Source organism: Mesocricetus auratus, unplaced genomic scaffold (genome assembly GCF_017639785.1).
Source record: "Mesocricetus auratus isolate SY011 unplaced genomic scaffold, BCM_Maur_2.0 Super-Scaffold_4256, whole genome shotgun sequence".
Classification (NCBI taxonomy): domain Eukaryota; kingdom Metazoa; phylum Chordata; class Mammalia; order Rodentia; family Cricetidae; genus Mesocricetus; species Mesocricetus auratus.
Window position 1 is genome coordinate 52,076,848 of NW_024429182.1, and position 137,457 is coordinate 52,214,304.

At 48.9% G+C, this 137,457-nt stretch overlaps 7 protein-coding genes, 2 long non-coding RNA genes and 1 other non-coding gene across 17 annotated transcripts; 7 read left to right on the forward strand and 3 right to left on the reverse strand.

Annotated features, from left to right (window-relative positions):
- Nucleotides 1–1,277: 1,277 nt before the first annotated feature.
- LOC101825358 (solute carrier family 22 member 20) lies at nt 1,278–14,949 on the forward strand. Of its 3 annotated transcripts, none has more exons than XM_040732752.1 (10): nt 1,278–1,768; nt 1,851–1,954; nt 2,584–2,738; nt 3,763–3,931; nt 4,752–4,875; nt 6,359–6,474; nt 12,104–12,318; nt 13,527–13,635; nt 13,753–13,959; nt 14,646–14,949. In XM_040732752.1, exons 1-10 carry the CDS (start codon nt 1,394–1,396, stop codon nt 14,743–14,745), a joined length of 1,674 nt encoding a protein of 557 aa, XP_040588686.1. In that variant the 5' UTR covers nt 1,278–1,393; the 3' UTR covers nt 14,746–14,949. The 3 variants fall into 3 exon arrangements, with proteins under 3 accessions (XP_040588686.1, XP_005064023.1, XP_040588693.1); XM_005063966.4 differs by having other exon boundaries at nt 14,649–14,949; XM_040732759.1 differs by lacking the exons at nt 2,584–2,738; nt 3,763–3,931 and having other exon boundaries at nt 1,281–1,768.
- Nucleotides 14,950–21,497: 6,548 nt separating this feature from the next.
- Nucleotides 21,498–46,396, forward strand: Pola2 (DNA polymerase alpha 2, accessory subunit). The gene is made up of 18 exons (XM_005063967.3): nt 21,498–21,896; nt 23,734–23,858; nt 25,184–25,275; nt 25,758–25,815; nt 28,668–28,774; nt 31,290–31,483; nt 32,050–32,138; nt 33,815–33,970; nt 34,409–34,471; nt 35,134–35,176; nt 37,868–37,992; nt 38,988–39,026; nt 39,886–39,959; nt 43,276–43,384; nt 43,612–43,718; nt 44,665–44,724; nt 44,937–45,063; nt 45,931–46,396. Exons 1-18 carry the CDS (start codon nt 21,818–21,820, stop codon nt 46,084–46,086), a joined length of 1,803 nt encoding a protein of 600 aa, XP_005064024.1. The 5' UTR covers nt 21,498–21,817; the 3' UTR covers nt 46,087–46,396.
- LOC121141403 lies at nt 46,385–47,824 on the reverse strand. The gene is made up of 2 exons (XR_005878303.1): nt 47,739–47,824; nt 46,385–46,838 (listed from the first exon to the last, which is right to left on the reverse strand). It is a non-coding gene; the product is annotated as an uncharacterized LOC121141403 (long non-coding RNA).
- A 6,573-nt stretch (nt 47,825–54,397) lies between these two features.
- Cdc42ep2 (CDC42 effector protein 2) lies at nt 54,398–68,805 on the forward strand. 2 transcript variants are annotated; one of them, XM_040749151.1, is made up of 2 exons: nt 54,398–54,503; nt 67,338–68,805. In XM_040749151.1, the coding sequence occupies exon 2, from the start codon at nt 67,657–67,659 to the stop codon at nt 68,299–68,301; it is 645 nt and encodes a 214-aa protein (XP_040605085.1). In that variant the 5' UTR covers nt 54,398–54,503; nt 67,338–67,656; the 3' UTR covers nt 68,302–68,805. The 2 variants fall into 2 exon arrangements, with proteins under 2 accessions (XP_040605085.1, XP_012976480.1); XM_013121026.3 differs by lacking the exon at nt 54,398–54,503 and adding an exon at nt 60,284–60,371.
- Nucleotides 54,600–60,218, reverse strand: LOC110341735. Of its 2 annotated transcripts, none has more exons than XR_002383718.2 (3): nt 59,715–60,218; nt 55,783–55,914; nt 54,600–55,526 (listed from the first exon to the last, which is right to left on the reverse strand). It is a non-coding gene; the product is annotated as an uncharacterized LOC110341735 (long non-coding RNA). The 2 variants fall into 2 exon arrangements; XR_005878312.1 differs by having other exon boundaries at nt 55,783–56,069.
- On the forward strand, nt 63,726–63,831 carry LOC121135571. The gene has a single exon (XR_005872668.1). It is a non-coding gene; the product is annotated as a U6 spliceosomal RNA (small nuclear RNA).
- Nucleotides 68,806–71,654: 2,849 nt separating the features above from the next.
- Dpf2 (double PHD fingers 2) lies at nt 71,655–88,000 on the forward strand. 2 transcript variants are annotated; one of them, XM_013115201.3, is made up of 12 exons: nt 71,655–71,797; nt 76,421–76,581; nt 77,229–77,336; nt 78,602–78,765; nt 79,541–79,633; nt 79,767–79,845; nt 80,325–80,366; nt 81,343–81,480; nt 81,803–81,931; nt 82,074–82,186; nt 83,347–83,428; nt 86,772–88,000. In XM_013115201.3, the coding sequence occupies exons 1-12, from the start codon at nt 71,766–71,768 to the stop codon at nt 86,846–86,848; spliced, it is 1,218 nt and encodes a 405-aa protein (XP_012970655.1). In that variant the 5' UTR covers nt 71,655–71,765; the 3' UTR covers nt 86,849–88,000. The 2 variants fall into 2 exon arrangements, with proteins under 2 accessions (XP_012970655.1, XP_005064026.1); XM_005063969.4 differs by lacking the exon at nt 80,325–80,366.
- A 2,708-nt stretch (nt 88,001–90,708) lies between these two features.
- Tigd3 (tigger transposable element derived 3) lies at nt 90,709–93,689 on the forward strand. Its single transcript, XM_013112000.3, has 2 exons — nt 90,709–90,873; nt 91,753–93,689. Exon 2 carries the CDS (start codon nt 91,768–91,770, stop codon nt 93,178–93,180), a length of 1,413 nt encoding a protein of 470 aa, XP_012967454.1. The 5' UTR covers nt 90,709–90,873; nt 91,753–91,767; the 3' UTR covers nt 93,181–93,689.
- Nucleotides 93,690–98,335: 4,646 nt separating this feature from the next.
- Nucleotides 98,336–105,368, reverse strand: Slc25a45 (solute carrier family 25 member 45). Of its 2 annotated transcripts, none has more exons than XM_005063973.4 (7): nt 105,008–105,368; nt 104,401–104,475; nt 103,298–103,341; nt 103,045–103,116; nt 102,622–102,807; nt 99,462–99,720; nt 98,336–99,352 (listed from the first exon to the last, which is right to left on the reverse strand). In XM_005063973.4, exons 2-7 carry the CDS (start codon nt 104,435–104,437, stop codon nt 99,084–99,086), a joined length of 867 nt encoding a protein of 288 aa, XP_005064030.1. In that variant the 5' UTR covers nt 104,438–104,475; nt 105,008–105,368; the 3' UTR covers nt 98,336–99,083. The 2 variants fall into 2 exon arrangements, with proteins under 2 accessions (XP_005064030.1, XP_021082325.1); XM_021226666.2 differs by having other exon boundaries at nt 104,401–104,484.
- A 2,900-nt stretch (nt 105,369–108,268) lies between these two features.
- Nucleotides 108,269–129,208, forward strand: Frmd8 (FERM domain containing 8). 2 transcript variants are annotated; one of them, XM_013116779.3, is made up of 11 exons: nt 108,269–108,431; nt 108,681–108,778; nt 110,250–110,417; nt 113,042–113,143; nt 113,393–113,451; nt 113,611–113,777; nt 118,536–118,754; nt 120,540–120,663; nt 121,590–121,733; nt 123,773–123,977; nt 127,801–129,208. In XM_013116779.3, the coding sequence occupies exons 2-11, from the start codon at nt 108,694–108,696 to the stop codon at nt 127,920–127,922; spliced, it is 1,395 nt and encodes a 464-aa protein (XP_012972233.1). In that variant the 5' UTR covers nt 108,269–108,431; nt 108,681–108,693; the 3' UTR covers nt 127,923–129,208. The 2 variants fall into 2 exon arrangements, with proteins under 2 accessions (XP_012972233.1, XP_012972238.1); XM_013116784.3 differs by having other exon boundaries at nt 110,253–110,417.
- The last annotated feature ends 8,249 nt before the right edge of the window (nt 129,209–137,457 follow it).

Sequence of the window (137,457 nt, forward strand, 5' to 3'; positions counted from 1 at the left end):
CTCCCACCTCAGCCACACTGGGACACCCACAGCTTACATAAGCTGTTCTGCCTCTGGCTCTTCTTTCCAGGAATAAGAGTAAAAGGTCATCCTCAACTACATATAGCCAGACTGGCTATGTGAGACCCTACGGAGAGAAGAAGAGAGGGGAGGGGAGGGGAGGAAAGATGCGAGGAGGAAATAAATAAATACATAAATTTAAGATTTATTTATTTTATTGTGTGTATGGTGTTCTGCCTGCATGTTAGAACTGGGCACCAGATCTCATTACAGATGGTTGTGAGGCACATGTGACTGCTGAGAATTGAACACAGATCCTCTGGAAGAGCAGTCAGTGCTCTTAACCTCTCAGCCTTCTCTCTAGCCACAGAAACATTCCTGATAACGAAAGAGACAGTGTCCTGAGTTTGCTAGTCACCGGCTCACTGGGAGCCCCCAGGCCCAGTCTCTACTGGCCTCCTCTCCTCTCCAGCAGGGGGCTGCTTTGTGAGGAAGGTCCTGGAGGGAGGAGGGGTGGATGGTGGACTCCTCCCAACCTTCTGGCTCTCTCTAGAGTGACTTTAATTTGCTGAGAGGTTATTGGCTGGTGAGTGGGGACAGTCTGAATGCACCCTGACCCCAAGCTGAGGCCCTGAATTTGCTTCTTGGTTGCCCTGTTTGGTTTATTTTGTTGTGTTGTGTTTGATTTCTTTCTTTCTTTCTTTTTTTTTTTTTTTTTTTTTTTTTTTGGTTTTTCGAGACAGGGTTTCTCTGTAGCTTTGGAGGCTGTCCTGGAACTCACTCTGTAGACCAGGCTGGCCTCGAACTCACAGAGATCCGCCTGCCTCTGCCTCCCGAGTGCTGGGATTAAAGGCGTGCGTCACCAACGCCCGGCCTTGATTTATTTCTTATTTAAAACATATTATATTCAAGAGCCAGGTGCACACCCTTTAATCCCAACACTTGGGAGTAAGAGGCAGGCAGATCTCTGAGTTCCAGGCCACCCTGATTGACAGATGGAATTCCAGAACAGCCAGGGCTCCACAGAGAATCTCTGTCTCGAAACACAAACAAACAGAAAAACAAGTGCATGATAGATACCATGGCCATCTTTTTTTAGTGTGTTCTGAGTTTAAATACAGGGCTTTATTCTTGTAAGATAAGCAAGCAGTTCACTGACCTTGGCTTTCCTAACACAAGATGGAGAGGACTGGAGGACAGGCCTGGAGGAGGGGCACCCTGCAGATACAGGGACACTTAGGCCTCCTGTGTGGTGTAACTGAATCCCTCTGAGCTGCAGTGTAGAGGGCCTGTGTGGTCCTAACCCCTGGCCTGTTCCTCCACCTCCCAGTCCCCTCCCCTCCCCTTTTACATAAGGCCTGGGCACACAGGACCTTGAGTAGGACCTCTGGCCATGGCCTTCACAGACCTGCTGGATGCCTTGGGGGGTGTGGGTCGCTTCCAGATTGTCTACACAGCTTTGCTGCTGCTGCCCTGTGGGCTGCTGGCATGCCACACCTTCCTGCAGAGCTTCACGGCTGCTACAGCCCCTCACCACTGCCGGCACCCTGCCAACTACACAGAGGCTAGCACCAATGACTCAGGGGCCTGGCTGATGGCCACCATTCCCCTGAACCAGCATGGGGTCCCTGAGCCCTGCCTGCGCTACACAGAGCCTCAGTGGGCCCTTCTGAAATCCAATGCCTCCCCCCATGCAGTGGCCACAGAGGACTGCAAGGATGGTTGGGTCTACGACCGAAGCGTTTTCCCATCTACCATTGTGATGGAGGTCAGAGGTGGGTGGGAGGCTTGGGGTGCTGGGGGAGACTGCTGCCTCAGGACAAGGCCTAGCATTCCTCTCTCCCTGATAGTGGGACCTGGTGTGTGAGGCCCGGACCCTCCGGGACCTGGCTCAGTCTGTCTACATGTCTGGGGTGCTGGTAGGCGCTGCTTTGTTTGGTAGCCTCGCAGACAGGTGAGTGTTTAGGGGAAACCCTTGCATTCCTTTTTTCTTTCTCTCCTTCCTCTCTTCCTGTTTCTTCTCACGTGTATGTGTGTGCATATTTGTATAAATGTAATGAGTTTGTGTATGTATCTGCGAACATTTTTCTTTCTGTTTTTTGGATTTTGAAGACAGACTTGATCTGTAGACTAGGCTGGCCTTGAAATCACAGACATCCTCCTGCCTCTGCCTGTCAAGTGCTGGGATTAAAGGCTCACACTATCACAGTCCCGGGAAAGTTTTTCTTTTACTTTTTGAATTTCTGAACTTCCTGCCTCCACTTCCCAATGCTGGGATCACAGGCATGTGCCTCTGGGTCTTTTCAAAATCTCCACGATCCCCCAACCTGGACCAAGTCCCTCAAACTCTGATTTTCTTCCATACAAGTCCCTCTGCTCCTGACCAGCCTTGGACACCAGTACTGGGAGCCTGGCAGTTGCATGTGCTATTTTATTTAGTGGGGTGGCTTTTACTGGGCTTCTCATCGTCCCCTTGTTTGCTTTAGTGTCTTTGCCAAGGCAGAAGGGTCAGGCACAGGTTTTGTTCCCTTGGGGTTATCTAGCCACCTTGGGATTCCATAGCCCCTCACTGTTTGGGCGCAGGTTGGGTCGCAAGGCCCCACTGGTCTGGTCATACCTGCAGCTGGCAGTTTCGGGGGCTGCCACAGCATATGTCGGCTCCTTCAGCGCCTACTGTGTATTCCGGTTCTTGATGGGCATGACCTTCTCTGGCATCATCCTCAACTCCCTCTCTCTGGGTGAGTGCAGTCCAGGTGGGACCCAGGGGGTTGGGGTCATGAGAAGGGGAAATCACAGCCATTGTAGGACATCTTCTTAAATTTTGTTTTGTGGAATTCTTTTTTTTGTTGTTGTTTTGTTTGTTTTGTTTTTGTTTTTCGAGACAGGGTTTCTCTGTGGCTTTGGAGGCTGTCCTGGAACTCGCTTGGTAGTCCAGGCTGGTCTCGAACTCACAGAGATCCACCTGTCTCTGCCTCCCGAGTGCTGGGATTAAAGGCGTGCGCCACCAACGCCCGGCTGTTTTGTGGAATTCTTATCCAGAAACCTCAACTCAAAGCCTCCTACCCAGGGGTCTGGAATTGTAAAACTGAATGTCCTGAGTCAGAATGTGGGGCTTCTGTTGGATTGTCCCCTCCTTCGTCCGTGTGTGTGTGTGTGTGTGTGTGTGTGTGTGTGTGTGTGTGTGCGCGCGCGCCCTTCTGCTCATTAACACACTCATGTGGTTTAGGCAAGACACACACTTGCTATTTAACTGAGGATGACCTTGATCTCCTGATCTCCCTTCTTCCTTTTCCTGTGCCTGGATTACAGGTTTGAGCAACCATAGATTCCTGGCTCCTTAGGAGATCATTCTATCTCATGGTCCTTTGTCCCAGTCACCTATGTGACCCTACCTAAGTCTGGCATGTTGTAGACAATTAGTGGCTATTGCTGAGAAACTCTCAAAGGAAATCAACCTGACCCTTGCAGTTCACAGATCAGTAAACTGAAACTCAGGCCCAAGAAAGGCCACCAGGGTCCACTGCCACTGCTGCCAGGGGACAATCCAACAGAAGCCCCACACTCTGACTCAGGACATTCAGTCTTACAATGAAACAATAGTAGTCTGGTGTCCTATAATGACCTGCCATAGGCCACATTGGAGTATTGTCTAGGTAAATCTTGGTGTGGGGTTTAAGTTGCCACAGTCATGAGGAAGGGACAGGTGAACTAAACAGCTGTGGGGTGGATCAGTCACTCAAGCTGGCCACGTTTCCTCCACAGTTGTAGAGTGGATGCCGACCAGGGGCCGGACAGTGGCGGGCATCTTGCTGGGCTTCTCCTTCACCTTGGGCCAGCTCATCCTGGCTGGCATGGCACACCTGATCCGCCCCTGGCGGTGGCTGCAGTTTGCTGTCTCTGCTCCTTTCCTGGTCTTTTTCCTCTACTCTTGGTATGTCCAGCAGAGGTGGGTTTGGGTGGGGGTATGCATCTGTGTGGCTCAGCTCTGACGTGGCTTCTTGATAGGTCAGAGTGTTTAGTGTCTTCCATGTGCTGAACACAGAGAACAGAAGGTAATATGAGGGTCACAGGAGCTCTGGTACTCATGAATGGCTTTAGGGACTCTGGCAAAACTCTTACCCTGGCATGGAGCTCTGGAACACACAAAATTATTTGGCTGTATCAACTCCAGTATACTTCACAACAACCCCATGGTGTTTTGTAAGAGGGGAACTGAGGTAGAGCCCCCAGAGGGTCCATGATATCTCCAAGGCCACACAGTTAGAGTAGGAACCAGATTAGATACCAAGTGTGTCTTGGTTTTGAAGGACTCTTCAGTGATTCTCTGTACAATATGCTTTTTTAAAAGATGGAAAATAGGTGGGCAAGATAGAAGATAGCTCAGCAGGGTAAAGGCACTTGCCTTCAAGTTTAACAACCAGAGTTCACTTTCTGTAACCTACCCACATTCTGGGACCCACCCACATAGTGGAATTTTTAAAAAATCAAGAGGGAGTATTGTGTTGGGTTTTGTGGTGCACACCTGTCTTTCCCACACTATGGAGGCAGAGTCTGAAGGACCAGGAGTTTGAGGCTAGCCTGGGCTATCTAGGGAGAACCTGTCTCACACACAAAGCCAACAACAACGAAGGGGATGCTGGTGGCATGTTCTGGCTGTGAAGCAGGAGACCATGCCATCTGCCTTAGGGTCTGGTATGAGGCAATGAAGATGTGTTGGGGTTGTGGGTGGGAATGATCCTTCTGTGTCCCAGGTGGCTTCCAGAGTCATCCCGATGGCTCCTCCTTCACGGCAAGTCCCAGCAAGCTGTGCAGAACCTCCGGAAGGTGGCCATGATAAATGGCAGGAAGGGGGAAGGGGAAAGGCTGACTATAGAGGTAAGCAGGTGTGTGAGCAGAAAGCTGGGGTAGGTTTTTGTGGTATTAACAGCTTCCGGTTATGCTGCAACCTGTCTGGCCAGGACTTACCTGCCTGCCATCCCAGTGCAGACTGGTGACCACACTCAGGGCAGGTAGGGTATGAAGTGTTGAGTATGGGGCTGGGGAGGTGCCTTAGAGAACAAAGTATTTATTGTACGAGCATGAGAATCCCAGTTGAATCCCTAGCATGCTGTGGGGGGACCAGGTGTGATGATTACCGCCTGCAGGGTAGAGAGAGGTGGACCCCAGGGACTCACTTGTCAGCCAGCCTGTCTGCAATGCAATGCTAAGTTCTAGGTTCAGTGACAAAACCTGGAACTTCAAAAACGTTTTTCATAGTCAGGCATGGTGGCACTCACTTTTAGTCCCAGCAATTGAGAGGCAGAGGCAGGCAGATCCCTGAGTTCAAAGCCAGCCTATTCTAAAGAGAGAATTCCAGGACAGCCAGGGATACAGTGAAACCCTGTCTTTGGGGGCAGAAAAAGGAAAAGGAAAGAAATATGCACAGAAAACACACATGTGATTATCAACATTTGTCTCCCACATGTGAGTTTATGCACACATGAGCACACTCATATAGCACACACATGAGGAGGAGGAGAGAGAAAGAGGAAGAAGGAGGAGGAGGAGAAAGAAAACCAACCAGATGGGGCCAGTGAGAGTGCTCAGTGAGAGTGCTCAGTGAGCTCGGTCCTCGCTGTCTCACCTGATGACCTGAGTTCTCTCCTCAAGACCCACACGAAGGAGAGAACTGATGCTAAAAGTTGTGCTCTGGATCTACACACATGCTGTAACACCTGTGTGCTCACACACAAAATAATAAATGTAACAAAAAACTGGAAAAAGGGGCTGGAGAGATGGCTCAGCGGTTAAGAGCACTGACTGCTCTTCCAAAGGTCCTGAGTTCAATTCCCAGCAACCACATGGTGGCTCACAACCACCTTGAATGAGATCTGAGGCCCTCTACTGGCCCGCAGGCAGAAGATTTGTATACATAATAAAAAAAAAAAAACTGGAAAAAGAAGGAAACAGACGTTGAGGTTTGGCTAGGCCTGGTAATTTGCCTGTGAGCACACGGTAGGGTTGTATTGGAGATGGAAGCTAGGCCTTGCACATGCTAACCCAGTGCTCTAACAGCTAACTCCAGCCAACTGTTTTTAACCACTCTGTGACATTATGGTGACGTTACCAGGAGTTAGGTGAGTGTATCTCTAATACCACAGAACCTCAGGATTTCTGGGGTGCATGTTGCAAGCTCCCTATCTCAAAATCATGCAAGCAGTTTCTAAAGGCCACTGGTTCCATACTAAAAGGAGGAAAAGGCAAGATACCATCCCAAGAACCACAGCCGAAGCTCTGTTTTCTACTGATAACGTAGTCCCCAGCAGGGAAATGGGGTGCCATAACTCTCAACGACCCTGATCAGACATTCCTCATCCAGGTGGTGAGCACCTACATCCACAGTGAATTTGCAAGTGTCCGCACCTCCAACTCTATCTTGGACCTCTTCCGAACCCCAGCCATCAGAAAGGTCACATGCTGTCTCATGGTTGTCTGGTAGGTGACGGGCTCATACCCTATACTTTGTCCTGACATGGGGACATGCTTTCTGCTCTCATTGGTAAACTATGTCGTAAGACAGTTCCAACATCATGAGCAGGTGAGTGTGTGGTTTCAATCTCATGTCACACCCTTTCGAGACCTGGTCCTTAGGGCTGGGGAGATGGCTCAGTGACTAAGAGTGCTTGCTCTACAAGTATGAGGTCCTGAGTTCAAATCCTCAGTACCCGAGTAAAAAGCTGACCATGGCCTGGTGTGCCTGTAATGTTGAATACAAGCAGATCCTGGGGTCTGGCTGAGTGGTCAGCCTGACCAAACTGATCTTCAGGTTCAGGTACAGGAATAAGGCATCAGAAGATAGAGGAGGACAACCCATGTCCTCTGATCATTATATTGTAAACATAGGGAAGCACACTGGCACAGACAGGTGTATACATAAGCAAAGGACACACACACACACACACACACACACACATGCAGCCTAATAAAAAAGGTCACCCCCAGGGATGGAGATACGGCCCAGTAGTTTAGAGTATTTGTTGCTCTTGCAGAGGACCCTGGTTCAATTGCCATAACCTACAAGGTGGCTCAAAACCATCTGTAAATCCAGTCACAGGGGATCTGCTGCTGTGGAATCTCCCTGTCTGTTATTCGGGAACTGTCTGCCAACATCTGCCAATTAAACATGTGGTATACATGCATACATGCCAGCAAAACATTCATACATAAAAATACTTTTTTTTTTTTTGGTTTTTACGAGACAGGGTTTCTCTGTATTGTTTTGGAGGCTATCGGTCCAGCCCGGCCTCGAACTCACAGAGATCCGCCTGCCTCTGCCTCCCGAGTGCTGGGATTAAAGGTGTGAGCCACCATCGCCCAGCATAAAAATACATTTTTGATTAAGGCTACAGCGAGGTGGTGGTGACACACACCTTTAGTCCCAGCACTCAGGAGGCAGAGGCAGGCAGATCTCTGTGGGTTCAAGGCCAGCCTGGTCTACAAAGTGAGTTCCAGAACAGGCTTCAAAGCTACACAGAGAAACCCTGTCTCAAAAAAACAAAACAAAAAAATTGAAGGCTACTCCCAACACCTGGTACTCTGTAGATGCACTAACAGTACAGATGATACATATAGATCTGGAGTGTCCACATCTGAGCAGTCTTACCTGCACACATGTGCACATGAACGCACACGGATACACACATACACAAACTTAAGAAAAGTAAACAAAACTTTTAAAAACTAATGAACAGCAAATAAAAATAATAAATAATTTGACAAATTTATAATTAATTGGTAATTTATAACTTAACAAGTAAATAAAAAGGGGGCTTAGAATGTAGCCCAGTCCTAGAGCACTTGCCCAGCATATACAAGGTGCTAGGGTCAATCACTGACCAAAACAAGACAAAACGAAAAATCCTTACAAACTGAAAGGGCAAGCAGAAAAAAGATGAACATCTTTGCTCTCTCTTCTGCATTTCCTGTACATTAAAATATTTGAAGCTGACTTTGCTGAGGCAGAGGGGCAGGCAATGATTTAGTTCCTGTTGCTGCATGGTCCTTGTGAGTTTCAAAGCCAAGACATACAAAGGGCTTTCAGTATTTGTGACCCCTGACCCCTGACATTCTGTTACCTGATTTGGGGATGTGTCCCCTGGGCTCTGGGAATGGAGAGGTGTCTCCCACTCTGGGGTGGAGAGAACTTGATGATCTGGCTCTGGACAGCAAGAGAGCATTGGTGACCCTAAGACCTCACTGAGGTTTGTTGTAACAGACCCCCCTCCCCTCCACCTGAGCCTGCCCGCTGGTGTTCATCCTCACCTTTCTCTTCCTGCTGGAAAGACACAAACTACCAATTGCAAACTCACCTCTTTTGGATCTTTCTAGAAAGGATTGCCATGGCTCAGGCAGACCCCGGGCCTTGGGTCTTGCTGCAGGATTCTCCAACCAGGCCAACCCCCTTGACGCCTCCTGACTTGTGTAATTTTGGTTTATACAGAAAATCTTGGTTGTTTCAGGCCACATCTGGGTCCAATTGCACCATTTCTGAAGTGTGGAGAGAGGCCCTCCAGGCTGTTTGGGTGGGGGCGGGGACTCCTAGAATCCCTCAAGGACTAGAAGGATGAAAAGGAAGATGAGAACTCATCAGCTTGCACAAATATCTCCAAATCCTGTTGTTTTCTGTTGTGGCTAATTTTCAAATTACAAAAGCAATGCATACTCAAGGTACTTAAAAAAAAGTCAAGACTCTGAGGAACTGACAGCTGGAGTTTGAATCTCAGCACCACCATTTACTGTTTGATCCTGAGCATGTTAATCTCTAGGTTCCTCCGTTTCCCCATCACTCATTAGTGCCATTGTGAAGGTGAGAAGAGCGAATTATATAAAAGTGATATCTGGGATGACAGTGAAAGTTCTCAGCTGGTTGTGGTTGTGCACGCCTTTGATCCCAGTGCTGCAATCACAGGGAGGCAGATCTCTGAGATTTCAAGGCTAGCCTGGTTTACACAGGGAGTGCCAGGCAAGTCAGGGCTACATAGTGAGACTCTATCTTAAGAAAAAAAAGGGACTGTGCTCTCACTTTTGCCCCTCTCTGGAGATTGACCCCAGGGCCAACATGCACACACGTGTGCACATACACATGTGTTCATATAAGTTAATACTCTGTCCTGCTACTTGTTTTTTGGTTTTACCAGACAGGTTTTCTCTGTATTGTTTTGGAGGCTGTCGGTCCAGCCCGGCCTCGAACTCACAGAGATCCGCCTGCCTCTGCCTCCCGAGTGCTGGGATTAAAGGCGTGCGCCACCACCGCCCAGCAAAATATATTTTTCTTTCTTTTTAGATTTTTTGAGTCAGGGTTTCTCTGTGTAGCTTTGTAGGCCAGGCTGGCCTTGAACTCACAGAGATCCACCTGTCTCTGCCTCCCAAGAGCTGGGATTAAAGGCGTGTGCCACCAACACCTGGTGGTGCTACTTGTTTTTTAATGAGTGAATAAAGGAAGGAATATGACAGCTTTGCCAGGTGCAAGGATGTCAGACAGAAAGGAATCATGAGAAACATCTATTCGGTCTGTTCCCCCTGTGCTGGGATCCAGTGTGACAAGACTGTAGCCATCTTGAATGTGACCTCTATTTTCAGCCACCCCTACAGTCCCCCAGCATGCATCCAAACTTAGTAGGGTAAACAAACTTGATTGGGTAGTCAGCCATGCATTTAGAACCAAGCACTAAACCAAGGACAGCTTCTTAACTGACATTTGATATGTAAATGTTTTTCCTGAGACTGTCCAAGGATATCCCAATTGGCCCTGATCCATCTTGGCACAGCTTAGCCCTTCCTCCTGCCCTTAGGCACCAAGGTGTGCTTCCATCCACAGGTCCGAAATAGCCTGAAGCCTGCCGGTCCTGACTAGTCTGTCTCTTGGCACCCTCTATTCTTGGTATCCAATTCTCATACACCAGGTTTTTCCAGAACACTGCTTATACCAGTCCCACCTGGATGGTGCTCCAAGTTGGTCATGGTCCAGTCTCTGGGAAGACCATTTCAAGAACAAAGCCATCCCTTATCTCCACTACTAACTGTGCCAACAACATGCCCTCAGGGCTATGAATATGAACCCAGTGGCTTTTTCCTGTTTGTTCTTTGGCATTCTTAAAAGTCACAATGATTAGGCTTTACTTACTGCAAGCAACACCTATGAAGCAATTCCACCCTGTGGGCTGAAGACCCAGCTGGAGGCAGCTAGGGCCCTGCACAGCTCTTACAAGGCTGAGTCGAAGGGATCTGTCTAGCTGAGCACCTTGGTAGAGCATTTGAGGAAGAATTCATTTGACAAGGTTCTACTCTCTGCAACTGAAGGGTGGATGTCTCCACTGACCACTCTCAGTTCCAAGAGACCACATGCATTCCTGGCCAGGTGACAGTCTCCTTTTTGGTGGAGACTCTCACATCAGATTGCTCTCTGCCTGAACGAAGTGGCACACACCCATAGCCTCAGCATGTGGAAAAGTGAAAACAGAAAACTCAGGGGTTCATGGTTAGCCTCTAAAAAATGACAAGTTCAAATCCAGCCTGGGCTATATGAACCTTATCTCATAAAACAGAAAAAAATGGCTAAGGTTCTGAATTTCTAGCTCCCTGCCTTTGACCTATAGGCTCAGGGTTAAAGAATCAAGTGATTGGCTCAGCCTCCCTCACCCCTCCCCCATCTAGCTTCAAGTCACCTGCCATAAGACCTTCATTACACGTGCAAAATTCTTTCAAAACAACGCCTAATATTGGTGTTTGGATAACTCAGGGTTTGTGTCAACTCAAGGCAGGAATGAGGAGGACCACGATAAACTTATGCCCATCCATTCACCACTTTTGTCTGTTTTGTTGCTTTGGTTGATTGTTTAAGATGGGGTCTCACTCTATAGCCCAGGCAGGCATTGAGCTTTGAATTTTGCTGTTGTGGTCTCTTCGGTATTGGTATTACAGGTGTGTGCCACCCTTCCCTCAAATTGAAAGCACACACAAAAATATACATCACTCAGCTTGACAGATTTTCATGTCTGATCCAGAATCGAACACAACTAGATACTTGGCTCTTGCCTATAATTCCAGAACTTGGGAGGCCAAGGCAGGAAGATTACTGTGATATTTAAGGCAGCTTGGGCTATACAGTGAGTTCCAGGCCAACTTGAGCTATGATGTAAAGCATGTCAGAGAGAGAATGGGAAGGGGTGAGGGCTCCATCAGTTTGGAGGTCCTGTCTCAGAAAATAAGGCACCAATACTGAATGATAGCTCAGCAGGTAAAAGCACTGTCACAGAACCTCCAACAGTCTGCGTTCTGTCCCTGGAACCCAAGGTAGAAGGAAAGAACTAACCCCAAAGCTGACCCCTGACCTCCACGTGTGTCCAGGTACACACACTAAAACAGAAATTAACTAATAAAATGAAGGTAACATGGAGAGTTATTGAGGAAGATACCTGTTGTCAACATCTGGCCTCCACATGCATGTGTATACACATGTAAGTGTACTCACACAGGAATACATATGTACACATAAACCATACAGTCATACACAAAAATAAAGGTAAGCTTTTGAGACAGGGTTTCCCTATGTGGCCCAGGCTAGTCTTCCAAGTGTTAGGACTGCAGGCACAGACTGGTATGAACTATGGTTAACTATAGTTCCTGTGTTCTTTAACTTATTTTTTTTTTTTTTTTTTGGTTTTTCGAGACAGGGTTTCTCTGTATTGTTTTGGAGGCTGTCGGTCCAGCCTGGCCTCGAACTCGCAGAGATCCACCTGCCTCTGCCTCCCGAGTGCTGGGATTAAAGGTGTGTGGCACCACCGCCCGGCAACTTCTGTCTTCTTATGCTTTTATTCTTTGGCACTGTTTTAATTTCCTCACTAAAGTTGTACTGACAGTGAAAACCAAACATACCCCAAAGCTCGGAGCCTGAGCTCAGGGGGAGGGTGGTAAGCTGTAGTGGGAAATCAGAGGCTTAGGGGACCAGAAGATGTGCTGGAGGTCAGGGGATTTGAACTCCCCAAGGGGAGGACCCCCAGATTGCACAGCCTATGTCCCTTGCCTTGAGCCTCGGAGTAGTGAGTCATTCTGCTGCCTTTCCCAGGTTCTCCAACTCCGTGGCTTACTATGGCCTGGCCATGGACCTGCAGAAGTTTGGACTCAGTATCTACCTGGTACAGGCTCTGTTTGGGATCATCGACATCCCAGCCATGCTGGTCGCTACCACCACCATGATTTATGTGGGACGACGGGCCACAGTGGCCTCCTTCCTCATCCTAGCTGGGCTCATGATCATCGCCAACATGTTTGTCCCTGAGGGTGAGTCATCATTGCTGTCCTGTGGTAGTCACATGGACATGGGTCCCAGAAGCAATAAGAGCCCCTCTGGAGCCGGGCGGTGGTGGCGCACGCCTTTATTCCCAGCACTCGGGAGGCAGAGGCAGGCGGATCTCTGTGAGTTCGAGGCCGGGCTGGTCCGACAGCCTCCAAAACAATACAGAGAAACCCTGTCTCATAAAAAAAAAAAAAGAGCCCCTCTGGAGTTCCGCCAGCAACATACCTATTACTTGCACCCTCGGAAGGCTGAGGCAGAAAGAGCATCAGTTCTAGGTCAATCTGGACTAGAAAGTGAGACCCTGTCTCAAAAAGAATAAAATGGAGACCTAAGGCACCATGCCAGAGAGGAATTTGTATAACTGATGCAGAACTGGGTTGGTGTGGATAATTCAGGGACTTTCCCCATAGCATCTCAGCGTGCATCCAGCTAACACCAATCTAAAGCTGGTACCACAATTTCTTTGAGCACTTAATGTGGGACATTTGAGTCAGGGTTTGCAATTTACACAAGCAACAAGACAAATATGTTAATGACATAATAGGAAATGCTTAGTGAGCACCAAACACTTTGCACTAGTGACATATGTCCACCTTATAACCCCTTCAAATAACTATGCAAAGCAGTGCTAGTATTTTCCCTACTGGCAGAACAGAAAGCCTCTGAGATCGGAGGTCATTGTGGCTTAAGTCACCTACCTGGGTCAGAGCTAGGGTTTGGACCAAAGCCTGACTGCAAACTTTGTCTTGTCTCCACTGAAGGCCATGGTCACAGATGCAAATAAGTGAGGAAGTAGAAGTCAGATGGGGCAGTGGATACCCTTTTGCCCTTCCTCTCCCTCCCTCCCTCCCTTCCTCCCTCCCTCCCTTCCTCCCTCCCTCCGTCTCTCTGTCTCTCTGTCTCTGTGTCTCTCTGTCTCTCTGTCTCTCTGTCTCTGAGACAGGGTCTTGTTATACAGTCCTGGCTGGCCTGAGACCTCTTTGCAGACAAGGCTGACCTTAGACAGAGATCTACCCACCTCTGTCTCCCAAGGACAGGGATTAAAGACTTCCGCCATCAACTCATGGCTTCCTCTTGTACCTCCTCCTCGCCCCAAGTTTTACCCTCTGGTCCTCTTTCCAATGCAAGGTCCCCCAGCCTTCCATTAGACCCTTATTCCAGCCTCAGCTCTGCATCCCTCTTTGCTCCTTAGACCTGCAGACCCTGCGGACAGTGCAGGCAGCGCTGGGCAAAGGTTGCCTGGCCAGCTCCTTCATCTGCGTGTACCTGTTCACAGGAGAACTCTATCCCACAGAAATCAGGTGGGTACGAGGAGTGGCACCCCGCCAGGCAGGGGTCCACTCCCCTCTCTGACACCCACAGGGTCTGACACTTTGGGGGCCCCAACTCAGCTGCTGACAGATCTGCTCTTCCCACAGGCAGATGGGAATGGGCTTTGCCTCTGTCAATGCCCGCCTCGGAGGCTTGGCAGCACCCTTGGTCAGCACACTTGGTGAGATCAGCCCTGTCCTTCCACCTGTGTCCTTTGGTGCCACTTCAGTCTTGGCTGGACTAGCTGTTGCCTGCTTCCTGACCGAGACCAGAAATGTGCCACTGGTGGAAACCATTGCTGCAATGGAGAGAAGGTGAGCGTCCTTGGCACTGTGGAGTATGGGACCAAATGGTTCCAGAGACACCTGGAAGTCAGAGTGATCTTTCATGGCTGTGCATAAAAACCCACTTCCGCCTCCCTCTATGATGGCTTCCTCTCAACCAGACTGGCCCAACAATGAAGAAAAAGAGACAGGATAGAAATAGACCAGGAGAGCCGGGCGGTGGTGGCGCACACCTTTAATCCCAGCACTCGGGAGGCAGAGGCAGGTGGATCTCTGTGAGTTCGAGGCCAGGCTGGACCGACAGCCTCCAAAACAATACAGAGAAACCCTGTCTCGTAAAAACCAAAAAAAGAGAAATAGACCAGGAGATACAGGAAGGGAGGTTGGGGGGGGGGGGCTCAGGAGGCAGCATGGTGGTAGAATGCTTGCCAGAATGACATAAACCAGGCATGGTGGCACACACCATTAATTCCAGCACTCAGAAGGCAGAGACAGGCAGAGCTCTGTGAGTTGAAGGCCAGCCTGGTCTGCATAATGAATTACAAGTCAACAACAGATCTCTAATGAGACACTGTTTCAAACAAACAAAACAAAAACTGAAAAATGGTTTGAACATTGGGATTTTTCTAAAAATGAAACCTGTTTAGAGTGGAGAAGTGGGCAAGTTGGAAATGGCTAAAACAGGAAAATGACAGCAGTTTCTATTTGCCTTTAAGCAGAGTCAAAGAAGGCCTATCCAAAAGAGACACAGAACGTAAAAGTGAAGAAATTTCTCTTCAACAACTGGGGGTTTCTCCCCTCAAAGAAACCATTTAAGCTGCCAAGAGCCTGTGCAGGGAGTGAGAGTGAGTGTCTAAGTTCCCCCTAAGGGGCCCTGGTGCAGAACTCCATGCAAAGCCAGAGGACATCATGGACTTTCCTGCAGAACCACACCCAAGCCCAAGCAGAAAGAGATAGCAGCCTGCAGGGACCAAAGGGAAGCATGCTGTCTGTTGCAATAAAAACACCGCCTTCCAGGTCCACCAGGGATGCTGGGTCTTTTCAGGGTCACAGTGCCATCAACACTCTATGGTTTCCCTGGTCAATTTTCTTAACCCCCCCCAAAATTCCAGAACTCTCTATTTAGCATGACTGTTCCTACAGACACATTGGAAGAAAGCTCATTTTCCCTGGGGGTGTGTGTGGCGGAGGGATGGTTGTGTCTCCCCAGGGTGGGTCTTCAGGCCTACAGTGGGCCTTGCAGTTGGAATAGCTGGTGAGAAGTGAGGCGAGAGTCATGGATGCATGGGCATCTGCCTGTTGTTAGCTTTCAAAGCAGTAACACTTTGCAGAAGTGGGACCTGGTGCAGGTTCCCAGAAGTCATAAAAGGGACTGAGAATGTCTCTGACATTCACAGCTTCTCTCTGACTTCAGGTCTGCTTACAGTCCAGACTTTGGACATATTCCCATATCCTTGGTGTGAAATTTGCTATGTAGATCAGGCTTGCCTTGGATTTACAGAAATCTGCATGCCTCTGCCTCCCAAATGCAGGGGTTAAAGGTATGTGCCATCTCCCCTGGCCATATTTAAATTTTTATCGTATTTTTATTTTTTAAGGATTAATTAATTCTTAAGGTTTATTTATTTTATGTATATGAGTGCTCTATCGACTTTATGCCAGAAGAGGGCATCAGCTCCCAATATAGATGGTTGTGAGCCAACATGTGGTTGCTGGGAATTGAACTCAGGACCCCTGGAAGAGCAGCCAGTACTCTTCACCTCTGAGCGAACTAACTCTCCAGCCCTTTATTGTTTTTTTTTTTTTTGAGACAGGGTTTCTCTGTATTGTTTTGGAACCTGTCTTGGAACTCGCTTGGTAGACCAGGCTGGCCTCGAACTCACAGAAATCCGCCTGCCTCTGCCTCCCGAGTGCTGGGATTAAAGGCATGCGCCACCAACGCCCAGCCTTTATTGTATTTTTAAAGATTCTGTAGCTCTGAAAATATGGCAGTCATCCAGACATGGAGAATATGAATTCAAGAGAGTGTCCTGCCCAGAGTAGTCTTAAGAAATCTGACCCATGACCGCACAATAAATCCTTCCAGGGATTAGTAGGTTAGACCAACAAAGATAATTCCTTCCAATGACACTCAAAATTAGGATGTTCGCGAAAGATTTGTCTTTCAAATGCTTAGTTTTTTCCGCAATACATTTTTTATAATATCATGTGAATATAAAAGTTAAGTAGACTGGGCTGGAGAGATGGTTCAGAGGTTAAGAGCACTGACTGCTCTTCCAAGGGTCCTGAGTTCAATTCCCAGCAACCACATGATGGCTCACAATCATCTACAATTCAATCTGGCATGTAGGCAGAACACTGTATATGTAATAAATGAATACATCTTTTAAAAAAAAAGGTGCCGGGCAGTGGTGGCACACGCCTTTAATCCCAGCACTCGGGAGGCAGAGGCAGGCAGATCTCTGTGAGTTCGAGGCCGGGCTGGTCCGACAGCCTCCAAAGCAATACAGAGAAACCCTGTCTCGTAAAAGCCAAAAAAAAAAAAAGGTAAGCAGACATCCCACCAAGCAGGGAACAGTTGTTTGTGCAGAAATGCTGCGGCAGGTTTCCACTGGCTCAGCAGTAGAGTACTCCCCTAGGGAGTAAGGACACTTTGCTTCAGAAGCTTGCAGGCTTGACCCACGTCTATCTTGAAGTCCTTCAGCTGTGGTAGCCTGGCATGATGGCATTGATGGAAGTCCAAGAGATTCTCAAGAGCATGGGCCAGTTTTTGTGGGTGCTCTGAGGTCTGCCAACGACCCTTACCCTCAATTTCATACTCGCCTCATGAGCTAGGATTCTGAAGTCCCTGGGTCAGTGACCTGTCCTTTGAGTGCAGGGAGTGCAATCATTTTATGCCCAGGCTGGAAAGACCCTCCCCTGGCCAGGGGACCCTAAACCAGCTCCCCTGACACTCGACTTCCTCAGCGGATGTGCGTCTGCTGAGAATGTGGCAGGAGCCAGGCATCAGGACAGAACAGGGAGTGTTCTGACAGGGAAATACCAGTCCAAACATGAGCTGTGTTCAATCCCAGCGGGGATGAGGGTGAGGAAGAAGAGACCACAGAGGCCAAGCAAGATGACACTGGGAAAATGTTGCAGGGATGAGACAAGAAACAAGGAGCTGGGTCTGGAGAGATGGCTCAGAGGTTAAGAGCACTTACTGCTCTTCCACAGGTCCTGAGTTCAATTCCCAGCAACCACATGGTGGCTCACAACTGCCTTGAATGAGATCTGGTGCCCTCTACTGTCATGCAGGCAGAAGACTGTATACACAATAAATAAATTAAAAATTAAAAAGAAAGAAAGAAAAAGAAACAAGGAGCTGGAGTTAGCTCTAGGAGCTGTGAACATTCCAGTAGGGTACAGGGAGGAACAGTCATGTGTCAGATGTCCTCCTGGGTCAGGTTGAGAGGAAGAATTGGAGAGAAGAGACTGAACAGATGGGTCATATATTAGTTTATGAGAGGTCACAATGGTCTCAACAGGGAGTGATGGTGTAGGGATGGGGAAGCGGCTCAGCAGTAGAGTGTTCACCTAGGGCATGAAGACGACCTGGAGACGGACCTAGCTGAGTAGGTGCTGGATGACCTCAAGTGCTGCACCACTCCCTCCGTGTCCCTAAACCTCCCTGCTCTCACCTCAGGTCCTCAGAGGTGGCCTGCCTCCCTCCTGCCTCCCTCCCTCCTCCCCTCCCCCCCCTTCCTTTCCTTCCCTCCCTCCTCCCCTCCCTCCCTTCCTTTCCTTTCCTCCCTCACTCCTTTCCCTACTTTTCCTTCTTTCTTTGTCTTGGCTTTGGCCTTTGGAGGTTGCCTTAAGAAACACTACTTTCCTTTCCTTTCTTCCTTCCTTCCATTCCTCTTCCTTTCTTTCTTTGTTTGTTTCTTTCTTCCTACCTTGTCTTGGTTTTAGCATTTTGGGGTTGCCTTAAGAAACACCACTTTTGCCAGGGAGTAGTTTGTAGGCCTTTAATTCCAGCACCCAGGAGGCAGAGGCAGGCAGGTTCTATGAGTTCAAGGTCAACTTAGTCTACAGACCTAGTTCTAGGACAGCCAAAGCTACACAAAGAAAACCTGTCTCAAAAAACCAAACCAAACAAAACCAAGACAAAAAACAACACACTACTTTTACCAGGCATGGTGGTGCACAGCTTTAATCCCAGCACTCAGGAGGCAGAGGCAGGTGGACCTCTGAGTTCAAGACCAGCCTGATCTACAGAGTGAGTTCCAGGACAGCCAGGGCTACACAGAGAGATCCTGTCTCAAAACAAAGCAAAACACTACTTTGGGAGCTACAAAGATGGTTCAACATTTATTTATTTATTTGTTTGTTTTGTTTTGTTTTTCAAGACAGGGTTTCACTATATAGCTTTGGAGGCTGTCCTGGAATTCCCTCAGTAGACCAGACAGACCTCAGATTCACAGAGATCCACCTGCCTCCGCCTCCCGAGTGCTGGGATTAAAGGCATGTGCTACCACCACCCGGCTGGTTCAACATTTTAAGAGACTTGCTTCTCTTGTAAGGACCCAGGTTCAATTCCCAGCACATAATGGCTCACAACTGTCTGTAACTCCAGTTCTAGTGAAATAAATGTCCTCTTCTGGCCTCCTCAGCATCATGAATGAATGCAATACACAGACATACATGAAGGCAAAACACTCATATGCATAAAATAATAAAAGTCAAAAGAAACATGACTTTGCTTTATTTATTTATCCATTCATTTTTGAGACAGGGTCTCCTGTAGCCCAGGCTGATTTTGAACTCCTTATGTATAGCTAAGGATAACTTCTGGTCCTCCTGCCTTTATTCCCAAGTGCTGGGATTAACAAATGTGCCAACAGCCCTACTCATAAGATGTTAGGGGTCAAACCCAAGACTTGCCAAGCAAGCACTCTATCTAATCTCTATAAACAACTGTTAATTGGTTCACAGTTCGTAGCCTCTCATTATCAAGAAAATCTTAAACCTCAGTTATCAAGTGTGCAGCAGTCCTGAAATGAAACCCAGGCACTGTGCAACCCTGCTGCTACCTGGTGGCCAATTTCCTGCAGCCCTACCCAGTGCTTTGGCTATTATTGTGATAAATCAGTTAAGACTTTGTTTTGTTTTTCTGTTCAATAGTCTTAGAATGTGGCCCAGGTTGGCTGAAATCTCAGTCAATCCTCTTGCCTCAGCTTCTCAAATGTTGGGATTGCAAATATGAGGCAACATGGCCAGGTCAATGAGACTTTAAAAAAAAAAAGCTTATTTGCATTTTTGTTTTGAGACAGGGTTTCACTCCCTCTGTAGACCAAGCTGGCCTCAAACTCAGAGATCCACCTGCCTTTGCCACCCAAGTGCTGGGGATAAAGGTGTGTTCTTTATGAGAGTTTGTGAGTACCTCAGTATGTCTATCACTTTTGTGTAGGAGCCTGTGGAGGCCAGGTGTCAGACCCCCTGAAATTGGAGTTAGAGGTGGTTGTGAGCCACCACATGAGTGCTGGGACCAAATCCAAGTCCTTTTCGGGAGCAGTAAGCAAGCACAACCACAGCTCCTGTTTGGTGTTTCTTTGTTGTGTTTTTGAGATACCGTCTCTCTGTATAGCCTTGGCTGGAACTTGCAGAGATTTCCCATCTCAGTCTCCAAGTGCTGGGATTACAGGTGTGTCCTTTGTTGTTGTTGTTGTCGTTTTTCAAGACATGGTTTCTCTGTGTAGTCCTAGCTGTCCTGGACTCGCTCTGTAGACCAGGCTGGCCTTGAACTCAGAGATCTTCTTGCCTCTGCCTCCTGAGTGCTGGCTGGGATTAAAGATGTGGGCCACCACACTGGGCTCACACTGTTTTCTTTTCTCTTTTTTTTTTTTTTTTGTTTTGTTTTTTGTTTTACGAGACAGGGTTTCTCTGTATTGTTTTGGAGGCTGTCGGTCCAGCCTGGCCTCGAACTCACAGAGATCCGCCTGCCTCTGCCTCCCGAGTGCTGGGATTAAAGGCATGCACCACCATCGCCCGGCCACACTGTTTTCTTAAAGGCTGTCAGTGCTCCATTCCATTCTTAGCACATGGTGTCACAGGTCAATTTGTTGTGCCCACTCAGAGAGGACCCCAAGGCTTCAAGAAGCCTAATGACACCGAATGCAAGTACAAGAAGGTCCATTTATTTCCGGAATGCCAGCTATCTAGGACTCAACTCTGTTGGGAGAGTTGAAGCCCCAAGTCGTAAAAGCAAGGTACTTTTAAAGAAAAAAAGGAGGTGGGTAGAGTCCCGAATCTGCAAGTCCCAGTCCGCAGGGTTCCCATGGTTACAGAGGTTACTTCACACCAAAGGTTATCAGAAGACAAGGCCTTGAGAAGAAGGGAGGAAGAGTCTTGAGGCTGCAAGTCTCAGTAGGGTTCCCATAGTTACAGAGATTATTTAGCACACTAAGTCTTTATACATAGTTATAGCATACCAACTTTTCATACAAAGTTATCATAAGACAGGGACCTTGAGAAGAAAATAACTGCCTTTGGCTGGGTAGAATTAATTGAAACCTCTGTGCTCTGGGATTCCACGGCCAGAGTACATCCTACGAATGTGGGCTAAGGGAGTTGCTGCTGACGCCATTGCAGCTGCTCGTGGGTCTGGGCTTCTGATGACATAACTTCACGTAACCCCCCCTCACTTAGTTTGGGACTTTTATTCTGCTTTGTTTTTTTCCATCCATTTTCCTTAATGGCCCAGAACACATCAACTTGATTAAACCAAGCCAATGCAGATTTTGGTTCCAAACATTAGGAAATAAACTGGGTGCTGGTAGCACATGCCTTTAATCCCACCACTTGGGAGGCAGAGGCAGGTGGATCATTGTGCGTTAGAGGCCAGTCTGGTCTACAGAGCACCAGGGCTGTTGTTACACAGAGAAACCCTGTCCTGAGGGGGGGGGGGGAGGAAATATATCAGGGAGATAATTCACTCATTTTACTGCCCAAGTCAGTGGTTCCCAAAACATGGGTCACGACCCCTTTGGGGAACCCAACAACCTTTTCACAGGTGTCATGTACCAGACAGCCTGCATATCAGATATTTACACTGCAACTTACAACAGCAGCAAAATTACAGTTATGAAGTAGTAACGAAATAACTTTATGGTTGTGGGTGACCACATGAGGAACTGTATTAGAGGGTCGCATCATTACAAAGACTGAGAATGGGACAGGCGGTGGTGGTGCACACCTTTATCCCAGCATTCGCAGATCTCTGTGAGTTCGAGGCCAGCCTGGTCTACAAAGCGAGTTCCAGGACAGCCTCCAAAGCCACAGAAAAGAAAAAGAAAGGTTGAGAATCACTGCCACTGCCCTAAGCGCTCCCTTTCGGTGATCTACTCTCCTGTTGCAAGTTTCAGCCACGGGCGAACAGCACCTCCTGCCCCACAAAAACGGGACAAACAGGCAATAGCAGGCGACCTCTGAAACACACCGCGGCAGCCAGAGGCCGGAACTCATTTCCGCGCCGACTGGCGCGCAGCGGGCGCGTTCTGCGCAGTCGCAATGCACGGACCGGCGCGTGCGCGGGGAGGGCCATGTTGATCGGTCCTCGCGCAAGCGCGCGCCCAGCAAAGCGTTTGGCGGGTTTTTCCTGACTGTGCTCCTCGCTGAGAAGCTAAGCGGTAGCTTCGGAAGCAAGTTTTCTCTGCGGATCCAGACCTTTCGAGTTTTTGTTGTTGTTGACGTATCTCTCTGTGACCTGAAGGTAGGGTCTTCTGAGGACTTAGGCCAGTTGGTCTCTCGTGGCGCGTCACTTTCCCCCAAAGCGAAAGGATAAGCCTCTGCGGAGCAGACGAGCTGAGGTAGGAGCCCGGCGGCAGGCGCCCGGTCCCCCGGGGTCATCATGGCCGTGTCCACCCAGCAGCTGGCGGAGGAGCTACAAATCTTCGGCTTGGACTGCGAGGACTCCCTGATGGAGAAACGTGAGTCCCGAACCGAGAGGGTCCCTTCCAAGTTCCGTATGCTCGTGGGTGTTGCTTGGGTCCTGATCAAGCAACAGGTGACATGGTCAAAAGGAGACATCGGGACTGTTTGCAGCTCATGCCTAGTCAGTCATCTGTTGCTCTATGACTTTTCTCATCAGAGTTGTATTTTTAAAGACACGGTCTTGCTAAGGAGCCCTGGCTGTCATAGAACTCACTATGTAGACCACTGAGCTGGTCTCGAACTCACAGAGATCACCTGCTGGGATATTAAAGGTGTGCACCGCCCTGCCTGGCTCATTATAGTTTTAGTGGTCTGTGCAAATAGGAATTTCTCGAGGTGGATTCCTAATAATTTGTCTTTGCTTTGAAAGAAACTTCAGGGAGCTTATTGGCTCCCTCTCTTTATAGATGAAGGAACACAGGCAAGGAGAATCAATTGTCTACGCTGTGTGCCAACCCCAGGCTCTTGCTCTGGAGTCCAGTGCCTCATCATACTGGTCCATGGAGTCTAATGGTGAAGATTTAAATCACGCATCTCTTGGAAAATGTGTGTCAGGTTCAGAATAGCACTGTGTGTACCCTTGCTGTAACCACTCATCAGTACTTTAACTTTCAGTTTTAGGAAATAAAACCGTAGTGAAAGTGGGCTTGTCTGTTATCCCAGCCCTTGGCTGACTGAAGCCAGGAGGATCACAGAGAATTAAAAGCCAGCTAGGGATTAAACAGTGAGATCTGTCTGCTTTTCTTTTAAAGGTTAAAAAAAAAAAAGAAGCAGAATGTAAACACGATTAATAATTGGTAATGCATTTCTTCATGGAGACTGACATACTCCAAGTCCTTGTGAAGACTTAAAAACAATCTGTTCTTTCTTTTAAAGTTTTCTTGAAATAGGGCCCGTTTTTGCAGACCAGGCTGGTCTCAAAGTAGCAGAGATCAACTACCTCTGCCTCCTGAGTGCTACGATTATTTTTATGTGAATGAGTGTGTATACAAACGCAGCACTCGCATGCAGAGCCCACAAAGGCCAGAAGAGGGAGCCAGCCTCTGGAGCTAGAGTTATTGCTGCTTGGGCACCCTCAGGAGCTGGCACCAAGCCTGGGTTTCCTTTGGGTTTTCTCACCACCACTTCTCAGCCTTTGAAGATTCACTTTCATCTCCCTGTGAACGGCCAGGACTTAGAACCAGAATCACTTCCTGCTGGTTACCTTCACTCCTTGATCACTCAGCCTGGCTGGTTAGCTTGCTCCAGGCATTCCCCGCTGCCATCCACACACTGGGATGTAGAGACGTGCCGCCGTGCTCGCTGTGCTCCTGTCTTCACGCTTGTGTGGCGAGCACTTTACCTGCTGAGGCCTCTTCCTGGCCCCTCATGTGCAAACTACCAGGCTCCTCCTTAGCTCTCTGACCCTCCCCCCCACTTCATTTTTCTGCATCTCATCTTTGAGCATCTATGGTACCATATACTTTCCTGTCCTGTCTTCCTCTCAGTGTGAGCTTCCTGTGAATAAGAACAAAAAACGCCTTGGTTTTGTTCACTGCTGTTCCCAGGGCCTATGAATAAGCAGTGACTGGACATCAGGGGATTGCTTCACCTCAGTATGAAAGCAAAAAGAAGTGAACACGAAGGACTGGAGAGGTGGCTGGGAGGTTAAGAGCACTGGCTGCTCTTCCAGAGGTCCTGAGTTCAATTCCCAGCAACCACATGGTGGCTCACAACCATCTGTAATGAGAGCATGCTGGCATAATACTGTATACATAATAAGTACATCTTTTAAAAAAATAAAAAAGAAAGAAATGAACTAAGTTTTTCCTCACCTGGTTTCTCTCCCCACAGTGGCAGAACTGTGTGTTCTGTACAGACAGACTGAGGAGGGAATGGTAAGCGAGCTTATTGCCTTCTGCACCAGCACAGGGAAAATGTGCCTGACTGCAGAGATCCTGAACTCTTTTGAACACGAGGTGAGAGCAAATGTGAGCTAACTGATGTTCTGCTGCATGGAGGTGTGCAATATGAAAAGATGCAGGCTCTGGAGTCTGACTCTGGTCCCAGTGTGAGCTTGGTCTTCTACTTCCTTTCCTCCCTTCTTCGTCTTTCTAGCATAGTGTCTTTCAACTTTGTGCATTCATTTATGGTGTGCACGTGCGTTTGCACACCTGTGCTACAGTGCTTAGAGGACAGCCATGAAAAACGGTTGTTGGTTGTGAAATGGTGGTGGCACACACCTTTAAGAGAGGCAGAGGCAGTTGGATCTCTGAGTTTGAGGCCAGCCTGGTCTATATGTCGAGTGTCAGGACAGTCATCCAGGGCTACATAGTGACACCCTATCTTGAAAAGGAAAAGTTGATTCTCTCCTTCTAGTAAGTGGGCTCTGGGGTTCAAATTCATGCCATTAGGCTTAGCAGAAAGTGCCTTTGCCCACTGAATCGTATCACTGGGCCCCTACTTACTATTTCTGAGCCTTGGTTTTGTGTTTTTTTTTCTTCTGTCAAGTTCTGATAACTGTGTTTTTAATGATGGTTGTAAAAATTAAATAGGTTGCATGTGAAGCACCTGAAACTTCCTGGTAGATGGCAGGTGTGAAAGAGAATTATTATTAGGATTATGTGTTGTCAGCAGACAGTTACTGGGAAAGCTTTTTATTTTATTTATTTTTATTATTATTCTAATTATGTGTATATGTGCATGAGTGAAGGTGCCTGTAGAGGCAAGAGGTGTCAGATCGCCTAGACCTGGAGTTAGTCTGTTGTGAGCCGCTTGATGTGGGTGCTGGGAATGGAACTTAGATCTTCTAGAAGAGTGGTGTGTCTTCTTAACCTCTGAGCCATCTCTCTAACTCCTGTGGGAGAAGCTTTTATTTTCACTGTGTGTGTTGGGGGGTGGATGATCCTTCTGTCTCCCAAATGCTAGGATGATAGACATGACATCCACCATGCCCAGCCTGTCATGTTTTTGTTTTTCTAAAGACATTGTCTCACTATGTAGACCAGGCTGGCCTTTAACCCACATACCCACCTGTTTCTGTCTCCCAGTGTTAAATATGTGTACTAATGTGCTACTTAACACTTTTGGAGTAGTTGCTTATCTTTGACTCTGTGGGGGTGGGGTGATGCTGAAATTGAACCCAGGGCCTCTTGCACGCCTGGCAAGTGCTCTACCAGTGCTATATCCTAACTCTTCTTTGCTTATATTTTGAATGCCTGTTATTACTTCCAATGGGAAATGCCCTCCCTATTATCAGACTATGAGATAATATATTCACCATCTGCTTCTATTCCTTCTTCAGGTTCTAAACAAAAAATTATCCAAAGCCTGGCACAATGCCTCCAAAGACAGTGGGCATGCAGGAACCAGAGACATTGTTTCTATACAAGAGCTGTATCCTTTTATGCAGAAGGTCTTTGCACTAGGCCACATATATGTATTTTGTATATATAATTTAAAAACAAATCTTTAAAAATAACTAATATTCAGCCAGGCAGTGGTGGCACACACCTTTAATCCCAGCACTTGGGAGATAGAAGCAGGTGGATCTCTGTGAGTTCGAGGCCAGCCTGGACTACAGAGTGAGTTCCAGGACAGCCAAGGCTACAAAGAGAAACTGGTCTTGAAAAAGCAGTTTCTTGGGGGCTGGAGAGATGGCTCAGAGGTTAAGAGCACTGTTCTTCCAGAGATCCTGAGTTCAATTCCCGGCAACTACATGGTGGCTCACGATCACCTTGAATGAGATCTGGTGCCCTCTGCTGGCATGCAGAAAATTGTATACATAATAAATAAATAAAATATTTTAAAAAAAGAAAAAGAAAAAGCAGTTTCTCAATTAATCTCATGTAATTGCTCTCCTTGACCAGTGTTTTCAGGATTGAAGTGGAGGAAGAAGAGGAGACCCTTTTGAACTCTTATACAACACCCTCTAAGGTGAACATGGAAATTATTCTAAAGTAACATTCTTAAAAACATACCACAAGGCCAGGTGTTGGTGTTGAACACCTTTAATCCCAGCACTTGGGAGGCAGAGGCAGGCGGATCTCTGAGTTCCAGGATAGCCTCCAAAACAATACAGAGAAACCTTGTCTCGAAAAACCAAAAAAACCCACAAAGCTGGGCTTGATAGTGCACACCTTTAAACCCAGCACTTGGGAGGCAAAGGCAGGTAGATCTCTGTGAGTTCTAGGACAGCCTGGTCTCACCAAAGAAAGTTCCCAACTCCCTATGATTTTCAGTTTCCCTACTAAGGTTCACAGTCTGAATAATATGTGTGATTCCATCTCAGTCCTGTCTCCCACTCCTGCCACACTGGTTTTCTTGCATACCAAACATACACTCTCTTTGTGACCTCTTGTCAGGGGGAACTAACCTGTCCAAAGTAGCAGCTTCCTCTCCTGTATCCTTTCTCTTGCATTCTTTTACCATGGACCTTAATTCTGTTCCATCTCACTCCATTACAGGAGCTCTCAGATCCTGGACACTGCTTTATTCACTGTTCTTTCCCTAGGGCCTGTTCCATGACAGCTGTAGAATTAGTGTATTGGAGGAAGCTTTTTGGAAAATAGCTGGAGAAAATGTGTCAAAACCCCAAAGTCATGTTTATCCTTCATCTTACTCATTCTTCCTAGTGAAACATCTCCTGAGAACTAGGAGTATAGCCCCAGGGTACATGTTTAGCATGTACAAGGCACTGGAGTCCATTCTCAGCAACCCCCTAAGAATATCTAAGGAAATGATCCAAATCATGGAAAAAGCTATATGCATGATGAGGTACATCATAACATTATTTATAACCTTAAGAAATTAAAAATGAGCTATAATCTAGCAATAGAGAAAGAGACATAGAAATTATTCATGAATTCAGTCAGAAAACAGGACTAAGGATAAAAGATTGTACTGGTTATGGAAAGTGCATATAGAATTTAAAAATTGGTGTGTAAAATTCTGTAAACTTTATGGTTTTTTTCGAGACAGGGTTTCTCTGTATTGTTTTGGAGGCTGTCCTGGAACTTGCTCTGTAGACCAGGCTGGCCTTGAACTCAGAGATCCACCTGCCTCTGCCTCCGAAGTGCTGAGATTAAAGGCATGTGACACTAACTCCTAGCTAAACTTTATTTTTAAATTAGGATTTTTTTTTTCATTTTGGTTTTTCAAGACAGGGTTTTGCTATGTAGCCCTGGCTAAAATAACCATTCTTGAATATTCCTTAATTGTATCTTAATATTTTTCAACTAAATATATAAGTTAAAAGTTACCCTAGCTGGGCAGTGGTGGTGCACACCTTTAATTCCAGGACTCAGGAGGCACAGGTAGGATCTCCAGAGAGACAGTGTAAAAAAAAAGTTACTTTAGAGGGTCATACAATACATGTAGTGACTATTTTAGAGGGCCAGTGAGAGGGCTCAGTGAGTAAATGAGTAAAAATAGAGAAATTAACTTTTAAAATCGAGTGCATACGCCAGGTGTGGTGGCTCACAGCTGTAATCCTAGTACTTGTGAGAAGGAGGCAGGCAGTTCAGGAGTTGAAAGATAGCCTCAGCTACAGTGGGGTCAAGGCCATTGTGGCCTTTAATACCTGAGTCTGTCTCGGGCAAAAAGACAGCACAGGCTGGAGAGCTGTCTCGTTAGTTCTTGCAGAGGACCCGCATCAGTGTGTGGGTCCACAGCTGTGTGTACTTGAGCTGCAGGGGTTCTGATGCCTCTTCCAACCTCCCCAGGCACCTTCACCTGCATGCACAAGCTCACATATAAGCATATAAATAAAATAAAACCACAAATATTTGGAAGTCTAATTTCTGATAAAGCTTAGTTTTTTTGGTTTGGTTTTTTTTTTTTTTTTTTTTTGGTGTTTTGTTTTTTGGTTTGGTTTGTTTTTTGAGTCAGGATCTCACTCTGTAGCCCAAGCTGGCCTGGACGTTGGTAATCTTTGCACTGAAGCTTCCCAAAGGCTAGGATTTCAAGTATGAACCATCATGCCTGTCTTAGTTAATGGTTCTGAGTGTTCTCACCTTGGGTTCCACAGCCTACCAATTGATAACTTGATGGCATTTCTTCAAATGACCAGCAGGAGGAGCCCTTGTGTCAGAAAAGTTTCTGCATGTAAGCTTGGAGCCCTTGGACTGGACAAGTCTTTCCTGTTAACATCCCATTTTCCGAGGCTTTAGAGAATGTTAGGTCCTGTGATTGTGTTTCATCCTTTATTCTGCACTTTGCCTTCTTATTGATGAGCACAAAAAAAAAAGAAGAAATGAACAACTAAAAAAGGAAAACAAAACCAAAAAAAAAAAAAACCCAGCTGCAACCATTAGTGAGGTGTTTACTGACTACTCTCTCCAAGTATGAGCTCAACTACCTTATCTGCCTGGAGTTATTCCAGACTTTAATTTGGAAAATGTGTGGTAGACTTGGCCAAAAGAAGTGTAACATGGTCCCATCCCTTCTCTGGAGAATGTGTGAACACAGGTCAAAGTTATGTATTGCCAAACTCGGGTGTTTCCTAAAAGCAGAAAGCAGTGGGGATGGAGACGTGCGTGCGAGCTGACAGGTCAGGGGGCAGGGCCGACCATCTTTCATGGCAGCCTTGAGAATGCAGATGGGGCCCTTGGCTATGGGTTACTGTTGAAGGTTATGTGGTCACTGCTGCAGATGGCTCCCGAGGGCCGCAGCTGTATCCTTTACTGTGTGCGCCTCTTGGTCTTTTCTAAGGGAGTGCATCGGCTCTACACCTACTTAGCAACTTGAAGCCACAGTGACTGGGATTTCGTTTTTCATCTTGTTTCTAGGGTCCCCATAAGCGAGCTAGCAGCACCCCAGAAACCCCCCTAACAAAAAGGAGTGTCTCTACTCGTAGTCCACATCAGCTTCTCTCACCATCAAGTTTCTCCCCAAGGTATGTATCACGATCGATCCAAGGGCCAAGAAAGCCGCGCCTCTTTCTCTGCTGACAAGGCGAACTGCAAGTAACTTATTAACCCACAAAGGAGTGGGCCATCTACCGAGCGCTGGCTGGGAAGCCTGTGGTTCTCTGCCTTGTGGAAAATTACTGTTTTGTGCAGTAATTGAGGAGACTTGCTTTCCACCCACTTCTCTAGGGCTCATTTCCTAGATCAGGAACTGATATCTCCTATTGAAAACAGCCTGGCTATTCAGAAGCCCAGGCGTCTGCAACGTCTGGTCAGTCAAGACAAATAGGCTCTCACCTGCTCCTACTCGTTTGCGTTTACTTGGGTTTCTTTTTGTAATCTGAAGTATTTTTTAAAGGAAAAGTATGCACCTTTGTTCACAGCATTGCATAACCTGTTCATCCCATGCTCAGTGACAGCTGGCTTCTGAGTGTTTTCTCATCACTGAATCTTCTCCTGCAGAGGTTTAATTGATACTTCCTCATGGCTGCCACCATTATACATAAATGTACAGAGATCATGTGCGACTCTGAAATCCATAAATGATAGGTCTCCCGTTAGAGAGATGTGTCACATCAGCATGGGGCTCAGGAACAACATTTTGGCCATTTAGGGAGCTACCAACCTCTTGATCCTTCTAAACCAACCAGAGTGTAGGTTTCTCAGTTCTGTCACTTTAGAGAGTCATTGACGGGCTAGAGAGATGGCTCAGCAGTTAAAACACTGACTGGCTCTTAAACAGAGCGTAAGTTTGGTTCTTAGCATCCACATTGTGTCTCCACAGCCATTTGTAACTCCAGTTCCATGGGATCCATAAACTCTCTACCTCTGCAGGTACCAAGCACACAGATGGTGTGCATACATCCACGCAGGCAATATCCTCAGTGCACATAGGATACAGATCTTTCCTTCTTTTGTGTGTGTGTGTGGGGCAGTTCAAGAGGGTTTCTCTTGACAGCTTTGGAGGCTGTCTTGGAACTCACTCTGTAGACCAGAGTGGCCTCCAACTCACAGAGATCCACCTGCCTCTGCCTCCAGAGTGCTGAGACTAAAGGCGTGTATCACCACTGCTACAGATCTTAAAAGCAGAGAGGCAGTAACTGAAGGCTCCATGGCTATTGACCATAGGTTGTTTTGGATCCTGAAGGATAGTTTGGTTTTACTGTGCTCCACCTTGTTTGGCGAGATCTCAAAACTGCTTTCCAAAGTCAACATTGTAGACTTAAAAGAGCATCTCTGAAACCTAAGAGGGTTCAGATAAGTTGTTGCAGAGCCATTGTGGGGGTAAGCAGGAAGTTCCTTAGGTCTATTTCTGTGGCCATGTTTATAGTTGTTCCCTCTGAGTGTCTGATGACCCTAGAGGGCTGCTGTGACACATGCCCTTTCATGGGTGGAGTCCAGAGAAGCTGGTGACTTCCCCGCCTGATCATTTTTTAGTGTGCACCAAGAAAGCTGACATCAGAAACTCATTTTATAATTTATGAAAAGTAGCCTATAAATTACTTAGGTAGAAGCAGTCCTGGAGATAAAGATAATTAGTTGAGCTAATTTTCTGTAGCTTGTCTGAAAAGAACAGATGTCAACAATTGGGACCATGCCCCTTGTAAAGTGAGTTTCTACAGAGTTTTAGTGTGCTGAGTGTAGCGTGTCTCTAGACCTCTCCATAAACAGTCTTTACAGCAGGAAGATTAGAAGCTTCCAAGCAGATGAGCAACATCCAGCTATTGTTGAATTTACCACTCTAGTTTACCGGTCAGAGTGGACAGTGCAGTCTTGGGGTAGGGTTAGGGTGCTCGCTCCCTTTTAACTGTTCATTCATTGCATTTCCACCTCCACAGAGGCAAGGGAAAGGTTCATTCATTTTGTTGAACTTTTATTTTAGTGTTATTTGTTCTTTGAACTAACTGTACTGAGTTCTTTGTTTGTTTGGGGGGCTTTTTGTTTGTTTTTTGTTTTTTCTTTTGAGATAGGGTCTTATGTACCATAGGCTGTCCTCAAACCTGGCTGAGGATGGCCTTGTGGTTCCTATGCTGCCTTTGCTTCTTGAGTGCTAGGATTGCAGATGTATGCCACCATACCTGGTTTCAACTGCATTGTAGGTTTTTGCGTTTGCTCAGCAATCTCTGACCTCCGTCACTGTTTCAGGGTCAAATGATGGGCTGTAACTGTGGATGGCTCACGAGAAGAAAAGAGAGTAGTTGAAACTTGCAGTCCAGTCAGTTCAGAGTGCGTTGTGTTTTGCTCCATTTAATTTTGATAGAGAAAAATAGCAATCTTTTTATATGTTTTTGTCTTTAAATTTCTAAACTTTTTGTATTCTGGTGTTCCTCGGTGCCTCATTCTCGAAATTCCTGAAAGGTCAGAATACTCTGGCATCTCCATGTTGATTAGATCTGTAAGACCATTTGCTTTTTCTGCAGGCCTCCCAAGCCTAGCCTCCTCATGTTCCTTTCTCAGGCAGCCACAGACACCGTGATACTAATCTGTTCTGCTTCCTGTCAGTGCTGCCCCCTCCCAGAAATACAGCTCCAGAACCAACCGAGGAGAAGTGGTCACCACCTTTGGCTCAGCACAGGGCGTGTCCTGGTCTGGGAGAGGAAGCTCTGCAGGCATCAGCCTGAAGGTCATAGGGTACCCAGAGCCACTCACGAGCAGCTACAAGTCCATGTTTCAGCAGCTCTCAGATGTTCGTGAAGGTAACTGCTTTCCTCTTGGAAAGGCGTTGGGTTTAAAGCCCATAGAAGGACTGAGAGAAGTGAGTAACAAAGCCTGACTCACTGGTGGAACAGTTACCTGGCTTCTGAATCCAGAAGTTAGTCAGTGTCTTTATGGGTGCTCTTTCAGTGAGGGGAAGGACACTGGGTGATGCTGTAATTTCCCAAGTCATGTCACTTCACTGAAGACAAGTACACAGCCATCCTAGTAATGGAACATGAGCTGTGAAGGCGGTCAGCTCTTGCGTTATGAACACTCACAACTGCTTCCTTGAAAACTGTCACAGGTTGTTCTTGAGTTCCCTGCAGTCTAGTGAGGGTGGGTTTCTTGATGATGCTCTGGACTATGCCGTGTGAGCTCCAGAGGCCCAGTGGCAAACCAGACTATTCATTGTGTCATAAGATGCACTGAAGCCTGGGGTTCAGACTGGGCAGATGTCCATGTTTCTCAGTCCTATAGAATGACTGGCATGCTGAACAGTGTGCTCTGTCTTTTCTTGCTGAGTGGATTGTCTTACTGACAGCACCCTGTCACCTTTGAATTGCAGTTCTGACCTGTAAGATAGAAGAGCTTGGCAGCGAACTGAAGGAACATTACAAGATTGAGGCTTTTACTCCTCTTCTAGAACCAGCACAAGTAAGAGTCATTGGAAGAGTTCTCGCTAATTACCACTACTGAACTGAGAAACCTTCCAGCCTCTGCCTCCCTCCCCAGTGCTGGGATTAAAGGTGTGCACTGCCACTCCCAGTATAAATTATTACTACTCTCGGAAGTCCGTGAAGAAACCCTTTTCCACTCACCAGTGTTCTAGTTCAACACCAGTTTAGTTAGCTCTGATAAAAATGGGTCCCTCTGCGGGGCGCTGGTGGCGCACGCCTTTAATTCCATCACTTGGGAGGCAGAGGCAGGCCGATCTCTGTGAGTTCGAGGCCAGCCTGGTCTATAAGAACTAGTTCCAGGACAGCCTCCAAAGCCACAGAGAAACCCTGTCTCGAAAAACAAAAATGGGTCTCTCTTAAAAAAGACAAGTGCTCCCTGGCTGTGTCCCAGACTTTCTTTCCTCCCTCATGGACTGGGGCTTACACAGAAGAAAAGGTTGAAACCTTGTTTTGTCGTGGTGGAGAGTGTCTCTGGAGAGCCCCTGCAGGTAGAAGTGTCTGAGTTTGCAAGGTGAGAGCCTCAGGCTGGGAATTCTCTCATTGCCTGGACCATTCCTTCAGTTTGAGCACTAAAGCAGATCGGTGCCTGCCTCCGGCATCTAGAATTACATCATGCTTTAATTCTGGTGTGGGTACTTTCTCTGGAACATTGCTAATCTAAGAGAAGATGTGTCTTGTATAAATAATCCTTGAATGTGCATTTGTCCTCTGTTTGCTTCCAGGGAAAAGCTACCATTCATAAAACTTTGTTCTTAGTGGGGCGGTGGTGGTGCATACCTTTAATCCCAGGACTTGGGAGGCAAAGGCAGGTGGATCTCTGTGAGTTTGAGGCCAGCCTGGTCTACCAAGCAAGTTCCAGGACAGCCAGGACTGTTATACAGAGAAACCCTGTGTCAAAGAAAAGAAAAGAAAAATAACTTTGTCTTGCAGGAAGTTTTGAAAAAATTAAAAGGAAGTATGGGGGCAGGGCCTCACATGAGAGAGAGAGTAGATGTACTCCGTTTTTTCCCAAGAGTGGAAGCCTACACAGGAAGCCTCTAGGAAAGATTTCAGTTCCGTCTATGAAGAACTTCCTGTGGAAGTGGTAATGTGATGTCCCACGTGGTATCTGGGCCCTTGAGAGCTCAAGGTGGAAGGATTGAGAGTTCAAGGATATACTGTTACGTAGCAAAACCCTGTGGGGAGGCAGGGGCATGCAGGTACCAGGAGCTACTGGAGCACAGCTGAGGATTTGGCTCTGGAGCCAACTTCTGGCCTTTGGGTCTAGGCTTCACTATTGTTTGACCTTAATGAAAATTATCATATGGTTCTGCCGCTTGTTGCTAGGTGCCATATCTATTTTAGAGTGGTCGGGAAGGTTGAAAGAGTTAATACATGTCAGCTGTGAACAGTGTGTGGCAGACTCAGTCAATGTGATCTATTAATAGTTGTGGTTTTCCAGAAGTGCTGTGGGCTACAGGGCTTGGGGGGATTCCCAGACTGACAGTGCTCACACTTTGGCAGCCTCTCAATGCACACCTGATAGGCAGGAGGTGGACTAGACACCCTTGAAGGGTCCTTACCCTTTTAGTGGTGATGCTGTGATCACCTCCCAAAGCAGATGCTATTTGGGGTTTCGCTGTGCCGTCATTCTTATGTTGCACTCTTTGGTAGGAGCCTGTCATCCTGCTGGGCCAGATTGGCTGTGACAGCAATGGGAAGCTGAACAGCAAGTCAGTGATTCTTGAGGGAGACCGGGAACATTCCTCGGGCACACAGATTCCAGTGGATTTATCTGACCTCAAGGAATATTCTCTGTTTCCTGGACAGGTGAGACTGTGGAACCTTCTGGGATGCAGACCTGAGAGCATGCAGTGGGCAACTATTTCTTGGTTTCCGTCCCGGGTGCATGAGGTCGGGTTGTAGAGGTCCACTGTTTTAGGAACTGTTTTTTCTCCTTGCTCCAACCTTAGCTCTGGATCCAACTGCCCAGGTTCAGATCTTAGCTCTACCTCATGAGATGTGTGGCTGTGGGCACACTTGACCTTCGAGGCCAGGGTGTCTTCATCCACAAAATGAAATAAAAATTCTTACCTCATGGGATTGTCATGAGAATTGGGTCATTTGTGTAGAGCATAATTGTAACTGATCTAGCCCCCTTCATTTGTTTTCTGGAGAATGCCCTAAGTTTATAATTACCAAAGGTTGTTTATCCAGACTTCTCATTTATCTCTCCTATTTAGCTGTCTTGTGTTTCTTGTCTTTCAGGTTGTAATTATGGAAGGATTCAACACCACTGGTAGGAGACTTACTGCCACCAAACTCTATGAGGTACAGGATGGGCCCCTCCACCACACCATATTTGCTCCAGCCTCAATATGTGCAGTTCTGGTACAAGGAACTGCTTTTTCTCAGTCTCTGTATGTTTCTTAGTAGTTTCTGTTTCTAGGGTTGGAACCCACCTCCAAGCTGTAAGTTAGTAAACTTTCCTCCAGAGGACAAAGCAGCAGATGTTTTATAAAAGGCTGTAAGACCACACGTGTCTTATCATTATAGTGCCAGTGCAGCCATAGGCCACTCATGAACAAATGACTGTAAGGAAGTCCCGTTAAAACTTCATTTACAGAAATGGCTGCAGTCAAGTTTAGCCTCAAGTTGTAGTTTATAGTTATCTCTCCACTGTGGTCCTCGAGAGATTTCCATGGATGCCGACAAAGTAGGTGGACTCCTTTCCCTTCCATCCTTGCCCTACATGGCAATGGTTTGGCACCCACTTTACTTGAGATGGCCAAGTGTTTTGTGTTTTCCCATTGCCTGCTCTGCTTAGTCACTATTTTCTAAATAGTGAGCTATTTACAAGAATGGCAGAATCTGGCTCTCCCTATAACTCCCAAGAGCAAGGCAGAGACGGCCTCTGTCATCACTTCTCCCACTGCATACCTGCAAACACGCAGTGGTGGACAAGAGTGCAGCTGAGCCCTCTTCTGTTTCAGGGTGTGCCGCTTCCATTCTATCAGCCCACTGAAGACGATGCAGGTGAGTTTTGGTTCAAATTTTTTCTTGCTAACAATGGGGGTGATAGACAAAGTCCCAGACTTTAGTTGCCCAGGCTCAAGCCCACTGTATGGGCGTGACATGCAGAACAGTAAAGACACCACTAATCAGTGGGCTTACAGGCCCTTTCTTCAAGAGCCACTAGTGGATCTGAACCTCCTGAACACTGATAGTGGCATTCTGGGCTGTGTTGGTAACAAAGTGAACACCTGTAATCCGGGCTACTGTTTTGTGGGAAGGGTACTTGAAAAAGGGAAATGATGTATATGTTATAACCCAAACAGGGTGTCCCCATATGGAATCCTGGAGGAGAAAGGAACACTGTTGGAAAAACCTAGTTTAGTCAGCAGTAACACACCATTGTTAATTCCAGCAAATGTACTGTGTTATAGGAAATGTTAATGTTAGAGGGCTCCCAGAAAATGCAGAATTCTGTGCTCTCTGCAAGTTTGTGCAATTCTATAGTTATTCCACAATAAGGGTGTAATTTTAAAAAATAGTTTCTGGCCAAGCATGCTAGTGCACACCTTTTATCCCAGTAACTGAAAGGCAGAAACAGATGGATCTCTGCATTCAAGTCCAGCCTGATCTCCATAGGGAGTTTCAGGCCAGCCAAGGCTACATAGTAAGACTCTGTCTTTAAAAAAAAAGAGAGAGAGCTGGACAGTGGTGGCACATACCTTTAATCCCCCACTCGGGAGAAAAAGACAGGCAGATCTCTGTGAGTTCAAGGCAAGCCTGGTCTACAGAGTGAGTTCCAGGACAGCCAGGGATACATAGAGAAACTCTTTCTTGAGAGGGAAAAAAAAAGGAGCAGGAAGAAGAATTGAAGAACAAGTGACTGGGTGGGGGGAGCAAGATTATATTTATTTGTTTTTGAGGGGGGGTTTTCGAGACAGGGTTTCTCTGTGGCTTTGGAGGCTGTCCTAGAACTCACTCTGTAGACCAGGCTGGCCTCGAACTCACAGAGATCCGCCTGCCTCTGCCTCCCAAGTGCTGGGATTAAAGGCGTGTGCCACCACCGCCCAGCTAAAAGGAAAGTATTTCTAAGCATTTTTGTAAGCAAAATAGAACAGACACCAGTAAATATTTTCAATAAATGTCAATGCTGGCTGGCATATTGCTAGTGCCCTACACACATTGGTGGTGTGTGAAGTCATTCTTGGAGATGACCTGGAATCAGCTCAGGACATTATTCTTACAGCCTCAGAAACTATCTGTGTGGGGGTCTAAGGTAGATCCGTCCTGGTCTCAGTCCTGTGGTAGACTGAATATCACTTCCATGATCCTATAGGGCTGTGAATATGTTACTTTGTATGGTCTGGATGGCATGGTAGTATGCACCATTAGTATTTAGGAGGCAGAGGCTTTGTAAGTTCAAGTCAAGCTTGGTCTGTATAATGAGTCTTTTGGATGGAATTATACAGGTGGGCTGAGTGCAACCACATGGGTCCTTCTGAACATGGGTGGCAAAAGGATCAGAGTCAGGAACAGAAACGTTAGGCTCCTGACTTTAAAGATGGAGCACGGGCAGCCTCCAGATAAGTCACAGCCCTGCTGACACCTTGACTTCTGGACTTACAGTGTCCAGAACTGTAAGATAGTAAATTGCTTTAGCTACCAAGTTTGGAGTAATTCATTGTTTTATTTATTGTTTTAAGATTTTTGTTTGTTTTTATGTGTGTTGCGTATGGTTATGTTCACTATGGAGGCCAGAAGAGGGTGTCAGATGCCTGGGGCAACAGTTATAGGTAGTTGTAGTCTGCCTGATGTGGGTGCTGTGAACCAAACTTGGGTCCCCATGGACAGCAGCCAACACTCTTAGCTGCTGAGCCATCTCTCCAATTCCTGAAATACAAAACCAATAGGAAAATAATGCTACATATTAGAAAATTTGGGGGATTTCGGAGGTTTGTTGTATAAGCCACAGAAACTAGTTCAGACTGACTTTAAAATCTCAAATCCAGGGAGCTAGAGAGAGGACTCAGCAGCTAAAAGCTACTAACTGCTCTTCCAGAGGACCCAGATTCGATTCCTAGCACCCACATGGCAACTAACAACTGTCTGTAACTCAAAATCTGACACCCTCACATAGACACACATGCAGGCAAAACACCAATGTGCATAAAATAAAAATAAATTATTGGCCAGGCAGTGGTGGCACGCGCTTTGAAAATGAAACAAAGCACTCAAATCCAGATAGTTCTCAGGCTGGACAGGGCTGGAAACCCAAGTTTGGGGTAGGAGCACAAGCCTATTAGCTTTAGTGTCCAGGTAGCCTGAGGACCCAGCAGATTTGTCCAGTATCTGGTCCTCCAACAGAGCCTGCCCTTCTGGGCCTCAATTCCCCCACATTCTCCCACCACACTGAATTCCCTGATGATCCCTAACTTCTGCACAGCATGAGCTCATGTCACTTTGCTTAATTATTTACTGTCATTCTGCTCACATTGCCCAGATGCACTCCATGGCTCAAGTTCCTCCCTGCCTGTGTTTTTTACTTGGTTCAGCGTTCATGGGGAGGGATGAGGTCCTCACCTTGAATCCCCAGACTTGCATTCATGGAACTTGATGTGGCAAATCCTGTGTCATTTCCCTTCAATGGCCTCTCATTCTTCCTCCACCCAATATCAGTTCTTTCTTCTCATGACCTTACACTGCCTTCTGTCTCAGATTTTGAGCAAACTATGGTTTTAGTTGCCTGTGGGCCTTATACCACCTCTGACAGCATCACATACGACCCCCTGCTTGATCTGATCTCCATCATCAACCATGACCGGCCAGATGTCTGCATCCTGGTAGGTGTGTAGGGAGGCTATCGGGGTGGAAATGAAATCAGCCTTAGAAAGGGGTTCTAATGCTATTTTAAGTTTTTAGGAAACATCAATCTGTTTCCTTTTGGGGGGGAGAGTTGAGACAGGGTTTCTCTGTGGCTTTGGAGGCTGTCCTAGAACTCGTTCTGTAGACCAGGTTGATCTTGAACTCACAGAGATCTGCCTGCTTCTGCCTCCCGAGTGCTGGGATTAAAGGCATGCATCACCACCGCCAGCAATCTGTCTCCTTTTACAAAGATTTTGTTTTGTTTTTATTCTTTCCTTGTTTTTGGTTTTTTTTTTTTTTTTTTTTTTTTTGAGACAGTGTCTCACTATGTAGCCCTAGTTGACCTGGAACTCACTCTGTAGACTAGGCTGGGCACCAACTTGTAGAAATCTGCCTGCCTCGCCGGGCGCACGCCTTTAATCCCAGCACTCGGAAGGCAGAGGCCTGCGGATCTCTGTGAGTTCGAGGCCAGGCTAGACCGACAGCCTCCAAAACAGAGAAACCCTGTCCCGTAAAAACAAAAAAAAAAAAAGAAAGAAATCTGCCTGCCTCTACTTCCCAAGTGCTGGGATTTTTAAATTCTCAATCTGCACCTCTGGAGGTATATACATACTCACATACTCCATAGCCATCACTTAGTCCAGAGGCCAGGAGTATTGTCTTTCTATCCTGATTTTGCAGCATTCTTGCTCTATCTTGGTACTAGGTGTAAAAAAAAAAAAAAAAAAAAAAACAGAAAAGAGCCTAGTGTTGTTGGGGGCAAGGGGTTATAGGGCCCTGGGAAGCCCCCTGAGGGAACAGGACTCCTTGGCCCATCTGCTACCTCCCCAGGCTCTCCAGGCAATCTTGGAGGAACAAGTGAACCCAGGCAGGAAACTGCTTTTAGACAGTTTGTCCAAAAGCCTTTGCAAACATGGAAGATTCTGATTTGTTCTTTGGGTATTTTTGTTTCCCCATCTCTGCTCATTTGCAGTTTGGACCTTTCCTGGATGCTAAACATGAACAGGTGGAGGTAAGTGCCTGGAGGGGGACTGGGCACTTGCTCTCAACCTAGACTCTTTCAGTCTTCTTCTGGAGTTTATCTGTGTCTGCAGCAGGTTTACATCAACCCTGTGGCCAACCAGGGAAACATTGTTACTGGCTGTGTTCAGTAAAACACCTTGAATTTGAAAGCTCCATTCCTCCAGTACACAAGACCATCTGGAAGCCAGGGAGGGAATTGGAAATAGGTGGTTCCTTTGCCTACACCAACTTACTGCTCAGGCACAAAAACAGTAACAAAAGCAGATGGGCTTCAGCTGTGGGTCTGGCTATCTGGTCTCAAAGTCTCCTACGAGACATACTAGCTACTTCACTAAAAAGAGGGGTACTATGAAATCCTTTGTGTGGCTGCTATCTTAAGCTGGCAGCTCATGTCATGAGGTCCTTTAGTGCATAAGTTAGTTCTTCCTAGGATCTTGGTGGAGGGCCTGAGCCTCCTAGCCTTTGTTGCCAGGTGTTTCACCTCCATAAACAAGGTTTCAAGGCTGTCTTCATCCTAGACGTCAGTGTGCGTGCAAGAAGGTTAATTCTTCCCTTATCTAGACTCAGCTCCCTGCAGATGAACAGACAGCCCAACCCACCACCAGGTTTTGTTTGTTTGCAACAGGGTCTTACACTAGAACTGGGCTGGCTTAGAATTCAGTCTGTCTCCTGGACTGGCCTGGTGCTCACGGCAGTCTCACCCTCCTGAGTGCTGATAATACAAAGCACAAGCCCCTGTGTCTGGCTTCCATCTTTCTCATGGTCACATCTCTGTCCACTCCCAGCCCCTCAGGGTCACCCCTCAGGCCTGGGCACTTCTCTGAGTGCAGCTCCTTCCTTTTTTGCAGAACTGTCAGCTGACAAGCCCATTTGAAGATGTTTTCAAGCAGTGCCTGAGAACAGTTATTGAAGGAACAAGAAGGTCAGTGTTCCAGATGCAGGTCTGCCAGGACATACCAGTAGGAAACTGAAGCTGCTTAAAGCCATGGTGGTTCGCTTGGCGTTGGTGGTACACACCTTTAATCCCAGCACTGGGGAGGCAGAGGCAGGCAGATCTCTGTGAGTTCGAGGCCAGCCTCCAAAACAATACAGAGAAACCCTGTCTCGAAAAACCAAAAAAAAAAAAAAAAAAAAAAAAGCCATGGTGGTTCCTGTCCTTTTGGACTTAGAGGTCAGATAGGGCCCTTGAACTTGAGTGCTCAGTGGGTAAACAGCCATCTTTGTAAGCCCGATTAAACAAACTTGAAAGGACAGACTTCACACACTCTCATCCTTCGTTCTTTCTCCTTACTTCCTTTTCTCACTTGCCCTTGTATAAACTGTTGCTCCATGGGAATATTCCCAGGGGGCCTGGGGAAGCATTTGATTGGCAGTGAAATTCTGAGAGGCCCCAAGCCTCTTGCTGCATGAAGGGACTGTTTTGGGGTAAGCCCAACTTCCTTCCCTGAGTCAGTGCTTCCGGTGGTGGTGGATGGCTGCCAAGGGCTGGAGTGGTGGGTGGGAGAGACTCCAGTGAGGGTGGATCCTAATTCCTCAACAAAGTTTGGAAGACAGGACTGACATAAGTGCTGTGATTCCAGAGTGTGAGGGCCTCAAGGGTTCAGGAAGAGTTTAAAGCTGGATGCAGAGAGGCATCAGGAAGCTGGCCCTTCAGCTCCAGGCCTTTCCATGGTTGGGCCAGGTCAGAAAGAAAATGTTGTAGTGGGTGGTCTCCTGGGATTTGCTGTCTGTTGCTGAACTCATGATAAACAAACATTCCTGAGGCTGAAATTTAAAAACAAAACTGTAACAAAGGTGGTTTTTAAAGGTCTTCCTTCCGCCCTCTGTCCTGAGAACAGATCTCAGGTTGATTAGTTGTAATACAACCTTGTGCTGGCATCAGGCCTGGAGGCAGGAGACTTGAGCCCTCAACTGCTTCCACTCCCCTCCCTTCTCAAGTGGAAGGTTACATATACCTTTCCTCTTCCCCCATATCTGTTAGGGCCCCAGGTGAATTCAGGAAACCTGGGGAATGCTGAGGACCTCAGGAGATAAATCCCCTAACATCCCAAAACAGGAACAAGCATTGGAGTGGCATCCAGCACTGGCTGGTGCTTCCAACATGAGGTTGGGTTCTGATTTTGGTTCCTCATCCCATGTTGCTATTGATAGCAGTGACACAAACAAAGAATAGACCAAGCATTGTTACTCTGAGAGTCAGTGCCCAGCGCCACCAGGCACTTTCATCTATGGCTAGAGTGAGCTGCAAAGCAGGGGTACAGCCCCACCCTGCCAGAGCTGTGTATAAATGGTGCTGGATCAGAAATGAGAAGCACTGAACTCTCAGCAGAACTCGGCAGATGTGAGCGAGCTCCCTTATAGCAGCAGAATGCCCTGATGCACTTCCCTGCTCAAAAGATAGCAGTGAGGCCGGGCGTTGGTGGCGCACGCCTTTAATTCCATCACTTGGGAGGCAGAGGCAGGCCGATCTCTGTGAGTTCGAGGCCAGCCTGGTCTACAAGAGCTAGTTCCAGGACAGCCTCCAAAGCCACAGAGAAACCCTGTCTCGAAAAACCAAAAAAAAAAAAAAGATAGCAGTGAGACCCTCCCACTGTATGATGTATGAAGTTGTGCAATGCTGCACATAGCTGGAATTTTCTCCCTGGCACCTCCCCCTATAGCCAGCTCCAAACCATGAGTAAAAGCTGTTTCCTCCTTAACCGTTGCTCTCCTGAAGCTGGTCCTAAACAGCAGCCTAGTTCCATGAGGACAGACAGCTTTACCTCAGTCCTTTGTACCTTCGGACTTCCATTCCTGGCAACCTGGAGCATAGGTTGTTTCTTTCTGCTCACTCCCCAGCTAACTTGGTGTCTAAGAGATTGTGAATAATATGCAAAGTACATTTCCCAAGATTATGATGATCTATTACAATGAGCCAGGCTCTGGTATCTGATCACATGTCCAAAGTCCCTGTGCAGGACTGGAGAGATGGCTCAGCAGTTAAGAACTATTGCTGCAGCTGGGTGGTGATGACACGGGCCTTTAATCCCAGTACTTGGGAGGCAGAGGCAGACGGGTCTCTGTGAGTTTGAAACCATCCTAGTCTACAAAGTGAGTTCCAGGTCAGCCAGGGCTGTTACTCGGAGAAACCCTGTCTTAAAAAACAAAAGAATAGAGAAAAAAAAAGCTATTGCTACTCCTACAGAGGGCTGGAGTTTGACTCCCAGCACCCACATTAAGCTGCTTACAACTACCTCTGGTGCCAGCTCCGGGAATCTCACCTGTTCCACAGTTAGCACGAGAATGAAGGGCTGCAAGTGAGAGCCGGTGGCTGGTTCCAGGCAGGCCCTCACAGCAACAGTTCACACCGTTTGGTTCACCGTGGGTCTCTGCCAAGCATAGAGAAGGGAACCAAAGAAGCAGGTTTTCCCTCTCTCTTTTGTGTGGTTGTGGAGACACAGCTCTTTTTCTCTACTGCATGTTGTAACCCTAGAGACTCTCCTGTCTCCATCAAAGGGACAGCTGCCTCTGCTGTGGAGTATTTCTTTCACATTGGTTTGCTGAGAAGTAGAAACAGTGTTGCTTCCTGGTGTGAGTGGCAAGGTGAATGTCCCTCCTATAGTCTCTGTCTTCAGTGCCCAGTAGACCTGGCCTAGCCCTTGCTGCCTGAAAGGTTTGGTTTGATCTTCAGAAGTGCGAGGGGCAGCCTCGGGATCTGACCAGTTTGCCTCACTCTCCCTGGCTTCACTTATTTCACCCAAGCCATGCATCCAGAGAACTTTATTGTCCACAAGCTGCCTACACCCTTTAGAGTGGAGTAAAACTTAAGCTCCAGTTCTAGTCCTGAGACTTCCCCCTTAAATATGATCTCACTCTGTAGTTCAAGCTAGCCTCAAACTCAACACCTCTCTGGCTTCCCAAGGGCTGGGCTTGCGTGAGTGCCTTCCATGCCCAGCTCTAGATCTCAGCTTCCTCCCTTTTCCCTCTAGACAAGAGTTCCCTCTGTAGTGGGATACCAGACAAAGCAAGGGACCGTGTGTCCTGAACAATATACATCAGATCCAGCTGGATGTGTGTGTGACAGCAGGTTGGTTGCCTTTCCCTCGAAGGGTTCTGGGAGAGTGTCTGGTCAGAGTGGAATGCCATCCAAGTCTCCCTGGAGGACTGCTGGATGAAGGACATGCTTACACCTTGAGCCTGTGGCCCAGTTCTGCTGACTCACCTCTTGTCCCTCTTGTGCTTGTGTTTTGACAAAGCAGCTCCGGCTCCCAACTTGTCTTTGTCCCATCTCTAAGGGACGTACAACATGAACCGGTATACCCACAGCCGCCTTTTACCTTCTCTGAGCTGCCTCGAGAGGACAAAAAGGTACCACTCTGGCCAGTGAGCAGTGGATGGGGTGAAGACGGCCCTGGGGTGAGGGCAGAGCATCCCTCTCAGGAGCCTGACTTCTAAATTGCCAACAGGTCGTAGGCTGCTGTACATGGGTTGGTCCTTCTCAGTGGTCTCTGGACCTTAACCCCACCCCCAGCTTTGGTGGGGAGGAACTCTAGCCGTTCTGTTCACATGTTCATGTCAGTGCCTTCTCATTTCAGCGAGTGCAGTTTGTGTCAGAGCCCTGCAGCCTCTCCATAAATGGAGTGATATTTGGCTTGACATCCACGGACCTGCTGTTCCACATTGGGGCCGAGGAGATCTGTAGGTAAGAAGCATTCCATGTCAACAACAGAGAGCTGGCTTCTTACATCCTGACCCCCACCACATCATGCTACTTGACAGTTTTGTTTGTTTGTTTGTTTGTTTTGGATTTTCCAGGCAGGGTTTCTATATGTAGCCTTGGATGTTCTAGAACCCATTCTGTAGGCCAGGCTGGCCTCGAACTCATAGAAATCCGCCTGCCTCTGCCTCCTGAGTGCTAGGATTAAAGGCATGCGCCATCACCATGCAACTATTTGACAGTCTTGACAAGGAGTCATGAGAGCCACACTTTAGATCATAAACTTAGACCTTTTCCTTCTCTGTAATAGGCATCAGGCAGATAGATGTATTTGTTGCTGTCACTAGTTTGTCATGCCTGAGACCCCAAAGAACCAAGTCTATTATGTCTACATGAGACACCAGGCAATGAAATTCATATTTTTGGCTCTAGTCCCTTTTTCTTTACCTTCCCAATGTATGAGCTGAGTGCTGAAGTGTCTTCTCCGTAGACTTACCAGGGACTCATCAGATAGTGAATGTGGGGCCCTCAGAGAACTGGACACTGCCAGGCCTGGCTTCTAGGCTAGGCAGCTGGTTCTTCCATCAATCCCTCCTTGCCAGGAGGATGGGCCAGGAGTTGAGTAGGGTGTGTGCTTTGACTGGGGTGTGGCACTTGGGGTGGCTTGGTGGTGCAGAGTGTGTGTCCTCTTGTGTAAGATGGTGCCAGCCTCTGCACTGAGGCCTCCTATGTCCTGATTCCTGAGTTCTTTCCTTCTGAGCCCTATGCCCTGCCTCCCTGTCCTGGGAAAAAGCCAGCTGCTTGCAGGGTTGTCTCCAAACTTCCCCTGCAGTTGTGTCCTTGCTATTTAGCTTCTCTCCAGTTGACTTGAGTCCTCCTTCCTTCCTGAAGAGGACTGACTGAGAAACCTGGTTCTGCCCTTCCTTTCCAGGTCTTCAGGGACTTCAGACAGATTCAGCCGAATCCTGAGGCATATCCTGACACAGAGAAGGTAAGCATGCCAGGCAACCCCAAAGAGTCATTGAATCAACTGCTTCACAGGACCACCAGCACATTTTACCCTATGGTGACAAAACTGGGTTCTGTTCCCTCAAATGAAAGAGAGAAGGCCAGCCCATAAGTACCAGGAATGTGGAGACTGAGAGTGGGGGCCTTCGCTGGGTTCCTGAATCGCTGCTACTAGAGCTTCTTCCATCTCTGCAGCTACTACCCACTCTACCCGCCCCACGAGGACATGGCCATAGACTATGAGAACTTCTATACCTATGCCCAGATGTCGGTCACCCCTGATGTCTTCATAGTGCCATCAGAGCTGAGGTACTTCGTCAAGGTAGGTTTGAACTGGCTTTTTTCCAGAGACAGCAAAACCTGACTTTTCCTTCCAGATTTCCTGGCACTCAACTCTACCTGTGTCTACTGAATGGGACGGTGTCTGCTTGGGGCCAGCACACGGGCTGATTGTTGGGGGTTGGGAATGTCACAAATAGTCTGTGGGTGGGATGAAGCAGTAAAAGCAGCATGTGACCACTTGAGTGGAGCCTAGGTGTCAGAGTGAGGACTTCAGGCCATGTCAGAGTGACCTGGGAACATGTCTTCCCCTGAATTCTGATCTGACTCCCCATGGGCTCAGCCAGCAGTGCCTTGCAGGAGCTCTTGATCTGATCTGCAGGCTCAGCCGCCTCAGGCTTGAGTCCCTTGTAGGGAGTCTACCACACCAGTTTTGTTGTTATTGTTGTTTTTGTTTTTAAGCTGGATCCTGTCCAGTCTTTTATTTTTTATTTTCCAGTCCAGTCTTATACTTTTGGTTGTGAGCCTAGCCTTTAACAGCTGAGCCATCACTCCAGCCCTCCAGTCCAGTCTTAAAGAGGGTTTTTCTGTTTTTCAAGGGAGGGAGCATTTGAGGCAGGGTCTCTACAGCCCAGCATGTCCTGGAGCTCTCACTGGCCTGCCTCAGCCTCCTAAGTATCTTCTTCACGTGGAAAAACAAAAACCTATTGGGATCAGTTTTGTCCCCAAGCGTAGGAGCTCCTCCCACCAGGCCCCTGCATTCCTTATTCTGCCCCGGAGAGCCTGTAGTTACACATGAACACATTTGCCTGAACGCTTGCTGTCCTTCTGTTTTCTAAAATGCATATAAGATTCTGACTCTGTTATGCCCAGTTGAGAGCCACTAAACCCTGTGTCCTTTCTTTCCCAGGACATCCTTGGCTGTGTCTGTATGAATCCTGGGCGGCTCACCAAAGGACAGGTGGGTGGCACCTTCGGCCGCCTCTACCTCAGGAGACAGCTCAGGGCCATGGACAGTAAGGGCAGGCATGGCCTGAGTGTGGCTGCGCAGGTGGTCAGGATCTGAGTCTTCAGCCTAGGTCACGTGGCCTCACAGGCAAGAGGCCAGGTGTGACCCTCTAGTGACCTAGCTGTTGGGGCACCTGACAAGGATCTGGCCATAGGGACAGGGCTGCAGGGCTGGGGCCCCTGGCTCTTGAGCCTTGATCTGAATCATGCCTCTTGCCTCTTGCCTCTCTTCTTGCTTCAGAAGGAACATAGGGTGTCCAGAAATGAACCATTTAGGAGATAACCTGCCCAGAAAGGCAGGAAAACTTTGATTTTCTATATGAATCAAACATGGCATTTAGAGAAATAAATATAAATTTTTAGTGTAACTGATTTTAATCTCATACTTTTTTTTTCCTGAGTAGTATCCTAGGAATGTTGTCTACTTGACCTATGTCCAGAGAAGGCAGAGCTTTGGTCACGCTGGGCTCTGTTCAGCCCCTTGGAACTCTCCCAGCCCTACCCTGCATCCTCCCAGAGTCCCCAGACTACAGTTGCTGAGGAAGAAACTGGGCTCTGGCTTCAGAACTGGGCTGTAGAGCAAGCAGCTGGCAGCCTGCCTGGCTCTCCCTGTGCTTTGTCTCATATATACCATGTCTCACACGCATGCTGTGCTCTCAGCCCCACCTCTCCATCTGGAAGAGGCAGCCTTGATGAGCCCTTCCATAGCTGTAGTCTCTGGTTAGTCAGTTATTCTGCCAGGTCCAGCAGTAGCTCAGATACGGTCAGGAACAGTTCCCAGGACATCACCATGCCCATATGTTCTGGCATCTGAGGAAAGAGTACAGAGAGGTAAATTGTCACAGATTTCTGCCCAATATAAGCAAGCTGTCCTACCTTGCATGCCAAAGACAAGATGGGAAAACCCAAACTGTTTTCCTAGGAAGTGTGAGGAGTAGCAGCTTTGACTGACAGAAATAGGGGCCCTCCCAGAGCCAGCCTGTGCTCCACCTCTGATGGAGGAGCAGGTTGCCCTCCATGAGAACTGCTTCCTTTCACCTTTCGTGAAAGTGCTTGGGAAGCTGTCTTTAATCCCAGCATGAGAAAGGCAGAGGCAAGTAGATCTCTCTGAGTTTGAGGCCAGCCTGGTGAACATAGTAAATTCAAAAAAAAAGATTATCTTTGAGGAAAGATTTAGAAACAGTCTCCAACTTGGGGAACTGATAACCCTTGTCCTCTGGCTTCTAAACACAGGAAACTTTTATTTGTTTTTTGTTGTTTTGAGACAGGGTTTCTCTGTGTAGCCCTGGCTGTCCTGGAACTCACTCTGTAGACCAGGCTGGCTTCAAGCTCAGAGATCCATCAGCTTCTGCCCCCCAAGTGCTGAAATTAAAGGTGTACACCACCACACCTGGCCACAGGAAACACTTAATAGTCTACATTGCAACGTGACTTGTCAGCCTCAAGTGGCATGCCTGACACAAACGCTTTTGTGTTTTAACCAAGCCAAACATGAGCTCTCAGTTTGTCCCTCCCTTGCCTTAGAAACAGCCTGGGAAGATTAAACCACCAGGCCACGATAAACAAGCTCTAGCTACACCCTGCAGCCTGCCCACCCTTAGCCCTTATCATGGAAGTCCATGAGACTCCTCTGGGGAGCTGTAGCACTTAGCAATTGTCATTTGCTTCTAATGGCTTGTGGGGAATAGTAGTGCCCTATCCATGCCTCACAGTGGACAGAACCCCTGTCTTTCCAGACTCAGGAAGGTTTGGAGGCTTAGGTAGAGGTGGAGACTTGGCAATGGGAGGTTGTGAGGGTTCCCTGTCACTAGGCATCAATGGAAGCCTAGGACTGTTGCCTGGATACAAATCAAATGAGGCTGGAGATGATGTGGGAGGGCATTTAAGACACAGAGAGCAGACAGCCTCTCTGCTTCCAGAAGGCTCCTTTTCACTCTTATCAGGAAGTTGGTGCCAAGTGACTGCCAACTCACTTTTCTAGTCCTCACTTCAACTGCATTGCCAGCCTCCTGCAGCACCTGCCATCCACAGAGCTCGCCTGTGCGCCTGCACATGGGCACATGACCCTGAAACTGAAGTACTGGTGATGGAGGCTATGGGCTGGCAGGGCCCCGTCTGCCTTCCAACTTCCCTTAGTGGCATCTTCCCCAGGTCTGGTCTCCAGCGTGCCCTTGACACGAGCGCTCAAAGCAAACTGAAGAAACAGTCTGCCTCCTCCTGCCCAGGGCATTTTCTTCCCTCCCTGAGGGAAACTGCCACCCTCTCTCTTTTCAGGCATAACTACCCTTTAGGAGTCAAGCTCCTTGTCTGAGAGGGTAGGGCAAAGCTGCTGAGGGGAACAAAAGCCCCTCATAGCTCCCACTCGTGGGAACTCAGGAGCAAAGCTAGGGAACTGGAGTCATGAGGGTCACCAGGGCCGGGAGGGCTGGGCCAACACCAGGGTGCTGGTCCTCAGATCCTCCGTTGTATCCTGCTTCTGGAGTCACCCTGAGTGTAGATCTCCTTCCCTTGACCTCAGGGTCCTTGGCCCTGGCAGAATCACTTGATAGTCCTGCACATGCACATCAGCTCTTCCCTCCATCACAAAGCTGCTGATTCTAACACTTCTACAACACTGAAGTTTGTTATATACCCCAGATATATAGCCAGGCATGGCGACACAGTAACTTGTAGATGTAATCTTAGCTGGAGGAAGTCTGAGCACATTAGCTACACAACATTGAAAGACCTTCTGAGGACCTGTGAGTTTTGCTTTAATGTAAAGGCTCCAGGGGGCTGGAATCTGAGTCATGAGTCTGTCTCTTAGCTGTGTCATGCATTGATGCACTTAGCCACCCACTAGGGTAACGAGGAGTCCTGGGAACCAGTCTAGTCCTGTGTCTGGGAGGAGAGGTGGAGGAAGGAGCATTGACATACCAGGAGCTGATCTGGTGGGACCTTGGCCTGGAAAGGGTGACATAGTAGTCACTATTATAAATTCAGTTCATGGAGCTTGTCAGGGGTTAGGTGTCATGCTGTAGATCCAGCCATAAAGGAAGTTGTGGGCAACTTTTGAACTAAAAGTCACAAGGCAAAGGTCAGAGTTGGATGGGCATGGTAGGGATAGGCAGATGCAAAGTTCTGACTGGGAAACTTCCAAAGATTTCCAAGAGAGCAGACAGACACCCAAGGTGGGCTCAGTCAGCTGTGTTCAGTCAATGGTCACTTCTCACATACCGTCAGTTCTGCTTGCTGTGAGAATGCCCTGGAAATGCCTAGGGTCCTAGAGTAGGCTGCCCTTAGACCAGGTTGGGCCAAAGCCAGCTCCACATTCTCATTCCCACCCTCCTCCAGCCCCAGGCTCCTCTCAGCCCTGAGCCTCCCTGACAGCTGAGGGCCTGCAGCTGCCCTGGCTCAGAGGTCTCAAAAACAGCTGCTGTCCATGACCCCACTGACCCTGGTTCCTGGACACTACTCTAACAGCCTAGCCAGCCCTGTCCCCACTGCTCACTGCATTCACTCCTTATGCTCAGGGGCTCCAGGGCTATTCCAGCACACAGCAGGAGCATCAAGAGCAGTCCCCAACCCTGGTGCCAACAGAGGAGGCTTTTCCACCCAGCGGGGACAGTGTGGAGTTCACTGCACTGAGCCTGTTCTGGCTTAACCAGAGAGGGGCCAGACAGAGATGGAGAGCAAGGTCATTCCTGACTCCAGACAGGTTTCCCTTAAAGTCTGCTGTTCCCATGAGTGCCTACAGCAACAGAAGTTGCCCCTAGGGATATGTGTCACATGTCCCCCCATACCCTGTTCAAACTCAATACATAGCTGAAGCTGGCCTTTACCCTAGTCCTCCTCCTTCCCGAGTGCGGGGATCCCATGGGTGTTTATTCAGTGCTGGAAATGGAACCCGGAGCCTCACTCATGCTGGCAAACCCTCTGCTGAATGAACTACTTCACCAGCCTTTGTTTTTTTAACATTTATTTATTTGGGTGGGGCATGTAAGCCACAGCATGCATATGAAGGTCAAGACCATCTGTGAGAGTCGGTTCTCTTCCTTCCACCAAGTAGTTCTGGAGACTGAGCTCAGGTCATTGAGCTTTCTAGGCAAGTGCCTTTTCCTGCTGAACCATCCCACCAGCATTTTTTTTAGGCTTATGGTGGGGGGTGTTGCAAGGGCAGAGGGCAAATAAAAAGGGATGAGGAATGGAATCAAGATGTATGATGTGAAAGACAATAAATTAAAAGAGTTATAAGGTAGGCAGGGCATGGTGGCACATGACCTTAATCTCCTCAGCACTCAGGAAGCAGTGGCAGACAGATCTTTGTGAGTTCAAGGCCAGCTTGGTCTACAAAGCAAGTTCCAGGACAGCTAGGGAGGTTACACAGAGAAAGTTTTTTTTTTTTTCAGGACTGTTTCTCTGTGTAGTCTTGACTGTCCTGAAATTCACTCTGTAGACCGGGCTGGCCTTGGACTCACAGAGATCCACCTGCCTCTGCCTCCTGAGTGCTGGGATTAGAGGCGTGCACCACCACCACCTGGCTCTTTATTATTTTTAATTATGAGTGGGGGGCTATATGCATGTGAATGCAGGTACCCTAGAAGGTTAGAGGAATCAGATTGCCCTGGAGCTAAGTTACAGGCAGTTAGGAGCCACCCGAATGTGAATGCTGGGAATTGTAGTCTAAAAGACAATAGATGCTCTCAGACACTGAGCCCCATCCAATCCCTGCCTTTAACAAAAATAATCACAACTTTCCTGCCCCTTGCTTCCTTAAGTGTTCCATAGCTGTCACTTATGCTATCACTCTCGATTCCCAGGGACTAGGATAGTCTTGTTGGCAGTTGTCCCTTAGTTCTGCTAGAGTGTGTGGCACATGCCACCTCTCAAGTGCTGGAATCACAGTCTTGCACCACTAGGCTTGGCTGGAATTAGACTTCAGCATGGGTGTACTCCAAACCACAGCAAGCAGTCTGCAAAGTATAATGCCAACAGAAAACAACAGAGGCCCCACAGAAGATGGTTTTCCATCCCCTTCCCAGTCATCCACCCCCAACAGTGGGTCCTGCCCTCCTTGTGACTCCCATCTGTGCCTGCAGGATTTGGGGGCTCAACTTGTCTAAATATTTAGCATTTGTGTAAAACAGATGGGAGGGGCCTCGCTTACTCAACAGTTCTGGGAGTGATTGGGAAAGCTGATAATGCCATCATCTGTCAAGGGTGACAGAGAAACTGACTCTTAAAACTTCTGAGTTTTGAGCCACATGAAAAGATACCTTGTTGAAAAAGTAATCTAAATTAAAAAAGAAATGTGAGTCTCGGTTGAGCATGGGAATTCAGTCTATAATCCCAGCATTTGGGAGACAGAGGCAGGAGAATCAATACAAGTTTCTTAGTTAGGATTTCTATTGTAGTGGCAATGAAACATCTTGTCCAAAAAGCAAGTTGGCGAGGAAAGGGTTTATTTGGATTATACTTCCACATTGTTGGCCATCACTGAAGGAAGCCAGGACCAGAACTCAAACAGGCCAGGGACCTGGAGGCAGCAGCTAATGCAAAGGCCATGGAGGAATGCTTACTGGCTTGCTCAGCCTGCCTGCCTGTTTTTTTTGTTTTGTTTTGTTTTGTTTTTTCCTTTTCCGTCTGTCTCTGCCTCCCTAGTGTTGGGGTTAAAGACGTATGTCACCACTGCCTGGTACCTGCTTTCTTATAAAAACCAGAACCGCCGGGCGTTGGTGGCACACACCTTTAATCCCAGCACTCAGATCTCTGTGAGTTTGAGGCCAGCCTGGTCTACAGAGCTAGTTCCAGGACAGCCTCCAAAACAATACAGAGAAACCCTGTCCTGGGGGGCGGGGGACGACGACAAAACAAAACCCAGAACCACCCAGCCTAGGGATGGCTTCATTCACAATGGGCTGGCCTCTCAATCACTAATTAAGAAAATGCCCTACAGCCGATGGTGGTGGTAGCACATGGCCTTTAATCCCAGCACTTAGGAGGCAGAGGCAGAGGGAGATCTCTTGAGTTCGAGGCCAGCTTGGTCTACAGACCGAGTTCCAGGACAGCCTCCAAAAGATACACAGAGAAACCCTGTCTCGAAAAGCCAAAAAAAAAAAAAAAAAAAAAAGAAAGAAAAAAAGAAAGAAAATGCCCTACAGCAGAATGTTATGGAGGCATTTTTCCAATTAAGGTTCCCTCCTTAGGTTCAGATACTCTAGTTTGTGTCGAGTGGATATAAAACTAGCCAGCACAGTGAATTTGAAACCAGCCAGACCTACATAGTGAGACTGTCTCTTAAAACAAAAAGATTATTTTGATTGTGTCTGTCTGTTTAATTGCTGTGACCACAGCAACTCTTATAAAGGAAAACATTTAATTGGGTCTGGCTTACAGTTTAGATGTTTAGTCCATTATTGTCATGGACTATGAGGATAATGCATGTCAGCACACAGGCAGACAGGGTGCTGGAGAAGGAGCTGAGAGTTCTCCATCTGGATCTGCAGGCAGCAGGATGAGACTGAGACACACTTCTCCACACACTCCCTATGGGCCTATGGGGGCCATTTTTATTCAAACTGCCACAGTGGCATACCTCTGTAAGACTTGATTCAGCAAATGTTATGACTATCTCTGGCTGGCCTTTACTTAGCAATGAGTCTTTGCTTCTCGGTGGCAAGTGACAGAAACTATACCAAAACCCCAAGCAAAAACTGGAATTTGTTAGCTAATGTAATGGAAAATGCTTTGAGCATGGCTGGAACCAGGAGCACAAACAATGTCATAGATTCATCTTCTTGGCTCTGCTTTCTTTATTTGGAGGGGAGAGTGGGACAGGTTTTGAGTAGTCCAAGCTGACCTTGAACTCCTGATCCTCCTGCTTCCACTTCCTGAGTACTGGAATTATAAGTGTGCATCCTCACAGGAAGTGCCTCTGCTTCCCCCTGTTGCTCTCACTCTCAGGCAGGCTCTTCTCAGAGGGCAGCAAAGCTGATCACTAGCATTCCTAGTCTGGGCCTTTGGAACTCTCACAGTCCCAGGAAGTTTCCAAGCTCATATTTACTGTTAAACCATTTCTGCCCCTGAACTATTGCTATGGCTCAGACTGGCCAAGTAAAAGCCTCAAACCCACTTTTAGGGTTTGAGGTGTAGGGTCAGTCACACTGGAGCCTGCAAAGTTGGAAAGCAGCCTCCAGAACAAGAGTGACAGGTTCTGTGTACAAACAAGGAGCCCATCTCTTACCCTAGTTTGCTTTCTGCTGCTGTGATAAAACACTGTGGGGAGGGAAGGGTTTATAGCTTACACTTCCAGGTCACTGTCTACCACTGAGGAAAGTCAGGGAAGGAGCTCAGGGGCCACAGTGGAATACAAGCAGCCAGCTTTCAGCCCAGCCCCACCTGCTGAGGGACGGTGCCGCCCAACCAATAGTCACAGCAGTCTGGCAGACATGGTCACAGGCCAGTCTGATCTGAGCAATTTCTGAATTGATGTTCCCTCTTCCCAGGATTCTAGGTTGCAGCAAGTTGACAAGAGAAAAAGAAAAAGATGTAGCCAGCACACCATTTTTCCTGAGCCCTGCTCTGTGTGCACCTCATCCATGGTCCCCATGGAATGTCCTTCCTTTTCTCCACCTAGCAAACTCCAGCTCACCCATTATTCCCTGCTCACATGTCCCCCTTTCCTTGAAGCCTTGCTAACCCTCGTCTTTGTTTCTCTACCTCTGGTAGCAAATCTATCTCTGTGGTTCTTCAAGATTAAAAAAAAAAATGATCATTGGTGTTTTGCATGCATGTGTGTCCATGTGAGAATGTCAGAAGTCCTGGACCTGGAGTTACAGACAGTTGTGAGCTGCCATGTTGGTGCTGGGAATTGAACCTGGGTCCTTTGGAAGAGCAGCCAGAGCTCTTAACTGCTGAGCCATCTCTGCAGCCCCTGTGGTTCTTCTTTGTATGTGTGTGTGTGGTATGTGTGTGGTGTGTATGTGTTTCTGTGTGTTGTACGTGTGTGGTATATGTAGTGTATGTGTGGTATGTGTGTGTGTGGTATGTGTGGTGTGATGTGGATGTGTGTGTGATGTGTGTGTGGTGTGTGTGTGTGTGTGTGTGTGTGTGTGTGTGTGTGTGTGTGTATGGTGTGTATTTTCATGGTGCACATATGGAGGTCAGGGACAGCTTTTGAAAGTTGGTTCTTTCTTCCCACCATCCACCGTGTGTGTTGTAGGTATAGAACTCAGGTTGCCAGGCTTGGTGGCAAGCACCTTTATTTACTGAACCACATTTCAGAGCCTCTTTTGTCCTTCTTTTGGTTGTCAACCACTAATGGTGATTCAGAGTGTGATGCTGTCCTGGGGACTTTGTGACATCACGTCCATGTTGATTTAGAACTGCTGTTCTTTCACCTTGGGTTATTTGTTCCAGAGTTGGCCTCGCTTGCCCACTGTGTCTTCTGTAGTCCAGCAGGTCCTGAGACAAAGATTGACCCGTCCAGCAGGCCAGGTTATTTACTGGGTCTCGAGTGGGTGTCACCTGTAGGAGTCAAACGGAGGGAGAGAGAAGTGGAAGCCAAGCGCGTAAAGAAAGAGTCAGTCTGAGTTGCGTCAAGGCTTCGTTTATTAGCTAGCAAGGTCTCATTTTTATAAAGCAGTTTAGGCAAGGCGGGGGATTATGACAGGGGCAATGGAAAGTACTGGGCCTGGGTACAGAAGGAAATATTTCTTATAGAACACCTTATGTTTAGCCTGTTCCAGGAACCAATGTATGCATGACCAGTTTGTTCATAATAACTTTTCAATTCAAATTGTTTCAATTCAAACTGCCACTTAGTTCTGCTACAACTTAAAGGTCTCCGGGGCTCCAACAAAAGATCACATGCAAAAGTGACTTTTTGGGCCAAGCATGGTGGCTCAAACCTTTATCGGCACTCTGAAGACAGAGGCAAGCAGATCTCTGTGAGTTTGAGGTCAGAGCCTGGTCTACATATAGAGTTGCAGCTAGGACTATATAGAGAGACCCTGTCTCAAAATACAGACAAACAGAAGTCTTTTTAGGATGGTATGCTGGCACACACCTGCAATGCCACCACTCACAGATAGAGGAGGGAGGACTGAGGGTTGAAACAGCCTGAGATGGGAGGACTTTTCATGACAATAACAAGGGACCTAGGCAGTCCTAGGCACGGGAAGTCCAGAAGGCAGGCTCTGCTCATCTTGTAACTTATTTCCTAGGCCAATGACAGTCATGGGGCCAGAACACTCCCAAAGGCTTCTGGGAGGAAGTGCCTGAGCTTGTCCCTACTAGGACAGAACTGGAAAACCCCCATGGCATTGGGCTAGAGGCCAAAACTCAAACCTAAAGGAAAGTCCCCCTAAAACCAAGTTCCCAAGGAGGGCTCCAGGGTAGAGGCCACCATCTAGGGGTGATTCCATGGATGACTGCTCATCTGGAACCTCAAACTTGGATGGTCAAGTTCTCCAAAAGGGGTGACAAGGGAGGAGGGGAGGACAGGGCTTGGCAGGAGTCCTGGGGAGGAAGGAAACACAAAACAGTTAAGGAAAAAACTCCAGCCAAGGCCTGGGGTGGGCTCAGGTCACAGGCATTGCAAGCAGTGCTAAGCTGGGATTCAAGGCTTGGGGCTGGGGTGAACACAGCTCCTCCATCACTCCCAGAGTGACCCAGGAGGGGAGCTCACACACCTTGTGAGACTCCGTCCCTTCCCAGTGCCTTCTCTGGGTGCCCCCTAGGTGATCATCCCTGTTATCGCTTTCATACCTCCTACCTTTCAGGGTCTTGTATTCCCAAGGAGTGGAGATCTGGCTGCAGCCCAGTGCAGAGGAAAGGAACTCCCTGTTGATCTCTTCGTTCTGGCCAGTCTTTGGGGGTGGGGGACTTCTGGCAGTATTCCCCAGGGCTGATCAGGTCAGGGCCCAAGATGAGGGCAATTTCCAGGAAGAAGTGGCAGGGAGTGGAAGGAAGGACTGAGTCAGTCTGTGTGGTCATCTCCGTGGGGGAGGAAGCTGTAGGGCTGGACCTAGCAGGCCCATCCTAGGTCAGGGATTCCGTGAGCTAAGACAAAAGCCAAACCCTCACTTCTAGTGTATCCATCATGGCCTGCACAGCCCTTCTCTGTGCCTTCTGGGCGGCCCTGCCTCTTAGTCACCACAGTGCCCAAAAACCATCCCAATGGACACATGCATATCCCAATTGAGATATCCAACTTGAACACAGTTCAGCCTGGGAGCTGTAGACCCTTACCTGAGTGTCTCTAACAGAAGTGCAAACCACCCAGACTGTCCCCAAAGAATTAGGTCATTTCAGCCTCCACCCTCCACACACCTAGGTCTTTACATGTAACCTGAGGAGTCGTGTAAGAAGTCAGCTTAGTAACTGGAATCTTTTTATTTTTTTTCTTTTGTTTTGAGACAGGGTATCACTCTGTAGACCTGGCTGGTCTGGAACTCAATATGTAGTTAGTCTAGAAATTATGGCAATCCTCCTGTCTCAACCTTTGAGTGCTGGAATTACAGGCACATACCACAGTGCCCAGCTAGAAATTCCATTCTATAAATGATTAACTGTGAGATTCCAAATGGTAACCCAGGTATGCATACACAATCCCATGTATGCACAGTCCCACCCACTGGGAATCTCCTCAGGGATTCTGTGTCTCTAGCCTGTTCATAAATGGAGGAAAAGCTAAGCTGTCCTGCTCAAGCACTTGCACAGGCAGAACCCAGGGCCACACCATCCTGGGTGGGGACCAGGGCATTGTCTTGCTCAGGATAACAGTAAGAGCCAAGGAGCCATCCAAGCAGCATTTCCCATCCAGGCAGGGTGGCTGAAAACAATTCCCAGAGCACAGGTGGCAGCTTCAGTCTGCTCTGCTGTTCTCTGCATACCCGCTCCAGCCCCACCCCTGCCACCACCCCCCTACAGAGACTAGCTCAAAGAGTCCTGGCTGCTTGCTGGCAATGCAGCACTGTGGAGGGGAGCTTATGATTCCCCCAACCCTCCACTTCTGTTAGTTCCTGCTTTGTTGCCAGCTGTGGTGCTGGAGGCTGGAATGTCTCAGAACATCTGGACAGCAGCTGGCATCTGGTGAGGGTCCTCATACTGTTTCATCCCCTGGCAGGCGGCAGAAGAGAGAGCGAGTGTGTGGGGAGAGGAGAAAGTGGGCCTGGATCCTCCAACCCTTCCATAGTTGGCACTAATCCTTTTGTGGGCTTAGAGCCCTCTGACCTAAACAGCTTCCAGCATGCACCACCTCCCAACACTGTTGCTGTGGGGAGTAAATCTCCAGAAGATGGCCTTTGGGGGACATATTCAAAGTACAGCCCTCAACCCATATGACAGTGTGTCCCAGGTTCCTTTTCAGTACTATCCTGTTTTCCCCTAAGCCACCCAGGTCAATCCTGACCTGTCCTGGGGCACTGAGCAAGGAGTACAGCTGAAGATTAAATCCTGCCAGGTATGGTGCACACACCTTCAATGTTCAGCACTGCATAGACAGGATGGACTTGGGTTCTGTTCTCAGCACTGCATAGACAGGATGGCCCTGGGTTCTGTTCTCAGCACTGCATAGACAGGATGGACCTGGGTTCTGTTCTCAGCACTGCATAGACAGGATGGACCTGTGGGATCTGTGATCCCAGCACTCAGAAGGTGGAGGCAGGAGGATCAGAAGCTGAACCATTTCATTGTTACTGCCCCCCCCCGTTTTTCTTGTTTTTGACACAGGGTCTCACTATGCAGCCTAGGCTGGCCTGTAATTCACTGTAGACCAGGCTGGTCTCAAAGCTGAAGTAATTACTCTGCCTCTGCTTCCCCGCTCTCTAGCGCTGGGATGTCAGGCATGTGCTGCCCGGCCTAGGTTGTGGCCCTTCTTTCATTCTTTTGTCTTTTCTATTTTTAAGGTCCCTTGCAATTAAACTTGTCCCATTGAGGACTATCTTTATTTCTTTAATAATTGACAGCAGAGCCGGGCGGTGGTGGCGCACACCTTTAATCCCAGCACTCAGGAGGCAGAGGCAGGAGGATCTCTGTGAGTTCGAGACCAGCCTGGACTACCAAGCGAGTTCCAGGACAGCCTCCAAAGCCACAGAGAAACCCTGTCTCGAAAAACCAAAATAATAATAATAATAATAATAATTGACAGCAGAGGCAGGTCAATTTCTGTGAGTTCAAGGCCAGCCTGATCAACATAGTGAGTTCAGGGACAGCCAAGGCTATGAAGAGAAACCCTGTCTCAAAACAAATTTAAAAAATGAAAACAAAACAAACAAACCCAGCAACAACAATAAAACTACGTTGAGCCAGGTACGATGATCCACACCTTTAATCCCAGCACTTGGGAGGCAGAGGCAGGTGGATCTCTGTGAGTTTGATACAGGCTTGCTCTGCATAGTGAACTCCACGCCAGCCAGAGTCACATAGTGAGACTCTGTCTGAAAAATAAATTACACTGATTTTTGTGGAGGTAGGGGGGCATGCATGTTTGCTGTGGTTGGACTTGGAGGTCAGAGAACAACATTTAAAAGTTAGTTTTCCTCTTTTATTTTGGGGCTTGAGTTAACTTTATGGCTGAGGAGAATAACCCTGAACTCCTGATCCTCCGGCCTCCACCTTCTGAGTGCTGGGATCACAGACTTGTACCATCTATCCTGTCTATGCAGTGCTGAAGACGGAACCCAGGGTCTCACACATGATACTCTATGCACTAAATAAAGTATATGCCTAGCCGAGGATAAGCTGTCTTCTAAAGTTAGTTGAACAGGACATGGTGGTCTACATACATAAGTCCCTACTCTTTGGAAGATTGAGGATGGAGAACTGCTTGAACCCAAGAGTTCTGCTTATCGTAATTCCCGGGTAATTGAAATTCCCCCTTCCCACATAGGTTCCAGAGGTTAAAATGTGAAGCTCTTGATCTAGGGATGCATATGTGTGAGGGTTGTGTGTGTGTGTGTGTGTGCATACATGCATGTGTGGCTGGGGATTAAAAAGAGGGATTAACGCCGGGCATTGGTGGTGCATGCCTTTAATCCCAGCTCCCGGAAGGCAGAGGCAGGCGGATCTCCACGAGTTGGAGGCCAGCCTGGTCTCCATAGTTGAGTTCCAGGACAGCCTCCAAAAAAGCCACGGGGAAACCCTGTCTTGTAAAACTAAAAAAAAAAAAAAAAAAAAAAAAAAAAAAAGAAAGAAAAGAAAAGGAAAAAAAGAAAAAGAGGGATACAGGGAAACTCACTGAGCTCCTCAGAATTGTATTTCCTAGTCCAGAGCATGGACATCTTCAGGGACGTGTGACTCATAGTTCTTCCCATTCTCCCCTCCCTCCTGGCTTGATTGACACATCCCCCACCCCAGCACCCTTCCCTCATGTACACACACCCCCTTTCTGCATTTGCTATCTGGAAGCCAAGCACTCTGGCTCTTTCCCTCCCAGATGTCCACTTTTATTTTGGCTCATCCCTTTTAAAACTTATCCACCTGAAAGGCTGGCATTCTGTGCCTGGGACCTTGAATTTCTTGACCACTCAGCCTCCCAAACCACAAGTAGACAGTCAGCAAACTTACTCCACGAAGTCACAAAACAGAGCAATGACAAGTTCCCCTTTGTCTGTCTCAGCAACCTTAGGACCTGCCCTTCAATAGCTGTTTCTGATCCTGTGTGCCTGTATGAATGAACGAAGCTCTGTACTAGCTCAAACCCACCTGGAAATCACCTAGCCGGACAGCCAAACACAGGCATGCCCAGTCTCTCTAGGTCTTCCTTGGTCTGTCTCTGTGTTTCTGTTTTTGTCTGCGCCGCGCTCTCCCCGAATCTTTCTCTCTCCCTCTTTTCTGTCACCCTCACTCCTAGTTTAGAGAAAACTCTTCAAAGCGTCCTAAGTTTGTAAGACGCTTGCAAACCCCAGTTCATTCCCGTAGAGTCACAGAATACATTAGTGCGGAAGCCTCCCGGGTCTGAGTCTTTCCGACAAGGAAACCCATCCAAGGACGCTTAGAGATTTCTCAAGAATTCGTTCTTCCGGCCTTTGCTGGCCCAGCGCTTCTTCTAGCCCAAAGTTTTGACTCCAACATGCACAGCTGGCGTCCTCAAATCCATCGCTGCTACTCGTTGACTAGTGCTCTGAATTGCTGGAGGTTGAGGCTCTGGAATCTTGCAGCGGAGTCTGCAGAACTGAGAACCTGGGCGGTGCCGCGGTGGGCGGGGATGTGTGGGAAGGGACTGGAGAGAAACGGCCCGGGATTGGCTTTGGGCGCTGGAGGTGGGGCTTAGGGCCTGAGGTCCATACTGTAAGTTCCCAGGCCCTCCCTGGTGCTGTATCCCAGACGCGCAGCTCTGCAGCCTTGCCCGCGCTCCTCAAGGTGAGTTTGGGCTGAGGTTTTTCAGGCCTGTGGTGGCATCTTGGAGAGTCCTCTCCAGGGTGGTGCTCGGTCCTGGCTCCAGATCAGACCTCTTAGCAAGCGACTGGGTCCCCGCCCCCGTACCCTTGACCTCCCACAGCGCTCAGGGCGCTGTGCTGTCAGTTTAGTAGCTCCCTGCTGCATGCAGTGTTCTGTTCTGGAACTCCGGGACCAGGGAGCATCTTCTCCTTGGCCTGTGTCCCCGCCTGGGCTGGAGGCCGTATTTTTAGCGAATGGTGAGGTGTCCTCCTATCTTTAGCTGCAATGTTACTGAAACAGATCTGGGCCGCTCTGGGCAGCGCTTGGCTGGGGAACTGGAGGGGTCGGCGCGGGAACACGAGCCAGGGCTGAGCAGCGGGGCTCGCGGGAGGGCGGGGGCCTGCACGTCCGAAACCTGGCGGTGCGCCAAGCAGACACTGAGACCTCGCCCAGGCTGGGAAGCTCAGGCAAGGCTCCTCCCTTAGCTTGGGGACCCGTGCAAGGTCTCCGATCATCGCAATTCTACCCTCACCGTGGTCTGATTGTGCGATCCAGAGAAAAAGACCGTATGGGTGATACACCTCGGGAATTTGAGCGCGCAGCTCCTCGGTGGGCGTCTCCCTGGAGCGGGTGTGCTCCGTGGGACCCTAGAACACTGGGTGATAGCGAGGGCGCGCGCGCCACCTAGCGACCACGGATTCTAGCTCTTTTCTGCACTGGGACACAGGGAGGGAGTCCGCTGCTGGAGAACCAGATTCTGAGGTGGCCCTGTCACAGCTGGCCAAGAGGAGACCCATGCCTGGGGGCTGAGTAGGGTTCGATTTTTGTTCTTGCAACCAAGGAGAGCTGAAGGGTTTGAGAAAGCCCCTGCAGATATTTGTTGAATATTCTCTGATAGTGGCTGTCCACGCATCTCTATTTGTGTAGAGCCTCTAGTTTCCAGTATAGCAATGGGCCAGACCATTTTAATGTTGGAGAAGGTGAGTCCTTGCGTTGCCCAAGGTCACAGAGTCCCAGGTGGGAACTAGATTCCAAACCACTTCTTTTGGGCTGGCAAGATGTCTCAGCGAAAATCGCTTGCGGAGAAAGCTTGGAGATGAGTTCTATCCCCAAAACATGTAAAGATGGAAGGAAAGAACTGACTTCTGCAGAGTTGTTCTCTGACCTCCACACACATGCCATAGTACATACAAACTATGGAGGAGCTTGTGTGCGCATGTGCAGACACACACAATAACAATAAATACAACTTTTTAAATTTTTGTTTGCTTGTTTTTTAGAGACAGTTTTTTAGTTCTTACAGACAGGCAGATTTCTAAGTTCGATTGTCTTGTTCTACAGAGTGACTACCAGCCATGACAGTCAGGACAACTGGTTACACAGAGAAATCCTGTCCAGAAAAAAAACAAACAAAAACCCTTTTTAGTAAACATTTAAGAGAAAAGGCAAAAATCACACCAGAGCTGGGCATGGTAGCATACTTTTTTTTTTTTTTAGACTTAAATGTTCAACAGGGACTCAGTATGTAGTCTTGGCTGTTCTGGAACTCTCTCTGTAGACCAGGCTGACCTAGATCTCACAGAGATCTGCCTGCCTCTTCCTTCCTTGCCAGTGCTAGGATTAAAGGTGTGTGCCACCACTGCCCAATTTCAGGTGGCAACCTTTTAATCCCAGTACTCGGGAGGTGGAAGTAAGCAGATGTCTGTGAGTTTGAGGCCAGCCTGGCCTGTATAGTGAGACCTTGTGACAAAAAAAAGAAAAAAAGAAAAAAAAGTCACTAGTTTTGAAGTATGTATGGAAGGAGGGGAATTTCCATGAACATCCATAGTGAACAGAGCTAAATATTCTCCATGACCAGAGGGGATCTGCCTCCAGGAAGTCATTTTCTCTGAGGGAGGCCCAGTGTTGCTGTCCAGGGCAACCCACAGAGCTGGGGTGGTTCCCGTCTGCTCCTCCCATTGCTGGAGGAAGCTCCTCCTGCCAGTCTCGCTCTAATCAGAGTTCATTCTTGTAGCTCCGAACACTTGCAAGTTGGGGAAGTGGCAGCCAAGGGATATGACTGCATAGAGGAAGCCTGGAGACTTGATAATTCCTCTTCCGTTTCCCATCCATGTCACCACTGGATGGGCCACTGCCTTGAAGCCACATGGCTAGCCTTGGCACCAGTGCCTTTTCTTGCTTGCTGATGACCTTGCTGAAGCTCCTTCATATCTCTGAGGTCACACTCTGGTGGCTATCTAGGACAGTAATGGTACCCACCACAGCGTGGCTTAGAGAGTTAATGTGTAAGGAAACCCCCCTGGCAGCCTGGAGCCTCTGATCCTGTGGTTGCTAGATCTTCTATTTAGGGTTGCTGGTTGTTATCCCCAGCTTTCTCCTGGGTGGTGATACTGGCCCCACCCTTCCCTTTAGCCTCTGTTCTCCTCACATCTGGATTTGGGTGGGTACATCTGGCTCAGAGTGAGACAGCTGTCAGGGACGCCCACTTTGCTGTGGAAACACCCAAGTTGTCTTGGAGCTCTAGTGTGACAGAGTGGGGGTGGGGGGGGAAGGGCCAGGCCCAGGCTCTGGGCAGATCTCAACAGTCATCCAAACTCTCCCTCACAGAATAAGTCAGAGACGGGACTCTTCCCACAGCTCCTCTAGAATAGCTGTAATCTGCCATGAGAGTCTTTCCTTTGTTTCCTGTTGGCTGCAGGTGCTCTGGAGCCCAGGGATGTCCAGCCTCCATGGTTCAGCATGACTGGCCTAGGGTGTCCGGCCTTGGGGTGGGGTTTCCTGAGCAAGGGCCTGTGCTAGGATGGTGTCACTTAGGACTGTGCCCTGCCTGCATCCTGCTGCCTCCTTCCTGCCCTTCCTGATTACCCTTAGCCTGCCCAGGATGGAGACTGAGGCAGAGGAAATGGGGGATGTCTCTTTTGCTCAGGTATGGGCTGGCTGAGAGGAGGCTTAGTGTAGGAAAGTGGGCTCCTCTGGCTTCTACTCTGGCCCTGCCCTTGGCTGTGATCTGGGCTTGGATACGTTTCCTTACCTTTTGTACTGGATTCTCCGAGTGAAGTCAAATGAGCGTGTAGGGCCATCAGACCCTCCACACACCAACCCCCACCAAGGGACTGAGGGTGGACTGGCTCCACCTCTGCTTCCTTCTTTGTGTAACCGGCATGACCCCCATTCGCAGTGCATTTTTGCCACCTTAAACATAGTTTTGCTTTTTTCCCCTGACTACATAAACAATACATGCTTATTAAGAAACTGATGGCTGGAGTATACTCAGTTTTTTGGATTTTTATTTGTTTTATGTTTTTACACAGCATCTCAAAAAAGAAAACTGCATTTATATAAAACTGAACAGCATATATACTAAATCAGAACAATACAGAGATGGTTAGTGTGGTCTCTGTGCAAGAATGACACTCAAATTTGTGAATCATCCATTACTATTAATATATATATTTGGTAATTCGAGACAGGGTTTCTCTGTAGCTTTGGAGGCTGTCCTGGAACTAGCTCTTGTAGACCAAGCTGGTCTCGAACTCACAGAGATCCACCTGCTTCTGCCTCCCAAGTGCTGGGACTAAAGGCATGCGCCACCACCTGGCCTGCCCTGCTCCTTTTTTTTTTAAGATTTCTTATTTTTCTTATTTTATGTATATAAGTATTTTGCCTATGTATGTTGTGTGTTCCTTTGTGCATGATACCTGAGGAAGCTGGAAGAGAACATCAGATCCCATGGTTACTTATGGTTGTGAGCTGCCATGTGGGTGCTGGGAACTGAACTCATGTTTCCTGGAAGAACAGTAATATTCTTCACAACAAGCCATCTCTTCAGTGTCTTCCACTGTGTTTTTTTTAATTTTTAAGAATCTGGGCATGAGGGGGCTGGAGAGATGGCTCAGAGGTTAAGAGCACTGACTGCTCTTCCAGAGGTCTTGAGTTCAATTCCCAGCAACCACATGGTGGCTCACAACCATCTATAATTCAATCTGGTGTATATGTAATAAATAAATAAATCTAAAAAAAAAGAATCTGGGCATGGTAGCACTCACCTTTAGTTCCAGCACTCAGAAGACAGATACAGACAAATTTCTGAGTTGCAGGCCAGTCAAGGTGAGACTCAGTCCCCCCTCAAAATGTCTAAACAAGAGCGAAGTCAGCCTGAAATTATACCATCATCAGCATTTAGGCCAACACCCCTTCATACATGTATATTACAGATCACCTGCTAGGAATACCCTTCCTTCCAAAGCAGTGACCACATACCACCTCTCTTTCAACTGTTATACAACCTTCCTGATTCTTTCTCATTTCTCATGTTAAGACAGGATCCTGGCCGGGTGTTGGTGGCGCACGCCTTTAATCCCAGCACTCTGAGTTCGAGGCCAGCCTGGTCTACAGAGTTCCAGGACAGCCTCCAAAACAATACAGAGAAACCCTGTCTCGAAAAACCAAAAAAAAAAAAAAAAAAAAAAAAAGATAGGATCCTATGCATGCTGGCATATATGGAGTATGGATGGCAGGAGCCTTGGTTAGTCAATACTTTTAATAAATGACACCCTCTCGGGCCTGGAGAGATGGCTCAGTGATTAAAGCACTTGTTGCCTTTGCAGAGGTTGGGTTCCCAGCTCCCACATGGTGGCTCACAACCAACTGTAGCTCCAGTTCCAGGGCATTTGATGCTCGCTTCTCACCTCATGTATGTGGCCCACTTACCTACTTGCAGTCAAAGTATTCATATACATAATAAAGCTAAAAAAGATTAGTGGCATCCTTTTGACCATGTTTCCACATTTTGCTTGCCTCTCTCTGTAGTGTCTTGCAGAAATCCAAACTGTTTTTGATACTTCCTGTTTGTTTCTATTTGTTTCTCATGCAAGGTATGCACTCTGCCAGAGCTTCATGGCAGCCCCGAGAGTTTTAATGTTCAAATGGGGATCAGAGGAATTTTGTGGTAACATTGGCAAAGTTCTCAGAAGAATGCCAATCCCAAAAAAGTATTGTGTATCCTGCTCCATGTCTCTCTATGCTGGCACTAGAGGGAGAGGCAGGGGGCAGGGTGGAGGAGCTGGGAAGAGGGGGGGGCAAGGAGGAGTGTCAGACAGATACACCAGACTCAGCCTCTGTGCCTGACCTGAGGGAGGAGGGAAGGGAAACCTCCAATCAGGAAGTGATGGGTCCAGTGCGAGGCATTTGCCCTTCAGCATTGTTGGCTGTGTTCCCAGCACAGTACCAGGCCTGGGTGGGAGAGGAGGGTTCCAACTCTCCATCCTCCATTGAGTAGGAGTTGATACCAATGGTGGGACTCACATACAATGAGGCACTTCCTGTGCGGCAGAATATAGCTGATGGAGGTCAGGGATATGGGTGAATACCCGGGCAGGAGCAATAAGCAGAGCCAGGGATCAGGGGCAGGGGTTTGTAGGTGTCTAAGGACTTACCGTTAACATTCTGGGCCTCCATTTTTCCCTCAAGAGACTTGGGAAGGGGTGTTGTCTTTTACAAGTTTAGTCTGAGCACTTGAAAGGCAAAGGTAGGTGGATCTCTTTGACTTCCAGATCAACCTAGTCTACATAATGAACTCTATGTCAACCAGAGCAATATAGTCAAACCGTTTAAAAACAAAAAACAAAGCCAGGCATTGGTGGCACACACCTTTAATCCCAGCACTCGGAGGCAGAGGCAGGTGGATCTCTGTGAGTTTGAGGCCAGACTGGTCTACAGAGCAAGTTCCAGGACAGCCTCCAAAACAATACAGAGAAACCCTGTCTCCAAAAACCAAAAACCAAAATCAAAGGAGGGGGTTTAACCCACGTCTTTAATCCTAGCTCTAGGAGGCAGAAACAGTTGGATCTCTCTCTGAGTTCGAGGTCAGCCTGGTCTACAGAGAGCTCCTGTGCAGCTAGTGCTACACAGGAAAACCCTGTCTTGAAAAGCAACAACAACAAGACAGATCCTTGCTATGTAGACCAGGCTGGCCTCAAGTAACAGAGACCTACCTGCCTCTGCCTTCCTTGTGCTGTCGTTAAAGGTAAGATCTGCTAAGCCCCACGTGAGAGTTGACTTTTTTTTTTTGTTTTTAAAAGTTATTTTTATTATGGTGTGTGTGAGTGTGGGCACATGCCACAGCCTGCATGGGACAACTTTCAGAAGGCAGTTCTCTCTCACTGCGGCCTCTGCAGATCAAACTCAGGTCTGCAAGCTTCTACAGCGAGTGCTTTACCCTCTGAGCTGTCTCACCTGCCCCTTCTCCCCTCTATGTTTTCTCCATTTTTTTTCAAGGCAGGGTTTCTCTTTGTGTAGCCCTGGCTGTCCTGGAATTCTGTAGATCAGGCTGTCCTCAAACTCACAGAGATCCGCCTACCTCTGCCTCCTGAGAGCTGGAATTAAAAGCTTGTGCCACCACCACCCAGCTATTTTTCTCCATTTTTTAAAGACAGGGCCTCCGGGCGGTGGTGGCACACGCCTTTAATCCCAGCACTCGGGAGGCAGAGGCAGGTGGATCTCTGTGAGTTCGAGGCCAGGCTGGACCGACAGCCTCCAAAACAATACAGAGAAACCCTGTCTCGTAAAACCAAAAAAAAAAAAAAGACAGGGCCTTACGTATCTGAGGCTGGTTTCAGTCAAAAGTTGGTATGTAGCCAAGGTTAACCTTGTATTCCTGATCTCCTTTTCTACCCTTCAGGTGCCAAGGATACCGGAGCACTGCCACACGTTTATGGAGCACTGGGGACTGAATGAGGGCTTCCTACATGCTAGGCAATCACTACAACTAAGCTACATCCCCAACTCTTGTTTGTTGTGTATTGTTTTGAGGCAGGATCTAATGTAGCCTGGGCTGGTCTTGAACTCCTGATCCTTCATCTGTGTCTCCTGAATGTTGGCATAACTGACATGCATTTCGGCTTTGTCTGTTGTCTTCCTGTCCCTGATTTATGTTTTCTTTCACTTCAGCTTCCCAACCTTGGACTAAGGAAAGAATCTTGGAACAAGAGGAAAACATCACTACTGACGAGACCTCACCTTTCTGCCTCCGTTCTCCAAAAGGCTTTCGTCCACTTGGGAAGAAAAGTGAAGTGTGTCCACATACCCTGTCTTCGTTGGCCTTTAACTTTTCCCAATTCCTCGGGCTAACTTTGATCACATTACCCTCTAATCTTTACTTTTTACAAGTGTGGAATCTGACCACCACCGTCTGGAGCTAGCGTTCTGGGCTGAGGGTGCTGAGAGGGCACTAAGGACTGAGTGGCCAGGGCTGTGTGCTGGAGTCACCATGTCCACGAAGGTCCCCATTTATCTGAAGCGTGGCAGCCGCAAAGGCAAGAAAGAGAAGCTTCGGGACCTGCTGTCCTCAGACATGATTAGCCCACCACTTGGGGACTTCCGTCACACTATTCACATTGGCAGTGGTGGTGGGGATGACATGTTTGGGGACATCTCCTTCCTGCAGGGCAAGTTCCACCTCCTTCCAGGAACAGCAGTGGAGGAGGCTGAGGAGGATGGCAGCTTTGACCTTCCCTTCCAGTTCACTCGCACAGCCACAGTGTGTGGGCGAGAGCTCCCTGACGGGCTTTCACCTCTGCTCAAAAACGCCATCTCCCTTCCTGTCATTGGTGGTCCTCAGGCCCTCACCCTGCCCACAGCCCAGGCTCCCCCTAAGCCCCCTCGCTTGCACCTGGAGTCACCACAGCCTTCTCCAAAGTCCTCCCCACAGGAGGCAGGAAATGTGAACATCTGGAGGATTCCAGAGGCCAGCTCGCCCCACAATGGGGTGAGCCCAGAGCCTGAGGCTGAGGAGCCTTTCCTGTCCCATGCCAGCTCCCTGCTGTCTCTGCACGTGGACCTGGGGCCTTCTATCCTGGATGATGTCCTCCAGATCATGGATCAGGACCTGAGCCGTGTGCAGATCCCCACATAGACTCTTGGCTGAGCAGACAGGTCACCCAGGCTGTGGTGACACCTGAGACATCTATGGACGTGGTCCTGATCTAGGAGTCAGGATCCCAGGTCCCACCATGGGTGCTGCCAGTGACTGTCACTTTGAGCCTGTCTTTCCTTCCCTCCTCCCAATGGACAGAGTGCATCTTTGCTTTCCTCTAACAACATCCACAGGGGACTCATGCAAAAGTTGCCCCAGATACTTCTGAGCCTCTTAGGTCATTTGAACCCTCACTTCCAATTGTCCCCTTTCCCTCAGGTCCCACTCAAGGAAGACTCTGCTGAAATGGATTCTACCCCCTTTCCAGCTACCCTCCACTTCAGCATCATTTGATACCTTCCCAGCTGTCTCTGTGTCCTGGTCTGGGAGCATGTTGTCCATAACCAGGCAGTTACGCTGTGTCCTGTCCCATCCCTTCTTCACATGACCAGGGGATTCTGGTTGCAATAAAACATGCTGCTGCTGGTGGCTGAGCATCCTGTACCCTTGTTCCAGGTTTCCTTCCAAAGGTGGGCCAGTCTCCATGACAGTAGGCTCATATGAGAAAAGCCACACCCTAGAAGATTCCAGAGGCTGTGCTTAAGTCTGCACCCACAATGAAAATGAAACAAGGATAACCTGCGTTGGATACTTTGTTGCTATGACAAAATATCTGATCCATCAAAACAGCTTCAGAGAAGTTTTCTATTGGTTCATAGTTCTGCAGGTACAGTATGGCCCATCACATAGAGGAAATCATGAGAGCAGGAGCTCCAGCAGTTGGTCATGCTGTGTCCACAGTCAAGAAGGGAAAGACAGTGCGTGCGGGTGCACTGATCACTTTCTTTTTTCCTGTCTGGGACCCAGCACACTAGATGGTGCCACCCACGTTGCCATTAACTAGATCTAGAAATTCCTTCATAGACCCCCTACAGAGTGTTTCCATGATGATTTCATCAAGTTGATGACCAAGATTCACTATCACACTAACCAAGTATCAGTGGTGGCTACTGGACATTGACTTAGATGTCTGGCAGGGAGGGGCTGGAAGGGGCTGCAAAGATGGTTCACTAGGTAAGAATGCTAGCTTTTTACAGAGGACCTGGGTTCAGTTTATGTGGTACTGTGGATAGAACCCAGATCTTCTTGCATGTTAGGTTGGCACCCTGTCAACTGAGCTACATCTCTGCCCTTCAATTAATGCTATAACAGGGTTTTTTGTTTGTTTGTTTTTCCAGACAGGGTTTCTCTGTGGCTTTGGAGGCTGTCCTGGAACTTGCTCTGTAGACCAGGCTGGTCTCGAACTCACAGAGATCTGCCTGCCTCTGCCTCCCGAGTGCTGGGATTAAAGGTGTGCGCCACCAACACCTGACGCTATAACTGTTTTTATATTGCAAAAGATTGAGATGAACTAGTAAGAGAATGGACAGAAATTCTGTACTTGGGAGTGGATTCGATAATAAGACTTTGCATTTTCTAACTAAAAAAAAAGATACAATATACAATTGGTCCTGTGTATCTATGGGTTCTACATTCATGAATTCAGCCAACCATGGATGAGTATAACATACTTTGTTTTTTTTTTTTTTGGTTTTACGAGACAGGGTTTCTCTGTATTGTTTTGGAGGCTGTCGGTCCAGCCTGGCCTCGAACTCACAGAGATCCGCCTGCCTCTGCCTCCCGAGTGCTGGGATTAAAGGCGTGTGCCACCACCGCCCAGCTGAGTACAACATACTTTTAAAAAATTGCAGGAGACTAGTAAGATGGCTCAGAGATTAATAAGAGAATTAGTTGCTCTTCCAGAGGGCCAGGGTTCAATTCCCAGAAACCACAGCTCACAATCATCTGTAACTTCAGTTCCAGAGGATCTGAGACCCTCTTCTGGCCTCACCCTGGCACCAAGCACACACGGTGCCCAGACACACCTGCAAACAAAGCATAGTTTAAAAAATAAAGAAAATTACACCTGAGGGCTGGAAATACCTCAGTAGTTAAGAGTATTTGCTGTTCTTCCAGAGAACACATATGGAATACATTTATACACATATACACAAATCTTTTTTAGTTTGTTTTTTGAGACAGGGATTCTCTGTGTAGCTCTGTGGACCAGGCTGGCCTTGAACTCACATAGACCTATCACCTGAGTACTGGTATTAAAGGGTGCACCACACTGTCCAGCTTGAGATTCTGTCTCAAAAACCAAAACAAACAAAAATTACAAATAAAAATTTAAAAAGACGCCGGGCGTTGGTGGCGCACGCCTTTAATCCCAGCACTCGGGAGGCAGAGGCAGGCGGATCTCTGTGAGTTCGAGGCCAGCCTGGTCTACAAAGCTAGTTCCAGGACAGCCTCCAAAACAATACAGAGAAACCCTGTCTCGAAAAACCAAAAAAAAAAAATTAAAAAGACAGTGTACCATAGGGACACTTAACATTGTTGGCTGTCCAATAATGCCTCTTTGTGCCGGGGGTTGGTGGCGCACGCCTTTAATCCCAGCACTCGGGAGGCAGAGGCAGGAGGATCTCTGTGAGTTCGAGACCAGCCTGGTCTACAAGAGCTAGTTCCAGGACAGCCTCCAAAGCCACAGAGAAACCCTGTCTCGAAAAACCAAAAAAAAAAAAAAAAAAAAAATGCCTCTTTGTACTTTGGGACTTCCTTTTGATTGTGGTATTAGAGGGATCCGCCTCCTCCATTTAGCTACATTCATCATATTGAAATTTTCATTGGTGTGAATGTGCTTAGGAATAGCAAGCAAAGGGTTGGTGGGATGTCACCAAGCCTGACAACCATGACTACCATCCCCCAGACCCACAAAGTGGAAGGAAAGAACGGACTCCTGCAAATTGCTATCTGGTTCCCACATATGTGCCACTGTACATGCGTGCGCACACAGAGAGGCATACACACCAAAAGAAAGCATTAAAAAATTTTTTAAAGAGTAGCTCTCAAGAAAGAAAAGGTAGGTACCAGTGAAGTTCTAGGACTAGGGTTACTGACCGGAAAGTATGGTAACTGTCAGAACGCGAGTCATGCCAAAGAACATCCTATTCTGGGAGTTCACTTTTAAAACCGGTCGATGTTTGGGAACACTGGTGACTTTTCACTGCGCAAGTGTTCCTCCCTGTGAGTCAACCAAGTGGCTAATGTCGTCATCTGTCTCCGTAGCCTTTTCACCTGCCTTTCTCACTATCTAGCCACGGCAGACCTTCTCTCCGAGGCTCCTCTAAATGGAGGAGGCGGATCCTCTAGACGGAGAAGCCGATTGCGCGTACGTCTTTCCAGTTGCGCCTGCGCATTGGGCTCCCTCGCGCTGGTTCCCCAGCTCTTGAGCCGGTGGGCCGGTGCGTGCGCGCACTCACTGTTGCGCCTGCGCAGAGGGTCGAGGACGAGTGTCCTGAGTAGGCTCAGCGCCTGCGCGTTGCGGGCTTCGGGGCCTCCCGGCCTGAGGGAGAGGAGCAGGGAAGATGGCGGCTGTGGTGGAGAATGTAGTGAAGCTGTGAGTGGTCTTTTTTTTTTTCCCTCTCTCCGGAACCAGAGATCTTGTAAAGGGGCCTGGGAGTAGAGAGGGGGTGCGGGAAGAGACAAGACAGAGAGAAGGACATGCCCGGGAAGTCCTTGCTGTGCGACTCCTGGTAGGGAGTGCTACGGAAGACTCCAGATAAGACGCCGGGCTTCTTTTGGAAACTTGTGGAGGCCGGGAGGGGGGCACACGGGAGCCCCCGACGGGCGTCCTCCTCGCGGGCCGAGTCCCGAGCGGAGCTACGTGCTGTGATCGAGAGGCGCACGGTTCTCGGCCCCTCTCCGGAGACGCGTCAGTTTCGCGGAGCCAACCGAGGCCGGGCGGCCCCTGGAGGTCGCGGTCCCTTCCCCGCCCACCGCCCTCCCTGGGGCTACTGGCTCCGCGGTTCCTGCTGGGATCCTAAGACTTAAGCAGTTCGATGACATTAACTAGGAGATCCGGGGTACCGGAGACGAAAGGTGTTCTTGGAAAGAATTGGTCCAAGAGTAGAAACGGGAGGGAAAGAACTTCGGGGAGTGGGGAACCAGACCGGAACCCCATGGCCTCCTGGCCCGCAGGAGTCCCTAGGTGGGCGTTCTCTGTACCATAGATGCCATTGTGCTGAAGTTAACGGTTGTTGGGAGACACTGGGAATGGGTACTGGCCTCTTAACCGCTTCCCGTGAGTTAGAGATGTTGAGGTTTTGATGCGTTTCATCCTCCTTCCTCCTTGAAGAAGAATCCGAGCGAGTTTTGGAATGGGGTGGTTAATGCCCATTAGACTTAAAAATGACCTTCTCTTTCTTTAATGGCCATGTTGGGTGTGATATAAGGGTAGAAGATTTGAAGTATTCAGCTGTACAGTCGAAGCTTTTGGATTCTGAATGACAAAGTAAAGGTTTGGGAACTATTCTGGGGGACTTTCACAGCTTCTCGCCTGTCTTTGTCGTGGGCTGACTCCCAGTCGTCGCAAGAGCCCCCCTCCCCCCTTAAGGTTAAGTTGCTCCCCCCTCCCGCTGCTTGGAGCCCTTTTCTTCGAAAATGCTTTCCCACTTCCATTAAGCTAAGTGCCTTCTCTTGTGACTTTTTTTAACTTGCTTTTGGCTGTATCCTGCTGCCTCCGTCAACCACCCCTCCCAGCACTGTTATACTTTTCTGATCTGCCCACCCCAGTCTCCCCAGCTCCCTTCAGGCTAACGTCTCCCTCAATCATAAATGAGGCTGTTGATATAGTTCTCCTTCTGGACTCAGACGTTAACTCTTTGTTACCAACCTGCCTTTTTCTTTGTTGACTTTCCCTGTTCCAGTGTGTGTGTGGGGGGGGACAAGTGTCCTGTGAAAAAAAAAAAGAGTCACCGCTTCTACCCTGAAAAACTTACTGTTCTAGCGGAATGTGCTTGCCTAGGCTTTCAGAATTACATGTTAATGGAGCTCTTAGTGTTGAAAGATGGTCTTCCAGAAAATGAGCTGCCAACCCATTGGTGTAGGATTTTAAGTGCTGGGTGCCCATTACTCTTTAGTCAGCCACTGGTTCCTGAGTGTCAGTGAGCTTGGTTCTCCCCAGTTAAGGTGCAGAAGACTGTGGACCGCCACTATTACGTGCCTCCTCAGAGCTTTCCCTCACTATTCTCACCCTGAAAGATGCTTTTCTGATGCTTTTTTTTTTCATGATGATAGTGTGCTTAAAGTCTTGTGTCAGCTGACATCACACATTGAGGATAAGACCACTGGCTCATCTTTTATTTTGTCCTGTGAGAAGACTTCCATTTTAATGATCTGTTTTTCTCAAATGTGATGTCATGATTGAAATAGTCTTTATGGTGGTCTTACTAGGATAAATACTAATCTAAAATAACCATGGCTGCTAACTAGTTTTAAAACTTCATAAGTTAGGTAAATAGAATGTCCTTAGGTCCATAGAATAACAGAAGCTTGAAGTTTTTTTGCCACAGGAATTTATAAGTATACTCTCCCCCTTTGCTCTCTTCACACACACACACACACACACACACACACACACACACACACACACACTTCAATTCTGGCCATCTTACCTCCTAGACCCCTTGCTTCACCTTCTAGAGCTGCGCCTAACCTGCAAGAGTACTGACTGGACATGTCAGTCACTCTTCAAGCCGCCTTCAGTCTCCATGCTCTGGCGTCACAGCTGCCAGCCCCAGTGGGCTCGTCCTTCCTTCCATCTGACTTCCAGTGTCAGCATCAATTCCCATCAGCAGAAACAAAGGAGCTGCTGCACTCAGCCTTGTTTACCCACTTTTGCTGTGTGGTAAGGATGTGGCTGCCTCCTAAAGGCAGCAAATGTGAGCTTGCTCTCTTTCTGCGCTGTGCTTTCCAACACATTTGTACCTTAATTACAGTTATTACTGCTCGTTGAGTCGAGTCAGGCTGTACTTGTTGTGTTGCTGTGTATGGTGTGTGTCCTTTTCATTTTCTGGTGGTCTATTGTGACTGCTCAGTGACAGTCCCCATCAGCTTGCTGACATAGCTTTAGTGGTAGGTATTAGCCACAGAGACTGACTCCCTCCTGCTTTTCATGCCTCCTTACCCTTACTGTCTCCATCAGAACCCTGGTTGGTTAGAGTTCATCTAGTGTAACTGCCCTGATCTGTAGGAGAGGACTAGAGGTCCACACAGGTTCATTGCATGTCTGTGTCTATTGATAACTAGCCAAGCCAGTCTTTTTACTCTCAAATCCATCCTGATGTGATCTAGACATCTTCATGGGTAATGGGGGTGGTTTGGGAAAGAAGGCTCCTGAACTCATTATGTCTGGTTTGTTTGTTTTTTTTTTTTTTTTTTTTTTTTCTCGAGACAGGGTTTCTCTGTATTGTTTTGGAGGCTGTCTTGGAACTCCCTCTGTAGACCAGGCTGGCCTCGAACTCACAAAGATCCGCCTGCCTCTGCCTCCTGAGTGCTGGAATTAAAGCATTATGTCTGTTTTTAAGGTTGATTGAAGGCTAGGGATATAACTCAGTTGGTAGAGTACTTGCTTAGCATACAGATGATCCTGGTTTGATTCCCTAACACCACATAAAACAGATAGACACCAGAAGAGCAGAAATTCAAGGTCATTGTTAACTGCATACTGGGTTTGAGTCCAGTATGAGCTACACACGCCTCTCCTTTTTTTTTTTTAATGAATATTTGGCTGGGATATAGCTCAGTGATAGAATACATCTAGCTAATACTTAGGGAATCCCCTTCAGATTTCAGATTGGATCTTTCAGGGCCAGAAAATTCTGGGTGTCAGCTGTATGGCAGTTAGGAAGGGCCTGAGATGGGCCTTTTAGGGTAACAGGCTTTCTGTTAGTACTGGTGCTTTGTAAAAGCTTTGAGGAACCTAGGGAGTTTCTCTCCCTGGAACACTGCAGATTCTTTTTTTGTTTTGTTTTGTTTTTGTTTTTTCAAGGCAGGTGTTCTCTGGGTGGCTTTGGAGTCTGTCCTGGAACTCGATCTGTATACCAGGCTGGCTTTGAACTCACAAAGATTACCTGATTCTGCCTCCTGAGCATTGGGATTAAAGGCGTGCACCACTACCGCCTGACTGGAACACTGCAAATCTTGCTTACCTTGTGACTATGTGGATATCCTATTCCTGTGACACTTTTCAGCACTGTGCTCTTCTTTTCCCCTTAGTTACCTTTGGATTGTTTGTACATGAAGAGCATTTACATTTTTAAAAAATTATTCTATGTGTATGAGTGTTTTGCCTATATGCATGCGTACCACATGTGTGCCTGGTGCCTTCAGAGGTCAGAAGAAGGAATTAAATCCCATGACTGGAGTTAATGGATGGTTGTGAACCAGTAGATGGATGCTGGGAGCCAAACCCAGGTTCTTTACAAGAGCAGTGTTCTTAACTGCTGAGACATCTTTTTTTTTTTTTTAAAGAAATGGTTGCACCATGTAACTCACTCTGGTGGACCTCAGATTCACAGAGATCCTCCTGCCTCTGCCTTCCAAGTGCTGGGACTAAAGGTGTGCACCACCACCGCCCGGCAGTAGTCTACAAATCAAGTTCCAGGACAGCCAGGACTGTTACATAGAAAAACCCTGTCTCAGAAAAGCAAAAAACAAACAAAAAAAAGATTTAAGTTTGATTTGGGAGACAGAGGGATTTCTATGAGTTTAGTACCTGGGATGCAGAATGAGAGACCTTGTCTCAAAACAAAACAGACAAAGTTGGTGGTGCACACCTTTAATATCAGCACATGGGAGGCAGAGGCAGGCAGATCTCTGTAAGTTCAAGGCCACCCTGGTCTCCAGAGTTCCAGGACAACCTCCAAAGCAATACAGAGAAACCCTGTCTCGAAAAATAAAAACCAAGTATTTGAAAAGGCTTATGTCTGATTCTATACATGATAAAATCTTGCCTTACAGTGATGGTTTATTATTTATTATGCAGAGCTGTGGCCCAGCTCATGGTAACTTGTCTTTCCTCATGTGATGGCTTAGTGAAGGTTCTTTGTGCCCCTTGAGGCAGTAAAGGAGACAAATAACAGAAAAGAGAGTCTCCCAGATTCCTGAGTCCTCTAGAGAAGCAGGTGACAGGGAAGAAGGATGACTTGACACCCCACACCTCTGTCTTACCTTGCTGCAGCCTTGGGGAACAGTACTACAAAGATGCCATGGAACAGTGCCACAGTTACAATGCCCGCCTCTGTGCTGAGCGTAGCGTGCGCCTGCCTTTCTTGGACTCACAGACTGGAGTAGCCCAGAGCAATTGTTATATCTGGATGGAAAAGCGACACCGAGGACCAGGTAAGGTTGAGGCTTCAGTGAAGTGACTCAAGAGCACAAGGAAGTGTCTTTTTTTCACTTATGAGATGGGAAAGTGTGAAGTTCCTCTACTGCTCACAGCGGTAGATGAATGTGGTCTTGTGATAAGTGGGAGCATGAAGCTGCAGCACCTTTGTTTTCTGGCCTCTGAAGTGTAGGTAGATTTTTCTTTGGACCACCAACTCACAAAAAACATGGAGACTTATTAATTATGAAAACTCGGCCCTTGCTTAGGCTTGTTCAGTTTTTTCGAGACAGGTTTTCTCTGTGGTTTTGGAGGCTGTCCTGGAACTCACTCTGTAGACCAGGCTGCCTCTGCCTCCTGAGTGCTGGGGTTAAAAGCGTGTGCCACCACCACCTGGCCCTAACTAGTTCTTATAACTTAAATTAACCCCTATCTATGTTCTTTTTTTTTTTGTTTGTTTTTGTTTTTGTTTTTCCTCGAACTCACAGAGATCCGCCTGCCTCTGCCTCCCGAGTCATATCTGTTTTTCTTTTCCATGAAATATCTCATCCAACCCAGGCTCACTCCCTTGTTTTAGAGCTCAACAGAGTTCTCATCCATAGAGTATTTGGTGCCATTTCTATGGCTGGGTTAGGGTTTGATTGCTCTTTTTTTCCTTCCTCAGGATTGGCCTCTGGACAGTTGTACTCCTACCCTGCCCGGCGCTGGCGGAAAAAGCGTCGAGCTCACCCACCTGAGGATCCCAGGCTTTCCTTTCCATCTATTAAACCAGGTAGAGGCTGGAGATGTTGTAGCTCAGGTGCTAGAGTGCTCACCCCGCAAGCACAGGGCCCTGGGTTTGATCTCCAGCTTTGCATAAACTGAACATGGTTGTGTATTCCTACATAATCACAGCATTAAAGAGGTTGAAGCAGGAGGATCAGAAATTCAAGATCATTCTCTGCTACACAGGGCGTTTGAGGCCAGCCTGGGCTACATGAGAGCCTCAAAATAAGATGTATGAAATTAGCTGGGCAGTGGAGGTGTACACTTTTAATCTCAGCACTTGGGAGGTAGAGGCAAGCGGATCTCTGTGAGTTGGAGGCCAGCCTGGTCTACAGAGTGAATTCCAGGACAGGATCCAAAGCAACACAGAGAAACCCTTGTCTCAGTAAACAAACAAACAAACAAACAAAAAAAACACACATGAAATTGTCTCAAAATAATATAGGCTGGAGAGATGTCCCAGTACTTCCTGTGTGAGCATAAGGCCCTAAATTCTAATCTAGCATTCATATGAAAAACTGGTATGTGCCGGGCATTATTGGCGCACGCTTTTTTTTTTGGTTTTTACGAGACAGGGTTTCTCTGTATTGTTTTGGAGGCTATCGGTCCAGCCCGGCCTTGAACTCACAGAGATCCGCCTGCCTCTGCCTCCCGAGTGCTGGGATTAAAGGCGTGTGCCACCACCGCCCGGCAGCGCACGCTTTTAATCCCAGCACTCGGGAGGCAGGCGGATCTCTGAGTTCGAGGCCAGCCTGGTCTACAGAGCGAGTTCCAGGATAGCCTCCAAAACAATACAGAGAAACCCTGTCTGGGAAAAAAAAAAAAGCTCGTGTGACCAGCATGTTCCTGTAATCCCAGCCTAAATCAAGGTTCCGATGTCCTTCTCCAGCATGTGTACCCACATGTGTTCATACACCACACAGATCTATACTACACATATATGCACAATAATCATGAGTAAATAAATAAACGGAGTAAGGGGCCCACTTCCTAAGCAGGGCCATGGTCTGTTGCGTGGCTAGAAGCTTGCTGATCACCTGCTATTCCCTGGCTCTGTGTTAGCTCTTGCACATACTAAATTAAATGACGTATGTTTCCATCCTTCAAAGAACTCACTGTGTTAGGGAAAACAGGTAAATAGCTGTATTCCAGTGCTGCTGAACCATTTTGGTTCCTGTAGAACAGAAGTTAGTGGCTGACTTTGACTTGGCCCTAGATATCATAGACTCATCTTCAGCCCTTCTGAGTTTGCTTCGTTCTGATTTGTTCCAGACACAGACCAGACCCTGAAGAAAGAGGGGCTTATCTCTCAGGATGGCAGCAGTTTAGAGGCTCTGTTGCGTACTGACCCTCTGGAGAAACGAGGCGCTCCAGATCCCCGTGTTGATGATGACAGCCTGGGCGAGTTTCCTGTTACCAACAGTCGAGCACGGAAGGTATGTTATCTCTGTGGCTAGAGGACTTTAGTAAGGACCAGTTAGCAGAACTGACCAAGATCCATGGTAGAACACTTGCTTCTTGGTGTGTGAGCCCTAGCACAAAAAAGAAAAACAGCCGAAACAGAAGCTGAGGCTGCCCTGCGGTCCTGTGGCTCTTGCTGGCCGCTGGCTCTGCTACTGTCTAGCCTGTCACTGCTTGCCCTCGTCTCAGTACAGGCTAACTATTCATTCTCTTTCATACAAGGATTTCGTTAGAAACCTTAGGTGCCTGGTGTTACATAGGTGAAGCACACCTGGTTCACACCTATCAACTAAGTTTAAAGATGAGAAGAGCTACAGATAAGCCAGGTACTGTCTAAGTGTTTTTCCATATGCTTCCTCCTGCACAACCTTATGAGGTAGGTCCTGTGGTTCCCATTTCACAGACAGGGAGGCAGAAGCAAAGCCATTAGAACTTCCCTCAAAGTCACACAAGTAAGCAGCAAAACTCATTTAAACTAGGACATAAGTATTAGAAGCAGAGCAAGCAAGACAGGGCATAACTGCCTGGGTTATCAGGGAGAGCTTTATGGAAACAGAGAAATGGGGGAAAGCAACTTGAAGAGGCTCAGAGGAAAGGAAGCAGGGATAGGAGTGTAGGATGAAGAATGATTATAGGTGGGGTTAAGCTCCAGAGAAGCTTCTGGGTAATCCCAGGTGGCTAATTCTACACCATGAAGAAGCTTTTGGATGTACTTGACTTCTGCTCATTCAAATCTTCTGGTCTACTCAGCGGATCCTTGAACCTGATGACTTCCTAGATGATCTTGATGATGAGGACTATGAAGAAGATACTCCAAAACGTCGGGGAAAGGGGAAATCCAAGGTAAGGAGCCAGTACCCTGCCTGAAGGATGTAGCAGACTGGTCCAGAAGGCCCGGCTTTATTTCTTGTAGTTGCTTTGCTCTTCTGGCCTAGACACCTTAGTAATGGCATCATCTTTTTGCTGTTCTTGGCAGAGTAAGGGTGTGAGCAGTGCCCGGAAGAAACTGGATGCTTCCATCCTTGAGGACCGGGATAAGCCCTATGCCTGTGACAGTGAGTGCCCCCTGAGGGGTGGGTAGTTCTTGTCTTGGACCCTGCTCCTGCTCTGGATATGAGAGTAAGGGGATCATGTTCTTGCACTGAGTGATAAAAATAAGCCTGTGTTCTTATCCTGCCTGCCAACCTCTGAGAAGCCCTGGCCTTTGCTTCATAGTGGGTGGGACCTGCATGCTCTGGGAGAGATTTCTGTGGCTCCTGGGGTGGGAGGATGAGGGAACTCAACAGCAGACAGAGTTGGCCTCATAGTGGGCAGCATCCAGATCTGCTGACCCATCAGGGCACAGGGGGCCAGCCCTGAGGGTCAGTGTCTGTCTGTCCTCTTTACCTTTGCTTTGGCTCACCCTACTTCCGTGCTCCAGCCTGTAGCACCGCTGCTGGGGTTCTCTCTCACTTGCTCTTGTTTTCCTGCTGTTGCTGCCCTGTCTCAAATGTACCAAGGCCTTCTTCTCATGACTTTTCTTTCTGTCTTTCAGATAGTTTCAAACAAAAGCATACCTCGAAAGCGCCCCAGAGAGGTAGCTCTCTCAACTTTTCAGACTTGTGGTTTTCCTGTCCCTTTTCCCTCTTCCCTTGACCTCCTGCCTTTCTCGTTTCCTGTGGTGTCTGCTTTGGAGTCTGCAGTGGTCTGATGGTAGTGCTGTGGAGCCCCGGCTGTGCTCCGCTCTCAGAGTCCTAGCAGCTTTCTTTGTCGTTGCTCGTCTCCCGTAGTCTTACTTGGCCTAGTCTGTGGGGTAACTTCGTCTTAACAGCACCCATGTGAATAGATTCATCTGATGCACCCCAGAAAAGACACCAGGTGGTCAGCTAATATTCCCACTATCATACCACCACCTACTCCCATCCTCCTCATTCCTTCCTGCTGGCCCCCTTGCCCCTCTTGGTGTCATCACTCAAGATAAGATACCGTGATTCTTTCCTTGCTTGTTGGCAGGGGCTGGGCAGGACTCTAGTATGGGAATATATCTCAGATTCTTTGGGGACAGTTATTCTGGCTGCTCAGTTGGTAGGTGTCCCCTAAGAAACCCACCCTCAGCCCTTTGCCTATTCAGTTGGGATTGACTGCATGGTATACATGGGATGGAATGAGCGTGCCACATTTACATAGCAGAAAAAGAGTCTGACGTCTCCTTATTACCTTTCCCCCTTTGTCATAAGGCAAGACCATAGAACTTTCCTGACCTGGAGCTCCCAGACAGTTGCTATTCCCAGGGCTAGTTGTTGCAGCATGGGCTGAGTCCTTCCAAAAGCCAGTGTAGAAAAATATTAGTAGCTGTGGGATTGTGTTCTAGGAAGAGAATCCTAGAAACTGGGATGTCCAGGGCCTGATGCTCTTGGATAAGGGGCAGGGGCCGTCACTAAGGCTCATCTCAGATTAGAAATCCTGGGGACAGAGTATTTTTCATGGGCCTTAGATGGTGCTTTACAGCTTGTCAGAGTGGGTGAGTAGCACCTTCGTGTCCTAACATTTCTCTGCAATCTTCTTCCACCCAGTCTGTGGAAAACGCTACAAGAACCGACCTGGTCTCAGTTACCACTATGCCCATTCCCACCTAGCTGAGGAGGAAGGAGAGGACAAAGAAGACTCTCAGCCACCCACTCCTGTTTCCCAGAGGTCTGAGGAGCAGAAATGTAAGCTGAGGTGTCAGGATGGGCAAACAGGAGAGGAGCCAGCCTGGTTATAAAAACCCTCCTTGGGGAGGCACATGGTTCTGCCCCAACTTAATGTACCAAACTGTGTTGACTCCCAATGGGATCCCTTACCTGTTGGGAGGAGTGGATGAGGGGTGGGCTGGGAGGGGGAGGCAAGGGGGACAGAAGGAGGGATGGGAGGAAGTACTTTGGGTGGAATATAAAATGAAATTTAAAAAATGTTTAAAATAAAAGTCCTCCTTGTAGGAAGTGTGGGGTAACCCAGAGTTTCCTTCAGAATTTCTTTCTTTTTCTCCTGTAGCCAAGAAAGGACCTGATGGATTAGCCCTGCCCAACAACTACTGTGACTTCTGCCTGGGGGACTCAAAAATCAACAAGAAGACAGGGCAGCCTGAGGAGCTAGTGTCCTGTTCTGACTGTGGTCGCTCAGGTACCTCCATTCTCAGAGAGCAGGCTGCATTCAGTGCCCAGGAAACTCTTGACCTGGCTACTCAGTGCTGTCAGCCAGGCAGCCTCCCTTGCCCATTCCCCGCGGGGTTTCCAGCCTCCTGTTTGACTCACCTCCCCCACAGGGCACCCGTCCTGCCTGCAGTTCACCCCTGTGATGATGGCGGCTGTGAAGACCTACCGCTGGCAGTGCATCGAGTGCAAGTGCTGCAACCTCTGCGGCACTTCGGAGAATGACGTGCGTGCCGTGCCCTCTCAGCCTGCCTGGCTCTCCCCTCGGCTCCCTCCAGAGCAAGCAAGGGCTTCCCCACATGTCCCTCCTTAACCTCCCCCAGGGAATTTTACACTTGTTTAAAAAAAAATCTGTTTCTTGAGCACCAACAGTGTTTTTGGCTCTCAGGTCACTAAGTAAGACAGAAAAGACCATGCTTTCTGAATTTGTGTACTTGGGTAACAGAATTTTGTGTGATATACCTTGATGAGCCAAAGAGTTAACTGGTCTACAAAGCAAGTTCCAGGACAGACTCCAAAGCTATACAGAGAAACCTTGTCTCGAAAAACAAACAAAAAAAGAGTTAACTTAATACTGATAGAGGTTTCTAGTTAGATTTGCTTTTGGAGGAAATGAAGTTGGTGTTGGAGTTTTGATAATACAAAGATCCAGTCCAAGAAGGTATGAAGTGAGTATATTTCCAAGAAGGTATAGCCAGTCTTTACCTTGAGGTTGGCAAGCCCCCTGTAACAAGGACATTGCTACCCACTAGATCTTTCCTGTGTCGGGGAGGTGGATCAGAGATATGGGCGTCGTTTGCTCTGTGGGGTCTTGTATCCTTTTATGAGCAGTGAGGGATCCTGGAGATTGACCCAGGACCTGGTGTACACTAAGCATGAGCTTTGCTTCTGAGCTCCACCTCTGTGCTTGGGCCTTGGAGATGTTGTCAGAGGCCTTTTATTGGGGAATGGATGTTGTGTAATATGTTCTGTCTCATATTTTCAGAAGGTAACTGGCACCTTTGTAGAGAAGAGATTGTAGGGAAATAGTAGGCTTTGTGATCAGTTAGAATCTGAATAGGTTGAGATAGATAGGTCCTACATCTTTTTTTTTAATTATTTATTTTATTTCATGTGCGTTGATATTTTGCCTGCATTTATATCTGTGTAAGAGTATCAGGTCCCATGGAACTGGAGTTACAGACAGTTGTGAGCTGCCGTGTGGGTGCTGGGAATTAAACCTGGAGCCTCTGGAAGAGCAGTCAGTGCTCTCAACTGCTGAGCCATCTCTCCAGCCCCTCTACATCTGTTCTTAGCAGCTGTCAGTCCCTTGTGGAAATAGCAGCAGTGTCATAACTTAGGTGCATAAGCCTTTGGACCCCTGTTCTTTCTTCTTACCTTCTGCAGGACCAGTTGCTCTTCTGTGATGACTGTGACCGTGGCTACCACATGTACTGTCTCACTCCATCCATGTCTGAGCCTCCTGAAGGTAAGTGGCCCACATCTACTCAAAATACTTTATCCCAGAAGGATCCATAACATCAAGTAAAACATTGACAATGCATTTAGGTCTTTTTTTGTTTATTTTTTTATTCTCAAGACAGGGTTTCTCTGTATAACAGCCCTGGCTGCTCTGAAACTTGCTTTGTAGACCAGGTTGGCCTTGAGCTCACAGAGATCCAACTGCCTCTGCTTCCCAAGTGCTGGGATTAAAGGTGTTCACCACCACTGCCTGGTATAGAATTTTAATTTAAAGAACTTAATGTTTGCCAGGCGTTAGTGGCGCACACCTTTAATCCCAGCACTGGGGAGGCAAAGGCAGGCGGATCTCTGTGAGTTCGAGGCCAGCCTGGTCTATAGATCGAGTTCCAGGATAGCCTCCAAAACAATTCAGAGAAATCCTGTCTGGAAAAACCAAAAAAAAAAAAAGAAAGAAAGAAAGAAAGAAAGAACTTAATGTTTGTACTTTGTCATTAGAGATACAGAAAATTACCAACATGAAAAAGAACTAGCTGAGCAGAGAACAGTTACAAAGAGAAAGCTTTCTCCCTTCGTATAGTCCAGAAATTCAGTTGGCAGCTTATCTGACATGACATCTCTATTATCACTCTCCCACACTGATGGATTGATTCTTTCCTCTCTTCCCTATTTGGGAGGGAGTTGACCCTGGAGCCTGGGATATCTTTCTGCATCTCTAGTGGTTCCAAGTTCATGAAAGTGCTATACCAACACCAATGGTGGCAACAAGGAGTGGTTCTTTTCCACAAAAGTCCCTTCTAACTGTGTTTCTGTGCCTAGCTTCTGCCTCTAAGGTAGTAGTTCTCAGCCTGTGGGTCTCAACCCCCATAGGGGTCACATATTGGATATCCTGCATGTCAGATATTTATGTTACAATTCATAATAGTAGCAAAATTACAGTTATGAAGTAACAATGGAATAATTTGTGTTTGGGGATCACTGTAACATGAGGAGCTGTATTAAAGGGTCTCAGCATTAGGAAGGTTGAGAACCACTGCAAGGAACTCAAAGCTTGTCTAGGAGGGCCCAAGTACCTAGTAGCTCTGCTGTGCACAGGCGGGAGCCAGCCTTCAAGTGACTTGTAATGTAGGTCAGTCTGCAGAGAATGAGGCCACTAGCAAAGCTGGTGAGTACTTTAACAGCTGCAGGGCTACACAGTGCTACTGAATACCTCATCCATCTCCAAATCAGCGTTGAAGGAAATGGTGTCTTGTGTTTTGTTTAATGATCAAATAGCACCTTATAGACAGAACTTGCACTGATGGCCCAAGGACTTTCCCATTGACATTTTGTGAGTCACTGGGGTAGTCAAGAGTTGCAGGCCAATTATACTTTCCTCGATGGAACATCAGGTGGCCTTCTGCTGTAGGTCATGGTTGGCATGGTATGCCTTATGGGCTACATCTAGCTCTGTCAGTTTACATAGCTTGCAAGTCAGCAGTGACTTTTACATTTAAATCATGTTTTTTTGTTTCATTTTTGTCTTGTTTGTTTTGATTTGGTTTGGTTTTTCCAGACAGAGTTTCTCTGTAGTTTATAGTCTGTCCTGGAACTGGTTCTGTAGACCAGGCTAGCCTAGAACAGAGATCCGCCTGCCTCTGCCTTCCGAGTGCTGGGATTAAAGGTGTGCGCTACTACCACACAGCTCTTAAAGTGGTTTTTAAAGGAACATGAAGATAGGAGACTATGTGGCTCATAAAGCTTAAATATATAACGTTGTTTGGCTCTTTGTTGGAATACCATAGCATATATTGGCCTTAGGATTAGAAAGACTCTTTTATTCTTTTATACTTTTGGATATTGTTTTGTTTTGCTTTGCTTTTTTTTTTTTTTTTATGTAATCCAGATAGAACCCAGGGTCTTGTACATGCTGGCCAAATGTCCTCCCACTGAGCTATATCCTTATATCTCCCAACTCTTTTAAGAAAATTATTGTTCAAGGCTAGCCTGGTCCACAGAGAAAGTTCTAGGACACACTCCAAAGCGACACAGAAAAACCCTGTATTGTTTTGGAGGCTGTCGTCCAACCCAGCCTCGAACTCCCAGAGATCCTCTTGCCTCTGACTCCCGAGTGCTGGGATTAAAGACGTGTGCCACCACCGCCCGGTGAAGAAGGAAAATTATTAAGAGTGCTGTTGCAAGCTGGGCGGTGGTGGCGCACGCCTTTAATCCCAGCACTCGGGAGGCAGAGGCAGGCGGATCTCTCTGAGTTGGAGGCCAGCCTGGTCTACAGAGTGAGTTCCAGGACAGCCTCCAAAACAATACAGAGAAACCCAGTCTCGAAAAACCAAAAAAAAAGAGTGCTGTTGCAGCTGAGCCACAGCACTAGTGTAGAGGTCAGAAGACAACACTTAGAAGTCAGGTCTGCTTTCTCTGTGCATTCTGGGGACCAAACTCAAGTCCTCAGGCTCTGAGCCATCTCTCTGTCCCCACAGTTGTATTTTTTTTTCTTTTTTCTTTTGGTTTTTCAAGACAGTGTTTCTCTGTGGCTTTGGAGGCTGTCCTGGAACTCGCTTGGTAGTCCAGGCTGGTCTCGAACTCACAGAGATTCGCCTGCCTCTGCCTCCCGAGTGCTGGGATTAAAGGCATGCGCCACCAACACCCGGCTTTCCACAGTTGTATTTTTTAAGATAGGGCCTCACTAAATTGCCTAAGCTAGCCTTGAGCTAGCTCTGTAGCCCAGGTAGCCCTTGAACTTGCACTCCCCTGCCTTAGCCTCTAGAAGAGCAGTCAGTGCCCTTAACTGCTGAGCCATCTCTCCAGCCCCCAAGATATATGTATTTTTAGTGTATGTGTATGAGTATTTTGTCTGCATGTATGTCATTGTACTACGTGAATGCCTCCTGGTGCCCTTGGAGGTCAGCAAAGGGGTCATCAGATCCCTATAACTAGAGTTATACATAGTTGTAAGCCTCCATGTGGGTGCTGGGAACTGAACCCAGATCCTCATAACTGCTGAGCCATCTCTCCAGTTCCAATTTTCATAGCTTTAAAGACCAAGCGGGCCGGGCGTTGGTGGCGCACACCTTTAATCCCAGCACTCGGGAGGCAGAGGCAGGCGGATCTCTGTGAGTTCGAGACCAGCCTGGACTACCAAGCAAGTTCCAGGACAGCCTCCAAAGCCACAGAGAAACCCTGTCTCGAAAAAACAAACAAAAAAAAAAAAAAAAAAAAAAAAAGACCAAGCCGTTTCCTTCAGCTCAGGATAGCCACGAAGTTGCTGCTACAGAATTTGCCCTGTCCTTCCTGGGGAGAGGTGTGAAGAGTCAGAAGACAGCAGATGGGATCCACCCTAACACTCTGCTTCTCTGTAGGAAGTTGGAGCTGCCACCTGTGTCTGGATCTGCTGAAGGAGAAGGCATCCATCTACCAGAACCAGAACTCCTCCTGATGTGCCACCCAGCTTCCCACACCTCTAAGCTGTTGCTGTCCTCTACCTTGGTTTTCATACCCCTCTTCTTCTTTCACTCTGGTAGTTCTGCCAACCTGCCTTTGGCAACTGCACAGGGAGGTGGCAACTCTGACTGCCTCTGGTCCCAAGCCCTCAGGGAGTAAGGAGCAGCATGCTGCCCCAGGACTGACCTGTGGGCCTAACTTCTCTCTGCTCTCCAAGAAGTGCATTCACTCTGCTTGCCTTGGGCCCAAGTCCCTGGTAATCACAGGGTTCAAATGGGTTCCTCCAAGAAGGAATATGAGAGCAGCTCACTTGTCTGAAGCCTGGCCTAGCCCCTCCTCCCCCTCTGGTTTCCAGAGTTTTACCCCAGGGGTGAGCCAGGCCTGGCCTTTGCTGAGAGCAGCTGGAGTGATCAGGCTGAGGTGGCACTTGCTAGGACCTTTTCATACCCTTGTTCTGCTTCACTTTGCCTCTGCCAAAGCAGTCCTGTGTCTTCTGTCATGCTACTTGGGGTCTGTGCTTGAACTGGGATTCCTGTTCTCAGGCTCCTCCTGGCTCTGTCCTGTAGACAAGCAGCTTCACCTGTCCTTCCTGTGCTTGGCTGGCTCGCTCACAGGTGGTCCCTGGCAATCTAAGCATTTCCCATCCTCAGAACTTTGAGTCTTCTGCCTCCTTCCTTATTCCCTTTCATTTTTGTGGTGGAGAGGGACAATGTCAGGGAGCTGTGCCAGCAGCTTGGGGGCCACAAGGAGAAGTTGGATAATGTGCCTGTTTTTTAACTCGATAAAAAAGCCTACCTCCAAAGTCCCCTTTTCGTTCTTCCTGGACCTGGGCATTCAGCCTCCTGCCCTTAACTGAATCAGGAGTCTCTGCCTCCTGCCTGTGTGTTCTGACGCGGTCACGGGAGGTCCCCTTTCCTTGCACGCTAGCTAGCAGCTGGGTAAAGTCTTCACTCTGACTTTTCTGTTTCCTGCTTAGTGGTACTGACATTAAGTAGGAGGGGACAGTCCATGCCAGAACACTCTGGAATGGCCTTCCTCCTTAGCTGTGGGCAGGCCCTGACTTGTTTTCTGTGAAGTTGAGGCCCCCTCCTCCTATCCTTAGTTCCTGTATTCAAAACATTAGTAAAAATAAACATTTTTACACAGAGCCCTCTGATAGATGGTTTGTCTCCTAACTGCTTGTTGAAAGTCTTTTTCTTTTGTTTTGTGTGTTTGTTTGTTTGGTTGGTTGGTTGGTTTTTTTGTTTCTCGAGACAGAGTTTCTCTGGGTAGCTTTTGGAACCTATCCTTGTACTCCCTCTGTAGACCAGACTAGCCTGTCTGCCTCCCGTGTGCTGAGACTAAAGGTGTGTACCACCACCATCTGACCTGAAAAGCCATTTCATTTCAAACTTACTTTCTTAATAAGAGTGGTTTTTTGAAAAATTGAAACAACTTTTTCTCCCAAAATCAAAATTTTTGTTGAGCCCCACCATATAAAAATTTTTGTTAGTTTTGGTATAAATTCAAGTTTACAATCATTATTATTATAAAGAAAAGAATGAAGCTGTTTTGATTAGTACAAAAAGTGAGTTAAAATCAGCTTTAGCACCCTATTTATTTCTGTGTCTTGGCTGGTTGGGAAGACAGCTATGTAGATGGAGGTGTGGCAAGTTTATGACATTGTGATTGATGTCAGGTGTTTAAAGTGGGCATGGAAGCTTGCTCTTGGTATAAGTTCAAAGGAATTAAAGCAGGGCCTGAAGAGATAGCTCAGCAAGCAAGAGTGCTTATTACTTTTGCAGAGGACCAAGTTCAGTTCCCCAGCACTCATATCGGGTGACTTAACAACCACCTGTAAATCCAGTTCCAGGGGGATCTGATTTCCTCTGGCTGGGCTGGTCATTCAATGTGCATAATGCCCACTCTCTCAGCTCCATACATGTGCAAACCAGTGATGTCATCATGGGACAAGGAAAGCTCTTAGATAGATGATAGAGCAGCCAGGAGGAGAGTAACCTCAAGTCTTGTGATCTGATGTGCCTTTTCATTGCCTGCAGTACTGCTAAGCAAGAGCAGGGTTCCAGAGCCAGAACTGTCCATAATGTAGCCTTCCAGCATTCCCAGGCTATTTTATACTGACAGCAAGTTCCTCCAGTCACACTAGTACTTTAATATTACATAATGGATCTTGTATAGCTCGATTGACTATATATTGACTTCTTAAGAATTATGTGAGCTGACAGTAGTGACACAGGCTTTTAGTCCCAGAACTCCAGAGGCAGAGGCAGGTGGATCTCTGACTGAGCTCAAGGCCAGACTGGGCTACAGAGAGTTTGAGGACAGCCAGGCTACACAGGGTGACCCTATTTTAAGAAAAATGTACGTGTATATATACATCAGTGCAGAGGTCACGACAAGGAGGGCATCTCATCCCTGGGAGCTAGAATTACAAGTAGTTTTGAGCCACTGAAGTGCTGGAAACTGAACGCTGGTCTTTGTGGGTTTTTTTTTTTTGGTTATGTTTTGAGTGTTTTGCCACCATATGTGTGCTGGGAATGAAATCCAAGTCCTTTGGAAGAGCAGCCAGTGCTCTTAACAGCTGAGCTATCCCTTCAGCACTTCAACTCAGGTCTCCTGTAAGAGTAGTGCACACTCAAACTGCTGGTATACCTGGGAGATGGCTCAGGCAGTTAAAGCATTTGCCATGTAACCCTGACCACCTGAATTCTGTCCCAGTATCCCAATGAATCCATTATGCCAGTGCTCTTAGACATAGGAGGTGGAGACCGAATCTGCTAACGTCCAACTGGATTGGAGTATGCCACACTGCAAAACCCTACCTCAGCAAGGAAGGAAGAACAGTTGCTCCCAAAGGTGTCCCCTTATTTCCACACCAGTCCCATGGCATGTGTGTGTGGTGGGGGGAGGCTTTGGTTTTTTTCTCATGTAGCCTAGGATGTCCTCAAATTTGTGATCCTGCCTCACCTTCCTTGCCTATTGAAAAGCTGAGCTCTGCATTTGGTAAATTGGCTGTGTGCTCTGGGCTCCGAGGAGATGTGCTCTGCCTGTCCTGCTAAGTAGGGCAGAAGTAGAGGGAGCCAGGCAGCTATCCTTGGTAACTAGAGTAGTCTTGAGGGCCAGAAAAGAAATGTGCAAATGAGACCACTGAAATAGACTTAGGAAATGTTGGCTTCACAAGAGACTTGGAGAAATTAAAAATACAGAGAAGTGAGGTCCTGGAGAAATTGAAAATACAGAGAAGTGAGGTCCCGGCTGTTTAAGGATCAGGGAAGGCTAAGATATCTACACCTAGTTCAGGACCAAATGTTGAGGGAAATGACTAGTATAGGAACTTAGATCCTGCCATGAGGCACCCAAACTGGCAGAAATAGGTCCTTTCTTGCCCCCTCAGGCCTGGTGACCTGTGTTTTGTAGCGGGCTGGTGAGCTGAAGGCCAGCGCTGTCCATGGTAACTGAGTTTTATGGTTTAAAGCTTACATCCGTTCGTTTTCTCGTTTCATCTTGTCTCTAAAACAACTTCGGGAGGGCGGATATCCCTGCTTGGCACCCCGTGGGGATGGGGTCGAAGCCACCTGGGTCACCGTCTTGGCATGCCGGTCGCCCGAGAGATAATCAGGCTCTGAGGCCGGGTCCTCCCGCCAGACCCTAGCTCGAGGCTCGGGTTCCTGCCCCTCAGCGCGGGAAGCTCCTCCTCCAGAAGGCCGACGGACCGCCACTTCCTCAGCGCCCAATGACATGCAGTCGGAGGTGGGACAAGTGAAACTGGTGGCCAATCAAACTTGCCAAGGCGGGGCTGCTGAGGGCCCGGCCGCGGTTTTCCCAGCCTTGGGAGAGCTCGGCACGGGCGGCGCGGGCAGGTCCCTGTCGTGCGCGCGCCCGCCGCCCGTGCACCTCCCGGCAGCGCTCTGCCCTCGGGGTCGCGGCGCCCGTCCCTCTCTGGTTCTGCTGTAACCTAGCACACCCGGGCCCGGGAGTCGGGCTGGGGCAGGGGCGGGAGCCGCGGGACAGCGCCTGGAGGTGGGTGCGGAGCGGGAGTCCGGGTTGGCGGGCGGGCGGGCGGACTGGATCGACGCCTGGGTCCGTCTATCCGACTGACCCTGGGTCAAGGCGGAGCGAGCCTGGACGCAGAGGCCAGCTCTGGGGCTTCCTGCTCCCGACCGCTGCTCCCTGATATCCCTCCAGACTACCTACCACCCGGCGGGAGACATCCCTCCCCCTTTTTGCTGCCCGTAGCCTCCTCACCCTCCCTGTGTCGCCCTTTGTCGCCTTGGCACCTTGGCACCTTCACTCTCCACCGTGCCCTCCACTTCCCTTCAGGCTAGACTCTTGACTAGCCTTACCATTCCGCCTCACCAGCACCAAATTAGACTGGCGCCTTCAGACCCATCCATCTGGCTTTGTCATCTGTGTCATCTAACCTGTTCACATCAACTCTGTCCATTCAGTCCACCACCTGCCTCATCAAAATTCAACCCCGGCCTTCCTCCCCTCTCCTCGCAGGGCTACCTCCCGGGCCACTCTGAGGCCTCTACACCTGCCTCACTCAGCTTTAGCCCCAGGCCTCTGTCATAGCTCCTTTGTTGTCCCTGCAGCTGCTCCCTGGTTGTCCTTACAGCAGTCCCCTGACCTCTAGTCATTTTTTCTACCCCAACAATGACAAACCCTAGCCCAGAATTCCCTCTGCCTTTGACCAGAGACACTGCCGGCTCTGTTCTGGCAGTCTTTAGGATGGGGCCTGGCCTTCTCCCTCAGCCTGGTCATCCCTTCTCTTCCAACTGGTCTGGCCTCGCCTAGCCTTCTGCATTCCAGCAGATCACCCGTCCTCTTACGGCCTGTACTCTCCTATCCCTCCTGCCCTCAGCCTATGCACCCTCTCCTACTTTTCCTGCCCAGCAGGTGCCCGGCAGAGTCATGGAGCTGAGCTCAAAAAAGAAGCTTCACGCCCTGTCCCTGGCTGAGAAGATCCAAGTGCTGGAACTCCTGGATGAGTCCAAGATGTCCCAGTCAGAGGTGGCCCGGCGCTTCCAGGTCTCGCAGCCCCAGATCTCACGCATCTGCAAGAACAAGGAGAAGCTGCTGGCAGACTGGTGTAGTGGCACAGCCAACCATGGGCGCAAGCGGAAGCGGGAATCCAAATACAGCGGGATCGACGAGGCCCTACTCTGCTGGTACCACATTGCCCGGGCCAAGGCCTGGGATGTCACGGGGCCCATGCTGCTCCACAAGGCCAAGGAGCTGGCTGATATCATGGGTCAGGATTTTGTGCCCAGCATTGGCTGGCTAGTCCGCTGGAAACGCCGAAACAATGTGGGCTTTGGGGCTCGCCAGGTCCTCGTCCCTCTGTTCCCTCCCGAGCCACCGCCCCCTGGGCTTCCATCCCAGGCCCAGCCACCTCTTTCTCTTAAAGACTTCTCACCAGAAGATGTGTTTGGCTGTGCTGAAGTGCCCTTGTTGTACCGGGCAGGGCCTGGCAGAGTGTTGGCGTGTGACCGGTTACAGGTGCTGCTGTGTGCCAACAGCAGGGGCACAGAAAAGCGAAAGGTATTTGTGGGCGGGCTCCAGGCTGCCCCAAGATGCTTCTTTGGGGTCAACAGTGAGGCACTGCCTGCCTCTTATCACCCTGATCTTGCCATCCCCTGGTCACAGTGGCTGGCACAGTTTGACCAGGACATGGGACAGCAGGGCCGACGGGTTGCCTTGCTACTGGCTGCTAGAGTGGCCGAGGAGTGGGCCAGCCTTCCTGGACTCCACCATGTACGACTCCTGCCTCTCTCTGCCTCCAGTACCACACCCTCCCTGCCTGGCTCTGTGGTTTTGGCCTTTAAGGCCCATTACCGTCACCGTCTGCTGAGCAAACTGGCTGCCATGCAGAGTGGGAGAGACGGCACCTCGCTGGCTGAAGCCAGGGCCAGCATCACAGTGTTAGATGCTCTGCATATGGTGGCAGCAGCTTGGGCCAAGGTGCCTCCTCAGCTCATTCTGAGCAGCTTCATTCACGAAGGTCTCGCTCCAGGCAAAACACCACTGTCTCTGGACAAAGACACGGAGATGTCACCAGTCCCAAGTGGGCTGAGTCAGGAGGAGTTCTCCCACTTTGTGGACCTGGAGGATGAGGCCCCAGGGCCTAGAGTATGCAAAGAGGAGACTGGTACTGAAGACACTGGGAGGGAAGAAGATGGCTTTGAGTCCCTGCCCACCAAAGCCGATGCCCTGAGGGCACTGTGCACCTTGAGGAGGTGGCTTGAATGTAACAGTACCTCTCCAGAGCCCTTTGAGAAATTCTACGATTGTGAGGTGGAGGTGGAACAGCTCTGCTGTCTGTGAAGAAATGCGGCAGCCTGCAGAATCGCCCTCTCCTGTTTCCCATGGAAACACCTCTCCAGAGGCAGACTGACTCTTTCCTGTGGAAACAGCGTGCGGAAGGGGCAGAAGAGAAGGGAGTTGGGACAAAAAGTCTAAGGCCAGAGTAAAAGTTGATCAAGCCCAGTCTGTCTCTACAGATGGGGCCTCTAGAGTGGGAATCTGGGCTGTGTAGCTTCTAGGCAAGCTCTGGGGGCAGTTAGTCTAGAGAGGCTGGAACCTAGAAAGGTGGACTTTTTGTTTGTTTGTTTGAGACAGGCTTTCTCTGTGTAGCTTTGGAGCCTGCCCTGGAACTAGCTCTTGTAGACCAGGCTGGTCTTGAACTCAGAGATCCGCCTGTCTCTGCTTCCCAAGAGCTGGGATAAAAGGTGTGTATCCCTGCCCAGTGAAAGGTGGACTTCTAACAGATGGCCCCAATCCCTTAAATTTTGTGTCAAAACCAAGTCTGCTTCTGGAAATAAAATTTTTAACCAGAAAGGAGGTCAGTATGTGGTATTCCTTTTTTCTTTTGAAATGGGGTCTCCTGTAGTCTGGGCTGGCCATGAAGATGATTCTGAATATATTAATCTGCTTGCCTCCCACTCCCAAGTTCCAGGGTTATAGGGGTTTGCTGCCATACCCTGATTTATGTGGTGCTGGGGATTGAACCCAACCCAGGGTTTGGTGCATCCCGAACTAGTACTGTACCAACTGAGTCATCCCTCAGTTTCTCAGGCATGGTTTACATGAGAAAAGGGTGAAGTCTGAAGACTTCACTCGTGGACCTTCCTGGAAAGTTGACCCAAACATTTGGCAACTCTTATCATTTCAGTATCAGACCATGTGTGGTACAGTGGCCAGAGGCAGGCCAGGGAAATAAGATCTGGATTCATTCCTTACAAATTGCATCCACTTGTTCATTTACCACAGTTCCTTACATCAAGCATCAAGGCCTTCTATGTAACAAGATTGCAAAGATGACACCTTTGTTAGGCAGGACAGACTTGTGCAGAGTACTTTGGCCCCAAAGCTGGGTGAAACCAGCAGAGGTGAGCTGTTTTTGGTGTTCGTGTGTGGGTGTTGTTTTTGAGACAAGGTCTCACTCTGTAGATCAGGCTGGTTTTAAACTCCTAGAGATCCCACCTGCCTCTGCCTTCAGAGTTAAAGACGTGCCATTGTGCCCAACCTTGTTTGTTTTTAAAATTTTAAAGTATGAGCCGGGCGTTGGTGGCGCACACCTTTAATCCCAGCACTCTGGAGGCAGAGGCAGGCGGATCTCTGTTAGTTTGAGGCCATCCTGGTCTACAGAGTGAGTTCCAGGACAGCCTCCAAAGCCACAGAGAAACCCTGTCTCGAAAAACTAAAAAAAAAAAAAAAAAATTTAAAGTATGTATGCTGGGGGGAGTGCTCATGCACACACGCACACGCTACCATAGTGCATAGAGGCCAGAGGACAACTTTGCGGAGTTCTTCTTTCACCTTTCTGTGGGTTCTGGGAATCAGACTCAAGTCTCCAGGCTTTTGTGGCAGTGTGTTTATCCATAGAGCCGTCCCACCCACCCAGTGGTGAGTTTCGATATGTAAAACCCTGAGTAGAGAGAAAAATGAGAGCCGGGCGTTGGTGGCGCACGCCTTTAATCCCAGCACTCGGGAGGCAGAAGCAGGAGGATCTCTGTGAGTTCGAGACCAGCCTGGTCTACCAAGGGAGTTCCAGGACAGCCTCCAAAGCCACAGAGAAACCTGTCTCGAAAAACAAAAAAAAAAAAACAAAAACAAAAAAAAGAGAGAGAGAGAGAGAGAGAGAGAGAGAGAGAGAGAGAGAGAGAAATGAGAAGGATGCAGGGGCGAAGAGTACCCCTGAGTACGGAATGTATGGAGTCAAGATGTTCCGAGAGCCCCCAGAAAATCGAAAAGCTAGTAACCCTGTCTTAACAGTGGCTGTGTACGGGTGTTTACAGTGTGACACTCTACGGGTCACTTTACTGAGGGCCATTTGAGGTCTAGCACTCTGACCAGGTCATTCTTTCCACTGGAAACTTGTTTATATTGGCAGACACCTGTGGTTCTTATCTATTTTGTGTCTAGTTTATCAATCACTGGGGCACTAGGAACTGGAGGTGTTCTCCCTGTGAGTAAAGAGGGCAGTCTGGGGACAGCATACACCAGCGTGACATATAAGAGAACAGGGTGTAGATCAATTCATTCACTCATTCAGTGTTAGGAATAGAACCAGGACCACTAAGCCCTTTGGCTTTTGTCTTTCTTTTCTTTTTTTTTTTTTTTTAAGTTTTGGGAGGTTGCCTGGCATAGTACCTTTAATCCCAGCACTCTGGAGGCAGAGGCAGGTGGATCCTTGTGAATTCAAGGCCAACCTGGTCTATAAATTGAGTTCCAGGACAGCCAGCCAGGACTGTTACACAGAGAAACCCTGTCTTGAGACCCCCCCAAATTAGGAGGTTTTGCTAAATTTTTAAGATTTACTTTTTGTTTTTTGTTTGTTTTGTTTTGTTTTGTTTTTTTGTTTTTCGAAACAGGGTTTCTCTGTATTGTTTTGGAGGCTGTCCTGGAACTTGCTCTGTAGACCAGGCTGGCCTCGAACTCACAGAGATCCGCCTGCCTCTGCCTCCCAAGTGCTGGGATTAAAGGAATGCGCCACCAATGCCCGGCCAAGATTTATTTATTTTTACATTGTGTGCTGCAAACAGTACCCAATAATTCAAGACCTCTAAGTGTGCCTGTATAGTCTTGTGACCAGAGTCATATAATGGAAGGGAAACTTCCTCAGAAAAATAACTCTATAAATCATAACAAACAATCACTGTCTCTACTAAGATTTCTTCAAAGTCTAGGTACCATCAACAAACATCCTACTGTTATCCTAGATACAGTGGTAAATAACTATTACATTCTAACGTTTACCCTAGTTACAATGATTACTAGATTCCCACTACATCTCACTATAGTTTTCATTTCTCTTATAATTAATATTGTTGAAACCTTTCAAAATCCTGCGTCCTTGTGTTTGAACCAGGTTAGCCTTGAGTTTTCAATTCTGCTACAGTGTCCAGAATGGTAGAGTGCAGGTGTGTACCACTTTTTAAATTCTATTTGTTTTTATTTTATATGCATTGGTGGTTTTCCATGGATGTCAGGTCCCCTGGAGTTACAGACGGCTGTAAGCTGCTGTGGGGGTGCTGAGAATTGAACCTGTGTCCTCTGGAAGAGCAGTCAGTGCTTTTACCTGCTGAGCCATCTCTCCAGCCCAAGTTGTGTACACTTTGCCCAGCTCTTTTGTTTGCTTGGCCGATCAGTTTTAGTTTTTGTTGTTTTTGAGCAGGGTCTCACCGTGTGGCTCTGGTTGGCCTAGGACTCACTCTGTAGACCAGGCTGGCCTGGAACTCACACAGATCCTCCTGACTCTGCCTCCTGAGTGCTGGGATTAAAAGTGCACACCACCTGGCCCAGCTCCTTGCCCAGCTTTTGCTGGCTGTGTCTTTTTTGGGAAAAATGTCTACTCAAAGCTGGGTGTGGCACTCTGTCTCAAAGGAAAAAAGGAGATAGATGACTATATATTTAGGTACTCTTCTCATCTTCATCATGTTTATTATGTTTGAGGAAATTTTCACCTTTCGGACTTATACACTATGGTGTGTGGCAGCTCACCTCTAGAAAAAGGCGTAATTGCTTATTCTGGACACGAGGGGGCACAAAGAAGACGCAATGTTAGTTTCTCAGAGGCGGGCTCCAGGGAACAATGTAGTTCCCAGTTCTCTGGGGGAGCCTGTTCCTTTTCCTGGTGGCTGGAGATTTTCAGTCCGCCCCTTTACTGGTAGAGCCCCCTGAGGATCTTGGCTCCGTTTCTGAGTCTTGGATGCAGCTTCCCCATGCCTGACACCTCAAGGTGCTGTATGCTGTTCCCAGGTTCTCTTCCCACAGTTCTGTGTGTTCCTGTCATGGAGTCAGCACTCACCCTAGGAGGCACCCTGGCCTCACATCCTCTATTTCTGGGAAAAGCTCCTTCATTCTTGGATCAGTTAGCAAGGCTTTCAGCTCTGTTTGTAATAATCATCTGGAATCTAGTTGCTTACAGAAGGCAGCACTATTAGAGTACTGGCCCTCCAGAGAGGAAATTAGGAAGACCAGTTTTCTTTAATTAACTCATTCACTCATTTTGCTAAAACTTTTTGTTTTTGTGTTTTTTGTCTAAGGACTTTCCCTACTTGGGGAAGAAACAACAAGTAATGGGAAGTCATGAAAGAGTAAAGTGACTATTTTATTTTGTTTATGGTTTTTGAGGCAGGGTTACTCTCTATAGCTCTGGCTGTTCTGGAACTTGCTTTGTAGATCAGGCTGATCTTGAGCTCAGAGATCTGCCTGCCCATGCTTCCTGAGTGCTGGGATTAGAGGCCTATGCCACCTCTTTTTTTTTTTTAAATAACTAAATCTTTTTTTAAGGATTTTTTATTTATTACATATACAGTGTTCTGCCTGCATATATGATGTATGTCTGCATGCCAGAAGAGGGCACCAGATCTCAAAACATGTGGTTGCTGGGAATTGAACTCAGGACCTCTGGAAGAACAGGCAGTATTCTTAACCCCTGAGATGCTCCAGCCCCCTATGCCACCTCTTATCCAGGTGTTTTATTTTCTTGTTGTTGTTGTTTTGGTTTGGTTTGGTTTTTCGAGACAGGGTTTCTCTGTATTGTTTTGGAGGCTGTCCTGGAACTCACTCTGTAGACCAGGCTGGCCTCGAACTCACAGAGATCCGCCTGCCTCTGCCTCCTGAGTGCTGGCAGGTGTTATATATATTTTTTCATTATTATTTTGTGTGTGGTGTTTTGCCCCCAGTATGGATATGTACTGCAAACATGCAATGCCCACAGAAGCCAGATCCTGCAGAGCTGGAGTTAACAGATGGTTGTGAGCTGCTCTGTGGGTGATAGGATTTGAACCTGGATACTCTGGAAGAACAGCCAGTGATCTTAATCAGTTTTAAAATCTAACTTAGCAACTGAGATGGATGTAAGGAAGGATGTGGGCAAGGAGAGACAAGCTGGAGAGGAGCCAGGGTGTGGACTTGGGGCTGAAGGGTTCAGCAGATATGTGTGGTGGGAGCAGAGACTGAAGGGGACCATCAGTACTTCATCAAATGAAACTTTATTGCATATATCTGTTCAAGAGACAAGTGCATCCTTACCAAGAGATTCTCACAGATTAATGACTCAGGAGCAGAACAACTAACCATAAAGCACCATACACAGAGCTGTGATTGAGGTAGGCAGGGGCTGGGCTCTTCAGGACCCACAGTCAGGGCTGGAAGGACCCTAGCGATAGAGCTCTGCCTGGGTCTTGGAGGAGAGTAGGCCACTGGAAGGACAATAACTACACCCCACTGGGCACTCCTGGGACATGAGGGACCATAGCAGGAAGTGGGTAAGAGAGAGGACCACTTAATGGGGCAGGACAGCCGGAAGCTGGGGACCTGGATTTCCCTGAAGGTAATGGGAACCACAGAAGGATTCTGTACATGAAGGAGACAAGTCATTCTGTCCAGGGGAATGGTTTGAGCCCCATGACTTGGTGGCACCAAGACAGTGACTGGTCCCTGAGAGCTCCTCCAGAGGGGCAATTGTGACATGGTGGCCTGGCTTATTTGTATGTGCCTTATGCCCCTGCTTTCTGGAAAGAGGTGGACTGGTGATGGGTGGGTCTTGGAGTCTGTACAGGGCCAGGTTTATTGGTTTCTTGCAAGTTGACTCCTTAACTCTCTGGGTGATGCATGGCATCTCGTACTTTTGTACCTGCAGCTGGGTGCTTTAGCTTGATTTTCCAAGCTGCTGTCAGCCATGACCCTGTTGAGGAGTTGCTGGCATCACTGGGCCAGGCTCATCTCCACAAGCTCAGCAGGTATTCATAACTAAGGAAGGTGGCAGCATTGACAGGAAAGGCACGGGCACTATTGAGGGTCATGCCCTTGAAGAAGACCCTTATTCCCTCCTGCTGGAAGCTGCTTGCCATACAGTCTAGCATTCCCTGGTACTTTCTCCCCTTCAGTCCGTCCATCTGCATCCGGGACTTGATCACATCAAAAGGTGTGGCTGTGATCCAGGAGGCTATGCCTGCAAAGCCCCCTGCCACCAGTACTGTGGCAGAGCCTGGGGCAGAGGAAGTCAGGGTGGAGTCAGACTAGAACAGAGCATCTCCCCAGCCTTTAGTTCCCTCCCTAGCCTCTGCTGTACCCCTACCCCACCCCACCCCACTTACTGGGATTTTGGCCTTCTGGTGTGTACTTTCGACAGAGCCCTTCATAGGTGACAAAGTACATTCCCAACGTAGGGGTGTCCCTCAGCACCAGGGCCCAGGATCCTCTGAACAGTCCCTGGGGTCCTTCTTCTCTCAAGATGGAGGCTGCACAGTGCACAGGCCCCCGGTACCGGGGTTCAGAACTCCCTATCTGCATCCTTGGCTCTGTCTGGTTTTGTAGCCGGACTTTGATGAGGTCAAAAGGAGCCAGGCTGTAGGCCTGTGGAGAAAGACATGGAGGGGATGGGTGGAGCTTCTGCCTGGGAAGATCTGCTTATCATCACAACAGGGCAGAGAGGTTCCTGGGAAAATCTACTTATCATCACAACATGGCAGAGAGGTTCCTGGGAAGATCTGCTTATCATCACAACAGGGCAGAGAGGTTCCTGCGACTAGCTCCCAGCCTCCCACCTACATGGCTGGGTTTGGCCAAGTATCTGGGTACAGATGAGGACAGACTGCCTCCCTTATTATCAGGTCCGATAGGCTCAACACTAGCCCCTCCTCCTGAGATAGCAGGCACATGAGCTCAAGGACAAGTGGGAGTGGGCTTCTGGGCTCCCTGATTCCAGGGAGGAGCACATGTTTGCAGTGGCTGGTTCAGCCCATCAGCAAAAACAGTGAGGAGCTGATGCTGCAGTGAAGGCCATTGGCATTGTTCTAAAGCAGACCCAACATCTATGGTCTCCTTCCTTCAGCATCATACCTCTCTGAGGCCCCAGGGCAGTCCTCCCAGCCCTGACAAAAAAAACTATTAAGATTGAGATGGGAAGCCGGGCATTGGTGGCGCATGCCTTTAATCCCAGCACTCGGGAGGCAGAGGCAGGCGGATCTCTGTGAGTTCGAGTCCAGCCTGGTCTACAGAGCGAGTTCCAGGACAGCCTCCAAAACAATACAGAGAAACCCTGTCTTGAAAAACCAAAACAAAACATTTATTCAAAACAAAACAACCAGGGCTGGAGAGGTGACTCGGTGAGTGAATACCGCCTTGCCCAAAGGACCTGAGTCTGGATCCCAGCACCCATATGGGGCGGCTCACAACTGCCTGTAACTCCAGCTCCAGAAGATCATATACCCCTTCTAGCTTCCACAGCAGAATTTAGATTTAATTTTAGAATTAAAATTAATCTTTTTAAAAAATCAAAACACCGGGTGATGGTGGCACACACCTTTAATTTTAATTCTAAAGTGGGTGGAACCATGGAACCTAAAGGGCTACTAACCAGGGCAGCTTTGACCAGGCCACAAGCAATGTTTGTGCCACAAGCTGTCAGCTCCTGCCCCATCCTCCCACCTCCTCATGGTACACAATTGGCTCAAAACCCTGGATTCTAACAGGTCCCTGGACCAAGTCACCGTTTATGGCCTAACAGTCTCTGGTTCTTCCTTTCCAAGAGAAGAGGAGAAAGTTGTTGAGAAGTAGCGCCTGACTGGGCCTAAGTCAAGCCACTTTCCTGAGGGTCTTAAGTCTCTTATTATTTTTGAGGAGTACAGGCCTCCAGGCTTCAGAAATATGTAGGCACATATCAGTATAATAAGGAACATAAAGCTTGGTTTGGTGGCATATAACTATAGTTCCAGTATTTGGGGAAGAGGAGAGGATTGTTACAAACTTGAGGTTAGTCAGATCTACATAGTGAATTGCAGGAGGGGGGTTGGAGAGATAGTTCAGTGGTTAAGAAAACTCATTGCTCCTGCAAGGACTGGGGCTCAAAACCATCTGTAGTAACTTTTGTTCCAGGAGATCCAACACCTTCTTCAGGCCTCTGCAGGCACTGCACACACACATCACACACATGGTGCTCATACATATGTGCAGGCAAAGCAACATACACATAAAATAAAAAATAAACCATTTAAAAAAATAAAAGGATGAGCCAGGCGTTGGTGGCCCACGCCTTTAATACCAGCACTGGGGAGGCAGAGGCAGGCGGATCTCTGTGAGTTCAAGGCCAGCCTGGTCTACAGAGTGAGTTCCAAGACAGCCTCCAAAACAATACAGAGAAACCCTGTCCCCAAAAAAAAACATAAAAATAAAAATTAAAGAATGAAGCGGGGGTGGGGGTACACATCTTTAATTCCAGCATTTGGGAGGCAGAGGTAGGCAGATCTGTGAGTTGGAAGTCAGCCTGGTCTACAGAGTGAGTTCCAGGACAGCCAGAGCTACCCAGAGGAACCCTGTCTAAAAACAAGACAAAACCTACAAACAAATAAGTGGGGAGGAGGAAGAGGAGAAGAGAGGAAGAGGAGAAGAGAGGAAGAGGAGAAGAGAGGAAGAGGAGAAGAGAGGAAGAGGAGAAGAGAAGCCAGGACTCTCGGGGTCTCTTTAATCATTAACCACTGGCAGCACACCCTGACTTTGTCCTCTGCTCTTGCTCTCTGCCCCGTGAAGTATCAGTGGCATCAGGGCAGGTACCCATTAGAGGATCACCCAGGAGCCTATCTGGGGTGTAGGGTTGAAGTGGCACCTGTCCCTTTGTCCCTTTCTGCTAGATACTCCCTTTATGTCAGGTCTCCTCCAGGGCCTGGAAGCTCTTCTAGTCTCCACCACATCCCACAGAATCCTGGCTACTACAGTGTTAAGAACAGAGACCAAAACAAATGATGGTAGTGGCTTGATGATGGCTGACCCCGAGGGCTGTGACTTGTGGTCTAAGGCTCAGAGACTATGGTTATCCATGTGCTGCAGGCAAAGGCCTGGCTGAGCAGGTAGAATGGACTAGGACCTCTTTAGGATTACTTCAGGGTAAAACTCAGCTTTACTGGGCATGACAGTTCCTCAGGGTCAAAGGTCACCATGCTGCATAGTTTTCATGCCACTCTGGGGCTAGTAGACCCTTCTGAAGGTAGACAAGCCCAAGAGAAGACACTGGCTGCTTCTACCTAGCAGTTTCTTCATGCTGCCCCCCCAACCCTTTGCTTTTTGTCTCCCTGGTCTCCATGACCTTCCACCTCCAGGCTGGCACAGTCTGGCTGGTAAGGCACAACATGGCTCGGTCGATTAGAGCAATGATTACAAGTACCCCTTAGGAAGGCTTTATCATGCACTAGGGGTCCCCGGTGTAGGGCTTGAGTCCATCACTGTGTCACCTGAACGTGTGCTCATACATGACCCTCTCACCTGCAGGAGGCCCCCAGTACAACCTGCTATGAAGATGTTTGTGTAGCTGGGTGGCTGGGCCCGCCGCTCCTGGTGGGAGGTGGCTGTGAGGGCCAGCAGGGTGTTGCTGTACACTCCAAACAGGACAGAGTTGACCAGGGCTACGCTGGCGATGGGGAAGCTCATTCCCTTGAAGAAGCCCAGGACCTGCAGAGCAACACAGTGGCGCCCTGTGAGGCACGGTGGGCTCCCACCCCACGCCCGTCTCTGCCAGGCCTCTGCTATCTGCACATCACTTCTGTCCAAGCCCTGTCCCAGGCAGACACACCAGATGGAGAGACTGTGAGGACCTCAACTCCACTTTTGGGGTGCCAAGCAACTGCCAGGCAGAAACAGATACTACGTGCCCAGATAACTCCTACCCCAAAGAAGTGGGCTACCTACCGACTCATGGCGGTAAGTCTTGAGTATGCAGTCCACAATGCCCTGGTATGTGTTCTGCGTCTGTAACCGCACCTGGATGGAAAGTGCTGGCATGTGAGGCAAATGGGCATGCCAGGGCTGCTCCCGTAGTGGCTGCCAGCTCACCCACGCAGCGGACGCCGGCAGGCACGCGAGTGAGCCAGCCCAGTTAGCTGGTCTCATAGCCAGGTTCCAGGCGGACCATCTGCCCCTCGGGCACCTCTGCTACACTCACCTTTATAGTGTCAAATGGGTGACCCAGGACCAGCCCCACAGCTCCTGTGGTGACAAGGTGACAAGAAGGTGCTATGAGTAAAGGCGTGTGTCAAACCGAAGCAGTGAGTCGCCACTAGAGGAGAGAGGGGTCCAGGGAGGAGCAGGAAGGCCGGGTACACTCAGACACCCACATCCACATCCGTGGGGCTCCACAGCGATTCCAGCTGCCCTACCCAGCCCCGCCACACCTGGCAATGGGTCACAAAGCAGCTGGGAAAAAGCAAGCAGATCTGTGACCTCGCCTGAGGACACATGCAGCAGGGAAGACCCACCTGTAACATTTGCCCCAACCCTGACTGGAAGACGGTTTTAAAACAGTGGTTCTCAACCCCCTGGGGAAGCATGCCAGATATCTACATTAAACTCATAACAGTAGCAAAATTACGGTTTTGGAGTAGCAACGAAACAATTTTAAGGTTGGGGTTCACCAGGACATGAGGAACTGTATTACAGGATCAAAGCATTAGGTTGAGAACCACTGCTCTAGAAGGAATGGCTGCTGTTCCTGACTGTGTCAGCTGTTCTGGCTTCCTCTCAGAGTTCTGTGGCCTTGAATAAGAACAGGCCCCGCTGGCTCCTCTCTCCTGCTTTCTACCTGTCACAATTAGTGCAGAGCTGGGAGCCCTTCTCAGAGTCCTGAGGCCCTGGGGGAGAAAGCCACCCACTCTCTAGTCTTATTCTCCACAGAAAATGCTAAGGTGTGGGGTGTATCACCATCGGCACATTCATCGTGTCCTTTCTCAAGGCCCAGGAGTGCCACCCATTGCCAGGTAGGGCAGATTTCCAAAGGGGAAGTTAGGACAGCCGGTGAGGTCAAAGGTGAATGGTCTACGAGAAGGGGTCTGGGTCAGGCCCTTAGTGTTCTCAGGTAGCATGGCCTTGGGATGCCGAAGTAGTCTCTTCTTGCCTTCTTTCCCCTCTGCTTCCTTGGCCATTCCCAGAAGGCTCTGGGAACAGGTAGCTTCTGGGTACTCCAGAGGGAACAACTCTTGACAGCCCACCCTCCCTGGGAAGCAACCCACCCTAAGGGGTGATATGACAGAAAGAAGAAAAATGTCTCACCAGAGATCCAGCCAGCCACGAACTCCTCCACAGGCATTGTACGGGCTCGGGTGGGAACTGGTGTTCCAGGCAGGGCTGCAGAGACTGTTGTGAGTGAAATCCCCACCCCCTTTCCGAACCCGATAACCTCCCACTAATGTTTAACCCTGGCTGGAGGGTGAGAAGTGGCCCAGTGCCCAGACCTCAGGCAACCATTAGTGAGGAGAGTGAGCCAACTTCAGTGGCCCTGAGCCTGGAAGAGGCCTTCAATGGATGGGATCTCCAGGGGCAGGTTGCCAGACACAGCTAGCCTGAGTCCTGTCCCTGGACAGTGACAACCATGCTGTGTGACAGAGGATGGTAACTGAGTCCTAGCCTGGTGAGCCTCTCCAAGGCAGCTTTACTGAGTGAGGAGCAAGTCTCTGCTTGACCAGCCGGTCCAGAGCAAATTCCCATTCATTCCCAAGGAGCACAAGCCTTACCTATCCTGACATGCTATGAAGCTATGGAAAGTCACAAATGTGGCCACCAGGTGTCAGTCCTGTGCTACAGAGGCCTGTAGCAGCCTCCGGAGTCTAGGGCAGGACTGTCCGAGAAAGAGAGGCCCCTTCCCCCAGAAGTGACTCACCAGGCCCTGAAGCCTGTTTGTCTGCTCTCTCCGGAGTTGTTTACAGCCTTGAGTCAGAACCACAGCCTCCTCTTCCCCAGGGGAAGGAACAATGGGCTTTTGACTGCACACAGGCCAGCGCTACACTGCATCAAAACCAAAAAACCCTGCTCTCCTGGCCCGGGCTTCCGGATGCCAGGTGAGGGAAGCCCTCACCAGATGCCAGGCGAGGGAAGTCCTCACCAGATGCCAGGGCCTAGATTTAGGACTTCCCTGTCTCTAAACTGCAACAAACGAATTTTCTTTCTTTAAAAATTAAAAAGAAAGGCTGAATCCCTTCTGTGCTGTCTCAGCCTTCCCAGTACCGCCCTTCCCCTCTGATCTCATGTCCTGCTTCCTGCTCCACTGTAAACAGGCTCTCAGCCACGAGGCCCTAAAGCCGGCTTGGCTTCCTCTTCCTAGACATAACTCTCTCTGGACTTCTTCAAGCTGGGGTTGAAACATCACCTTCTCAGCGAGGCACGCCCCCACAAGTCATCTCGTGGACAATCAAAATCACCCACAAGTCTGCACCCCTCCCTCCTCAAGCTTGTCACTGACCTGTTCTATGCAGCCAGCTGGCTGGCTGTGCAGTCAAGGACCTGTAGGGGCTTTATCCACTGACATGCCTAAAGGGTTAGAGAATGTGGCACAGGGTAAACAGTTCATGGTAATGGATGGTGAACGGGTGAATGGTGCCAGGAGTGAGACGTCCCAGTGCATCAACAAAGAAGCGGACAAAGGATAGTACATGCGCACAATGGAGACTCAGGGGCAAAGAACAACAAAATGCCGTCATTCGAGAGACACTTAGTAGAACTAGATCATCATGCTAAGCGGACCTCAGAAAGACCATTATCACACTTTCCTTCTTGTGCAAAATCTAAAATTAAAAATAAGCTGGGCAGTGTTGGAACACACCTTTAGTCCAAACACTGGGAAGCAAAGGCAGGCGGATTTCAGTGAGTCCGAGGTCAGCCTGGTCTACAAAGCAAGTTCTACGACAGTCAGGGCAACACAAAGAAACCCTGTTTTGAAAAAAAAATAAAAAGAAGGGAATTTCACACCTGAAACAAACAAAAAAGAAAACCCTGTTTTGAAAAACAAAACAAAACTTTTTTTTTGGTTTTTCGAGACAGGGTTTCTCTGTATTGTTTTTGGAGGTTGTCCTGGAACTCACTCTGTAGACCAGGCTGGCCTCGAACTCACAGAGATCCACCTGCCTCTGCCTCCTGAGTGCTGGGATTAAAGGCGTGCACCACCCCTACCCGGCTAAAACGTTCAATTTTTATGATTTATGTTATGTGTATGAGTGGTTTCCCTACTTGTATGTGTCTGTGCCATATACATGCCTAGTACCCGTGAAGATTACAAGAAGGCACCAGACTCCCTGGAGCTAGACTTAAGGATGGCTATGGGCTAACATGTGGGTGCTGAGAATCAAACCCAGGTCCTCTGCAAGAGCAGTAAGTGCTGAGTTCGAGGCCAGCCTGGTCTACAAAGAGGTTTCCAGGACAGTTAGGGCTACTCAGAGAAACCTTCTTCCTGGTTGCAGCGGGTGTCTCGTGCTTCTGATGCTGCACAGCTTGGTCAGCCAACTTTCAGGTGACTCTACGTCTCCGCTGTCCGTCTGGCTGCAGAAGTGTTTTGACTACAGATGCCTGAATCTTATCCACTTGGGTTGTCAGGAGTGCGGCAAGCGCTTTTACTCACCGAGCCATCCAGAATACATGTGTATACACATAACACATGCACACACCCACATGCACCACACATGCACATACACACACAGAGAGGACATGGAAATAGGAGGAAGGAAAAGTCCAAACGGGGGAACAAGAGGCAGTAATAGAGCAGGGAAGAAAGACAAAAGGTTCCACGGTTTCTCTCAGGTGTTGTCCAGGATTAGAGTGCTTACTTCCCATGCAGAGGCCCTGGGTTTAACACACACACACACACACACACACACACACACACACACACACACTTTAAAGTATCCAGCACATAAATGTTTCCATTCAGAGTCCACAGCACATGTTCATGAGACTCAGGAAAGGGCTTGGCCCATGTCCAGCACATAGTAGGTAGCAGGAACTGAAGACCTTCCCTTCTCCGCCCTTAGCGTTTTGCATCTCCGATAGCAGTACTGTAGCCTTCTGTAATACTTACTTTTGTTATTGTGGGTTTTGTTTTTTTGAGACAGTCTCATATGGCCCAGGCTATGTGGCCAAGTGTGGTCCTGAAATTCTGTTTTCCTCCTGCCTACATCATCCACCAGCTAGGGGTGCAGCATTTACCACCACGGTTGGCCCACCTACTGTAGTTTTGTTTGTTTTGCTTTTGGTTTTGGTTTTTCTGGAAATCAGAGCTCTGTCTGCCTCTGTCTCCCTCTGCTGGGACTAAAGGCTTGGGTGCCATCAAGTTTGGCCTTAAATGAATTAAATTGTAAAGCTCAACAAAACAAAAACAACGCTGAAGACCAGCCAGGAGCCAGGAAATCAGGTGACAGAGCGAACTCAAGTTCTGCTCCTGATCCCCGAGCCCCTGTTGCCACCTGGAACAATCTCGTTCATGTGACGCTATTAGGGCCCATGAACTTGTTTTTCTCGGCACATTCCAGGCCTCAGCTCTTTGGGACCGCAATGCCTCTAGATCTTACAGGTTGTGTATCTAAGACAGCCAGGCTTCTGTGACTGCACCCTGCAAGTCCTGCGTTTCCAACATACAAACACAATATAGGGTAAAGTGATTATTGAGAGCCACTCAGTTCAACTTCCTCATGTTACAGGTGAAAAACGGATTAGAGGGTGAGGGCCCTGACTCCTGTCCAAGGCCAAGGGCCAGTCTCCCCTTAGGGGCTGAAAGGGCTTCAGTACAGGGCCCGGAGGGCTGTGCCACACCACCCAGTGCCCAGACATGCACTGGTCCCAGGGAAGCATCTCCATATCAGAGAGGGGCCCAGTCAAGACACCGGGAGAGGTAGCGGCACAGCTCGCGCCCTCATCCTTGGTTTTCATGGCCACATCCTATCAAGGGTCTTGAGCACCGAGCGACACTGGTCACTCAAGTAGGCGGCTCTGCTGGACACAACAAGGGGTGTGGTTAGGCTGGGCTCGTGCCAGGGGGCTTTCGGACCACCGAGCTGGGGGGCAGGCGGCTGGACGGGACTGGAGGACGGAACGAGTGAGCGCGCGTGCGCTGAGGCTCCGGGCTCCGATTGGCTCCCACGGTCGGAGAGGCGAGGCCTCGGGTCCGAACTTCCTCCCATCGTAGGTTCGGCGGGTCTGCGTACCGGCCCTCAGCAGAAGTCTGAGGCTCTGCTGGCGGGCGTGGTGGTGGGTCCAGAGTTGAAGGCCAGAATCGGGTGGCGTTCTAGCAGAGGCAGCGAGCTCTGCGACCCTGAGAGGTGAGAGTGCGGCCACTCCCTGCCCGGGTCCCCGCCCTAGACGGGGACGCGCCTTGACTTGCCTGGGCATCCCTTGCAAGCGACCTGCGACCCCTGCACCTGACGGTCACTGCCCTGACCCAGCACCACCCCGACCTGCACTCGGCCGAGGGTCACTCCCCACTTTCAGCCTGTGCTTAGATTAAGACCCGTAGACCGAGCCCAGGACCCCTTTGCTTCTTGACTGAAAGCTTGAGACCATCTGCCTAGGTTCCTGCTGCAGATGGATGGGGCAGAGGGTAACACCGGGCAGCCCGGCCACGCTGAGCGGTCCCACCGAAGCAGCGTTTCCTCCGTGGGAGTCCGAGGTAGGTCTCTGCCCTTTTTCCCCGTCTCTTCTGTACCCTTCTTGGCCCCAGTCCTGGGAACATGGTTCCGGTCTGTCTTCTTTTTTAGTAGGTTAATGTTATATAGTAAGTAAGAAATAAGATGTGTTACGGTGTGACACACTTATAGAAGTCAAAGAACCTAACTGGGCTCTGTCACTAGCTTAGTGACAGAGCCATAGTCTTCTTGAATCTTCTCTCGTTTGTGGAAAGTCATGTGTTCAAGTGAAGACACATGAATAGAAAGTGACACCACTTTTTTTTTATTCCATTTCTTTCTTACAAACAGCCTTTTGAAAGCAGGGATTCTCTTCCTCTTTGTTTTATTGGAAGGCAATTTGGCCCCAGAGAGGTTGTTAGGTCCCAGACTGCTGGAATGGGCCAGCGTGATCATGAACTTGAGCCTTCAAGGCCCTGTTTTCCTGCCTATAAAATGGATCTGGACCTCTGTCTCCTGGAGGAGACTGTTTGATCTCTTAAAGTAGCTGTTGGAGCAGAAGAGACCAGAATCTAAAAGTCTCTTCATTGTGTTAGCTATGTGCCGTGCCCAACACTTTTACAGGCTTCATTGGGTTGATGGTGACATTTTGAGGAAGAGTTTTTAACTGTTTTTACAGATTTACAACTGGCACAGAGTCCCACTGGACTCAGCCAATAAGTAGAGAGCAAGACAAGGATTGCAAGTTGGGAATTTGAGCACCCAAACTCAGTGTTCCTTTACTGACCTGTGTACCCTGCCAGGCATCTCCCACTGGCTATGGGCTCCAGACCCAAGCTTGTTATAAGGGAACACTTGGCTATTTGAGGTTTTTTTTTTCTAGTCTACTTAAAGCATTCTGTAAAAGCCATAGTATTGATCCTTAGAGTTTTGAATAGTTCCAACAAAGCTGAGATCTGGAACCTGCCGTAACCCGGGTGGCCTTAGAAATTGCCATTGCCCTCTTAGTCTGACCCAGACAGGGTCAGAAGGTCACTAGTTGGCCTTGCTCCCAGCCTGATAGCGAACTGTGACCTCAGGATGGGTCACCCCTGTCCTGCTTTTCCACCTGAGAAATATTGTTGGAAATGCGGCAATATTGAGGACACAGAAGAAGGGAGGTGGTGGTTTACATAAGCTGTACTTTTTGGATCTTTGGGGGTGAAATGGGGCTGGTAATTTGAGGTCTCAGAAAGTCCATAAAAGCAGCACATTTATTTATTTATAAATTAAATAGTGGGCCTTGCTATGTAGCCCAGGCTGGCCTAAAACTTGAAATCGTCCAGCTTTAGCCTTCTGAATCCAGGGACTACAGATGTGTGTCCCCATACCTGGCCATAACATCCTCACTGTTAATGGGGTCTTGAGGGGATATGTCAGTGTAGTTTGGGTCATAAAAAGGAGCAGAGGGTGGTGGAGAATGCCTTACTGGCCTGGTGGTGGGCCTCAACTGACACTGTCCGACGTATATTCCAGCAGCTGATGTGCTGGTGTACCTGGCTGATGACACAGTAGTGCCCCTGGCTGTGGAGAACCTGTCCTCGATCAGTGCCCATGAGCTGCACCGCGCAGTCCACGATGTCCTGCAGCTCCCAGATGTGGCCCTGGAGGCCTTTGCACTCTGGCTTGTCTCCCCTCTTCTAGGTAAGGTCTGGCAGGGAAAGATGCAACCGGGTGCGTCCCAGAGCCCTGAGGAACTTTCTGGATCCTTTGTCGCTGTCTTTTTTCTTGTGCTGGTTCAGTACTGACCTTCAGAAGAGCAGAAGGCCCCCTGCTTACAGAGCCTGCTGTCTGGGCCACACCCTGGGAGTATGACTTGAGTGTTTCCCCATGGCTCAGGTCTGCCCAGGAATGTGAAGTACTGGATCTGGAGCTGTGGGCTAGTGGGTATCAGGACCAAGACTGGCCACAGCGTGGAGCCTCTGGACCGCTGGCCGTCAGGAAGGGTGTAGACATGGCTCAGCAAGCGGCCCTGGACAGGGATGTCTTTGCTTAGGTGCGGGGCTGCAGGAAGAAGAGGAACATGGCTTTCTCCACCCTACCTGGCTTCTGGCCCTGTGACCACACACTTCCTGCCCTCACAGGCAGGGGCCTCAAAGTGGGGTGGGAATGGAGACAGGGTTTTATAGACTCGGGGGCCAGTGTATCAAGTCTCTCATTATGGTCCCTGAGCCTGTTGACACAGGAAGAAAGTAACTAAAGGAGAATCATTTGGGGAAATAAATCAGTGCTGGCACCAGACATTTTTTCTGAACTTAAGTTTTCCTTTGAGGGCTGGCAAGATGGCTCAGTGACAGTGCTGGCTGCTAAGCCTGGTGGCCCTAGTTTGGTCCTTGGGACCCATGTGGTGGAAGAAGAGAACACGTTCCTCAAGCAGCCCTCTGACTTTCACATTCGTGACCGCACATTGCACAGTAATAATAATAACTGTTGCTATTATTTTTAGGTTGAGCATGTACCAGAGTATGTCATAAAAAAAAAGTTCCCTTTGAGGGGAGGGATACAGCTTAGTAGTAGAGTACAGGGCCTATGAAAGGCCCTGGGTTCAGTCCCCAGTTTAAAAAAAAAAAAACAAGAAGACTATCCCCCTTGTGGAGGAAGAAGGTATTTGGCCTCAAGAATTTGAAGGAGGCATGCTGGGTCAGGCCCCAGGGATTAGAATTGGTGCCTTCCTCTCCTGGGGTCCCTAGGGTCTCCGCCTCTGTCCTGTGGGTGGAGCCCCAGCCCCCACCCTTGCTCCTCCCTGCCCCCAGCTTCCTGCATTTGTTGTTCCCAGGCTCACGCCCACCCTCTTCCTGCTGGCCCAGCCCCTCCTTTGCTCTCTGAGCTGCTTAGGGGCTGTGGGCCCCTTGGTTATATGGAAAGTTGGGGATAGAGGGTCCTAGTGGGTGGCTGCTGTGCTGCTGCCCGGAAGCCTGCTCCTCCTCCACTGTATTCACCCCCACGCCCTCGCATTCCTGTAGCCGGCTAGAGGCAAGGGCTGAATGCTTTGCCTGTGCGCGGCTGTCCAGGAGGAGAGTGCCTGAGGCTGCTGTGCGCTTACCACCCACGTTCTTCCCAGGCTGGGGTACAAGACTGAAAGGCTGCTTCAGGCCCCCAGGACACTCCCCACACACACCCGCACTAAGCAGAGCAGTGGCCTGCCTGCCTTCCCAGCTGCGGGTGTCTTCAGGCCCCCAGGACACTCCCCACACACACCCGCACTAAGCAAAGCAGTGGCCTGCCTGCCTTCCCAGCTGCGGGTGTCTGGGAGGCACAGGGTTCATGCGCCTCGTTTTGGTGTGCTTGGCCTTCTCCCCTCTGCTTGGAACTGGCTCCAGGAACTGTGTTCGTCTTACTTGGACGATGGCCGCTAGGGAGGACGGTCCCACCAAAAGTCCGAGGCTGTGGTGTTGGCACAGCCGTAGTCCGATGGTGGGATCTCAGGGACCTGGGAGTGAAGGCCTGAGGAACACATGCCTGTCCCCAGACCTGCCATCCCACTCTGGATTTTCTCAGTGCTGGGACAGACAGGGAATCAGACCCATGGGGTCCTCCATTGGACACCTAAGCAAAGACACTCTTGAGTCAGATGTGTACTCAAGGGAGGCTTGGGAAGCTAAGCTCTGGTCCCGTGTAGCCACTGTGTGTGGCCCTGTGAAGTTGCCATCCCCTGTGGGCTTCAGGTGCAGTGAGTAATCTTGTTGCTCCACAGCCCCGTCTTGCGAGCCTGTGGATAGTGGGAGGATGGGAGAGGCGGAGGAAAGTGGGCTCAGAAAAATAGGACAAGAAAGGCCTGGGGCTAGGTGTAGACGTCGAATGGAGGAGGCTAGAGACAAGGAGGCCACTTGGAGGCTGGGACTGCTATCCTGTCAAGATCAGGGTCCAGAAGGAAGGTCTAAGTGGTCCAAAGAACCACTGGCGTCTGTCTGGCACGCATGTGGTGGCTCCCTCTCCGTACATCGCAGCACATCCCTGGGTGAGCCCAACACCACCTCACCTCTCAAGCAACATCTCACGGGACCACTGTCACCTAATTCACAGTGTACAAGCTGAATCTGTCACTCGCTGTGAGACAGGTGGCCTAACCCCTCTGAACCTGGTTCTCTCCAAGTTAGAGTAGAGGTCAGGGCTGCTCCAGGGTGAATGCACTTGAATTGTCTGACTGGCTCCGGGCCTGCTCAGTTGTTGGTTGTGATTGCCCTCACTGTTGGCAGGAAGTATGATGGGTGGTTGGGCACCATTAGCCTGGTCAGCAGCTTCATGCCATCTCCTCTCTTACCCTGCAGAGGTGCAGTTGAAACCCAAGCACCTGCCCTACAAGTTGGGCCGCCAGTGGCCAGAGCTGCTGCTGCGCTTCACCGATGCCTCCGATGATGATGTGGCCATGGGTCAGTCAGCCACCCCTGACAGAATTTAAGGGGTACCTGCAGGGAGCCTTGGGAGGGCTAGGCTGGGAGAGGCTATGAACAGAGACACACTGTGTGCTCACTGTCTAGTCAGCAACCCCCACTCAGGAGGGCTCTTTCTGGTGAAAAAATGAGGTTGGGAGTCTGGGTGGGCCATTTAGGGCAGGGGAGGGGAGGGGAGGGCTGTGTAATGCAGGTGGACCAGGCACTGACTCCGGCTCCTCTCCCCAGATGAGCCTTCCCTTCAGTTCCGAAGGAATGTGTTCTTCCCAAAGCACCGAGAGCTCCAGGTAAGGTGGTAAGGCATGCCCAGTGCCCATTCCTCCAAAACCCTAGACACCTAGACATCACACCTGCCCAGTGCCCATTCCCCAAAACCCTAGACACCTAGACAATCACACCTGCCCAGTGCCTCTGAACTGTCATCTTCATGCCACGCTGGCCTGCAGATCCATGATGATGAGGTCTTGCGGCTGTTCTATGAGGAAGCCAAGGGCAATGTGCTGACTGCTCGATACCCTTGTGACCTGGAGGACTGTGAGGTGCTGGGTGCCCTGGTGTGCCGTGTGCAGCTTGGGCCTTACCAGCCTGACCAGCCTGCTGCCTGCACTCTGAGGTAAGGGCAGTGAGACTTGGGATGGGCACCCAGTGGGAAAGTCGCTGTACAAGATTCTACCTACAAGTGGTTCTAGGTCCTACAAGGCGGGGTAGTCCTGAAGGCAGGCTTCTGATGACGCATGCTTACCGGTGGCCTTGGTGCGTTCTCTACTTTCCTAGCACCTTTTCCTCAGCCTGTGGACAGTGGATACACATGAAATGATGTCTCAGAGGCGTCCTCAGCGCAAGGGGATGGAGCTCTACCTCTAGCTGAAGTCTGGAGAGAGTAGTGCTTTATTCCTTAGAGTCACAGCCAGGAAGTAACCTCGTGACCTTCCTCTCCCCTCCCCTTCCCAGTAACCACTAAGGTTGAGTTAAACTTCAAACCCCAAGAATAGAATCCTGTTCCCCAGATACTCACCATGCCGTTGCCTGCTTCTGGTTCATGTCTAGAAAGATGAGAGTTGAATCTGCCATAATAGCAGACCAGGTCATTCTCTGCCTCTGTAAAAATTTAGAAATAATTCCAGGGCTAAGGTCTGGTTCACACCTGTAATCCTAGCATTTGGGAGGCTGAGACTGGATTGCCATGAGTTCCAAGCAGCCTGGGCTAAAGAGTGGTGAGCCAGAGCCGGGCGTTGGTGGTGCACACCTTTAATCCCAGCACTCGGGAGGCAGAGGCAGGCGGATCTCTGTGAGTTCGAGACCAGCCTGGACTACCAAGCGAGTTCCAGGACAGCCTCCAAAGCCACGGAGAAACCCTGTCTCGAAAAACCAAAAAAAAAAAAAAAAAAAAAAAAGAGTGGTGAGCCAGGCATGGAGCCTCATGCTGGCAATTTCTTTGAACAGGGAATGAAGCAGGAAGGTCAGGAGTTCAAGGTCATTCTTAACTACATAGTGTACCTGAAACCCTGTTGCAAACAAACAAAAATTATGACAAATTCTGGTGCCTAGTAAACTTGCATTCCAGCCTATTTCTAACCAGAGCTCCTTGTTTCCCCAGTCATCAAGGAGAGACCCCACACTGGTGACTGGAGCCTGGCAGGACTGCTCTGGGTTCAAAGTCCCCTGAAAGCCTACAGCTGAGCTGTCTAAGGCTGGTGGCCGTGGTGTCTTGAACCTCAAGATGAGCAAGTCTGTTTTTCTTGTGCCTGAAAAGAAGCCCAGGTCTGGGCCTGGAGAGATGGTTCAGTGGTTAAGAGCACTGCCTGCTCTTCCAGAGGTTCTAAGAGTTCAATTCCCAGCAACCACATGGTGGCTCACAGCTATCTATAATGAGATCTGGTGCCCTCTTCTGGCCCGCAGGCATACATGCAGGCAGAGCATTCATGTCTTAAAAAACAAAACAAAACAAAAACACAAATAAACAAAGCCCAGTTCAACTTATTTGCACAGGAAATTCCTTTGTTAACTCATGTGATATGCAAGTCCAGATGGTCAGGGTGTCCTGGGCTGAGCTCAGCTCTGTCCCAGACCCTGTGCTCCTTGTCATTCAACTCAGCTCAGGGATGTCATTCCCTTGTGACCAAGTGGCTGTACCAACTGTTGCAGAGGAGAGGCACCACTTTCCTTACACAGCTGGAGCCCCCTGGCTGCTCTCATGGCACACAGCTTATGCCAGACCCACAGACAGGAAGGAAGTACAGTGGCTAGGCCGCTGATGGGCTGCAGCTGTGTCTTCCATGGACCCCATGTGAGCCTGCAGGCTTTCCTGACATGTGGGAACTGGTAGGGGATGGGACACAGATGGTGAAATGGGCACAGCTGGAGTCCCCTCATGTACCCAGTGACTCAGGCTAACAAGTTCCTTCCTGGCCTTTCCCTTCTCTTCCCTTGGATCAGCTGTCCCCATGGCCTGGGTGTTTAGATTTCAAAAGCCCAGCAGGACTCCTCTCCAGACAAGGTGACACCATAGAGGTTTACAAAGTTAACCTAAAGCTGAGGGCTCTGTTGGGATCTTCTGTGCCTGTGGAATTTTGGTTCTCTTGTAGACAGGGCCTATATGTAAATGCTAATTTTGAGTCCTCAAGCCCAGAACTCTGGATATGGTCTGCTGGAGAGTCATTCTCTGCCAGCAGGAGTTCAGGTGGCCTGCATTGGAAGATGGTCATTCTTTTTTTTTTTTTTTTTTTTTTTGGTTTTTCGAGACAGGGTTTCTCTGTATTGTTTTGGAGGCTGTCCTGGAACTAGCTCTGTAGACCAGGCTGGCCTCGAACTCACAGAGATCCTCCTGCCTCTGCCTCCCGAGTGCTGGGATTAAAGGCGTGCGCCACCGACGCCCGGCATGATGGTCATTCTTATATAGAGAGTCTCCCTGCCTTGTGTTCCTGTGTTTTGAGTGGATGGTGTGATACTCTGTGCTGGCTAGTTTTATGTCTGCTTGACACAAGCTATAATCTTCTGAGAGGAAGGAAGCTCAATAGAGAAAATGATTCCAGATGATCAGGCTGTAGCAACCCTGTAGAGTGGACCTGGGACCAAGCGTGAGCACTAGAGCGAGCCTGGGGGCTCTAGCTGTGTAAGGAAGATGCCCTGTTTTCCATGAATCTGTGATGATCTAGTTGGTGTTGGGCCATTCTTGTCCTGCTGGACAGGACACTGAGAGAGTGTCTTAGTTGGGTTCCTACTGCTGTGATGGAACATCAGAACCAAAAGCACTCGGGGAGGAAAGGGTTTATTTGGCTTACATTTCCTGAATCACTGTCCACTGAGGAGAGCCAAGGCAGGAACTCAGACCAGGTGGGAACCTGGAGGGAGAAGCTGATGCTCAGGCCATGGGTGGGGGCTACTTAACTGCTTACTGGCAGCTGATGCTCAGGCCATGGGCGGGGGCTACTTACTGCTTACTGGCTTCCTCTTCATGGCTCGCTCGGTCTGCTTTTACTCAGCCTCTTTCTTTTGGTTTTTCGACACAGGATTTCTCCGTGTGACAGCCTTGGCTGTCCTAGAACTCACTCTGTGTACCAGGCTAGTCTTGAACTCACAGAGATCCACCTGCCTCTGCCTCCTGAGTGCTGGGATTAAGGGGATTACAGGCATGCGCCACCATACCTGGCTGCATGTGTACCTGCAGGCCAGAAGAGGGCACCAGATCTTATTACAGATGTTTGTGAGCCACCCTGTGATTGCTAGGAATTGAACTCAGGACCTTTGGAAGAGCAGGCAGTGATCCTAAACACTGAGCTATCTCTCCAGTCCCCCCCCTCCCCCAGTCGGCTTTCTTATAGAACCCAGGGCTACTGGCCCAAGGGTGGCCCCAACTCATAATTGGCTTCCCCCCCCCCCCATCAGTCACTAATTAAGAAAATGCCCTACAAGTTGGTCCACAGCCCAGTCTTATGAAGGCATTTTCTCAGTCTAGGTTCCCTCTGGTGATTCTAGCTTGTATCAGGTTGACATAAACTAGCCAGCACAGCCGGGCATTGGTGGTGCATGCCTTTAATCCCAGTACTCGGGAGACAGAGGCAGGCGGATCTCTGTGAGTTCAAGGCCAGCCTGGTCTACAGAGTGAGTTCCAGGACAGCTTCCAAAAGCTACACAGAGAAACCCTGTCTTGGAAAAAACAAAAAAGAACAAAAAACAAACAAACAAAAAAACTAGCCAGCACAGAACATCACACCATTCATATCATTTTGGGTGGAAACCACCAACGCCCGGCCAGAAAACTCAATTGTCCAGCCTCAGGACTCAGACATTGCTCTGATATCTGCCATACCTCATTTGATGCGAAGGGGTTCCCCATAGAGCCCAGCATGCAGTGGGTGTTAAAAATGTTTGTCTCCTTCCCTCTTGGGTGGAAATTGGTTCTGGTGACACCCTGTCTGTGTTTCTGCCAGCTTATTCTCTTGAGTTTCCTGGGTGAACAGTGTTGCTGACAGGGAGTGCCTGCTGCTCTGGACTCCTTCCTCTGTGAGCCCTGTTTTCTTAGAGAGGAAGAGCGTCCTACCCCCAGCTCAACAGTGGATCTTGCGGGGCTGGAGAGATGGCTCAGCAGTTAAGAGCACTGGCAGCTCTTCCAGATGTCTTGAGTTCAATTCTCGGCAACCACATGGTGGCTCACAGCCACCTTGAATGAGATCTGGTGCCCTCTGCTGGCATGCAGGCAGAAGGCTGTATACACAATTTAAAAAAAAACAAAACAAAACAGTGGATCTTGCATATCAAGCAGGGTTGGCCCTGAGCCAGGCTGAGCAGCCATTACTGGGTGGGGACAGTGGGGAATCTCTGCAGTTCAGCATCTCTGTCACCCCTGCTGTGTTGTAAGATATTTGTGCACTGTGTGCAGATGTAATACTGCGATTGGTTTAAGAAAGAGCTGAACGACCAATAACTAGACGGGAGTTATAGGCGGGACTTGGGACAGAGAGAGAGAAGTAGGAGATGACTCTAGGTACGAGTCAGACACCAAGGAGACATGGAGGCAGTCAGACATACAAAATGAAAGGTAAAAAGCCACATGGTAAAATGTAGGTTAATAGAAGCAGGTTAATTTAAGTTATAAGAACTAGAAGGACAATCCTAAGCTAAGCCCGAATTTTCATAATTAATAAGAAGTCTCTGTGTTGTTATTTGGGAACTGGTAGTAACCCTAACGTAGTACAGGGAAAGACTCGGCCACGCTACTGCACAGCAGAGGGCCTTGGTGTAGTTGTGCCTTGAAGAGTTCCTAATCCCTGCCACCTACCAAGCCTTGTCCACCCTATGAGCAAGGTACGTAAGCATGTGAGCCCTAACACCCCTGGACGAGCCCCTTCTACCTCATTTCCTTCCACTCCAGGGAGAAGTTGGACTCCTTCCTCCCTGCCCACCTCTGCAAACGAGGCCATGGTCTCTTTGCTGCCTTCCGGGGCCGAGGGTCCAAGACTGGGTCAAGCGAGCAAGGTGTGCTGAATGCCTACCGCCAGGTAAAGGAGGCCACAGGCAGTGACAGTGAGACCACCTTGGGCTCCCACTATCGCGCTTACCTCCTCAAGTGCCACGAGCTGCCCTTCTACGGGTAAGTGGTGTATCTCTAGAGCTCCTCCCCCCTCTTTACTCTCCAGACCATCCCCAGGCTTGACAGTGTGGCAGCAAGAGACCCCGCCTGTGTTCCAGTGGCAGCATCCTCTTTAGGAGCTGGCTTGACACTTGTCCCAAGTGTCTCTTCCTCCCGTCTCCAGCCAGCACTCCTCGGTCCTCTCCTACCCACTACAGCCACTTCCTGGCTGGCTGATGGCCCTTTCGGCTAGAGCTCCTGCTCACACACTGTGTAACAAGTAGTTCTCTCTTGCTGGGCATGCCCCACATAGTGAGAAGGCCGCCCTTTGAGTGGGAAGACAGAGGTAGGAGCCACTGTAAATAGCAGCCAGGAGAGTAGAGGAGGTGGGAACAGTAATCTAGGCACAGATGGTTTTCCGAACTTTAGCCTATTGTTTGGGCCAGTTGTCCTTTGCTGGGATGTGGGCTTCGGTGGGGCAGGTGGGAACTTGGCTTTGGATGTGCCGGCTGAAAGGTGCCTAGTAGATGCCTGAGTGGTGATTCCACACAGGCATTTGGGTTCCCAGTGTAGGGCTGAAAAAAACAATTAGTGAATTGTTTCAGATCTGGAGCTCTGAGAGGTGGTCAGAGATGAGTGGAGGAGAGGAACGGTGTGGAGGAGACTGTCCAGGCAGGAGTCTCTTCATGCCAGGTGCCACATGCCCAGTCCTGCATCTTCAGGGTTTTGTTCATTGTGCCCCGTTGAGAGCTCATCTTTGTGCTGTGGTTTGGCCTCAGTAGTATGAGAAGAGGGTTAGAAAACAAGTGTAAGCCAGCCGGCGGTGGCGGTGCACGCCTTTAATCCCAGTACTCCGGAGGCAGAGGCAGGTGGATCACTGTGAGTTTGGAGCCAACCTGGTCTATAGATCGAGGACTTCCAGGACAGCCTGGGCTATTACACAGAGAAACCCTGTCTTGAAAAAACAGGCGGGGTAGGGTGGGGTGAGACAGCCAGTGTGATTAGCTTTTATGGAGTTTTACTGGACAATGGAGCAGATGTGGGCCTACCAGGGACAAATAATTTATTGGTTTTTATAATGGATAAGATGACATCTTGTGTGTGTGTGTGTGTGTGTGTGTGTGTGTGTGTGTTGTGTGTGGGTGTGCCTATGCTCACTAATGGGCGATCCAAGAGCGAGTGCAATGGAAATGGGGTCTTATGATTTCATTTTCCTCATCAGCTGAACCTAAGAACTAGAGTTCCCTCACCTCTAGTCCCCTCCTGCATGGAGAGAACCAGCTTTGACTTGGGCTGTGGCTTAGGCAAGTGTGAGCAGCAAGGAGAACCTCAGAATGGTGAAAGCATGGTGTAGCATAGAGGAGACGGCAGTTAGGTGTCTTCCACCCTGAAACCACCTCGCCTTTCCCTTTAGTCTTAAGCTCAGATGTCACTCACTATTCTAGGCGGTCCTACTCCCCGAGTGCCCCAGCGGGTCCCTTCTGCCATGAACAGTGCAGTGCAGCGGGCTCAACCTTCCCCCTCCCCTGAGGCACCCAGGCTCCTTGGGGTCCGTGATGCAGCTGGCTCGTCCTCCTGGCTGGGTCTGTGCTGTCCTTCTGTCCACGGTGCCCCCTGTGTTACCCAGTTCTCCTTCCACCTGCTCAGTCTGCACCTACACAGCCAGTGAGGTGTTAACTACCCCCAATACCGCCTTATTACTTCCCGCCGGGAGGTGGGGGCGGCAGGTCACCCAAACAGCTCTGGGTAGCCAGAGTAGTGTTCCTGTGTGCTGGAGGGAGGGGCTGACACCAGTGCTGTCTCCAGGTGTGCCTTCTTCCATGGTGAGGTCGACAAGCCAGCCCAGGGCTTCTTGCATCGGGGCGGGCGCAAACCAGTGACCGTGGCCATCAGTCTGGAAGGTGTATATGTCATCGACAGCAGGGAGAAGGTACTGCCTCAGTCTAGCTCCTCAGGGTGGGAATGAATTGCCCGTGGTGGGACAGAAGGGAGATGGCGGTCTTGTCCATGGCTTCTTGGTTCCCCTAGGACTACAGGCATCCTAGGAACAGTACTGAGTAGACTGTGTAGGTGACTCTGCCTCCCTCAGATGTCTGGAGTTGTGCTCATGCATTCTGAGACCTTCTCTGAGTCTGTTCTGAATCTGCTTTTCGGAGCCACACAGAGGTGTGACAGCTGGGATTCTGACTCTTGAGTGTAGAGTCTGGCAGCACCTTGCTGCTGCTCCTGGCCAATGGTGGAGACCCACTGGCCATTTTCCACGAAGATTCCTGCTGGGAACTCCCTGGGCTGGCCAAGAGCTCTGATTTGGTGTCTGCCTTACCTCTGGCTTGCCATGTAAACTGTGGTGTCAACGGCCTTCCTTGTGCTGTAGTTGCCTGCACCTGTGCCCTGGCATACCAATCCCAGCTGTTCTCAGGGCAAAACCCTTGCTTGCCCTGGCTGATTTTCTGGCCATCAGGGAGGGGCCTAACCTGCTGGAGGGAGCATTGAAGAGTATGGATCCCTGACGTCATACTGGAAGAGATGCAGACTTAGCGTGGAGGTCCTGGGCTCTAGCCAGTGGTAGTATTCTCACCTTGTATATATAAGGCTCTGAGTTCAGTTCTCAGAGCCACAAAGCAAACAAGAAAATAAACATCCTTTAATCCCAGCAGAGGGAGGAAGAGGCAGGCAGATCCCAGTGAGCCTGAGGCTAGCCAGCGCTACATAACGAGGCCCTCCCTCCCTCAGAAAGGAGAATGCACCAGTGTGGAGAGGCTAGCATCCTGGTTAAGTGTCTTCTTCAGGTGGAGCCTGGTGGGACCCAATGGGAAGTAGATGCTCACGCCTTGTCCTTGGTTTCCCACTGCCCAGTATGTGCTGCTGGGCCTGCGCTTTCAGGAGCTGTCGTGGGACCACACTTCCCCCGAGGAGGAGGAGCCTGTCCTGTGGCTAGAGTTTGATGGTGACAGTGAAGGCACACCTGTCAACAAGTTACTGAGGATCTACTCCAAGCAGGTAGTGATGTGTGGTCACACACACTCAGAAAGACTGGGTCCAGGGGGCCCCAAACCTTGGGAGCTCTTAGGTGCCTGGGAACGAGGTTGGAGTGTCTGACTTGGCATCGGTTGGCCTGAGCGGCCCTGGTGAGCTCTGCACCTGTTCTGGGACCACACATGATGTCTGCACAGTCATGCCATCCCTGTGCAGAAGCCCCAGAGAGTACAGCTGAGCAGCAGGTGCAGGGCCCGTGTTAAGGAGATCCATTCTTTCCGTCCACCACCCATCGTTCCCCTTGTACTCAGCCATGGCAGAGCTGTCCCTGCTCTGAGCCTTTCTGGGGACTGTTCTTGCCTCTCTTTCTTCCTTTAGTACATAGACTAATTCCAGGACTCCTATCTTTGAAAATACATGTCCTCTCCCTCTGGTCTCCCAAAAAATGGAATACCCAGCTACCTAGTAAGCAGCAAACAGAGGCACAAGTTGTATTCAGCCCTTCATCACTGAGGGTGGCTGCTTTTCACTAAACAACATGCTTTTAGATTCGTCCGTATCGTGTGGTGTGTCTGTCCATTCTTTCTCTTCTTTCTTTTTCCTTTCTTGCTTTCTGGTGCTGGGGAATCAAACCCACGCCATACACATTAGGTAAATCCTCTGTCACTGAATGGCCCCACCCCAGGTCCCAGTCGTCCCTTTTTAGTGTTTAGTGGTCAGCTGCACAGGTGCACAGCTCGCCTGTTGAAGAGCATGCGAGTTGTTCCCGCTTTCACTTCAATAAGCTGCACTGAACATTTCTGCATAGGGTTTTGGGTTTTTTTGGTGGGTGGGGGTTGGTTTGTTTTTTTTTTTTTCCGAGACAGGGTTTCTCTGTGGCTTTGGAGGCTGTCCTGGAACTAGCTGTTGTAGACCAGGCTGGCCTCGAACTCACAGAGATCCGCCTGCCTCTGCCTCCCAAGTGCTGGAGTAAAGGTGTGCCCCACCCACGCCTGGCTCTGCATAGGGTTTTATGTGGATACAGACCCCCTTTTTAAAATTTAATGTGCATCAGTGTTTTGTGTGAATGTATGTCTGTGAGGGTTTTGGGTCCCCTGGAACAGGAGTTACAGTCAGTTGTGAGCTGCTATGTGGGTGCTGGGAAATGAACCTGGGTCCTCTGGAAGAACAGCCAGTGCTACCAACCACTGAGCCATCTCTCCGGCAATCCTCCCACCCCCTTTTCTTTCTTTCTTTTTTTTCTTTTTTTGAGACAGGGTTTCTCTGTATTGTTTTGGAGGCTGTCCTGGAACTCACTCTGTAGACCAGGCTGGCCTCGAACTCACAGAGATTCACCTGCCTCTGCCTTCAGAGTGCTGGGATTAAAGGTGTGCACCACCAACATCCAGCTTCCTTCCCCCCCTTTTTCTGTCTTTCTGAGACAAGGTTTTTCTGTGTAACCCTGGCTGTCCTGGAACTTTCTCTGCAGACCAGGCTGGCCTCAAACTCAGAGATGGGCCTGCCTCTGCCTCTGAATGCTAGATTAAAGGAATGTGCCACTAAGCCTGGCTGGCTTTCATTTTCTTTTGTCTTTGTCTTTCTTTTTCTTTTTCTTTTTCTCTTTCTTTTTTGAGATAGGGTTTCTCTGCAGCTCTGGCTATCCTGAAACTTGCTTTGTAGAATCACTAACCTCAAACTCGAAGAGATCTGCCTGCCTCTGCCTCCTGAGTGCTGGGGTTACAGACATGAACCACCATGCCCTGTTTATGTGATGCTGAGGAATGTTCCAGGGCTTCATGCATGTTAGGAAAGCATTCTGTGATCTGGGCTACATCTTCAGCCCTGTTTTGGTTTTTTTGTTTTGTTTTTATTTTTATTTTCTGCACATTGATGTTTGCCATAGGTGTCAGATCCCCAAGAACTGGAGTTACAAACAATTGTGAGCTGCAATGAGGGTGCTGGGAGTTCTCTCCTCCCTCCCCTCAGCCCCCACCAGAAACAAAGGCTTTAGGGCTGGGTAATGCATGATGTCCCTCAGTAACTGCTGCTCTGTGGCCTCACCCCAGCCCTTCTCTCCTCCCCAGGCTGAGCTGATGAGTGGCCTCATTGAATATTGCATTGAGCTGAGCCAGGCCGCTGAGCCCACTCTGCCCCAGGAGAGCGCATCTGGCTCTCAGGAAGCTCCTAGTCCCTCTCCACCTCCCACTCAGCGTCCCAAGCTGCGGAGGCAGGGTAGTGTGGTCTGTAGCCGAATTCAGCATCTCTCCACCATTGACTATGTGGAAGACGGTAAGCCTCTGGTGGTGTGTCTATACCACACACAAACAGTGTGTACACAGCGTGCACATGCACAGGAACTCCAGAGGGTGGGAGAAGAACTGGGGTGAGGCCCTCGGGGGTATTTCCTGTTGGTCTCATCTTACCGCTGCACTGACAAACATGTCCATTGTAGCGTCTTCCATAAATGGAAAACAGGAAAGAAACTTTTCATGCCTTTTTTTCTTAAATGTAGTACTAGGGCCAGTGTAAGAGGCTTGGTGGGTAAATATGCTTGCCACGAAGCCTAACAGCTGAGTTAGATCCCTTGGACCACAGGGTAGGGAACAGAATGGACTCTGACCTCCACACACATACACCATGTCAGGCACATACATATGTCCAGACACAAAGAAAAAATTGTAATTAAAAAGAAATTAACCATGTGTGGTGACACAGCATGCACCTTGGCAAAAGCACTGGGATCTCTGTGAGTGTAAAGGCAAGCTGGTCTTCATAGTCAGGTTCCAGTCCATCAAAAGCACTGGGATCTCTGTGAGTGTAAAGGCAGGCTGGTCTTCATAGTCAGGTTCCAGTCCATCAAAGAGCTGCACAGTGAGACCCTGGTTTTTTGTGGTGTTTGTTTCTCTAGACAAAGTTTCTAGGTGTAACAGTTCTAGTTGTCCTAGGGCGCGCTCTATAGACCAGATTGCCCTCAAACTCACAGGGATCTGGCAGCTTCTGCCTCCAGAGAGCTGGGATTAAATGTGTGTGCCACCACTGCCTGGATGAGACCCTGTCTTAAAAAAACAAAACAAGTGTACTGGGGATTGAACCTAGAGCTTCAGTCGTTTTAGGCAAGTGCTCTGCCCTTGAGCTACATCTCTAGCTTGCTAATATCTCGTTTTTGAGCAGTGAATGTAGATTTATTAAGGAAAAATGAGAATGCTCCTGAGAGTGGGAAGTGCTATCAGGGATCCAATGTCTTTGATTATAGGTATGATTATGCACACCTGGACTTAGTCCAAGATAAAGAGTGGGGTTAGGGTTAGGGACTGGTGAGATGCCTCAGCAGGTAAGGAGACTTGCCACCAAGACCGGAGACCTAAGTTCCCCTCTCAGAACCCAACCCAGTGATGGGAAGAGAAGGCAAGCTCTAGAAAGTTGTTCTTTGACCTCCACACACATACCTGTGGTGCATGAACCCCATTCCCCCAACACACATAACATTTTTTTGTTTGTTTTTTTAGATTAAGATTTCCTTGTATAGCTCTGAACTCTCTTATGTAGACCTGGCTTGCCTTGAACTCAAGAGGTCCACCTGGCTCTGTCCCCCTAGTGGTGGGAGTAAAGGCGTGTGCCACCTTGTTTTTTGTTGTTGGTGGTGGTGGTTTGTTTTGGGCATTTTCCCCTGTAATCTAGACTAAATTTAAACTTGAATATGTAACTGATGACTTTGAATTCCTGATCCTCCTGCCTCTACCTCCAAAGTGCTGAGATTACGGGTAAGTGCCATTACACCCAGCTAAAGTCTTTTTTTTTTTTTGGTTTTTACGAGACAGGGTTTCTCTGTATTGTTTTCAAGGCTGTCGGTCCAGCCCAGCCTCGAACTCACAGAGATCCGCCTGCCTCTGCCTCCCGAGTGCTGGGATTAAAGGTGTGAGCCACCACCACCCGGCTTAAAGTCATTTTCATAATCTGAAAAAGCACATTTTACTCCAGTGTGTACATATAATCTCAGAGCTTGAAGTATTTTGAACTGGGAAGGTGGCTCAGTGATAGAGAACTTGCCCAGCATGCTTGAGTCAAACCAAAGTTTACTTATTATAACTAATATGCTTATATACTTACAGATTTTTATGTACATGTATGTTTGCCTTCATATATGTACATACATTCACTACCTGTGTGTGCCTGGTGCCCACAGAGGCCAGAAGAGGGAGTCAGATCTCCCCACCCCCTGAAATAGGAGTTATGTGGCTGCTGAAAGCCAAACCTGGGTCCCTTTGCAAGAACAAGTGATCTTGAATGCTGAGCTCTCTGGCCCCTGGGATGTTTTTTTTTAAAGCCAGGTGTGGTGACTACACTTGTAAACCTAGCACTTGGGAGGTAGAGGCAGTGGGATCAGAAGCCCAAAGCCACCCTGAGCTACATAGCAAGTTCTAGGCCAGCTAGGCTGTCTATTGAAAAAAAATTAAAGCTGGGTATCCCGTCACATGCCTTTAGCCCTAGCACTCAGGAGACCCAGGTAAGCAGATTCTCCAGTTTGAGGACAACCTGGAATACATAGTTCCTTCATACTAGACCATGTTGGAGTTTTTTGGATTTTGTTTGTTTGTTTGTTTGTTTGAGACAGGATTTCTCTATGTAGCTTTGGCTGTCCTGGAGCATGCTCTGTAGACCAGGCTGACCTTGAACTTGCAGAGATCTGCTTGCTTCTGCCTTCTGAGTGCTGAGTTAAAGGTGTTTACTACCACCACCCAGCTTAGTTTATTAATTATTTTATGTCAGCATGTGTGTCTGTGCACTACTTGGGTATCTGGTACCTAAGGAAGCCAAAAGAGAGTATCATATACTTTGGAACTAGAGTTACAAGTGGTTGTGAGCCACCATGTGGTTGCTGGGAATTGAACTCAGGACCTTTGGAAGAGCAGCCAGAGCGCTTAACCGCTGAGCCATCTCTCCAGCCCCACCATTTATTTCTTTTTAATGTTAGTATATCACACACTGTCTTCACTGTAACTTGTGCTGACCCAAAACTTGAAATGGCTCTCAGACATCCTGTCCTTTCATTGCGTGTAGTTGTCATGTGCGGCGCACGCACCACAAGCAACTCCGAGGTATCAGGGAAAGAGTTTGTACTAAGAGAATGTTATGTGCTGCCTTTATTGCCAGGAGAATGTGTGTGTGTGTGTGTGTGTGTGTGTGTGTGTGTGTGTGCGTGCGTGTGTGTGTGTGTGCGTGTCTGTGTCTGTGTCTGTGTCTTCATTACAAATGCTAAGAGCTGGCTGGGCGTTGGTGGCGCACGCCTTTAATCCCAGCACTCGGGAGGCAGAGGCAGGCGTATCTCTGTGAGTTCGAGACCAGCCTGGACTACCAAGGGAGTTCCAGGACAGCTTCCAAAGCCACAGAGAAACCCTGTCTAGAAAAAAACAAAACAAAACAAGAAAACAAAAAACAAATGCTAAGAGCTCTCTCTCATGTAAGAGGGAGGAGCTTTATATACAGGTTTACAGCACAGTGGAAAAACCCCAGGTGGAAGAGATCATGTTTTCCTCCTGCTGAATGTTGATGTCAGAGGGTCAAGGCTGGGGCAGTAAGCCAGGACTAGAACACAGGAAGCACTTGGACTGGAAAACAAGTTGCACTTGTAGGCTGACCAGCAATTCACAGAGACCTGGTGGGGCTGGGGCCCAACAGTCATGTCTTTGTTTGGCTTGAATGTTGAAGGGTACTGAGTATTTTGTAAAAGGCCTGTTGTTGGAATCGGATGTTTTCCCTCATGAGTTGATGGGTTTAGGGACGTGAGCAGGCAGACCATGGTGCCGTTGTCCTCACACCCTGACTGTAGCCACTGCCTTCTGTCATCTGTTTGGCTTCCCATTGTCACCTGTGCTTGTCTTAGTGAAAGTCCCTGGGCAGAGCCAGTCTGGAGTCATCCCGTCTGGGATTGGTGAGGGTGACCATGGTTCCCTGTCCTGCCACTGATGATGGATCAGGGTGGAGACAGGCTCAGAATGATGACAGCCCTGAGGGAAAGGCACAGTTCAAACAGACTCTAGAAGAAGCTGTCTCAGTGGAGGCAAAGCCCAGCCCCCCAGCCCCTCTTCTCAGCCTGTCTCTCTCGCCTTCGCAGACAAGGGGGTCAAGCGAGTGAAACCCAAGCGCACCACGTCCTTCTTCAGCCGGCAGCTCTCCTCCAGCCAGGGCAGCTACTCCGTGGTACAGCCCACTGACGACAGCCTGGAGCAGAGCTGAGGGAAGCCATGCCTGACATCTGGGTGCCCAGACCTGAGTAGCCACTGCCCTAGGCAGGACTAACCCACATTAGTCCCAAGACTGTGGGCCTAGGGCTGTGCTGTGCAGGGTCTGCTGGAAAAGGGATGTCCAAGCCTGCCCTGAACCTGACTGGGAAGAGCTGGCCTGCAGCCCTTTCTACAGCCTGCCTCTTCCTGGACTCCAGGCCCAGCAGCTGCCCCTCTGCTCACCCCAAGTAGACTGTGTCTTCTCTCCGAAGGGACTGCTGGCAGTCCCGGTGGCTGGTGACGGAAGTCAGAGCTCAGGACCTGCAAGTTCAGTGTTTGCCTTTGGTCTCTGGGACATTGGTGACCTTATCTTGTGTTTCTTCTGCTGACATTCCACCCACACTGCCAGGACAGGCTGCCACTTTTCTCCTAGGATGTGTGGGACTGGAGGGAGTCTCTGCAGGCAGAGACTGAGCAGTTGGGCTGCCTTGCTGTGGCTGTGTTGCCGGTCTCTGTGCTGAATGGTGGCTGTCCTAGGGATGGCTCTACACCCCACACAGGAAAAGCCCTCCTGGTAAGCCCTTACACCTCCCTGGGCTTGAATGGCTCTGGGACATACCTGCCAGTCCTGTTTTCCTGTGATGTGGGTCTCAGGGTGTTAGATTTGCATCTTGTCTCATCTGCTTTGAGTGGTTAAAGCCTAGGACCTGGCTACTCACTTGAGCCTGAGGCCACCCACACTAACTCAAGCCTTTCTCCTAAGGATACTGTAAAGGGGCCCAGCTCTGTCCCCCTGGCAGCAGTGACTGCTCTAGAGAGGAGCTGGTCCAGGAAGGGGTGCTTTCCAGGAGAGCATACACAGCTCTCAGTACGTTCTAGGAATCCCCACGGGGTCCCAGAGACACAGAGATGAGCCTTGTCGTCACAGTGGAACGCCACAGGAATGCAAAGCCTCACATTTCTCTAGTGAAAGCAGCTTACCTGCCCAGTGAGTTCTGGACAGTGGAGAGAAGGAAAAGGCTGCCTTCGCTGTCGGGATGTCTGTAGGGGATGTCACCTGCCACTTTTCAATCCTCTTGGAGGCATATGCCTTCCCAGAGCTACAGCCCACTCTCTTGGTGACAGCCTTGGCCATCTCCAGGTGTGTTATGTGAGGGGCCAGGCCGTGTGTGTGCGTGGGTACACAAACTATGCATTTCCATTAGGCATTACTTGTGCCTTAACCCTCTGGGATTATGTCCCGAGTGTCCTCAATCTTTCCTGTCATTTGACTTATTAATAAAATCATTGCCTACCACACTTTGGAATGGTTTGTAATATGGAATAGCCAGGGTGTCCTAACTACACATGGCCTGTGTGCCTAGAATATAGTGTCTCAGGACTTTACCACAGTAAAGTCTCATCTGGTAGCTCCTGGGACCACTTTTCAGGGTCTGGGAAGAGGTGTTTAGGAAGATCTGGGCTCAGGTGGGTCCAGGAGGAGCTCTATGGATCCTTTGCCATCCCTTGGCCTCCTAGGTCCTTCTGATTACTAGGCTTCATGGGAACTGTGGGAACACCCACTCTGGAGGACAGGGACAGCACTAGACCTTCTGTGGCCCCCACAGCAGGCTGGTGTTGTAGGCAGCAATGATGTGATCTTTGGCCCTATGCGATAAACACCAGAAACTGCAGGTTCAGCTTCTCACTGAACATTTTTAGATTTAAGAGGAGGGGAGCCATATGTCCCTGAGGCATTGATCTTGCAACTGGAACATATTGCCTGTCATGTGTAGCTCTCTGCCAGGCTGCTGTGACTAGTGGTGCCAACATGACAGACAGACATTAGGGCTGTTTCTTGATCTTTCAGGCAGGCTGATTGACAAGGATGACCTCAAAGATCCTGGGTACTTCAGAGCCTGCTCCATGTGCTGGAAGGGTTAGCAATATTTCCTTAGCACCTTAGGCCTTTGCATCTGGGGACCTGGCCTGGGCCAGCATGGCAGAGTAGCTGGTCCTCCTTCCTCCTACCCAGACCCCACTGTTTCTTATGCTTTTTTGTTGGTTTTTTTTCCTCTTTGGGGGCCCACCACCCAGCTCCCAAATAAATACAGGGAGACTAATTTTTACTCATAAATGCCTGGCCTTAGCTTGGCTTTGTTTTGTTTTTGTTTTTTTGAGACAGGGTTTCTCTGTGTAGTTTTGGAACCTGTTTTGGAACTTACTCTTATAGAACAGGCTGGTCTCAAATTCACAGAGATCCACCTGCCTCTGCTTTCCAATTGCTGGGACTAAAGGTGTGCACCACCACTGCTCGGCCTGACTGCTCTTCCAGAGGTCCTGAGTTCAATTCCCAGCAACCACATGGTGGCTCACAATCATCTGTAGTGAGATCTGGTACCCTCTTCTGGCCTGAAGGCATATATACATGCAAGAAGAACCTGTACACAAAATAAATAAATCTTTAAAAAAAAAAAGAATGAAACACATCTTTGCATCAAACAAATGTTCCATCATAGTATAACTGAATGTAACACATCTTAAATAAATATTCCACAATAGTTCCCTGCCACCAGAGTCAATTTCCTGTGACATCATCATTACCATAGTAGCCCAGTCCAGCCATTCAGTTATCTCATAATTGTGCAGGTTTGAAGTCACAGCCTCAAGCTAAATGGAGGTGTGGACAGGGAGCGCTTCTTCCTGGGGCTCTGGGGCACTGTTGGTTAACTTCCAGCGTCTGAGGACACTACATGCCCTGGCGCTTGACCCCTTCATTCTTAGGTCTAGTGATGACAAGCAGTTCCTACATCACACACTCTGACCTTTCATTAGTCAATCTTTCTGTGATGATGCTAGGGACAGGGTGCTCTCCCTATAGTGGGCAGATGGGTAGCTCTAGTTATCTTTGACCATTTTATTGGTTACTTGTCTTGTTGCTGGGACAAAATACCAGACCAAGCAGTTTAAGGAAGGAATGGTTTGTCTGCCTCACACTTTCAGGGTCCACGGAGGGAGCTCAGTGGCAGAAGCTCGAGCAGTGGACCATCGCACGCAGTCAGGAATCAGACACGCTGGTCCTCAGCTTGCTTTCTCCTTTTACCCACTCTGGGACCCCAGTCCAAAGGATGGGGCTGCCCAGCCTCCTCACTTAGGCAAATCTAGAAACTGCCTTGTTCACAAGCATTCTCAGAGGTTTCCAGTCAGGTTGATTGTTAGCTGTTAGAGCCGGGTAGCCTGGGAGAACCAGAGACTCCAGGATTCAGACTTCCTAGAGGGCATCTGTGCCCACCCTAACTCATGCCCATCCTCTACACTGCCTGGGTATTCTACAGATACCTTTTTTGTTTGTTTGTTTGTTTGTTTGTTTTTGTTTTTCGAGACAAGGTTTCTCTGTATTGTTTTGGAGGCTGTCCTGGAACTCGCTCTGTAGACCAGGCTGGCCTCGAACTCACAGAGATCCGCCTGCCTCTGCCTCTCGAGTGCTGGGATTAAAGATGTGCACCACCAATGCCCAGCTAAAAATACCTGTTTTGAGACAGGGTTGTATCTTCTTTCTCTGTCCCACCAGCCAGCTCCCAAAAAAGAGATTTCTTATTATGAAACCTCAAGATAGTCGGTGGTGGTGCATGCTTTTAATCCCAGCAGAAGCAGGTGGATCTCTGAGTTCAAGGCCAGCCTGGTCTACAGAGTGAGTTCCAGGACAAACAGATTCCAAATCTGCACAGAGAAACTCTATCTCAAAAAGAAAAAAATGAAAGCACAGCTGATACCTTAGACTTATTTCTAACTAGCTATTATAACTTTTTTAAAAAGATTTTTATTTATTATGTATACACCAGTTCATGTATGCCTACAGTCCAGAAGAGGCCACCAGATCTCATTACAGATGGTTGTGAGCCACCATGTGGTTGCTGGGAATTGAACTCAGGACCTCTGGAAGAGCAGCCAGTGCTCTTAACCTCTGAGCCATCTCTCCAGCCCTAGCTATTATAACTTAAATTAACCAATTTCTATTAATTTATGTGCTGCCACATGGCTCATGGCTTGCTACCTCATCTACATGTCATACTTCCTCTGTGTCTCCTTACAACTCCAGCCTTCTTCCCAGCATTCTCTGTGCCAGGAGATCATGCTAACTATTGGCCATTCAGCTCTGTATTAAACCAACCAATGTGACACATCTTCACTGTGTACAAAAAAATTATGTTACAACACACAGGGTCTTACTATGTAGTTCTGGCTGACCTGGAATCACTATGCAAATCAGGTTACCCTCAAGCCCAGATCAGCCAGTATCTACCTCCCTGTGCTGGGGTTAGAGGTGTATGCCACTACACTCAGCAACGCTGCACTCTAATTGTCTCTGAGCAGGCTTTGTCACACTCCCTGCACTGGGCTGGCTGGACTGCCTGCCTTCTCCAGGGGCCGGGACCAGGTAAGAAGGCGTCTGGCCACGTGGAGTTCTGGCCCATGGTTACCTTATGGCAGGGCTTGGTTGCAACCCAGTTCAATTAGGTTCTGCCCAAGGACCTAACCCAGGTCTCTTGTTTCATGGTATAAGTGCAAATATGTCTCCCATGCACACAGGCACCACACAAGACCCTGCAGCTCTCTCTCTGCCCACCTTCTTGATGGAAGGGTTGAGAGCGTTGTACCCCACCCTGTACTATACCAGCTCTGCCTGACAGGAGGTAGGACAGCACAAATGAGAGGCTGAATGCTAAAGGTGTTTTACCTACAGGTGTTTTACCTTAGGGTTTGAAGCCCAGATAAATTCCAGGCACCCTTGAGACAGCCAAGAGGACACAGGGAGGACCCTACAGAGGGAGTGATTCCATCGGTGGCCAGCTCTCAAGAGTTTTCAGACCCTGGCTGCCGCTTCACACACTGCTGCCTGACAGATGCTGTTCATTAAAAAAGAGAAAGTAAGCCAGGCGTTAGTGGCACATGCTTTTAATCCAGCATTCTGGATCTCTGAGTTCGAGGCCAGCCTCTTTCTACATAATGTGTTTCAGGACAGCCATGGCTACACAGATAAACCTTGTCTTAAAAAACAGAGAAAGAAAGCAACTGAAGCCTGGTTCATCTCTATTTTATGACACAAGTGTGACCAGCTGTCTCCTCCATAGCTTTACCACAGTAGACTGTACCCTCAAACCAAACCAAAATAACTCTTCCGTTGCATCTGTCAGGCATATTACCACAGCTAAGGAGAAGGTAGCGAAGCCGGGCAAGTGCTCTAACACGGGGCTGTGTATTCACCGTTTTCATTCTATTTTAGATCTGTGTGTGCAGGTGATGGGTGTTCTGCCTGCATATATTTACCTGTGGGTGCTGAGTGCCCAAGAATTGAACACTGGAGCTGGGTGCTGCTGGCACACGCCTTTAATCCAGCACTTGTGAGGCAGAGGCAGAAGAATTTCTGTGAGTTCAAGGCCAGCCTGGTCTACAGAGCAAGTCCCAGGACAGGCTCCAAAGGTACATAGAAAGCCTGTCTCCCCTGTCTTCAAAAATAAAAAAAAAGTTGAGGAGGGTAAAGGTGACCTCAGCAGCTTGAAGAAAACTCAGCCTATGCCGGGCTTGTGGCTTAGCCAGGTGGTGGTGGCGCACGCCTTTAGTTCTAGCACTTGGGAGGCAGAGGCAGGCAGATCTCTGTGAGTTCGTTACCAGCCTGATCTACAAGAGCTAGTTCCAGGACAGGCTCCAAAGCCACAGAGAAACCCTACTGGGGGGGGACGGGACACGACAGTCAGCCCACAACCAAGGTGTCTAAGGGTGTATCAGTCAACTTTTTGAGGAAGTGGTTGGAGGTGGGACACAGATCACCAGGAAAACATAGGACGTGGTTGAGAAATGAGGTAGCTGTATCAACACAGGACACACAGGAAGATACACCAGAAAAGGGTCAGTGACCAGTACAACACAGGATACACAGGAAGATACACCAGAAAAGGGTCAGTGACCAGTACAAGCTTCCGGGGCACATCTGCCCCCTCCCCTCAAGCTCAGCTCCAAGGTAAATGGGATGGAGAGCCTGGCTTTGTCCAGGAAGGAGCATGGCAGACATGAGCAGCCTGGTCCCAAGGTAAGAGTAGATTTCAGCACAGATTCCCACTGCCATCCTTGTCCCTGGCTGGGAAGCTCTTCAGAAGTCCCTGGCGTTTCCATCCTATCCACATACATCCCACATTTCAGAAAACACAGGTGGATTACCCAGCTGCACCTACAATTGAGATACAGGGCTAGGCTTGGGTCTCACACATTGTTTTCAGCAGCAATTTCAGTGCCAAGGGGTGAATGAACAAATCCTTTTTCTTGTGCCCTCAGAAGAACAGCAGGCTCAGCTGTGACCAGCAGGGGGCAGCTGAGCCTTCCCTTTCTTTCTGCTGAGTCTCAGGCATCATGAGCCAGCATTTCTGGCCTGGGCTGTACCAAGCAGCCAGCAACAGATGAGTGCCTCCATGTACAGAACCCACACTCTTGACTCTTGATGGCCAGGGCCTTCCTCCTGCCTCTGGGCTCTGGAACCCAGGTATCCAATGGATTCTGCTTTGGGACCTGATTGTTTTTCTGTACAATGACAACTCAGTTAAAATATTTAAAGCCTCTCAAAAAAAAAAAAAAAAGATTCAATCCAGCAGAGCTTTGGAGGTGGGCAGGGGTGGGCAGGGGTGGGCAGAGGTGGGCAGGGGTGGGCAGAGGTGGGCAGGGGTGGGCAGGGGTGGGCAGGGGTGGGCAGGGGTGGGCAGAGGTGGGCAGACCTCGGAAATAATCACCTCCCTTGTGCTCCGCCCAGTTCCCACCCATGCCTCCCTTCTCCCCAGCGTCATGCCTCCCCAAGCCTCTCCCTACATAAATATGATTTACAATAGACTAAAGTCCCAGTTCATCTCTAGGACTCTGTCTCCTGCCACTGGCATTTGGGTGGTGGTGTCAGTAAGGACCCAGACACACACCTTCAGCTAATAAGTATAAGCTTCTACAACAGCAAGATCAGCAGAGGTTTTTGTTGTTGTTGTTTTGTTTTGTTTTTCAAGACAAGGTTTCTCTGTATTGTTTTTTTGCAGGTTGTCCTGGAGACCAGGCTGTCCTTGAACTCACCAAGATCCGCCTGCCTCTGCCTCCCAAGTGCTGGGGTTAAAGGCGTGTGCCACCAATACCCGGTTCAGCAGAGGGCTTTTACTCTGCCCACTGTGCAGCTGGCAGAAGCCCTGGTTCTGTGACTTCATGGATGGCACTCAGACCAGAACAGGGTTGTAGATGGCTCAAGGATAGTCTACTATGCCAGTGTGTGTGGTCCCTACAGTGGCACACATCTTGGGGTGAGGACATTCCTGGTTTTGTTTCTTTTTTTAATTTAGAAACAATCTTATTTTACATATCAATCCCAGTTCCCTCTCATTCCCATCCTTCTATGTCCCCACCAACCCCCCCCATCCCATCCCCTATCCATTTCTCAGGGAGGGTGAGGCCTTCTGTGGGGAATCATCAAAGTCTGTCACATCATTTTGGGGGAGGGCCTAGGCCCTTTTCCCTGTATCTGGGCTGAGAGAGTATCCCTCCATGGGGAATGGGCTCCCAAAGTGCATTCATACACTAGGGATAAGTACTGATTCCACTGCCAGAGGCCCTATAGACTGCCCAGGCCTCCTGACACCCACATTCACAGGACTTGGTTTGATCCAGTACTGGTTCCAAGGACATTCCTGTTAACATGACCTGTGTGCACATAACTGGTCCCAGAGAAGGTGTAAGAATTCAGGCCTGCCGGGCGTTGGTGGCGCACGCCTTTAATCCCAGCACTCAGGAGGCAGAGGCAGGAGGATCTCTGTGAGTTCGAGACCAGCCTGGTCTACAGAGCGAGTTCCAGGACAGCCTCCAAAGCCACAGAGAAACCCTGTCTCAAAAAAACAAACAAACAAAAAAAACCTGACAAATGCTTGCTATGGCATTTGGATATGTGATAATGTATTTGTTTTAAAAATAAAACCTTTCTTAGTTTAAGCTTTCATTCTTTAAAGGATGAGTATTTTTACCGTTAAAAAAACGAAAAAAGATTGGTTCTCAAAAGTACCTCTCCCCTAGTCACCCCAATCCTTGAGCCTGCCCCCATATCATGGGTCTCATGATAAAGTGTGAGGGGAACCTTGGCGATTCCATGGCAGGTGAGAATGACCAAGGCAGAGGACAAACATGCCAGGCAAACAAAGCTTAAGTGAGTTTTATTAGAAACATGGGGAAGGAAACAGAAGAGAGACAGAGAGGACAGAAGAGAAGAGGGAGACAGGAAAAGTCTGTCTGCCCCAGGCGAACAGCGGGAAAGGGGAGAGGGAAACTGGGTAGGTAGGCAAGGGTGGGGTGTGTCTGCCTTTTAAAGGAGTCCTTTGCACCTGTGTGCAGAGTACGCAGCCATGGAATCCAGGGATGACCAGGATACTGCCTGAATGCATTCTGATAAGTAACAGGGGAAAGCCAGCATAATGCCTGAATCCTTACAAGGGGGTGCAGCTGACCTAAGCCAATCCCCAAAATTTTACTGACTCAGAGTCACCTTTAGAAAACAAACTGAGGTCACCCACACCGAGCTACCTCCTGTCAGAGGTCCTGTGAGCCCAGAGATCTGGAATACAATGGGCAGAAACTCCACACTCCATACATCAACTTCAGGGGGCACAGATTGGTAACTAGGGCCAAGAGTCTCACTGAGAGGTGACTTTGTGGCCCTGGCCTACAAGAGTAGAGGGTAAGGTGGATAGGGAACCACTGGGTGAGATGTTTCCATAAAAACAATATGCTTCCAGATTTGTGAAATGGGGGGAAGAGAAGGGGGAAAGCAAGGCTGGAGAAGTACACCCCCTCCCTGCCCCCCAGCACATAGGAAGAATCTAGCAGGCCTGGGGCAGGGCCTAGATTCTTTTCCTGCTGAGGCTGCTGCAAGGCCAGGAGATTAGGAAAGGCTGGCTTCCTGCCAGCGCACAGTGACTGCGCAGTTTCCTGATCCACACGTCTCGGGGTGAAGGAGCCCAGGCTGAGGTGGCCTCTGGCACCAGAAAAAACCCAAAAGAACTCAAGAGGCTACAACCCAGGAACTGGGTCCTTGGAGGATGGGGGGGGGGGGGGGGCGCTGGAGTTCCCGAATATTCGCTAGTGGTAACAGCAATGTTGGCATGGCCTTGCCTTTAGGACACATCCCATCTCACTCCTTTCCTGAGTCCAAGAATTTTTGTAGGAAACCCTGAGGTCCTTCCCTGGGTTGTCACTGTGTTTGTAATCAACAGGGCTGAGCTGAATCCCGAAGATGGGGAGGCCACTGGGGTCTGCCATGCCCTTGAGAAAAGGCTTGGGAGAGAGTGGCCCCCACCTAGAACCAGATGTCACAAAAAGGACCCCTTTTTGCTCTTTTCCCTCTAACCCAAAATCCCATGGTAAGTCCACGGGGCTCAGCCGGCAGGCACCATTCAGCCCCACCCAATGCCTTGTTTACAACAGTCTCTAGAACAGCTTGTTTTCATCTGGGGAACTTGGCAGCGGCAGTTGCTGTCCTGCCCTTGTCCTTCAGCATGGTG

What these genes read in the sequence shown, in the direction of transcription:
- Dpf2 (XM_013115201.3), top strand. Translation starts at nt 71,766, where the DNA reads ATGGCGGCTGTGGTGGAGAATGTAGTGAAGCT. An exon ending in AAAGCGACACCGAGGACCAG is followed by an intron (nt 76,582 to 77,228) that starts GTAAGGTTGAGG and finishes TTCCTTCCTCAG; the next exon opens with GATTGGCCTCTGGACAGTTG. An exon ending in TAAGCCCTATGCCTGTGACA is followed by an intron (nt 79,846 to 80,324) that starts GTGAGTGCCCCC and finishes TCTGTCTTTCAG; the next exon opens with ATAGTTTCAAACAAAAGCAT.
- Cdc42ep2 (XM_040749151.1), top strand. Translation starts at nt 67,657, where the DNA reads ATGTCCACGAAGGTCCCCATTTATCTGAAGCGTGGCAGCCGCAAAGGC.
- Pola2 (XM_005063967.3), top strand. Translation starts at nt 21,818, where the DNA reads ATGGCCGTGTCCACCCAGCAGCTGGCGGAGGAGCTACAAATCTTCGGC. An exon ending in TGAACTCTTTTGAACACGAG is followed by an intron (nt 23,859 to 25,183) that starts GTGAGAGCAAAT and finishes TTCCTTCTTCAG; the next exon opens with GTTCTAAACAAAAAATTATC. An exon ending in GCCCACTGAAGACGATGCAG is followed by an intron (nt 35,177 to 37,867) that starts GTGAGTTTTGGT and finishes CTTCTGTCTCAG; the next exon opens with ATTTTGAGCAAACTATGGTT.
- Slc25a45 (XM_005063973.4), bottom strand. Translation starts at nt 104,437, where the DNA reads ATGCCTGTGGAGGAGTTCGTGGCTGGCTGGATCTCTG. An exon ending in ACCCATTTGACACTATAAAG is followed by an intron (nt 103,117 to 103,297) that starts GTGAGTGTAGCA and finishes CTTTCCATCCAG; the next exon opens with GTGCGGTTACAGACGCAGAA. An exon ending in ACCAGAAGGCCAAAATCCCA is followed by an intron (nt 99,353 to 99,461) that starts GTAAGTGGGGTG and finishes CCTCTGCCCCAG; the next exon opens with GCTCTGCCACAGTACTGGTG.
- Frmd8 (XM_013116779.3), top strand. Translation starts at nt 108,694, where the DNA reads ATGGATGGGGCAGAGGGTAACACCGGGCAGCCCGGCCACGCTGAGCGG. An exon ending in GCTTGTCTCCCCTCTTCTAG is followed by an intron (nt 110,418 to 113,041) that starts GTAAGGTCTGGC and finishes CTTACCCTGCAG; the next exon opens with AGGTGCAGTTGAAACCCAAG. An exon ending in CAAAGCACCGAGAGCTCCAG is followed by an intron (nt 113,452 to 113,610) that starts GTAAGGTGGTAA and finishes GCTGGCCTGCAG; the next exon opens with ATCCATGATGATGAGGTCTT.
- Tigd3 (XM_013112000.3), top strand. Translation starts at nt 91,768, where the DNA reads ATGGAGCTGAGCTCAAAAAAGAAGCTTCACGCCCTGTCCCTGGCTGAG.
- LOC101825358 (XM_040732752.1), top strand. Translation starts at nt 1,394, where the DNA reads ATGGCCTTCACAGACCTGCTGGATGCCTTGGGGGGTGTGGGTCGCTTC. An exon ending in CCTCAACTCCCTCTCTCTGG is followed by an intron (nt 2,739 to 3,762) that starts GTGAGTGCAGTC and finishes TTTCCTCCACAG; the next exon opens with TTGTAGAGTGGATGCCGACC. An exon ending in GGGAAAGGCTGACTATAGAG is followed by an intron (nt 4,876 to 6,358) that starts GTAAGCAGGTGT and finishes TTCCTCATCCAG; the next exon opens with GTGGTGAGCACCTACATCCA.